Source organism: Ambystoma mexicanum, chromosome 9 (assembly GCF_040938575.1).
Source record: "Ambystoma mexicanum isolate Mex_15411 chromosome 9, UKY_AmexF1_1, whole genome shotgun sequence".
NCBI classification, from domain to species: Eukaryota; Metazoa; Chordata; class Amphibia; order Caudata; family Ambystomatidae; genus Ambystoma; species Ambystoma mexicanum.
Window position 1 is genome coordinate 128,099,088 of NC_090931.1, and position 144,179 is coordinate 128,243,266.

A 144,179-nucleotide genomic window follows, 5' to 3' on the forward strand; every position below is an offset into this window, starting at 1 on the left:
ATTTTTTTGCCGGTATTTCCGTGTCCGCGCTAGTTGTGATGCTCACGGTGTTTCGTGTTGACGGTAACGGAGGGGTTTCCGTGCAGACGGACTTAACGGGACCCCTATTTCCGCGGTGGCGGTTTAGGGTGGTGCTATTACCGGGGCCGCGGGTCATGATTGGGCGGACATGGAAACCGTGCCGGTCTGGTTTTATCGGCAGTGTTAATTCCGGACCGGATTACTTGTAATGAGGCCCAGTGTCTCATCCCACAGAATCTCCTCACCGCCCTGGGCTCTGTCTCCTCCCAGGTGATCCTCCTGCAATACACCACCCCGAGGGTTGGGTGGGATAGGGAAGTGCCTGCCTTCCACTGGCCACCTAGGAGGAGACGTTAGGCAGGGTTTCAGTGATGGATCCATAGGATTCTTTACAGGGAGCTTGCGCAGGGTAACAAGGGTATGGAAGGGTATGGATACCAAAGGAAAAAAGCAGGGAGCTGGTGGCAAAAGATGTGTTGATTGAAAGGTGGGAATGTTGTAAGGGTCCAGATCTAGTGCTGTGAAAGGGGGCACACTTACCAGTTATGCAAGTAATATGATGATGTCGGAAGTGGTGACGTCATTGCGCATGGTGCTGAAGGGGGCCTTGAGGGACCCTCGGATGTGGAAACAAGGCACAGTCACCACACACGAATAGATACGCCCAAAATCTAGGGTTTATTGCAATACAAAATAGTCCCAGTTGGCCAAGTGGTCCCACGCCCTACAACGTGTGTCTAACAGACCTCAGGGGACGCAAGAGAGTGTGAAACCTACATCAGTTACATATATACGAACGCAGCATCTTACAATCAGTAATAACACATTTGATGCCGCCCCCAATTCATTTCCCTTTGAATTAGAGGCGATGATTGACCATCGTGACAAATATGACACCTTAGACCACCATATTTAGTAACAGTTTGCAAACTCCAATTTTACAGACACCATTCTTTGTTTGCGAGAACACAGCGTTTCTGTTTTTCATGGGCAAGCTGCGCGTAGGAGACTGGCACATACCAGGCCTCACTATCTCCAAGTTTCGATTCTCGCTCTAGAAGTCAGCCCGCTCTCTGGGGCCTCGCTGGGCTCAGAAAGGGGGGCCGTAAAGAAGATCATAATTCAACTCTTTAAATGCTAGTTTCATACATTGCTATTCTTTCAGGATACTCGCTGGCATTCGTATACTGATTAAATGACTTGCTCCCTGTCTTCAAGGATACGTGAGGGAGGGAATTAGGCATTAATGTCTGGCTCTCCAGTGTAATGTTTCAACATGTTTCTTAGCCGTGGACCATTGAAGCAAAATAATATCTACAGCAAAGCAGTTTTACATGAGGCAAAGTGGCAACGTTAAAGAGAACAGAGAGAGAAAACAAAATGGCGATTCTGGTCATCTTAAAATGGCTTCACTCTAGTTAAACTAATAGCTACGTAATAACTAATGACTAATGAATATATATTCTTACACTGTAAATGAAGCGGTTGGTCTTCGGCCAACCAATTATCATTAATTTCCAGACCCTCAAGGGGTGCTTAGTTTTTCTGGACTGACAAACCCTTCTCTTGGCCGTAAGCCAAACGTCTCATCCATACATTGCATCCTCCTACTGTCAGTCTAGAAAAATGGATACCTCTCATGATTGACGGCAAACGTATTTTGGTGTCCGAAGGTCAACCGTCTCATGTACGAAACAATAGAAATACAGGTTTCCGAGTTTACCAATGAACAGCCATTTTGATGTAACAAGGATCGCCATTTTGTTTTCTTTCAATTGCTCATTGCTTTCTGTTCACATTGCTTTGCAGCACATTTTCTGCTTACACTCCTCGACTGTTAACATTGTTGTCTGAACGTGAAAGGACAAGGCCGCAGGGCCGCGAGGCTAATAAGAGTTAGTTGAAACACAACGTAGGCAGCTCCGGGGAGGAATGCCCGGCTCCCTCCCGAATGTAGCCTTGAAGCATAGCCGCAGGGCATTTAATCATTTCACAGCTGCCAGCCAGTCTCGTTATATGGTAGAATATGTTAGAATAAAGCAGCTATAGGCTTGAATTATGCTCTTCTTACGGCCCCCCCATTTCCGAGCCCTGTAGAGCGTGTCGGCTCCCAGGACACGAATAGCACCTCATAGATAGCAAGGTCTGGAATGTGACTCTTCCCCCGTATGTAGCTTGCTTCCAAGAACAGAAGCACTGTGTTCTGTTCAACAAAGAAAAGATGTCTCCGCACTTGCAAAGTTGCATATTGTTACTAGAATAGACATTTGAAGGTGTCATATTCGTCGAAAGTGTCCATCATCAAACCGAGTTCAAAGAAACCCAATAAAGGGGGGTGTTAAACATGTCACAGCTTATTGTATGATATGCATTTTGTATATATGTAACTGATGTACGTAATTCGCTCTCTTGCGTCCCTCGAGGTCTAGAGATACACGTCGCGGGGCGTGAGACAGAGTTGGCCAACTGAGACTATTTGCTTTGCAATAAACCCTAGCTTTGGGAATACAACCTCGTGTCTGGCGTATTTATCGTGTGTGGTGACCTGCCTTGTTCCCATAGATGTGAGGGACCCCTAGGGGCCCCTTTCAAGATGGCGCCCGAATAGGGACCCTCCCCCACTTGTTCCATCGTGTACGTTGTAATTGAGTAAAGGCGGAGAACGACGAGGACGGGACGATCGAGCCGGGATCAAGAGGTGTTCGGGGCGCCCTGTAGAAGTGATGAGAGATTCCTTTGCAGATCTGCACACACCTGATCCCTGATCGACGTATCCGGCTAGAGAACAATGAGGCGAGGGTCCCAAAACGAGGCAGAAGCCAAGAAACGCAGACACAACGTCATTGGTTGCGTCAGTATACAGACGAATTGTGTCCTGGAGGACAAATTGATTTATCAGGGAAGTCATTCCCCGATTCAAAGTAATCCTGATACTGGTTGAGAGTTGACATTGCAAAATCAAACGCCCTAGGTAAGGTTGATTAAGCAGGGGGAAGGTTGAAACATGCCTGGGGTATTGTCCACCCTAGCAGGGTTTTTCCGCTGTGGTAGACAATCTTTGGAAGATGGCCAAATTGCACCACATGGGGGAACGCCTGCGTATGAGATGTATGTGAAGTATGGTGTGGGAGCGATAATATTTTGTGAGTCTTGGCATAGGCAAACCAGAAAGCAACAAGACCATCAGTGGCCGATAAATGGTAGTTTTGAGATAGCGAGAATAGATAATTTGGAAAGAGAGTTGATAAGAAAGAAAGCGCGTCCCGCAGCATTTGATATTGTTAAGGACTGGAGAAGGGAAGCAATGCTCTGATTTAGAAGTAGAGCGAAACATGCGCGCAGGCATACATCAAAAGGTGAAGTAGTGGAAGAAAAGGAGGAGGAGGCGTGGACTGAGAGTCTAAGAAGGTCAGGTAGACGTGACCAGTTAATTATAGAAAAAATATACCCACAACGAGAATTGAACATAGCAGATGAAGTAATGGAAAACATATTGATCCATACAAAACAAGGGCCAAGATCAGAAGGGAGGCCAAACATGTCAGTAACTATTGCTCAAACCCCTCCCGTAGCTCAAGCCCCTCCCGCAGCTCAAGCCCTCCCACAGCCACAGACTGCGCATGTAGCAATTCCTATTATCCAACCAGGCCCACAGCAGACACTCCCCGGTCCCCTTGTCCCATCCGCACCTCCCGCCTTAGATACAGACTCGGTACCGTCCGTCCCTCCAGGGGTTGAAGTTGAAACCGCGGCGGCGAGAGGTGGGACTGAACAAAGTGGATGCACGAGGGTAACTCGCAGTGCGATCAGCAAAGAAAGGAAGGTGGAATTGCAGCAACAGGCAGAAATGTACATAAACGGGAATGATGGGACGGCAACATTGGCTTCGATGTATGACTTCCGAAGAAGCAACGAAAGACAGGTAGTGTTGGAATGCATGGGTGAATATTTGGTGGAGAGATGGAAACAGTTAATTGGGGAATTACCACCGCAGCTATTGTTAAACTTAAATGCATTAGCACGCTGTAGACAAAGAGATGAAGAAGTGAGGGAACATGTGTATGGACTTTTTGAGCTTAAAAATGAATTGGATAATGAATATGCTGAAATGTTTACTGCACCTGGGTACATGGGTAAGGATATCGGGAGAAATAGAAAGGAGGCGGTAGAGCCATATATACAGCGACGACATTCGATGTCATCAGTACAGAGGGGCGGAAATTGAAAGTATGTATACGAGAAGCGTTCAGATGGATGTCGGATCCACAATGGAGATACATGAGATATTTTTTTTTTTAATAACATATTTTATTTATTTTATAAACGTAAACATATACATACAAGTTAATAACAAGTCATCGCTCGGGCATACAGGCAATCACTAAGCATAGCTCTTCATGCACATTGCAAGTTTCAGAGTTTTAGGTCCTTCATGAAATGGGTTACTAGGCGTCCAAATTATACATTGTGCAGATGAGTCTTCGCAGGACTCCAAACGTTTATCAAGTCTATTCATGGGTTCGCAGATCCCTACGTGTCTTCCCATTTTTGCCAGATCTTGCGTGCTTTCCCTGTCAAGTCTATTCATGAGTTCGCAGAGCCCTACGTGTCTTCCCATTTTTGCCAGATCTTGCGTGCTTTCCCTGGGCACCCTCTGGTAGTGTATATTCTCATTTCCATTTGCACACAGATATCCACGTCTGTTATCCATTGGTCACATTGAGGGGATAAGGGTGAGCCCCACAATTGGGCCAGATTCCTCTTTATGAGTCCCGTGGTTGTTGCCAGCATGAGTTTCTCATATCGGGGGATGTCTAGGTCGTCATCCATCCCTAGTAATAGCAATTTGGGGTCCATGGGTATTCGTGAGATACATGAGATATTTGATGAATATTCCATGCCCATGAAAAGAAAAGCACTGCAGTCGATGGCTGAACATTTACTAGACAAAGATATAAAAAACGACAAGGCCAGCCCACCCGAAATAATGGCAGTATATAAGAGAGCACTAAAGCGAGGGACAGGAGAGACAGCCCTATCGCTTGATCTGGGAATATTATTGCACATGAGAGAAGGGGGAGGGACAGTAAGTGGGGCATTTCCTATGAGGGAGGTCGTACCTACCTTTGTCCCAAAAACAGAGGTTCCTGCAGCGGGCAACGTAGCGGCGCAGGTAACGCCAGCCCATTATACCACCCAGTACGTGCATGTCCCCTTTTCCAGACAGGAGGTGAACAACATAAAGCAGACGATTCCCGATATAAGAAAGAATCCTGCAGGATTTTACAAGGACGTAGAGTCCTGCCTGCAATCATCTGTGCTTACCATGGGTGACATAGACCTAATATTCCCAGTGATCCTGCCAACAGACATATAGAAGCAAATAAGTAAGGTGGATGACGCAACGGCCTATGGCACCACGTGGGCGGACTTGGTAATAGAGGACAGGAATAAAGCGGTTGGAGGGACACCAGGAGCGAACATGGTAACATTACCAGCACGCATAATACAGAAATGAAAAGAAATTGTCCCAGAGAAAAGAATTCAATGAGACAAGTTGACTGCATGTGTGCAAGGCAAGGATGAGTTAGCAACAGATTATTTCAATAAATTCGAAGAAGTATTCGCAGACTTCAGTGGGCAGGATGTGAGCTCGGAAGCAGGGAAGAGGCTATTTGTTGATAAATATGTGAGGGGGTTGAGACTTCCAATTCAGAACCTAATAATAACATCAGAAAGTGCATGGCAAGAAAAAACGCTGGGTGAAGTATTGCACATGGCCCAATATTATGAGACGAGAGTGAATGCGGGAAAGGACCAGGAGGAGAAAGATAGAGTAAATCTGAAAACAAGGGTGTTACTGCAGCAAGTAGCAGGACATAATAGAGGAAGATGGAACGCACAAGGGAGGAGTAATTTGAATATGCATGGGGGGCCATTGGGACCAAATCAGTGTGCATACTGTAAGGAGGAAGGACACTGGCGAGCGCAATGTCCACATTTACAGAATAGAAATGGATCCGTTCAGAGAAGACAGCACAGGGGGCACCAAGGAACGATTGGACCAAATAGGAATAGTATGCAGCAGCACCACAATAATGAAGGTAATCAAAACCAAGGCCAAAACCAAAGTGCTCCTAACCAGAGTCTGGGTCAGCAAAACCAACAGTATGGGAATCAGAGTGGGGGAAATAGAGGAAAGAATGGGAACATTTTCAATACGCAGCCAAATACGTATTACAGTAATAGTAGTGACTACACATCGGACGATGTGTTATTTCCCCAATAGGACAGCCCAGGGCAGGGGTCGGAACCAGTGTCTATTCCCGTGAATCAGAGGGGACCCTACGTAGAAATGCGAGTCGGGGAATAAGGAGCACCGCTTCCTTATAGATACCGGAGCGCAAAAGTGTTCAATAGACCATCACTTGGTTCCGGATATACCACTGTCAAGGCAAAAGAATGTTTCCGTAGTTTTCGCAGGTACACCAGTCATAAACCCAGTGTCCCAACCAGTCCCAGTTAGTATAGGACCATTCACTGAACATTGTCCTTTCCTTTTAACAGACAATTGTGGGGAGAACTTGTTGGGATTGAACTTATTGAAAAAGCTAGGTGCGATTATACATTGTACGTCAGACGGGGTGTTTCTAACGATTTGGCCACAAAATGCCCCTTTGTCAGAATTCATGTCAGAAACCTTGCCAGGAGAGTTAAGAGAAGTGCCAACCTGTATATGGGCGATGCATGACAACGATGTAGGATTCTTGAAGATAGAGCCAGTGAGGATCATTTTGAAAGAAGGAGTTACACTGCCAAGAATTCCCCAGTATAAAATTTCGGCTAACGGAGAGAAAGGATTGAAAAGTATTGTTTCAGATTTGGTGAAATTAGGGGTAATTGAAGAAATTACAGGCAGTACATGTAACAGCCCGATTCTTCCAGTGTTTAAGAAAGGAGGCAATGAAGTACCATATTGTTTCATAATTGATTTGCGCGCGCTAAACAAAGTAGTAGATCCACAATTTCCTTTGGTCCCAGACGTCACTACAATATTGACAATACCTGCCTCAGCAGAATACTTTAGCGTAATTGATCTAAAAAATGCTTTCTTTAGCATTCCGGTGGACAAGGACAGTAGATATTTGTTTGCGTTCACATTAGGGGGACGATCATTTACATTCACGTGCATTCCACAAGTTTATACGGAAAGTCTGAGTATTTACAGTAGAGCGTTAAAAGAGCAGCTAGATATGCTAGAATTACCAGTGGGGTGTGTACTATTACAATATATAGATGATCTGTTGATCGCTGCTGATACAGAAGAGATTTGTAAAAAGAGCACCATATTACTACTGACACACCTAGCGGCACATGACCATAAAACTAGTTTGAAGAAGTTTCAATATAATCGAAAGGAGGTAGCTTATTTGGGCTACCTACTTTTGAAAGAGGGGAGAAGGCTAACGCCAGAACGCATAGAAAGTATTTCTTGTATGCCTATTCCAAAGACACAGAAAGGAGTCAGCGCCATAATAGGCATGGCTTCTTATTGCTGGCAGTGGATCAGTAATTTTGCGTTAATTGTGAAGCCAATGGTGTTATTAACTAAGAAGGATGCGGTGATGCCTTTGCAATGGAATAAAGAATGTCAGAGAGCGTTTGATCAATTGAAAACTGCATTATGTTCTGCTCCAGTTTTGGGCACGCCAAATTATGAAAAAGTTTTTAGATTATTTGTATGCGAGAATCAAGGATGTGCATTAGCTGTTTTGACACAGGAACAAGGTGGAAGAAATAGGCCGTGCGGCTATTTTTCTTCTGCACTGGATCCTGTAGCGCGCGCACTACCACAATGTTTGCGATCTGTCACGGCGGCTGCTGCATCGGTGAAACAAACGGAAGGGATGGCATTGGGGCATACTTTAATTCTGATGGTGTCACATGCCATAGATGTCCTATTAAATAGGACACAGACGCAACACCTCACCTCGGCTAGACTGACAAGATACGAAATTGTCTTAGTCGCGCCCCATATCCAAATTATGAGGTGTAGCTCTTTGAATCCTGCAGAATGAATGCCACTGCCCATGACAGAAATTGGTGACAACGAATCACCGCCCCATGATTGCTTAGTGGTCACTAAGGAAGAAACAAAGGGGAGAGTTGATTTAAGTGACATCCCACAAAAGGAGCCAGATGGAGAGTTATTTTGTGATGGCTCTTGTTTCAAACTACCTTATGGCACGACAACTGCCGCTTACGCTATCACTACCCTAGAGAGCGTTGTAGAAAGCAAAAGAATTCCCTACAACTCGGCACACGCCGCAGAAATAATAGCATTGACCAGAGCCTGTGAGATTTCTGAAAATTTGAATGTGAATATCTATACTGATAGTCAGTATGCTTTTGGAGTGGTTCATAACTTTGGTCGACTCTGGGCTGAGAGAGGTTTCTTGACATCACATGGGGCCAGAATTCAACATGGCCCTTTGATTGTACGATTGCTGTCTGCACTCACGTTTCCAAAGTGCCAAGCAATAGTGAAATGCGAGGCACATAAAAAGATAACATGCAAAGTGGGAGAGGGAAACGCATTTGCAGACAGAATTGCGAAACAAACAGCCACTGATTTGAATAATAAAATGATGACAGTCCAGACGGAGGAAGTACCCCGTATGATAGAAGATGGAATTGCCACTGTGAAAGAGATGCAGGCCAAAGCCACGGCCGATGAGATACAAGGGTGGGCAGAGGGCTCTGCTGAGTTAGATTTAGAGGGTTGTTGGGTGGACAAGGAAACTAAAAACTGGATGTTGCCAAATTCTTATGTGACTGCAATGGTCACAATGGCTCATAGCCCTACTCACATCTGTGCGAAAAAAATAATACAACACCTATCTACAGTATGGCAGAATGTAAACATAAAGAAGAATGCAGAGAGGTTGGTGCAGAACTGTATCACGTGTTTACAACACAATGTAGGAAAGGGAACAGTGACTCCAATAGGCAGTTTTGGACCACCCTCTATGCCTTTTGAGGTAATCCATTTTCATTTCATAGAGATGGAGAGGTGCCAAAACTTGAAATATGTCTTAGTGGTGATCTGTGCATTCAGCAAGTGGATGGAGGCATATCCTTTAAAAGACTGCACAGCAATGAGTACGGCAAAAGTAATGCTTAAAGAATACTTTTCCCGTTTTGGTTTGCCCCGTGTCATATGGTCAGATAATGGTCCACATTTTGTGGGCGCAGTGGTGTTACAGATATGTGCAGGTCTTCTGATTGATAAGAGATTTCATAGTTCGAGGCATCCGAGTTCGGCCGGTCTTGTTGAGAGGCACAACGGAATCCTCAACTCAAAAATTAGCAAGATATGTGCAGGGAGCAAGTTGAGTTGGGTGGATGCATTACCGATAGCACTATTGTGCATGCGTACATCTGTACAGGCTAGAACTGGGCTCTCCCCATATGAGGTTGTGATGCGGAGGCCAGCAAATGTTTGGTGTGCACCTCAGCCAAAGCGACTGAGTGAAGTGGAACATCCTGTACTTAGCACTTATTGTGGCCTTTTAATGCAGAAATTGTGTTTGATTCATCAGCAAGTGCAGGAGGCTCTACCCGTAAGATATACTGGTCTGGGCACGCGCTGGAGCCAGGTGACTGGGTGCTGCTTAAGAACTTTGAGAGAAAATCGTCGTTAGCACCCAGGTGGCGTGGCCCCTATCAAGTGCTTCTGGCAACACAGACGGCAATACGGGTGGATGGGAGGAAGTCGTGGATCCATGCCACCCATGCCAAAAAGATCCCATCTTCACTGAAAGATTTGCCCAATCCGGACGACCAGAAAGAGACAGCGGTCCCAGAAACGAAAGAAACTGCTGCCAGTCCACTGCCGCTAAATCTGTCCGAGCGGAAAGTGAAACTCGAAACAAAGCCTGAAAAGATTGGCAAAGAGCGCCCCAACGTTGCCCAGCAGAACCTACATCACTGCTGGCCGACATGAAATCTGCATTGCAAATAACGTCAGATACAAAACATGTACCCCTTTGGCGCCCACCAGCACTTGCAATTGCGCCAGAGCGAAAGACCGAATCCGCATCACTGTCGCGGCGCACACCGGCAACTGTCATTGCGCCACAGGCTGACGCTGAGCCTGGATTTGGAAGTGCATCAGCACTGTTCACGGATCACACAATACCAGGAGTGAGGCGATATGATTTGCGGCCTCGAAAGACAGAGTGACCCACAGTTCTTTGGTGTTTATGCTAACCTCTTGTTCCGCTCATGGACGGAGAAGGAACTAGAGGTGTAGAGGAGTGAGAATTGTGCAAATCGGACAATTCCCCTACGATTTTTGAAGCAATAAAGAAATGCGGCTCCTCTTTGCGATCATAAAAAGTACATGTGTCCTGAACCAGAGCGGACAAGCTGGGCGCACATGGTACTAAGGCAATAGAGAACTGTTCAGAAGTCCTCTGAGCAGTATAAGAAAGAATAAGTGATCTTGCCTAGAATGAATAAGCAAACCAGGCTGCAAAGGGCTGGCAGACTAAACTGTTCACAATTCCTTTGAACTTATTGACATCCGGACAAGTGCGACGAAGAGAGATATCCACGACAAACGTTGTCAGGAAGAAGAAGGACGGTGAGAAAAATGTTGGGACCGGTTTCAGCCTCCTCCTGCACCACGGCTGAGAATGAGTTAGTTATAAAGACTGTAAACTTAGGGAAAACGCATGGTAAAAAAAATTGTATGCTGGCTTTGACGATAATAATGTGCTTCATGAGTGTGGTAGCACCAATAACGACAGCCTTGGTGTTATGGTATGTGGAGTCTATACACCCATTGGCAATGTTTTTACCAATAGTTAATATATCCACTACTGAAAGCCCGATTCAGGTGATTACTTATACCTTGTCCCCAATGGAAGAGAGGCACAGAGAAGGGTATGGGAACAATACGCTATTACTCATCATGAATATGACGCATGCAATTCTAAAGAAAAATAATTGTTGGGTATGCGCCCATTTACCACAGCATGAGGGGAAAGGAATAGGGTGGTATGTACAACCACTACCATTGAGTTCTGCATGCAGTGCATCTTTAAGTGCATGTTTTATGGGAAGTGGAACAAGAGTATTACGGGTCAATTGGACAGAACAAACATGAATGAGTTTGAGGAAATAATTATGAGGCCTGTGGGTTGTTCCATATTCCACAAAGCACTAGTGATGATCCCAGAAGCTACACCAAAAAGTAAGCGAAAAATAACACAACAAAATAGACAAGATAGATTGTCCCCACCAGTTAAAACATCTGTGATGACGTTTCGTGTAAGAACCGATGGGAATAAAGATGCAATTCCCCCTTCTTACACAGTGAATTACAACCAGAGAACTCTTCCTTTTTGTCTAAAAAAGAAAGGCTCCTATTTACTGGATGCATGAATACAGCGTATTAAAATGGGAAATAGAACCAGTATATGTGGGAGATCCAGTCTATTTTATATGTGGAGAGAAAGCATATCCTTGGTTGCCCAGAAACTGGGGAGGTACATGTTACCTAGGTCTACTGTTCCCAGGAGTGTTCCTCTTAGAAACAGCAGACATGGCCAGACTATCCAGATCTAGAACCAAAAGGAGTAGCAAAGGTGTTTTTTGATAGCGACGGACATAGCAAAATCATTCGTTCCATTCTTGTCCCAGATAGTGAACTCCTACAACATAAGGCAGTTGTCCAGAATACTAAAAGATACCATAAACACAATGACAGATATACTATTTAACATGACGTTGGAAGAAAAAGGAATTAGGTTAATGACACTGCAAAATAGAATGGCTCTCGATGTAATCCTGGTTGATCGTGGGGGAATTTGCAAGATTGTGGGATCAGCGTGCTGTGTATTCGTAGATGACTATTCCCCTACGATTTTTGAAGCAATAAAGAAAATGCACGTCCTAACCTCCGAACTCCCTACTGGAGAAGAGGGCTGGGGAATAGAGTCCTGGTTTTGGGGGATACTGCATTCTTGGGGATGGAAGTTGATCTCGATATTAGTAGTGGTGTTTGAAATATTAATTACGTGCTGTTGTTGCATACACTGCCTACTGAAAGTTTGCACTGAGGTAACTGAGGGATGTACTAAGGGATGTATGCATATGATGACAAAAAGAAAACAAACTTATGGTCGGGATGACAGCGACACAAATGAAATGAAAACAGTGAAAGAATGAATGGCTATAGATATTAATGAAGATGATGAAGCATGCAAAACTCAGACATAAGTACTTTAGACTTATCGTCATCAGAGGAGTATACAATAAATGAATGAGACGTTTGGCATACAGCCAAAGGAGGGTTTGTCAGTCTAAAAAAATGGATACCTCTCATGAATGATGGCAAACGTATTTTGGTGGCCGAAGGCCAACCGTCTCATGTACGAAACGATAGAAATACAGGTTTCCGAGTTTACCAATGAACGGGCACTTTGATGTAACAAGGATCACCATTTTGTTTTCTTTCAATTGCTCATTGCTTTCTGTTCACATTGCTTCGCAGCACATTTTCTGCTTACACTGCTTGAATGTTAACATTGTTGTTTGAACGTGAAAGGACAAGGCCGCAGGGCCGCGAGGCTAATAAGAGTTTGTTGAAACACAACGTAGGCAGCTCCGGGGAGGAATGCCCGGCTCCCTCCCGAATGTAGCCTTGAAGCAGAGCCGCAGCGCATTTAATCATTTCACAGCTGCCAGCCAGTCTCGTTATATGGTAGAATATGTTAGAATAAAGCAGCTAAAGGCTTGAATTATGCTCTTCTTACGGCCCCCTTTTTCCGAGCCCTGTAGAGCGTGTCGGCTCCCAGGACACGAATAGCACCTCATAGATAGCAAGGTCTGGAATGTGACTCTTCCCCCGTATATAGCTTGCTTCCAAGAACAGAAGCACTGTGTTCTGTTCAACAAAGAAAAGATGTCTCAGCACTTGCAAAGTTGCATATTGTTACTAGAATAGACATTTGAAGGTGTCATATTCGTCGAAAGTATCCATCATCAAACCGAGTTCAAAGAAACCCAATAAAAGGGGGTGCTAAACATGTCACAGCTGATTGTATGATATGCATTTTGTATATATGTAACTGATGTACATAATTCGCTCTCTTGCGTCCCTCGAGGTCTAGAGATACACGTCACGGGGCATGAGACCGAGTTGGCCAACTGAGACCATTTGCTTTGCAATAAACACTAGCTTTGGGAATACAACCTTGTGTCCGGCGTATCTATTGGTTGTGGTGACCTGCCTTGTTCCCATAGACGTGAGGGACCCCTAGGGGCCCCTTTCACTACGACCAAGTATTTGGATTAGATTCGGAATCTGATTCAAATTTGGATTCATGTACACTTGTTGTCTCCTCGTTATTATTATTATTAATATCAATTGCCATGAATTCTTTAATGGTTTCAGACTCGTTACTATGGTGAGTACCTGATTTAGTAATGTTCTTTCGTTTCATCATTTGTACACACTCTTCGCCGATTTCAGTACATATTATGGGGAGACGATGTATGCAACAACAACATGTCACGAATATTCCTAGGATTGCTACTAGGATTGCAAATAGTTTCCATCCCCAGGATCGCAACACTTCCCAGAACCAGGAGCTTATGTTCAATTGCCAACCGCCTTCAGGGGGATGAAGATTGGAACTTAACACATGCAATTTTCTTATTGCCTCAAAAATCGTGGGGGAGGAGTCACTTACCAATACGCAGCACGCTGATCCCACGATTTTGCAAACACTGCCGCGATCAACTAAGATTATATCAAGGGCCATTCTATTTTGTAGTGACATTAATCTAATTCCTTTTTCTTCAAGAGTCATATTATATAATATATCAGTGGTTCCATTTATTGTTTCTTCTAATATCCTAGACAGTCGTCTTATGTTATAAGAGTTTATCGCTTGGCCCCAAAATGGTATGAATGATTTTGCTATTTCCTCTACAATCAACCCATCTTCAATATTACAGCGAGGTCGTGACCTAGTCAATATGTTTGATGTTTTTAAAAGAAACATCCCAGGGAACAGAAATCCCAAATAACACGTACCTCCCCAGTTCCTAGGTAACCAAGGATATGCTTTTTCTCCACATATGAAATACATAGGATCTCCCACATATATTGGTTCCACTTCTTTATCAAGGAATGCTATATTCCTGCATCTGGTAAATGTTCCTACCTGGAAAGAACCCTTTTTCTTTAGACAGAATGGGACACAATGAGGGTTATAATTCACTGTATATGAAGGGGGTTCTGCATCCTTATTCCCATGTGGGTTCAGGTGGAACGTGATCACAGAAGTTTTATAAGGTACAGACAATCTATCCTGTGGCATTATTGCTGGTGTAATTAATCGTCTTTTTTGGAACACGGAGCAACCCACCGGTTTCGCAATCACTTCCTTGAATTCATTCATATTTGTTTTATCTAGTTGACCAGTTTCACTTTCGTTCAATTTCCCATAATATAGGGCACTCAGAGAAGCATAACATGCAGAAGTTAAGGGCAGGGGCTGTACGTACCATCCTATTCCCCGACCACCATGCTGCGGCAGGTGGGCACAAACCCAACAATAATTTTTTCTTAGGATTGAGTGTGTCATATTCATTATTAACAGCAATGTGTTGTTCCCATATCCTTCCCTATGTTTCTCTTCCATTGGGGACAAGGTATAGGAAATCACATGGACTGGGCTTTCCGTTGTGGAAATGTTCATCATGGGCAAAAGTACTGCAAGAGGGTGCATTTCCTCTAGGTACTATAACACTGTTATTGTCAACACTGGGGCTAAAATACTCATTATGCACATTACTATGGTTAGACCCAGCATACAATTCTTTTTACCATGTCCTTTTTTAACCTTATTATGTACTATGTTTAACTCGCTATCAGCGTTGGTGCAAGAGGAGGCATTTGCTAGTTCCGACATTCTTCTCTCGTCCTTTTTCTTCTGCTGTGCTTGTCGTGAGTATTGTTTGCTCTTGTGCTTCTCCGGATGTTGAAATAGTTCAATCAATGTCTACAATCTTTTTATGCCAGTTTTCTGTCTGCCTGGATTGCCTATTCATCTGGCAAGGCCTCTGTGTATTTTGCACATTGCTCTACAATTTCAGAGCAGCTTCCTTTGTACCACGTGCGCCCCGCTTGTTTACTCGGGTTCCTGACACATGGATTTAGCACCGAGGAGTTGCGTTTCGTGAGCGGTCTAATTTGCACAACTCTTACGCCACCCTCCTCTAGGCCTCCGGTTCCCACTTCATCCGAAAATAGGAAACAGAGGCAAGAAATTCACCAAGAGATGAAAAATGTGATCACTCCTTCTTTCTGCTACGCAGGTTGTACCGATTTGCTCCTGGTAGCGTGTGATCAACAAATAGTGCAGGTGCACTTTCGGTCTCGAGCTTGGAGTCAGCCTGGGGCACAATAGCAGATGATGATGGGTGCCCAGGCGAAAATGCAGGCTGTGGCGCAACAGAAGATGGTGGGCGCCACAGAGGTATATGCTTGATGTCGGCCAGCAGAGATGCAGAATCTGCTGGACAACGTTGAGGCACTCTTTGCTCTTCCATTTTTATGGCAATCTCATCAGGCTTTGTTTCAGGATCAGGCAGTTTCTGTGGCAAGGGACTGGCAATGGCATTTTTCGTTTCTGGAACCGCTGCTATCTCTTTCTGGTCTTTGTCCCGATCAGTTGACGTGTCGAATGGCGATGGGACTTTCATGGAGTGCGTGGCATGAATCCACGCCTTGCGTCCATCCGCGCGTAATGGTGTCTGCGTGGTTAAAAGTACCTGGTAGGGCCCACGCCACCTGGGTGCCAGCGATGGTTCCTGGTTCCAATGCATGTCCTGGGCCAGTATACCGCACCGGTAATGCCTCCTGCACCTGCTGATGAATCAAACACAGTTTTTTTACTAACAAATTACAATAAATGCTAAGTACAGGGTATTCTACCTCGCACATTTTCTTAGGTTGAGGTGTGCACCACACATTCGCCGGTCTCCACATTATAATCTCATAGGGGGAGAGCCCAGTTCTGGCCTGCACTGACGTTCGCATGCACAGTTACGCTATTGGTAATGCATCTACCCAGCTTAATTTGCTACCTGCACAGATCTTACTGATTTTGGATTTCAAAATTCCATTATGGCGTTCTATAAGACCGGCCGAACTTGGATGTCTCGAACAATGGAATCGCTTATCGATCTGCAATCCTGCACAAATCTGCATTATCACTGCACCTACAAAGTGCGGACCATTGTCCGACCATATGACACGGGGCAGACCAAAGCGAGAGAAATATTCTTTTAGCATTACCTTTGCCATGCTCATGGCTGTGCAATCTTTCAAGGGATATGCTTCTACCCATTTGCTGAATGCACATATGATCACCAGAACATATTTCAGATTTTGGCATCTCTCCATCTCTATGAAGTCAAAGTGAATCACTTTGAATGGCATAGAGGGAGGTCCAAAACTTCCTGTTGGAGTCACTGTTCCTTTTCCCACATTATGCTGTAGGCATGTGATGCAGTTTTGTACTAGCCTTTCGGCATTCTTTTTTATGCGTGGATTTTCCCAGACTGTGGCTAAATGTTGGACTATTTTCTTCGCACAGATGTGTGTGGGACTATGAGCCATTGTAACCATTGCATTTACATACGCATTTGGCAACATCCAATTCCCATTTTTTTGTCCACCCAGCAACCCTCCAAATCCAGTTCTGCAGAGCCCTTGGCCCATCCCTGTATTTCGTCGGCGGTAGCTTTCGCCTGCATTTCTTTAACAGTCACAATTCCATTTTCTATCATGCAGGGCACTTCCTCCGATTGTACTGTCAACATTTTTGTACTCAAATCAGTAGCAGTCTGTTTCGCAATCTTGTCTGCAAATGCATTTCCTTCTCCCACTTTACATGTTACTTTTTTATGCGCCTCGCATTTCACTATTACCAGGTGCTTTGGACACGTAAGTGCAGACAGTATTCACACAATCAGAGGGCCATGTTGAATTCAAGCCCCATGGGATGTCAAGAAACCTCTCTCGGCCCATAATCGGGCAAAATTATGAACTACGCCAAAGGCTTACTGGCTATCAGTATAGATATTCACGCTCAAGTTCTCTGAAATTTCACAAGCTCTTGTTAAAGCAATTATCTCTGCTGCTTGGGCGGAGTTACAAGGAATTCTTTTACTCTCCACAACACTTTTTAATGTCGTAACAGCATATGCAGCAGTTGATGTGCCGTCAGGTAGTTTAAAACAGGACCCATCACAAAACAGTTCCCCATCTGGTTCTTTTAGTGGTGTGTCACTCAAATCAATTCTCCCTTTTGTTTCTTCTCAGTAACCATTAGGCAATCATGGGGACGCAATTCAGTCGCACCACTATTTTCCCCGGGCATTGGCATTAATTCTGCTGGATTCAAAGCGCTACACCTCATAATTTGGATGTTTGGCGCGAACAATACAATTTCATATCTAGTCAATCTAGCAGAGGTGAGGTGTTGCGTCTGTGTTCTATTGAGTAGAACATCTATGGCATGTGGCACCATCAAAATTAAAGTGTGCCCCAAAACCATCCCTTCTGTTTGTTTCACTGACGCAGCAGCCGCTGAAACAGATCGCAAACATTGTGGTAGAGCGCGCGCTACAGGGTCCAGTGCAGAAGAAAAATAGCCGCACGGCCTATTTCTTCCACCATGTTCCTGTGTTAAGACAGACAACGCGCATCCTTCGTTCTCATGCACAAATAGCCTAAAACCTTTTCATAATTCGGTGTGCCCAAAACTGGAGCAGAACTCAAAATGGTTTTTAGCGAATCAAATGCTTTTTGACATTCTTCATTCCACTGCAAAGGCATCACCGCATCCTTCTTTGTTAATTCCACCATTGGTTTCACAATTAAAGCGCAGTTCATAACCTATTGACGAAAATAAGAAGCCATCCCTATTATCGCTCTCACACCTTTCTGTGTTGTTGGAATAGGCATACCAGAAATACTCTTTATTCTCTCTGGTGTTAATCTTCTCCCTTCCTTTGAGAGTAGGTAACTCAAATAAGCTACTTATTCTGACAGTACTGGAATTTCTTTAGGCTTGCTTTATGGCCATGCGTGGCTAGATGAGTCAATAGTAGAACAGTACCTTCTTTGCATATCTCCTCCGTGTCAGCAGCGATTAGTAAATCGTCAATGTATTGTAACAATACACAGTCTGCTGGTAATTCTAACATGTCCAACTGCTCATTCAACGCTCTACTGTATATGCTCGGACTTTCAGTATAGCCTTGTGGAATGCGTGCAAATGTGAATGATTGCCCTCCATAAGTGAAGGCAAATAAATACCTGTTTTCTTTCTGTACTGGAATGCTGAAGAAAGCGTTTTTCAAATCAATAACACTAAAGTATTCTGCCGAAGCAGGGATCATTGTCAAGATCGTAGTGACGTCTGGCACTAACGGGAATTGGGGATCTACCACTTTGTTCAGTGCACGGAGATCAATTATGAAATGGTACGGTACCTCGTTACCCCCTTTCTTGTACACGGGAAGAATGGGGCTGTTACATACACTACCTGTAATCGCTTCAATCACTCCCAATTTCACCAAATCAGAAACAATACTTTTCAATCCTTTTTCTCCTTCTGCTGAAATGTTATACTGCGGAATACGCGCTAGCGTTATTCCTTCTTTCAATGTAATTTTTACTGGCTCTATTTTCAAACATCCCACATCATTGTCATTCATGGCCCAAATGCAATTTGGCACTGTACTCAATTCCCCTGTTTAGGGTTCTGCCATAAATTCAGAAGTTGGCATAGTCTGGGGAGAAATAGTCAAAAATACCCCATCTGGTGTACAATGGATAACTGCGCTTAGTTTTTTCAATAGATTCAATCCTAAAAGATTCTCCCCACAATGCTCTGTTAAAAGAAATGGACAATGTTCAGTAAAAGGCCCTATTGTCACTGCCACTGATTTGGACTCGGGGTTTATTACTGGGGTACCTGCGAACCCTACTGAGATATGTTGTCGCCCTGACAGAGGTATGTCTGGAACCAAGTGATGATCTATCGAGCACTTTTGTGCCCCCATATCTACGAGGAATCTATGCTCTTCATTCCCGATTTTCATCTCTACATAGGGTCCTTTCTGGTTCACGGGAATTGACACTGGTTCCGACCCCTGTCCTGGGCTGTCCTATTGGGGTAACAACACGTCATCCGAGGTGTAGTCACCACTGTTATTATAGTATGCACCTGTCTGGTTATCAAAAATGTTCCCCCCTCTCCCTCTATTTCCCATTTGTGCACCTTGCTGATTTTGACTCTGAATAGTTTGATTCAGAGCCTGGCCTTGATTCTGTGCACCATTCCCTTAATCATTCTGATGCTGCTGCATATGATTTCTATTGTGTACATTTGTTCCCATGTGCCCTCTGTGATGCCTTCTCTGACTATATCTGCCTCTATTTTGCAAATGCGGACATTGTGCCCGCCAGTGTCCTTCCTCTCTGCAGTATGCACATTGATTTAATCCCAAAGGCCCTCCATGCACATTCGAATTTCCCCTACTCTGTGCATTTCCCCTTCCCCTGTGGTGTCCTGCTATCTGCTGGAGTAACACCTGTGTTTTTAAGTTCGTTCTATCATTTGCTTCTATTTCCTTCTCGGTATTTACCCGGTTCTCATAATATTGGGCCATATGTAATACTTTTCCTAGCGTTTTTGCTTGCCATGCAATTTCTGAAGTCATTATCAAATTTTGAATCGGAAGTATTAATCCCCTCACATATATATCCACAAATAGCCTTTTCCCTGCTTCCGTACCCACATCCTGTCCACTGAAATCTGTAAATATCTCTTTGAATCTGTTGAAATAATCTGTGGACAACTCGTCTTTACCTTGAACACACGCCGTCATCTTGTCCCATTGAATTCTTTTCTCTGGGACCAATTCTTTTAACTTCTGTACTATTTGTGCTGGTAATGCTAACATATTTGCCCCTGGCTGTGCACCCACTGCTTTATTTTCATCTTCCAGTATTAAATTTGCCCACGTGGCGCCATAGGCCGTCTCATCATCTACCTTTCTTATTCGTTTCCAAACGTCCGCTGGCAAAATTACAGGGAATATTAGATCTATATCACCCATCGCGAACACTGAAGATTGCAATAAAGACTCCACTTCTTTATAAAAACCTGATGGATTTTTCGTATATCAGGGATTGTCTGTTTTATATTATTCACTTCCTGTCTAAAGAAGGGAACGTGCACATATTGGGCTGTGTAATGTGCTGGGATTACCACAGGTGGCGCATTGCCTGCCCCGGGAGTCTCTACCTTCGGTACAAAGGTAGGGGCACTTCTCTCATGGGGAAAGCCACACTCACTACTCCTCCCCCCTCTCTCATATTCAACAATATTCCCAAGTCGAGGGATAAGGCTGTCTCTCCTGTTCCCCGTTCCATCGCTCTCTTATATACTGCCAACAATTCAGGAGGGCTCACCTTCTCCTCGCTTATATCTTTCTTTATCAAATATTCAACCATCGTTTGTAACACTCTCCTTTTCATTGCTAAAGTGTATTCATCAAATATTCCATGTATTTCCATTGTGGGAATACTGGGATCTGAAATCCATTTGTGTGCCTCCCGTATACATACTTTTAGCTCTGCACCAATTTGCACAGCTGGTGAAGCAAATCTCTGCTTTCTACCCCTCTTAATATTCTTTCTCTTATTCCCCGGTGTGGCGAGTACTTCAGAATACTCTTCATCCAATTCATTCTTTATTTCAAACAGTCGCTTCACATGCTATTCTATTTCTTCATCTCTCCCTCTATAACGGGCTAATGTATTTAAATCCAACAATCGTTGTGGTGGTAACTTCCAAATTAACTTTTTCCATTGTCCCGACAAATATTCCCCCATGCATTCCAACAATACCTGTCTTTTGTTGTTTCTTCTGAAGTCATACAGGGATGCTAGCGTGGATACCTCATCATTATCGTCTATATACATTTCCGCCTGTTCTTGCACCTCACTCTTTCTCTCCTTACTGATCGTGCTGCGAGTTACTCTCATACATTCATTCTGCTCAATTCCACTCATGGGAGGAGCAGTCGGGACAGTGGCACCCTCTTGATCAGGAGGTGCAGAGGAGGCAGTGAGAGTGGGATCCGTCTGCAGGGGCCGTGGTAATTGCTAAACACTCGGGGCTGGCTGGCTAGTGGGCAGTGCAGTGTCTGATGTAGCCTGTGGCTGTGCTGGTGTTGGGAGGGGCTGAGCAACGGAAGGGGGTTGTGCGGCAGCTACTGCCATAGTCTTTTTAGTTTCACTCCTCGGGCCCTGTTTTGTTTCAGTTAAGATTCTGTTTATTAATTCGTCCGATGAGTGTAGCTCTCTTTGTGGATATATCGTTTCTATGTTTAATTCATCGCGCCGTCTCGCCTTTCTCAAGCTATTACTCCACTCCTCCTCCTCCTTCTCCTTAGCTTTCTCCGTCTTTGACTTATGCCTGCGCGCATGTTTCTCTCTACTTCTAAATCGGAGCATTGCTTCCCTCCTCAAGTCCCTAAGTATATCAAGTGCTCCAGGGCGTGCTCTTTTACTTATTAACACCTTTTCCAGGTTATCTATACGTTCCATCTCAAAACTCCCATTCCTCGGCCACTGAAGATTTTCCTATTTTCTGGTTTGCTTATGCCAAGTTTCACAAAACATTATCGCTCCCATACCATACTTTATGTACATATCATAAGCCGGCGTTCCCCTCGGAGGTGCTTCCTGCCCAGTTTTCAAAGATTGTTCACCGCAGCGGAAAAATCCCGCTAAGGTGGACAATACCCCAGGCATGTTTTAACCTTCCCCTTGGCTAATCAAACTTACTCTGGGTGTTTGATTTTTGCTAAATCAACTCTCAACCAATATCAGGATCCCTTACGAATCGGGGCACGACTGATTAGTCAATTTGTCTTTTCAAGACACAATTCGTCCGTATACTGACGCAACCAATGCCTCGTTTCGGGACCCTCACCTCCTTGTTCACTGGCCGGGGACGTCGATCAGGGATCAGCCGTGTGCAGATTTGCAGCAAGGAATCTCATCACTTACGCAGGGCGCCCCGAACACCTATTGATCCCGGCTCGATCGCTCCCGTCCTCGCTGTTCTTACCGCCTTCCTTATTTTGCAACGTACACGATGGAACAAGTGGGGGAGGGTCCCTATTCGGGCGCCATCTTGAAGGGGCCCCTGAGGGACCCTCAGATGTCGAAATAAGGCACAGTCACCACACACGAATAGATACGCCAGACACAAGGTTCTGTTCCCTAAATCTAGGGTTTATTGCAATACAAAATAGTCCCAGTTGGCCAAGTGGTCCCACGCCCCGCGACGTGTGTCTAACAGACCTCGGGGGACGCAAGAGAGTGTGAAACATACATCAGTTACATATATACGAACGGAGCATGTTTCAATCAGTAATAACACATTTGATGCCGCCCCCAATTCATTTCCCTTTGAATTAGAGGTGATGATTGACCATCGTGACAAATATGACAGCTTAGACCACCATATTTAGTAACAGTTCGCAATCTCCAATTTTACAGGCACCATTCTTTGTTTGCGAGAACACAGCGTTTCTGTTTTTCATGGGTAAGCTGCGCGTAGGAGACTGGCACATGCCAGGCCTCACTATCTCTAAGTTTCGATTCTCGCTCTAGAAGTCTCCGGGGCCTCACTGGGCTCAGAAAGGGGGGCCGTAAAGAAGATCATAATTCAACTCTTTAAATGCTAGTTTCGTACATTGCTATCCTTTCAGGCGACTCGCTGGCATTCGTATACTGATTAAATGCCATTCGTATACTGATTAAATGCCTTGCTCCCTGTCTTCAAGTATACGTGAGGGAGGGAATCAGGCATTCCTGTCTGGCTCTCCAGTGTAATGTTTCAACATGTTTCTTAGCCTTGGACCATTGAAGCGAAATAATATCTACAGCAAAGCAGTTTTACCTGAGGCAAAGTGGCAACGTTAGAGAGAGAAAACAAAAAGGCGATTCTGGTCATCTTAAAATGGCTTCACTCTAGTTAAACTAATAGCTACGTAATAACTAATGACTAATGAATATATATTCTTACACTGTAAATGAGGCGGTTGGTCTTCGGCCAACCAATTATCATTCATTTCCGGACCCTCAAGGGGTGCTTAGTTTTTCTGGACTGACAGTGCAGGCAGTACAGATAAAGGACCCAATTCATGGAATTATTTGCAAAGCTTATTGGGATATTGCTTGAAAAACCACATGCAAAACCCCATTTGTCGATTCATGGAATCGACTGCGCAGGACTTTTTTGTACTTTGCAGGGACTTTGCGCAGGCTCGGCACGTCTTTGCAAGCAGCTGAGTGCCTTGCGCCAGACACCTCACAGAGCGTGAGCGTGGTCTACGCATAGACCGGAGTAGGAGGCGCAACACACAAAATGGGGAAGAACAAGGGAAAATGTGAGCGTTATGAGGGATGGCCCATTGGCAGTTCATTGCACGCCCAAAGATGCGCATAACCAAGCATATTCACAGTCTGTTCGCACAACATCTCAGCATGGAAATGTTCACGCAAAGCACTCAATCTAACTGCCACCCGAAGGCAGGCGTACCGACACTTGCGCATAGTAATCACTGTGCAGAGGTAAGTTCGGATGTTGGATTTAGGGGTGCGTGCATGCAGTCAGGGTTCCGATAGGACTTAAGGGTGCGTGCAAGCAGTATAGCGGCATGCAGCAATGATTCATGGGGGTTCGCATGCATGCAGACCGGGAAATGATGATTTGTATGATACGTGGTATGCATGTTGAAGGGGTGCTGGGAATAGTTATGGAAGACCCCACGCACCACAGCCGGTGTGCTGGCCTGGTTGTGTGGGTTCTCAGGCAGTTTTTCCAGGGTGCATTGCATCATGCACGAGGAATGTGCAAAGGTCTGTATCCATGGCTGGAATGGCTCATAATAAAAGGCTGCAGACTTTTGGGATAGCAAGATTCATTTTTGAAGACTCAGCTGAAACAGTGGTGCACAGTAATGGTGCAAGAATGAAGTTTCCCAGGAGAACACAGTCCTATCGGAGTCTCTCCATGAGATATTTTCGAGGCCACAGAGCTAGACACCTGGGTGTCCAAAGAGAATTGGCAGGGAAAAAGGAATCAAATACAGTTCATTAAAATATATTCACGTGTTGGATAGGTTTTTTAGAAGCGTGAGAAGGGAGCTGGGGGGCTAGAGCCATGGGATAGGGGTTGTTGAGTGCGCGACAGGGAACTAATCGGTGGAGGGAGGTTTTTTGGTGTTCCTAGGGTGCAACATTGTAAAGTGTCCTCAGTGATGTCGGCCGGCACATCAGTAGTCAGACTCGGTGAGAAGGTGTCGCCTTGTGCCATCTCAAGATTCCATGTCCAATCAGTACACAGCAGATTATCCATTTGTACATTGGACAGTGACAACCAATGACAATTAAGTGTTTTTCGGCTGATCAGCACAATAATGTAATTGTGGGGCAGTGAACGAAGGGTTGTGTTGTCAAGAGGGGTGTTGATGTGAATGTTTTATGCAATAGGGGTCATTTAAGGTAAAGAATACTATAGCGGGTCTGACGTATATCCACCAATCAGCTTCTGTGACCTGCCACAAAAATGTAACTAAAATGCTGTATGGTAATTTTGTAATTTGTGTATAAAAAGTATAGCTGCATTGGCTGAATCGTCAAACTCATTTCATTCAGTTCAGTTCCACAGGGCTGTCTGAACCGTGTCATCCAGCTGTTTGGATACAATACATTTGCGTTACTTCTTGCCTGGTGTACGCTCCATTTTTTAAATTACATCCCAGAGATTACTTTTGACAGAGGGCCCCTGATACATAAGCATGTGCTTACAGCATTAATTACTGTTTTTGCAGACCAGGCTCGCAGTGGCCTATAGGGCAGCAGGGCAATGCCCGAAGTGTAGGCCCAACATGCAAGCGTCAGCCATTTTTTGGGTCAATGTGGCCAGTCTGGTCAGAATCTTAACTGTGCAGCTAGTACTTTTGACCAATGTTACAGAACAAACATTCTTTAAATTGCACAATTTGCAACCAGTTTTACCAAACACTCCCCCCTTGGGTACAGGGTACTGCTCAGTATGTCATTAAGGGAACAAATTACCATTAGAGTCTATGGGCCACTTTTGCATTGGTACCCGAGTGAATGCTATGCTCCAGACCGACCCTGTTTCAGGCTGCCCACTTTCACTTCTGCAATTGTATCATATATCACGTGATATAAGTGCATATGCGAGCCTCTTCTAATCTCTTTTTATATGTACATTTTGATTGTGTGTCTATGCTGCACACCTTGCAATGTGCCAACAAATACCTTGATAGATGCACGATCCGTGCCCTGACATTTTATTGCTATTGTGTTGTAATTGATCACGTAACACCGCCCTACATTAGGTTAGTCTCCCACAAATAATTCTACATATACTTACTCTTCTCTTTTCATATTTGAGGCTCTTGATAGAGCATGGGGTCCTCTCTCGTAAGCTTTCGTCATAATGCACCATAGTACATGCTGGCTCACCACATTAATTTTCATTTGAACTCATTCCAAAGGAATTAGGAACTTTCAGAAGGGCAAAGTTTATGCCCTGTTTAGGTTAGGGGTTCTGCCCCAAAGTGTGAGTTTATACCCTTCTCAAAGTCCTTATCCTACCTTAGAATTAGTCTATAGCTTCCTTAAGTTGTTACTTCACCCTTTTCTACGGGTCTTGACCATGCCTAACCCACACAAAGCAAATTCTGCATAAGCCGACACATAAGGCAACAGCTAGAGCATTGCAACACCAGATCTCCCGTGAACTGCAACACCTAGAGTATTTCGATAGCAGAATTCACGTGAACTGCAACAGCTAGAGTATTGCAGCACAAGACCGCACATGAAACGCAACAGCTGGAATATTGCAACCCAAGAAGGCACATCAATCACAATAGATCATGTCTGTCTCGCCCGGCCTCTCTCTCACTCACTCACTCACTCACACCTGTCCTGGATACACAGATTACTCAATTTCAGACACTTCCGCCAGCTTTTTGCACTAGCATTGGTCCATCCCTTGATGCCAGCCTCCAGTCCGCTACCTACTATCTGTTTTAACCTTTCACCTGACATTGCATTTCTCCTCTCATGTAGTGCTACTTTGCCTCTACTAACTTTCATCTTCTTCTTCAGGTCCTCTAGTTTGCATCTACAAGAGTCCTGCCTATGACGACACCCAAACTGCTCCTCATTCTCTCTTCCAGAAAACACACACGTTGATCAGAAACTCTAAAGCATAATCAATAGACCCCCCAACCTCCCCTGGACTCCTCCAGCCCCCACCTCTTACACCAGTAACAATCTCATTCGATCAGAACAAAAGTGTACTAACAGATGTTCCACCATAATCCCAGCATCCATTAAGCATGGACATCTTACAGCAGGTACCAAATCAAGCCCGGTTGATCATCAGGCTCCCATATCTTGTTGTTCTTGTGTTCCCCCAGCTTACACTAAAAGGAATGGAAACTGCCACTGCCTAACACGTGCTTGGATAAATCATTGGTCCATCTCGTGCCTCCCATATCTTTGCCTCCCCTACTTTTGAATTCCACAGGACTACTAGATAGGTCCTTGCACTTTCTCCCAGCAGACAATGACAATTTTTCATCTAGATCTACTCTACAGTCGCCCTCTTCCCATCTATCCTTAGACGACTTGTTATATGAATTAGCCTGCCCACTAATCAGTATTCATGCCCCTTTACGTCAACTCCAATATAATTATGAATGATCTACCACTTCTTCCAAATAATGAGGCAGTTGAGCCATCCATTGATCTTGGACCTTCATGCTCAAAGACCCCCATTCTCAAAAGGAATTCTTATCAAACTCCACCCTTCCCTAGGCAATGGCAAGAGTCTACATACCATTCTCCAGGATAACTCTAATTGGAGCCAGCTCACCTGGAGAATGGTCTGACAACAATCACCCTAGAAGGATGGACTCTTCATGCCAGTTCTCTACCTCAACTCGTATCCTCCTCAACGTAGGCTCCATGAAGAAATCTAAATTTGAAATGTGCAGCTTTATTTCTGACCATGTGTCTGCCTTGTTGTTTCTGACCAAACCATGGCTCAAGGTAGACTACCTGCCCACTGCGCATGAAGATATCCTCACTAGATACAAGGTTATCCTGAAGAGCAAAATAGAAAGAGGTGGCGGATTTTCCATAATCTGGTTCCCAGCCATGGCTACTCTTTCATGCAAAGCTATGGTGATCAAGCAGCAGATTACTCATTCTTCACCCATTTAATTTCACCTCATGTGTAGACTTCTGGTGTGCAGCACTAATGTCAGGACGAACTTAGCTGCCGTTATCTTCAATGGGACCATCCCCTGAACTTCTGTATCGTTGAAGATTATGACAATCCTTGACAGCTAGAACAATCTCCGAACAGTCTCAGGGGAAATCCTATACATAACCTGGAAAGTCTAGACCAGGCGATCTGCAAACGTTGGTTCTCCTGATCGACAATGACTCCCATGAGCCCCTCATTATTGATTAGCCTGGTAGGGTTGATGGCAGTTATAGTCCAAAACACCTAGAGAAGCAAATGTTCCAGATGTCTAATTAATGATAATGATGTTTGATTTATATAGCGCTTTCACCAAAGCGCTTTACAGAGCAAATATATGCATACAATATCACCCACTCATTTATCGACCTCAGAAGGACGGAAGGCAGAGTTGGCCTTGCCGGGATTCGAACCAGCGACCTGCAGATGACACACCGATCACAGCAGTGGATGTTCAACCCACTGAGCTATCTTACCAGTTTACCTAGATCTTGATAGGCGAATTACAGAAGTCATGCACACAGCAGGACATAACGTGGATGCCATTTTGTAGCACTTCTCCAAGCCGGGAACTTTACTCTTCCTTTAGTCAGCTTGCCGTAGACTGATCACTCAACTCTAGTTTTGACCATCATCTTTCAACTGCTTCTTTTCTACATGTTTGCAGACACAAGGACTATTACAGAAATTGCAAATCAATCAATATCAAAGTGTACTTGAGGCCTTAACTTACCAGTCCTGACCCTACATCTCTTAACGGTCTTATATGACTTGATCACACATTTCTTAACTTTATTGCCAGTTCTAAATGAAGAAATCTAAATAAGAAGGCTGGTAAGCTTCTTTAGACACATGAAAAATGAATCACAACAAACTTCAGGGGTCTGCAACCTGGCGCTCTCCAGGTGTTTTGCACTACAACTCCCGATGATCATTCCCCGTTGACTATCTAGGCTGGGGCTTATGGGAGCTGTAGTCCAAAAACATCTAGAGAGCCAAAGGTTTCAGACCCTGTAGGTAACATTGGAACATACTTGGAGGAGCAACCACATCAAAGAAAACAAGTTTAAACACATGCTTCATAGTAGTGCATACAAAGCTGAAATTATGACTTCCATTCTAATAGGGTAGCGAAGGTGTGAAACCCAAGAAGAGTGCCTTCAAAGTCCCCTCAGAATCAGGGAATTCTTCTGCCATCTTAAGGACCATTATTCCTTCATGAAGAGTCAGCAATTCAATTGCAAATCACTTCTACATGAAACAATTGACTTGATACCAGAATTAAAAACAAAATTGCCTCCACTACCTGCCCTTGCAATGGGGACTCTATCCTCTTCCAGCAGACGGTATGCAGAGCAATCCGACCGGCTAGCAACCAAATGTTTCATGGCAGGTTCTATGGATGACCGTTGCAGTTCCTCCTTTTACAATGACCTCCCCAATCCACCTCATGGCCGAAGTAGCTAGCTCTATCATCACAGCCTCTGAAGCTTTTTGTAAGCCCCTTATAAAAAAAAAGCGGGTCTAAAACGTACCCATTTGAATCACTTCAAGTTAACATTAAACTTTTCAGCAAACTTGCAACACAGCAGCTTACAACAAACTCCTCAACATTCACTGACAAGAAAATGTTGAGAGGCAGTCATGGACAGAATATAGAGGCAGTTCTATTATCTAGCTGGGACAACATGCAATCCAACAGGTATCAGGACGGTGCTTCTGTACTTATTTTGCTCAATCTTGTGTTGTCTTTGATTTAATGGGCCACAACATTCAGGTTCCCGCTGTTCTGCTCAAGAAACAAGGGCTGTAGCGTTGGAACAGGTAACTTCTGAACCCTTTTTCTCAAAATCCAAATTAATGAGTCTTCGTTGGAGCCCAAGGCTCTTTGCTTGATCTGCTCTTGTTCAACCTCTATGTTTCTCCGTCTCCTGAAATCTCTCAACCTCTTGTGAAGGGTCAGGAATGAAAGTCAGGCACAATTTAGACATGGTTTTGGCTAAAGACTTTCATTGATAAAATTAAAGGGGTTGGGAAAATACCTTGCTGTCCCGGTACTAGAGGGGTTTCCCTACCTAACAGTGGTCGAAGTGGGCGGGAGCGGTTTGGAGCGGTGCTCCTCCAGTTTTTAAAATTAACTTTTACCGTTCCCATACTTTTATTTTAAAAACAAACCATTCCGCAATGATTTTCTTTTAAAATAAAAGTGTAGGAAGAAGTTAAACGTTGCACTTCAGTGCACTGCACTGAACTTTCCATTAAATAGCAAACACGTTTGTTTGGGAGTTTATTTTGTGTGCGTGTGATGGAGGGCAGGGACAGGCCAGCAGGCAACATAGTTCCACTACTTCATTTTGTACACTTCGACCACTGCTACCTAAACTCAAAACTAAGGATCTGTCAGTGCCAGAATGTCCAAATAAAACCGTCCTGTGTTGAAAGTACTATTCTGACCATCACATTATAATGAAATAAATCTTAAGGTGAAAAGGATAATGTCTTTGACTTTCAGAGTTTGTCATCCTTGGCTTGGGATAGCTATCAAATTGGGAGACCGCATTTACCTTTATGAAATCAATCCAGAACCTCCACGATTGATCTGGCTTGGCAATACGTACAATTGGAGAGAGGACCAAGGGCTTTGGGACGGCTCAATAATATTAGCTCTCAACATATTTTCCCACTCCTCTATAATCACCTCCTTTCTGGACTCAGATATTCGGTATGGTTTTAAATATAACACCTTCCATGGGTGTGTACGAATGTAATGGAGCATCCCCTTAACCCTTCCTGGTTCAGCTTTGAAAACATTGGGAAATTGCTCTAGCTAGTCTAATAGGTCATCTTTTTGGTTTGGAGGCATGTGGAAGGAATCAAGTTGTTATGATTTGATTCTTCAGCCAGTAGACTAGTTAGTACAACTGTGGTATTTTCAGCTGGGTCTTCTCTCCACTGCTCGAGATTTATATGATAAATGTGTGTTTTGATTCTTCGGGTCAGGTTGGGATACTCGATAATCATAAGGCCCAGTGTGTTCTATCACTTCATAAGGACCATGCCATTAAGACATTTTATTTTCTGTAGGTGGAAGAAGCATGATGGATACAGATCTGAGCAAGGCTTTTTTATCGTGGTAGGTTTTCTGACTTTGCTGGGCCCTGGCCATGTGAGTTTGTACTATTGTTCTGACTGCCCCTTTCCCAAACAGCACACATGCCTGCAAAGTGGCTTTCTCCCATTTCTCGCAGGTTTCCTGTAACATGTCAAGGACATCCCGTGGCTCTCTACCATACAACAGTTTAAAGGGAGAAAATTCTGTTGAGGATTGTGGAGTTTTTCAGATGGCAAAAAGGGCCCAAGCTCTCATGACGTCCCAATTAATGCTGTGTGCCTCAACTAACTTTTTCAGGATGTGCTTTAAAGTTTCATTGAACTGTTCTACGAATCCGTCAGTCTATGGGTGATAAAAGGAAGTCCTGAGGGTTTTAATATTCAGAATCTCCTTCACTTCTGACATTAGTCAGCTCATAAAGGTTGTTCCCTTGTCGGTGAAAAGAATGGGATCAAATGTTTAAGGATTTGTTGGTTTGCATTATTAGGCAAGGGAAATGTCTCCGGTTAATGAGTGGCATAGTCTACAATTACCAATATGTAACGGATCCCCATATCAATGCCTCAAGGGGCCCAACTATATCCATGCCTTTGTGTAAAAAAGGTACATCAATGATTGGCAAAGGTTGTAATGGAGCGGGAGGGGGGCTTTGAGGACTGGTTTTCCGACATAGTGCACAAGTAAGTACAAAGTTCTTTACTTCGGCATAGACCCCTGGCCAATAGAACCAATGTAATATTTGTGCCTGTGTTTTAGCTTATCCTAAATGGCCACCTGTCAAGAGAGAGTGAGCGAATTCTAACACCATCCTTTTGTGGCTCTTATGTACCATGATTTGTATCCTATGAGAACCATCGGGACCTATATCCCCTCTATACAATAATCCAGCCTTAAGAAAGAAAAATGGCCATCCTCTTCGGGTAATACTTGGAGAAAAGGTTCTGCTTGTAGGGGATCATTTCTCTGGCCGAATGCCAGGTCAGAATAATCTTAGGTTCCTCGCCCAGGGCTTTGGGTACTATTACTTCAGATGGTTCTGGAACTTCTAGGCCTGCCTCTGCTTCGTCTTTCCGTTTTATCAGAATGTTTAATTTCTTTCACCTTCGGAAATAAAGCCCTTTCCAAGATGCTCTGGGCTATTCTTTCCCCTGCTGTGAGCTGATATGAATCTTTACCCATTGTTTTGTACCAATATTTGTATGCCGCTTCTGTAATCAGGATCTATGACGCCTTGTAAGACATCTAGACCAAGATGCCATGCAAAACCAGATTTAGAGGCAAATCTGATATAGGTCCCTGGTGGGGGTATTAGTCAGTTGGTATTAATACTCTGTCTCTGGGTAGTATTAATTCCCCCTGCTACTGCATAGGTCAAAGCCAATGGCGTGTTCTGTTATCTATTGATGGATCAGAGGCTCTGTTGGCACGATTTTCAAACTTGAAGGTTCCCAAATTTGTGTCAACTGAGCCCAATCCCATTTCTTACACCATATGTGAAGGGTCAGGAATGAAATTCAGACACAATTTAGACATGGTTTTGGCTAAAGACTTTTAGTGATTAAAAATTAAGGGTTGGGAAAATGCCTCGCTCTCCCGGTACTAGAGGGGTTCCCCACTTAAATTCAAAACTAAGGATCTGTCAGTGTCAGAATGGCCAAAACAAAACTGTCCTGTGTCCTAAGAACTATTCTGACCCTCATATTCTAATGAAATAAATCTTATGGTGGAAAGGAGCATTTCTTTGGCCCTCAGTGTTTCAAAAGTGTTCAAAAAGGAATAAATAACTCCAACATAAAGTCTCTCAAGGATATTGCTCCTTAATCCAAAGGGTGTCTCCCTTCCCCTGGATTCTTCTTCACAATTTCTTGACAAGAATAGTTCTTGTCTTTTCAATATCAAAGTCACATATATATATATTTATCGTTGGCCTTTAGGTTGTCAGGATACCTTGGATACTCTCCTGCCATGGTTTCTCAGTTTCCCTATATTCACACATTTGTGATTGCCTGGTATACTCTTCTGTGGGTGTTTCTAGTTCCGATACACTTGTAACTGCCTGGTATACTCTCCTGCCAGGACCTTTTGTAGTTGTCTGTCTCTGCAATGTCACCTTTGATAGTTTACATTCTCCACTAAAGATTCCTTTCTGAGGAAAACATGCTTTTAACTTCTTTCATTATTAAGAAACAATTTTCTCTGTTTATCAGATTTGAAAAGTTCAAAGTTTAACATACAGCATGTTCACCAATACTCCATGGTGCTCCCTTCGTCCCAGCGTGGACTCACCAGCTCTTCATAGCTTTTCCTGGTCTGTTTGCAGCCCGCAATGACAGCTGCTGGATTCTCTCTCCTTCGCACTGCTCAGCTTTCAGCTTCCCTGTTTTCCGTGGTACTGGCTGAGCTTCTCTATTCCTCGCGGCACTCCGGTAAGCTTTTTCTTGTGTTTTTTCACCAGCGAATGCCCAGGAGCACTGTACTTGCTTCTGGCGTTCCCATGTGGAATCTTCTTTGTGTCATCCTCTGCTGCTCACTGTATGAGCCGGTTGGCTCCAATGTGCTTGTTTTGGTTCTTCGGTCACACGAAGAGCTGCAGCCTGCTCCCACCAGCAGTCTGCCATTTCTCCTGGTGACCTTGTTTTAAACTTCCCGGGCACAGGCATATGTTCACAACAACTAGAGAGTTGCCTATGCTCGGGCTTCATCTGCTCTGCATTCCTCTTCATCGTCACAGTGTTGAAGATTTTCTGGGAATAGTAGCTCCTTGTAACTTGCATGGAAACATTGGAGGAATGGTTTTATCATCCTTCAGAGGGCAAGTCAATGTTTGAGAATTGTTCTGGAGACTAGATTGAGAGAAATGCAGCACTCTCCTTTGGGGAAGCAGAAAAGGGACCACAATAGGCCATTAGGATGTTGTGTTTGGGAGATTCATCCTGTAAGGGGAAAGGGAAATACCATGTCTCATCCGTAGATTCCACCACTCTCTACCAGAGGTTATCTCCCCCTATGTGATCCTCCCTCATATAGCCGCTACCAAGGTGAGGTAGCGGCTGTTACCAGCCCCTGGCCACATGGCAGGGGGAGGGGGTAACTGCCAGAAAGGGAGTAATGATGCCATCAGATTCATTACACTCTCCTGTCATAATTATGCTGATGATATGCAGAACCTCCATGAACATCCTAATATTGACATCACCGAGTGTCTCCTTCAGATGTACAGTCGATGTTGGCAAATCTGCACCTGAACCCAGAAAATTCAGAAATCAGGATTATGGGAAACCATTCGGACTACCTTTCTAACTGGCGTATTCTACTTTCCCATTTCGGGTGAAAGGGTTTGTTTTAAGCATTTTTAATCCCACCATAACTTTGCTGATGTTTGCTACACATGCCCCAATGCCCCAACCACAAGGCTCTCAAACTGCACTGCACAGATGAACCCTAATAATAGTGAAACAGTTGTCTGCAGCCATGAGAAATGTCTGGCTTGGGTTGATCAAAATGGCACTGCCCTGTAAGACAAATACTATTTTCTGGAGCAAAATGCTTCCATTTGGGCTAATTTGCACACCCACAATTCCTTGCTCGTGTTGCTCTGAACTGGAGGCGAACTTCCATTAATGGTTACTGGGTAGCGTTGTGGCATGTGTGATTTGGCTCAAATGGCTTATTCTTCTTTAACGGACCATAGGAACTATTCACTGGTACTTGTGCTGTCTTCCATTGTCAAGAATGTGGAAATAGTGATGAACACAAAACAGACTCTGGGGCCCCAGATCACAGCAGTGGACACCTTAAAAAACTGGAAATCGCTCACTTTTCTGGCCTTCTCACAAATGCAAATTAACAAGGGGGGTCCTGGGGGTCCCTCTGCCAGACATTAGTCCTGGTTACGAGAGACTTACCCAGAGTCTTTAGCTCACTATCTTTCACAGAGAAGAAATATCCCAAACATATCAGTCTTTGTCCTGCCCTGGGGCAGTCCAGCACCGAAATGCTAGGCAATTCTTCTCTGAACAAGAGTACCAACAGAAACCCCAGACACGTGTTTCGGTCTGGTTGAACCTCATCAGTAGGGTGGATCTGTGCCTCTCTAAGAATAGTGAGCAAGGGGTCCACGTCTGGGGTTTCTGTTGGTACTCTGTTCAGAGGAGAATTGCCTCGCATTTCGGTGCTGGACTGCCCCAGGGCAGGACAAAGACTGATATGTTTGGGATATTTCTTCTCTGTGAAAGATAGTGAGCTAAAGACTCTGGGTAAGTCCCTCGTAACCAGGACTAATGTCTGGCAGAGGTACTCCCAGGACCCCCCTTGTTAAATCTGCATATTTAAGTAACTTTGGGTCTCACCCTAAGTTACTAGGGGAATCCAGACGTGGACCCCTTGCTCACTATTCTTAGAGAGGCACAGATCCACCCTACTGATGAGGTCCAACCAGACCGAAACACGTGTCTGGGGTTTCTGTTGGTACTCTTGTTCAGAGGAGAATTGCCTCGCATTTCGGTGCTGGACTGCCCCAGGGCAGGACAAAGACTGATATGTTTGGGATATTTCTTCTCTGTGAAAGATAGTGAGCTAAAGACTCTGGGTAAGTCCCTCGTAACCAGGACTAATGTCTGGCAGAGGTACTCCCAGGACCCCCCTTGTTAAATCTTCTCACAAAAGAACACATCCCTCATGGCCATCACCAGGTAGAGACAAGAGAACACTATCGGGGTAAACCCCAGTATATCCATTGGTAAGATTGCAAAACGCAGTGATTAATCTGTTTCTGGGACCAGTGCACCGCTCACCTGTTTTTACCTAGCCCTAGCCGCACACCACTGGCTTCCAGTGGGCCACAACATTGCCCTTAGAGCGTTATTCAATACCCCAATGCAATCTGGGGGCATAATATGCATCCCTCTAGCAAGCATTAAAGAGACATCTTCACAACAGAAACCTAAGATCTTTGTCATGCGTAGCCCTAGCAGTGCCAACGCTCCCTGCAAGAGAGCCTGGAAGGGGGTGGTGGGAGATCATCCATTTCCACCCCACAAATTTGGAACTCGATACCTCACAGGATGAGGTCCATTAGAGAATATTAATCTTTCGAAAAAGGCACCAGAGCCAGGATTTGTCCAGGCTAATTCCCTTCGTATTATCGGATGCACCCAATCTTCATTCGGCTTGGTACTTTATTTGGGGAAACAGATTTATTTTCTTCTCAAACCTTCTTCACATAGGACTCGTTCCATTAAGTTGGAATTCGAAATATCATTTTAGATGTTAGATGCTTTAGTTTACGTAAGCTTTTGGTTGATAGCTCTTAAATGTTGATATGCTTCATTCAGCCAGATGTTCCTGGCCACAGCAGAACTCTACACAGTGCATCGCCTTTGAAACCTTATCCTAATCCCAGTACCTCCGGAGCGCTGTGTTCTACGCATTTGCTGCAATTATTCTAGCTCTTGTAGGTTAAATTTAAATGACAAGTAAATACCTAACCATGGTTTCTTAAGGTTTGGTCTTACGCTCAGAAAATATTGGCACTGGCCACTTGCCTGGATAAATACAAACATACCTGCTGTCACAACAACAATTCAACCATGATTATCTAGGACTATTGAATCGACCCAAAATATGGTGGGCATTTGATCTTAGGCTTCTTCAAGGACAAGAGTTCTAAGGTTTCTAGAAAGGTTTTACATGGAGGTTTCTAGACTTGGTTGGCTAGGGGGCCTCAGAAGAGCAAGGCAGTCTCTGCCAGAAACTAGACTAGCCTGCTAATGAGGAGCTGGTGGATTTTTTAGGCTGCATAGTACCCCTGCTTACTCTATGAATTGATGATCTCATAGCATCATTATCACATGACCGTAGGAACCAAAACATCCCCTTGCCATTTCTAATGGGTATGCCACAAATGGTGGGACGGCATAATCTCACCAAGTTTATCTATGGCATAGGACATTGGATCATCTTTGGGACACTGAACAATTTCAAGGGCACACTGAGGCCAGTCATACCTTTTATTTTGGTGCCCTTAATGTATCCTTGATTTATCCTACTTTATCAGCTGAGTTCTCCCTACAAGATGCACACAGTGATGCCATGAGCACGCCATAACACTTGTGGTGCCAACGCTTGCACCGCATCCAGAGAGACGGATTGACTCAACTACCCTTGTTTTCTCCTCTGGTTCCATTCACATTCCCCTTTCACACAGTCCACCCTGGACATGGCCACGCTTGGCCCCTTTGCTGGGCAGTGCAAGCGGCGGCATGCTGTTTTCCTGTCCACCCTGCACGTGGCCACGTTTGGCCCCTTTGCTAGACAGTGCAAGCGGCGCCATGCTGTTTTCCGGTCCACCCTGCAGTGCAAGCGGCGCCATGATGTTTTCCGGTTTTTCCACCCTGGACGTGGCCACGCTTGGCCCCTTTGCTGGGCAGTGCAAGCGGCGGCATGCTGTTTTCCTGTCCACCCTGCACGTGGCCACGTTTGGCCCCTTTGCTAGACAGTGCAGGCGGTGCTATGCTGTATTCCGGTTCACCCTGGACGTGGCCACTGTTACATTTGCCCTGCGTCCCGCAACGTGGTGACACAGGGCGCTCTAATAAAAGCCCCGCACCTGCTAATGAGAGGCAGTTCCGGGCAAGCTAAACAACGGGTGTGTCGTGTCTCATTACGCTTCTCCAGGAGCTACGATCTTGCGGCCTACCTTGAGGCCTACAGCGTCCTGTCCCCAAGTGCCGCTGCGCTCCGACAGGATGCAACAGCCACCTCTTTGCTGGGCAGTGAAAGCTGCACCATGCTGTTTTCCGGTCCACCCTGGACGTGGCCACGCTTGTCCCCTTTGCTGGGCAGTGCAAGCGGCACCATGCTGTTTCCGGTCCACCCTAGACGTGGCCACGCGTGGCCACGCTTGGCCCCTCGTGCCCCTTTGCTGGGCAGTGCAAGCAGTGCCATGCTGTTTTCCGGTCCACCCTGGACGTGGCCACGCTTGGCCCCTTTGCTGGGCAGTGCAAGCGGCGCCATGCTGTTTTCCGGTCCACCCTGCAGTGCAAGCGGCGCCATGAGGTTTTCCGGTTTTTCCACCCTGGACGTGGCCACGCTTGGCCCCTCGTGGCCCTTCGCTGGGCAGTGCAAGCAGTGCCATGCTGTTTTCCGGTCCACCCTGGACGTGGCCACGCTTGTCCCCTTTGCTGGGCAGTGCAAGCGGCACCATGCTGTTTCCGGTCCACCCTAGACGTGGCCACGCTTGGCCCCTCGTGCCCCTTTGCTGGGCAGTGCAAGCAGTGCCATGCTGTTAACCCCTGCAGCCGTCCATTTGCCTTTACTCCCAATTATCTTTGCGCATGCACACAATGTTTTTAACCCCCATGAATTGGCATGACACAAGATTTCAATTGGCAAAATTGGCCGCAGTTTTATTTCCATGACAACAGAAGTATTTGTACACAATAGTGACCTCATTCTGCGCGCGTGGCGCTTGCTTGCCGGATTTCCTTTGCTTCCCCCTATACTTGGTATAGTAGGCCCCCAACTCCCCCGACCCATTGTACCGGTTCCTATCCTGCCCGTGCAGGGGTCCGTGGGTGGGGAGAGCGCCGGTTGTTTCGGGGGGGAAGCTGAGCCTTGTTTGTTCCTACCAGGCGCCCCCGCCGTTTAGGCCCAAGAGGCGCTGGTCCAGAAGAGCGAAGACCCATTCTGTTTCCTTCTGGCTCGTCCGGAGTCTATCATTTGTGCTTGGTTGCCCAAACACCGCCAACTTGTCATCTTCTGACCTGGGTGCCCTGCGACAGCACAACCCGGGTGTCCTCCTCCTTGTATTTCGCGGGTGGGTGGGTGGAAACGAAATTCCTTGTCCTTGTCAGGTGGCGGCGACCGGGTCCCAGTGCAGGAGCGAGATGCCTGGTCCCTGGTCCCGCCTGCTTATATCCTGCAAGCCCCGCCCCCTTCCTTTTGTTTATCCTTCGCGGGCTTTCTGGCCCATTCAGCTTTGGCGCCGTTTCGCCCCCTTGTCCTTTACCCTTCCGGGTGAGGGCCCCGGCTCCCGGCGGCATGACCCCGCAGGGGTTACCCTGCTGCCTCCTCCATTTTGCGGACGTTTTCCGTCGTCAGCTCCATTTCCGGTCCACCCTGGACGTGGCCACGCTTGACCCCTTTGCTGTGCAGTGCAAGCGGCGCCATGCTGTTTTCCGGTTTTTCCACCCGGGCCGTGGCCACGCTTGGCCCCTTTGCTGGGCAGTGCAAGCGGCGCCATGCTGTTTTCCGGTCCACCCTGCAGTGCAAGCGGCGCCATGAGGTTTTCCGGTTTTTCCACCCTGGACGTGGCCACGCTTGGCCCCTCGTGGCCCTTTGCTGGGCAGTGCAAGTGGCGCCATCCTGCGGCGCTATGCTGTTTTCCGGTCCACCCTGTACGTGGCCACGCTTGGCCCCTTTGTTGGGCAGTGCAAGCGGCGCCATGCTGTTTCCCGGTCCGCGCTGTACGTGGCCACGCTTGGCCCCTTTGCTGGGCAGTGCAAGCGGCGCCATGCTGTTTCCCGGTCCGCGCTGTACGTGGCCACACTTGGCCCCTTTGCTGGGCAGTGCAAGCGGCGCCATGCTGTTTCCCGGTCGCGCTGGACGTGGCCACACTTGGCCTCTTTGCTGGGCAGTGCAAGTGGAGCCATGCTGTTTTCCAGTCCACCCTGCACGTGGCCACACTTGGCCTCTTTGCTTGGCAGCGCAAGTCGTGCCATGCTGTTTTCAAAACAAAAAAGCCTCCACGTTTCAAGGGGGTTTTGTTTGTGCACACATCTAATCGATCTTCCAGCTATAAACTGCAATATATATTACTGATTTAATCTGTCCTCAGATACATTCCTGTATCTCCATAGATTTCTAATCGCCCTCTTCACTATTCTCCTCACCTCTTACACATTCTAGGCTTATTGGCGGCGCAACAAGAACCTGCGCTTTCAAAAGTATCTCTCCCCTCTTTTACCTTCTTGTTCATGACCTTTACCGGTTTGTTCTTTTGTGTTGCCCCTTTCTTCAGCCTCTAGGTTTTCCCCTATTCCTAGCAGATCATGGTCTGCAAACCCATGATGTGGGGTACAATGCACCCACTTTCGGGCAAGCGTTTCAGACTACTCTGGAAGTGGTTTGGCGCAGTACAATAACAAATAACAACATTGCCAACCGACCTCATGAGCACCTTTGCACAGTAATGATGTTTTATCCAACACCCCATTACTGCGTAGCTGAAAATATTTCAGATGAAATTGACGCATTTTATTACTGCGCATTTCAACGCAATTATATATGGGGGGGGGGGTTAGGGGATGACGAGGTGATTGGGGCAGAGGAGCTCCTCCCCCCGCATATTATAGCGTTTAAGTGTGCAGAAAATAAAAATCAACATTTTCGTCTGCTGTATTTTATTTTCGCAGCAATCACATATATACTGCTACGGCTTGTCCTAAGCCCATCCCAGAACACTCAGTGACTCCTGAAATCTTGGGGACATGCAGATCTCCCCACACTTTAATGATGCACCTCCCCTGTTCCCTTGCAAGAAGAGGCAAGACTCCCGAAGAGCCAGTCAGACCCCAGCAATCAGCATCCATGCAAAGCTCTTTCAGAGTTCTGAATGTTAGCGTGTTAAACTTCATACAACCCACTAACAAAAAACTCAGCATTTCTGAAGACTTATCTCCCTCAAAAATCTCACACAACAACCCACACGCACTTCACAACACTGTAACAACACATAAGCCGCACCAACAGCACACGTGGACTGACAGCGATCCGATACTCGCACCAAAGCTCAGCGTCCGGTGTATACCGAGTTGAAGCTGCCAATAGAACACCACTCCTCTCTCTCACTATCCTACTCCCGCTTCACCTACTAACCCATCCCACCTTCTCGTTTGCAGATCCGCCAGAGCCCCGTGCGCGACTGCGCAGTACAAATACCTTTAACATTTAACATTATCAGTACCGGAAAGAATGAAGACACCGTTTCCTCCCCCAGCAGGAAAATGTAGCAAGAAAAATGCACCCTCTCTTCATTTAATGGGCAAGTTAGCAAACAAAAGCACTAGCCCTGCCCTTGAGACTAAACAGGGAAACTGCGACAGAGCCACTGGCAAAGGGGGACTGGGATCTCTGGCGGCCAAGTGGAGACCTCGTAGGTGGCAACTGGCTATCCCCCCAGTCCTCCCAATGCCGGTAGAATATGCCAAGAGCACACACGCCTCCTACAGACTTCCAAGCTGGATCAAATGTTAGAGCTGGAGAGAGAGTGAGAGTGAGAGTCAGAGAGAAAAACCCTGGCATGCTAGCTTCAGTAAAGTGCAGGTTGAGGTGTAAAATGGAAATCCCAGCGCTCCACGTACCCAAGAGACAAAACCCATCCTAAATAGCAGACATGGCTCCAAAGCAAAACCTACCACCGCCGAGACAGCAATCAGACGCTTGGCCTCCATGAACAATTGTGCACCGCAGAATTGAGTCAAAGGCGCACAGAGAGGGAAAAGCCACATCCCATTGGAACATACAGGTAGGTCAGCACCGGATATTGCCATAATCCCTCTGCCTGCTTGGAACAGAGGACCGGAACTTCAAATGTACAAGAGCCAACCAGATGCACAGAAACCCAAGGAAAGGGCAGGGCAACCAGGGTCTGTATTGCCCCATAATCCTATACACACACTATAAAAAGGCAAAAGTAATCAACTAGTTTTGTGGGAGAGAGGAACATGTTCAATTGTGGCGAGAGTGCGTGGAGTGCAGGAGGCGGTGGAAGAGCAGGACTGCGAAGAGGAGGTGGTAGAGGAGCAAGAGCGCGCTGAAGTGGAGGATCAGGAGTCAGAGGCGGCTGAGGAAGGCAACAGCTGGAGGGTGTGACCACGTAGACATGGGTGAATGAAAGCCCAGACAGCAGCATGTACATTTAATGTACTTTTTATTTAGCGACAATGTTACACTTCTGGTCAAAATAAAAAGAAGTGCAAACTGCATCAACTGTCAGGATAGCTTCTCCAAAGGTCAGTAATCTTCCTAGATCTCTCTCGTAACCGGGTGACTGATAACACACATTACCTTGGGCAAAAGGGTTCCCAGTCTAGTGACAAGCCTGGGATCATGGTTCCTTTCTGGCAACCTCTGAAACCACCAAAAGCCACTCAAATTAAGTTCTGGGGTCCCAGGTTCTCTTCTGTTGACTAGGCACTAGTCACTTACAATCTAGGAGTTGGAATTGAATGGTCTGACCCTTATTGAAGCTTTTCTTGTACTGGCTTGATTTGGGTGGACAGCACCTCCATGTGGGGTTTGTAAAGTCCTTGGGCGTCTGCCATTGTGGGTCCCACAAGGAGCAGATCTAGGGCAGCCAGAGGGTTAGTGACTAGAACTTGCAGTGAGAGAGGGGCAGAGTTGGCACCTGGAAAGATTGCCTTTACATCCTTTTGTCCAGCTTCAATCTCCTGCTAGATGTTCCACCACGTGCATATTCCTAAAGGGTCCTCACCTAGTCCTTCGCTTCTCTATTCTTCCTCTGCTTTGCTACTTTGATGCTTTGCCACCTGCTTGTTCCATTCTTTCCATGCTGACCCACGTCCGAATCAGGATATGCCTCCTCAAACAATCTCCCTCAGTTAAGGGCCTGACCAACCTCTGTCCCATCTCTTATCTTCCTTCTTTATGATGTTCTTCCCAACATCCACCAAAGGCCTTCTGAAAATCAACAGCCAGGCGAGGCTCTGCCGGGACTGCGGCAGAGGTTGGTCACCAGGCCTTCTTGGGACGGTTTGCGGGTCTTCCACGATCTTCGCGGCTGGGCGGGATAATGGGCTCCTGGCAGGATTTCCCCCATCTCTGAGGCATGGCTGTGGGAATCCCCTTCTTATCCAGAGTCTCATGTGGGAAATGACTAAACTCACCAAATAAGGGATTCTACCCATCGCGCATGCCACAGTGGTTGTTCAGTCGGGACCATGGATGGCGAATCTCGTGCATGCTCTCTGGACATACGGAAACCGTTTTGTTGGTTGGGGCCTGGCAGTACCAGCTCGCTTCCTGGGAACCTGCACACATGGCCCTGTGCTAATCCACGGGGGCCAAGGCGTTCCCGGGCCGTGCATGGAGGCATTTTCTTTGCCAGGTGGGAGGAGGGCCGCAGGACGGATGGCCTGGGATGCAGGCAGGAGACCACGAGTTGCGGCTGTGTTGGAGCGCTGGCCATGGTTGGTGGCCAGGCGCGGTAGTTGCAGTAGGGATAGGGAAGAGTATTACAGGGGTGGTGGAGGTGCGGCTGCTATGATATGATAGGTTATTTATAATGTGCTTAATCCCCAGAGGTTTCTAAGCGCGGACCCGGGGATCAAACTTGTGTTGCACCATGTTGTCTTGTTTCCAAGCCAAGCACATTTATCCTGAGCTATCCTCCCGAGACGGCTGCTGCCACCGGCTTGTCTTTTTGTGCATCTAGGGTTAGCCAAAGAATCCCTTTGAGTGTGGTCTGGGGTCATGCAGGAGTGACACAATTGTGCTGTATTGTGGGATGCATTGTGCAGTGGTAAGCGGTTGGGAGACATGATTTCCCAGTGCTGACGGCCTTGGGGACTGGTCGGGTTTCCCAGTGACAGTGAGCGGTGGCGCGGTGCAGTGGTTTGTTAAAATGTATTTATTGGGTATTTATAATGCGCCTATAGAGCACATGGTGTTAAAAGGCACAGCAAACTAAGAAGGTGCATGGGGAGTGTCGGGGGAGTGCCTGTCAGAGCAGACTGCGCCAATGCTAAGGAGGGGAAGGGAGTGCAGGTCGGAGTGGCGAGCGCGTCATTGCCGTGGTGGGGTGGCAAGGGGCCATGGGCGCCTGGGCTAGATGAGTGCTAAGGCGAAGCCAAGTCGTCAAGTGCCAGGGGAATGCAGAGAGTGCAGGGCAAAGAAGGTCCACATGCAAAGAGGAAGGGGCTGGATGGGCACAATAGAGGTGCAGGCCCAGCCAGGATAGTAGGGGATGAAGCCTGGAAAGGCAAGGGCTGGTTACGGGGTAGGAGGGCGAGTATTAGGGGAGCCAAAGTATTACGGGTAAAGTGATCAGGGAGGGCCTGGGGCCCTGTATGAATCAGAACGATCCCATCAGCCAGTCAAATAAGGCAGAGGGGGACATTAGCAGGGGAGGGAGTGAGGGAAGGAGGAAGTGTAAAGGAGGGTCTTGAGAAGCTTCCAGAACTTAAGGAGATCTGGCTCACGCCTGAGAGGGGCAGGGAGGCCATTCCAGAGGGTGGCATCTGTGAATGAGAGAGATCTACCCCCCGCTCTCTGCTTGGGAAAGCATCTGATCTGCAGAGAGTTTGAGCTAGAAGACCAAAGGGCTCTAGCAGGGAGGTATTTAGGGACAGTTGGATGTAGCAGGTGCCAGGCCCGAGTAAGCCTTGTGGATGATGCAGAGGGTCTTGAACTTGATCCTCTCAGAAACCAGTAGTCAATGGAGAGATTTTAGGGCTGGAGCGATGCGGTCCCTGGGCTTGAGGACAAGTATAAGTCTTGCAGTTCTATTTAGGATTAGTTGAAGGGGGCAAATGGAGGATGTATGTAGTTTGAGGAAGAGACTGTTGCAGTGGTCCAGCCTACAGAGGACCAGAGTTCTGGAGACATTGAGTTTCTGGGCAAAGGTGAGGAAAGATAGAGGTGCAGCTGGAAGTGGGCTTTCTTGGCAAGGTCCATTACGTGAGGAGAGGAGAGAGAGGAGTCGAAGATGACACCAAGGTTTTTTGCCACACGGGAGGGTGGGGGAAGGAGGGAGCTGGGGTCCCAATTAGAAGGATCTCAGTCTTACTGGCATTAAGGCAGAGATAGTTAGCAGCACACAGTGCTTTAATAGCAGTAGGAGAGCTGCGTGTCATCTGCATAACACTGTAAGGGAGGAGAGAAGGCAGAGATCAAATGGGCAAGGTAGATGTTGAAGAGCCATGGTGAGAGGACAGAGCCCTGAGGGATGCCGCAAGTGGAGGAAAGAAAAGGGCTCAGTTGAACCTGGGAAGGTCAGTCAGAGAGGAAGAAGGTCAACCAGTTCAGTGCCAGGTCTGTGATGCCAAGGATAGAACAGAGGCAGTTTATAAAGGTGGCATTATTGACCATATCAAAGGCAGAGGAAAGGTCAAGAAGTGTGAGAACGGAAGGAGAGTTGGCATCAAGATTTGAAAGCAAGTCCTCATGGTTGTTAAGGAGTGAAGTTTCTGTGCCTCTGGCTGCTCTGAAGCCAGACTGGTGGTCATGGAGACAACCAACAGATTCAGTGTGTAGATTAAACTGGGAGAGGGCCAGATTCTCCAAGCATTTTCCCAGGAAGGGAGTAATGGAGATAGGGCAGTAGTTAGCTGATGTCATCTGGTATTATGGGCAAGAAAGAAGAGATTAGGAGGGAAGAGGAAAGGGGGAGCCAAGAGAGGCCTGACAGCAGGTGAGGGAGAAGGGAGGGGTGCTTCATTTCACTGCAAGAGGTTGAGATGGAGTTCAAAAGGCAGGAATGGGTAGTTTGGGGGTCTGTGGAAATGAAGGGAAGGTTGCTGGAGGGGAGAACATTCCTAGCATTGTGGCGAGTGCCCGTTTCTTGCCTTTGTCCCATCCATTGCATCCATTTTGGTTTATTTTAGCCCTCTTCCTTTCCCCTCTCCTACCCTTCTCTTTCCACATCCCCATGTTCGCCTCCTCCCTCCATTATTGGTCCACGTTCACAGTCACGTGACCTGAACACTTTGCTAGGCCCTGAGAGCTTACCTTGTCTGCACACTCACCGGACCATTTGTCCATTGAGTTAAGCCTTATTGCAAGTGCCTGTTTTTCCCTTATTTTCCTTTGTCCCATCCGTTACATCCATTTTGGTTTATTTCGGCCCACTTCCTCTCCCCTCTCCAATCCCTCCCCATCCTCCTCTCCTCTATCCACACCCCCATGCCTGCCTCCTCCCTCCATGATTGGTCCACGTTCACAGTCACAGGACCAGAACAGCTCCTCTTTAGAGATTCCCCAAGGGCAGCCTTCCCTGGCAGCCAGTAAGGGCCAGAGGCAAAGCGCAGCTCACCTCTTGCCAATCCCCATTCCCCGTTTAGCCCTGTTCACCCATGGGCACCTGACATAGCTCCCTACAGCAACAACTAAGGTAAGGTGGTACAGGTGGTAAGCACAGCCATTACTGTGCTTAAATAAAACCCAGCCTGTTCTTCATTACTACCTTCAAATCAGAATAGTGTGTCGATTACCTGCTGCACTCCTTATATAGCCTGATGTATTTTGGGAGACAGAGGTTGTGTTACACTTGAGGCATTCGGGCAGGACATGTGTTGGACTTGGATGCATTTTGGGGCCACCGCACCTCAACACTTAGTTGCCCTGTACGAGTAGTGCCTTTTTAGATGCATATCGTTGAAAACAGGCTCTGCTCCTTTTGCAGGTTCATAAGATGCTAGGGTTCTTGCTTGCCCGTCCACTAATGAAAGGCCCACTGCAGACACTGGGAAGTAGGTTCATGTTTACTAAGAAACCAGCATGCATCCCACTTGTCCAGATCTTGTCAGCATCCAGTCTTTTTACTGTTCAATTTCCCTGCTACTTTCTAGAGTTCCACTCCTAATCAGATTCCATTAACGGATCTACTGAAATCTATTCATGAAATTCAACAGTTGGATACTGCAGGTGTATTTATTTTCCGAAAAATGTCTCATTTCTTAAATTTCTTTTTTTGATTTGTTGAACACAACGCTGTAAATTGGAAATTCGCCACTGTCAGACTGAAGTTTCCTGAAACTGGAAAACTACATTTTGTTATCAATTTAATAACATTATTTTTCATTTCGCTTTGCAGGAATGGTCTATAATGCACGTGACTGTGTTCCAGATGAACATAGTGCGGGAAGGGATTGTATTAGTGCATCTCAAAACCACAAATTAAATCAAATGAAGGATTCTTCAAATAATGTGCTTACCAAAACAACGAACACTGCACCTTGACCTTCGAAGGATTCAGTCTTTAAATTGTCAGCTGAACAATGCCAGATTAGACCAGCATAAAAGTAACAGCACATCCAAACAGCAGGTCAGTATAATCATAAATAAACGAATGTCAAAGTATTTGAAACGACTGACCAATTCTCAAACGTAATTAACAAAATACGGTGCATAGTGCAACAAAAGAAAAAACAAATGGAACAAGACAAGAACACAAAGAGCAGCACTATGAACTGGGCCAAGGTGCCAGCCTATTGAAAGAAAAGAAAGGGGCAAAAGTCACGAGAAAAGAAACTATGCATCACATTGTCAAGCAGAACACTGCTGCGGTAAGGCAAGACAACTGAACTCACCTAACACGAAATGTCACAAAAACAACCAGACCACAAAACATAAGAAAATACATGTTGCTCAAAACTACCCAAATCAAACAGTAAATTGACAGTATATTCAGCACGAGCACCTGCAGACCAACGCCGCCCAGTGAGCAGATCCTCTGGAAGAATAAGTCCAGGATGCAGAAGTGGACGTATAAGGCGTAGAAGCAGTCACGCAAGTAAAAGGGTGTGGCATTCAAAATAAAACTCAAAATGGAAAAAGAGGTCAAGAAATCAGGTGCATCGATTACAGTGCCAATCAGCATCATGGGCTTTCCGCGTCTGGATTCGCTGCGTGTTGCTTTGATGAGGTCTTTCAATAGGTCCATGGTATGTACGTCATTGCAGTAACTGACACCAACTACGCTGATCCTCTTGGGGTCCCAAACACAGTCTTCCTCGCGACCAGTTATTATTGTTGTGATACTACTTTGAGGAGGCACCCAGGCGGTGTCGTACCCACTCTGATGCCATCTTTTTTGCAGCGGGTGGTTGTTACAGTCAATCTTCTTGACTTTGCCCACCCTTACCCGGAGCTTGAAGACCACTCGGTCATCGTCATTGACATTGCGCGGGTAACACAAGGCCTTGTTCACATCCCTGCTCACGTAGACCCCCGGACCCAGAAGCCCATCTGATGACCTCTGGAATCCAGAAGAGATGATGGCCCTTGCGTTTGCCTTGTGTGTCCCGTGGTACATAATGTACTCTCGGCCACTTTCAGGTTCCTGGTCTGTTCTTAAATTCTTGCAATCATGTACAGTCTCATCCAGGCACAAACATATTAGGTGTAAAATAGATGCAATTATCCTGTGGAAATAAAATGTACATTAATATCACTGCATTTTGGTACACAACCATACCACATCACTGTCAATGAACCTCTACTGCAAATGCTAAGAAACGTCATGCTGTCTATTCTAGCCAAATCACACTGTTCTCCATACACACACTTTTATTGGGATTTTTAGTGCAGGCCAGGCCCAAGAGCTTTATATTTAATGAATAGGAAATTGATAACTTGATAGGAGGTAAGGTCCACACGTTGAGGTGGCGGCGACATCATTCCTATAGGTAACCAAGACGCATGCCCATTGGGTGGGTGCCAATGATATCTCACTGAGTCATGTCGTAAATTATCGAAATATTAGAAGTACATTAAGAGGTCATGGAAAGGGCAAAAGGTGAGAAAAGAACAAGGAGGAGTGGGTGCAGTGAGGATTTGGAGCGAGGAGGAGTGGGTGTGGTGAGGATTTGGAGCGAGGAGGAGTGGGTGCGGTGAGGATTTGGAGTGAGAAGGAGTGGGTGCGGCGAGGATTTGAGAGTGGGCATTCTTACCACTTGGTCTCCTGTACTTTAAAGCAGGCGAGTTTTGAATGAGTTATAGATTGATAGTGTGGTGGGTAGTACTGGCTTTAGTGGATATACCCCTCCTTCAGATACATGGCACATTTTCACTAGGGTCTAAACCAGGATCGCGCTCTTGTGGGAGGTGTGGAACCACCATTGCTCCAAGAGCATGATATTTTGATGGCCATTGCCTTGCGACAGAAACAAGCTTTTTATTTTAACAAGTATATTGACAGAATAGATTGTTCTTTGTTTTCCAGGTTGTGCTGGGCCAAGAGTAATCGAAAACAAAGAGGTGATGGCTGGAAGGTTCAGAATTAATCTTAACCCTCTGGCAATTTTCTTCACCTGCCAAGCCATTACAGAAAGGGGAAAGACCTTATGCAAATCAGGTTTGTTCGTACCTCCAAAGCGGCAGTCTAGCCGGAACTGCTAGATCACATCCCTTCTGCAGGAGACCACAAGCATTCCCAGCCATGTTTCGGCCTCATTGGACGTCATCAGTGAGGAGTAGCATGGGTCTCTAGGTCCAGCAGGCACGGGACACACGTCTGGGCATACCCGTTCCACTCGGGGTGACAAAGCAAAAATAAAGAGGTGATGGTTGGAAGGAATGAATCTTAAACCTCTGGCAATTGCTCTGGGCAACCCTGCAGACCACTGTTCTTCGCCTGCCAAGTCATTACAGAAAGGGGAAACACTATATGCAAATCAGGCTTTGGCCCAAGAGTAAACGGGCAGTGGGGCGCAGAGTCTTTGGGCACCTTCAAAGGGCTTCGATGTGGCGAGGGGACCCCTTTCCTTTTGGCACTGCTGGGAGTGCTTTGGGGAGGCAGCAAGCACAGGAAGTTTGTGGTTCGAAGCTATATGGGACCGTTGGCGCTCTTCCCCTTGTGTTGCTGTGTTGGCCAGGGCTAAAATGATGAGTTAGTGGAATGTAGCGATTCCCAATTCCAAATTCATCCCAAGGATCTAAAACCACTGTGCAGCAACCAAGGGCGGAGCTAGTTTTGGGGGGAAACGACAATAAGGAACAATGGGAAACCGGGCCGGCTATGAAGAGGTTGAGACACAATAGGTGTCCCTATAGGCATTAGAGCTTTGAAGCTCTGCATGGGCAGACAACGTGTGCCTCTCTTTCCCTGACTCTGCTCACGGAGCCCCTTACAGACCTCAGAGTCACTTAGATCATTTCTTCACAAGCCCCATGAAGGGTTCACCGAGACCAAAAACAAAAAACATTACATTTCCTATTTGACAGGCTCAGGAATCCCACATAAGCAACAAACAAAGACAGGTGTTCTATGTATGATGGAAAAACAGACAACTCATTTTGACAGCTCACATGTACAAAGCCCAACCAATGCAAAAGTGCCCTTTTCTAGCTTACCAATGATACACTCCTAATAGACAGCAGTATGAACTCTGGGGCACAGGGGATGGCAGACAAACAGTGCAGGGAGGTTAGCAGTAAACGGAGGGGTTTGGGGGTAGAATTCACAACAGCGGAACTTCCCAGACTCTCAGCTCTCCAGTGATTTCAGGTGAGCTTGTTAAGCCCCACCAATCCCATCCACTCACCAATTTGCCAGTACACCTGAAGAATAGCACAGTGAGGGTAACTCAGGAGGTATTTCAGAGATGCATAATCCCAGGCTCTTGTGATAGGACAGAGAACTGCAACCTTTGACTCCCCAGATGTTTTGGACTGTTTCCCATTTACTGATGGCTGGGGATGATGGGATTGTAATTTAAAACCTCTGGAGGAGCAAAGGTTGCAGGCTCAATTGATTGGAGGGGTAATTTGGAGGAAGGAGCTTGGAGTGTTTGTGTAGACGGATGATCCTTTTAGCAGGGAGTTAGAAGTAGAGGAGCGAAGTGCTTGAGAGGGGAGGTATTTACGCAGGGATAGTTGAAGTTATTTTGGACCCCGGCCCCAGAAAGCCTTGTGGACAATGCAGAGGGTTTTAAATTTGATCGTTGCATCCACTGGGAGCCAATGAAGGGATTTCAGAGCTGGAGAGATACGATCCCAGGGCTTGAGGCCACGGACAAGTCTCGCAGTGCTGTTCTGGATTAGTTGTAGAGGGCGGAGAGTGGCGGCAGGAAAATTAAGAAAGAGGCTAACCCAGAGGCAAGTGTGATGAGATTGGTGGCCAAGGAAGTTAAAGGGCTAGGGCTGGGCTGATCACCACTGCTTACCAATGGCCAGAAGAATGTTTCAAAATCATCTCACTGACACATAAACGAGTCGATGGACATCCTCCTACCTAACTAAAAAAACTTAAGCTTTACGAGCCATGCAGAAAACTGTTTTAGCAACACCAAATGCCGGATCAATCCAAAAGTCAAAAGAGTGAGGGGGGAAAGGGTGGTCTTTCCCGGTGCAAGCAGCCCAGGCCCGGAACACCCTACGACAGGCAACTGGGCTGCTTGAAAACGCCTAAAGATCCTTGAATAATAGATTGCCCGACAATGTGTCCATCTTGTCTTGTGTTAATGTGTGCCTTGATGCCTGCGGGCTATGGCGTGTGAGAAAGAAATAACAGGTACTACAGATTGACAGCAGCATACTATCAAGAGAGGCTGAGACGTGAACATCAGCAGCAGGTACCAGGGGAATGTCAGGAGTTAACAAGAGGTGACTGTCAAGAGGATGAGGACGTTGAAGATCAGGAAAGGCTGGGAGGTGACCATCAGGAGGAGTAAAGAGTTGAACATTAGGAGCTGCTAGTAGGTGAACATCAAAGGGTGACAAGAGGTGATAGAGAGGGTTAGGCATGAGGAAGTGAACAACAGGAGGTCGACATAAACAAAAGATCATGAGATACTGAGACAGAAAGTTTTCAACCCCAGCAAGTTGAGGGCATTATTCATCCCAGGGTGAACAAAGGTGATGCATGGGGAAGCAGGAGACTATCAAGAGTGGGGCAAAGGGGAAAGCCAGGCTAGTGAAAGCACTGATCATCTGCAGGTGGAAGGAAAAGATCAAGAAGGTGACTATCAGGAGAGTAAGAGAGGGGAACACAGATTGATCTGAGGTTTTGGGATATTTTAAGTTGGAAAGGGCAAAGTACCCAAAACAGTGAAGGTGGTGGGCAGGTTGCAAACAGTAGTGAATACCTAGAGATACTGGGAATTACTAGAAGGGCCAAAGAAAAGATAGAGAGTAGGATATATGACAGGTAGCAAAGTAAAAGCTTACTAGAACATCTAGACAATGAGTTCATTAAAAGCTTAATCAGGGAGGTCAAAAACAACAGGGGTAAGGAGAGGATTAAGAGTGAAAAGTAGTATAGACACCAGTAGGAAAAGGGGGCTATTCCCAAAGGTATGGATATCCCAGGTGAGGGATATATGCTTGGTGTAGTTGACCACCTTCTAATCCTACCAGCACCTTCATGGCCATGTTGGAGGTAATGAAAGTTGCTGTGGCTGTTTTAGGATTTTGAAGCCTCCAGAAGAAAGACTAGCAATGGAATGTATCAGAGCAGAGAGAGATTCTTGAGAAACTACAGAGACTAGACAGAGGAGAGGTTCCCGGTCTCTGTCAAAACACACGACTGAGATACAGGAGATGAGGAGTAAATAGAATCAGGGTTACAGAATCCCTTAAAGGATTCCCAAACCCTCAAATCCTTCTTCTCTGTGACTGGAGAAAAGACCTAGTGAAGACAAACACAGAACACCTTAAACTAGACTCTATAAGCTTGTTTGTTATTGTGTTAATCAGCTAAAAGAGCTGAGGTTCAGGTCTTGAAAATAACTGGGACAATTTTTCCTGTTTGGACTCTCTGCAACTTTACAGAGAACTATTTTATTTGAAGCAGTCCCGATGGCCAGCCCCTATCCTGGAGAATATCTTCATAAAACGTTAGTGTACTTGAAAACACCCAGTTTGCTATTCCAGCCAAAATGTACACACAACCCCTAAAAAAAACATTTGTTAAGCATAGCCTCTTGTCTGGCCTTTTAAGAGTCAGTCAATGTCAACCACAGCAGAGGCAAGGGGCTCTAATATTGCTTCTGTGATACAGAGGAGAGCGGAGACGTTTGGATCGACAGGGAAAAGAACGGAAGAAGTGGAAGACAAGCGAGGGGGAAGAAACACCAGGAGGTGGCAGGAGGAGAGTGCTAGGAATTGCCAGGAATACATATCTGTAGGTGATAGGAAGAGGAGAATATCACAAAAATAATAGGAGGTGGAAAGAGGTGTTCAAGGGATGGTAGGTCAAACAGGAGGAGGCTGCGAAAAAGGAGGAAGCAGAACTAGCAAGGCCCCTAGACAGAAACACATGTGTGTTTCCCTCCTTTCAAGCACTGGGATTCCCAAATGTCCCACAACCCTTAGACCATTTGTTTTCTTTTAAACAAAGTAGATTCCTTTGTGTAAAAGAAAACAAATGGTCTGAGGATTGTGGGACGTGGGGGGAGTCCCAGTGCTTCTAAGGAGGAAAAGACAGAAATGTTTAATTTCCTCTGCAAACCTCGAGGAAGTAAACAATTTTCATTAATAACAAGGAGACACTGAAATTATTAACCTAGTATCAAGGCTGGGAAGACTATCCTGCTGTGAAAAAGGACATTTTCAAGCCTCAAGTGTAAAATGGGCCATTTAGAAACCTTGCAGAGGCTAGTGTACAATGCCTTTTAGTTAGGTGTTGGATAGAATTAGGATTAAAAAGGATTTTATTTTAGACTTCACCATACATCCTTTGCTTTTGTTTTGCTAGGTAGGGAACTTCTCTCATAGGAATAGGGGAAGTTAGGCCTTTTGATCCTTAAACCCTTGATCCATGAGACAAAAATTGCCAAGTCTGTCTTCTGGTTCGCCACAGTCCCTAGAAAGGTTATGGGTGTATGATGTTCATCTCTGAAAACCTTCACAACTTGCATTCCTACAACTGCTGAGCTTTATACCTTCTATGACAAATCTAGGGAATGTGTCCCTTCTTCCCATGGGTGAATCATCCTCTTTGAAGTGAAGGAGTTGAGCCTGCACAGCAAAAACTCCCTAGGGGTTTAGGAAGCGGGACCTCACTGGGAGTGACTCCACTCGAGGGGACAAGGACTCCCATTCCTATCAGGAATGAATTCAAAACATACAGACATTGCTTCCATACCTTTGGCTCAAGATAATGCTGCAATCCCCCATGAACCCATAAAGAGAAAACAAACCTTGAAGAATCCTGCGCATAGGTGATGCTCTGACCTGACAACGCCCTGCAGCAGTGCAGCCGTGCTTCATTGCAGAGCTAGCAGTGGCGTGGAGAGACCAAGACGCAGAAGGGATGTGCTGGGAGGCTGGCATCGAGACATGCAATATTGCAGGGGTGAAGATGGGAGAAACCCCCTTCTTACCTGGTGGCGTGACAATGCTGCAGCCGCGGTGGACCCCAGCCAGCGAACTAACGGCAAGACTAGGGAGCGAGGGAGAAACAAATCCTCCGTTCTCAGTGCGAGAAGCGAAGAAAGTGTTGAGACAGCAGAATAAGGAACCGAAACGCTTACTTGGAGACGCAGAAGAGAGCCAAGAACGGCAACGTCTGTGCTGGGGCGCCACTCCACTTGAGCACACCCGAAGACGGTGACGGTACCCCGGTTGTCCAGGGTCGAGGGAGGCGAGCTGAACAGAGCAAGAAAGGGGAAGGAAAAGCAAGTGGGTAAAACCATGTACGGTTCAGTCAGATACCAGAGAGAATATCCAGGAGGGTTACAGGAGCCCTAGAAACCCAAGTGTTGGACATTGGCAGCAGCCCAAGAGACAGCTGCAAGAGCAAAGAAAGTCAGAGGGCCAGAGGGGGCTGGAGACCTTGTCAAGATAAGTGGAACCATCCAGCATGTAAGTGAAAGGGAAGCTGGAGGGTTCAATCAGTCAACCCAAGAACAGCAAGGGGAAAGTGCATGCTTCCTTTGTATAAAACCAGTACAAAGAGTGACCCAATTGGTGGTGACGGATTAAGGGAATTTTCCACACCACCCCTCCCATTAACCCTCCCCCTCCCCCGATTTAAATAACTCGAGACATTTGATTTCTGTGAAGACAAACATTTCCTTGAGGAACCTAAAGAAAGATTTGGGAACTTTTCTTTGAAGACCTGTCAAGAATGAACATTGGAACTGTGACAGACTCTGGGAGAAACCTTGCGAGACCCGAGTAAGATTGGTTTAAAGAAGCCTGATCTGAGGTATATTGCTCTGGCTTATTTTTATGTTTTTTTCTTAAAGTGGTAGGGCAAGGTGGTTAATAGGTGTTCGAATGGGGACTATTTTTGTTTTGGCTGAAGACGAGCACTTTTAGTTTAGTTGATAGGCAGGGAAATCACTCTTAGCAATAGGGACAGATAGGCATTTTTCTTTTAAGTTAAATAAACACCCTTGAAGTGATGTGATTGAGTCAGACTCCTTCTTCTGGTTCACCACACTTCTTTCTTGTTTGAACAACAAAGGGCTTTGCCAAAGTTTAAAACAAAATCTGTAAAAATGAATTCGGACTTAACTACAAGTTAAAGCCTAAACCCATCTGTAAAATACTGCATCCTCTCTACTGTACAAATGTATATAAAGAAGATATATCTACTAATATATTGGTGGACAATCCCTCATTGCATATTACATTCTTAACCATCATGTTCTATTCATCCGAGGTTAGCCTCAGACTGTCCCGTTGTGTTTTCCCCTGGGAGAGGCAGGCATTGAAGGAGGAGCCCCGCAGCCTAGGTTAAGTTATGTTGATATATACCACACACCGCTACCACCAAGGGGCAGTCTCCAGGAACTCATGGGGCTCTGCAAGAAAGAGGACAGGGTGGGTTAGTGAGGGAAGAGGGATAGGATAGTCCAGAACCAGGAGAAACTGGTGTCTGTGTGTGCATGCGTGTTTGGTTGATTGCGTGCACTCGCTTGTGGTATCCGTAAAGGTATGGCCCAATGCCTGGGATGTTTGCTGTGTGTGTGTGTTTTATGTGTTGAATTGGCTGGTAATTAAGGCTATGGTTGTGCACACTGGCCTGTTGTGTCCGTAGGGGTAAGGTCCAGAGGTAAGTGTGCAATGTTCATCCTGTGCCCAGCACACAATACGTCATCCTCCTTGAGCCTTACACCGGATCCTGTGTGAACTGGCACAGATTCCAACACTAGCCTCATTCCATTCCAGATAGATTCAGCAGCATCCCTGTGTCCCGAGGCTGTTAGCCCATCCCTATTGCACAATAGACAACGGCTTACGCTCCTTACTCGAGCTGGGCATTAGATGTAGCCTCACGAAGTACAAATGCCCCATTTATGACGTTTTGCAAGTGCAAAGATATTCCTGACCATTCTGGTGGAGGGTTATAGAGCAGAGTCAGAGTTCATTTAGTTAATCACCCACAAAAACAACTCATCAATTGATTGTATTATGGCTTTTACAGCAAGAGGCTACACCCCCACAGTAGGTTATCGAGTGTTAAAGGTAAGTTTTAAACAGTTTAATGTCAGCTAAGTGGAAAATAGGTTAATAACATAAGTAAATGGATACAAATAAAATTGACATGTATTCATGAAACACTACTCAAAAGGTAAAAAGTGACTCAAAAGTTGTTAGAAAAAAGGAACCAAATATTTAATAAGGAGATAGATGCTTGGATTAAATAAGGGATGAAGGGTTTTACAAGAAACTTAAAATGTCAAAGTGTCAGTAGGGCATTCACTGAGATGAGATTCAGTGGGGCCTGAAGCCAATGTAGTTGGGCCCGACCCAGTGACATCAACATCTGTAAATGCCCACAGAGCGCTGCTGAGTGGACATTTACAGATTTTGGGTGGGCCTTGTCCCCTCATGTCTTACCTGGTCTACGCCTCTGCTCTTGGGAATTGGTCACTCACCATTTCTGGTGTGGAGAGTAGATCCAAAATGTGAGACAAATTACTTTCTTCCTTTCTAATACAGATAGTATCTGCATAGGACTTGCCAGTGAGTCACAGTATTTGGCACAGGTTCTCCGATTGAGTGCACTCTTGGTGGATGGGTGGCCTTCTCCGTAGCCTGATGGTTGGTTAGGGGTTTGCTTAGGCATCGGGCACTGTTGCTGGAGATCGAGACTTCTCATAATTAGGCTCCACAGAGTCTCTCCAATATGAGGCAGGTCTGGACGGTTTCTAGGTTCTGGGTGGGGCTATGGCACAAGACTCAAAGGGTCCTGAATTCACTACCCAAGCCTATCCTACTTTCCTTCGAGTGAAGCCAACACTAACTCGGGCTTGTGGGGCTGGTGACTGCACCTTCCCTCTAGCCCTCCAGCTGCTTTGAAGTAACCTCGTTGACATAACGCCACATGCTAGTTTCTCCTTCCACTTCTCCCAGATAATAGAAAGGCTTGTGTAGACTTTTTGTTAGTCCATATACCACCAAGAGAAATCCTATCATTCTCCTTCATGATTTCCAGCTCTCCTTTCCTCCAGCTATCAGTCTTTCTTCTTTTCAACTTCCCACTTTACTCACATTTATTTTATTTAAACTTGTATAGAGAGATGGTCCTACCCAGAGGGTCTCAGAGATCTTTATCAAGTTCAAAGGGAGGAGGTGAAAAAAAATTACATTTTGTTTCTCAGAACAGGATAGGCAATCAGGATAATAAAAGGATAGTGGGGAGAGGAGGTCTGGCTGGAATTGGTCAGAGGGAGGCAGGTTTAAGATTTTGGGAGGTAATGACGGAAGGGGTGGTGTAAATGTGGGGTGGGAGGGCATTCCAGGATCTTGGTGCACATTGGGAGAAGGCCTGTTTAGGGTGCAGGATATCTTGCGGGGTGGGATGCATGATATATGATATGATCTGATCTGGTATGGCATTTATAACGCGCCCATAGAAAAAAGTTTCAAGGCGTGACAAGACAAGGGAGTAGGAACAGAGGGAAGACAGAGACAACGATCCTACTAGGCCAGGTGACATTGAGATCGCACAAGTGCAGGGTAGGGCGGGGAGGGAGGAGAAAAAGTGTGGGGGGACGGGGTAGTGCAGTACATAGGATAACAGTAAAATAAATACAGACAATAAATAAAAGTGCGGCCAGCTGGTGGCAAGTGCAAGGGTAAGTGCAGACATCAGGTGTCAAGTGCTAGAAGGGGCTTTAGGGATACAGAAACAGTCCCCGAGTGCAAGGATTGCCAGGGGGGCAGTGCAGGTGTGCAATTGGCAGGGAAGGACCTGGGCCAGAGATCAGAGGGTAGCCAGGTAACCAGTGCAGTTTTAGATTCAGCCAGGAGATCAGCAGGGGAGAGGAAGGGAGAAAGAAGCAAAGAGGAAGGTCTTGAGGTGCTTCCAGAACGGGAGATGGTTCTCCTCAAGTTTCAGAGAGGCAGACAGGTTGTTCCAGAGGGAGGCCCCAGCAAAAGAAAGATATACCACCAACTCGCTGCTTGGAGAAGCGACTGACCCACAGGAGTTGGAGGCGGATGAGCAAAGAGCATGAGACGGAAGATATTTAGGAAGAGAGAGTTAAAAGTATTGGGTTCCCAGGCCCCAGAAGGCCTTGTGGACAATGCAGAGGGTTTTTAATCATATTTCAGGCCATCCACCTCAAACACCAATCCTTTCGTCATTAAAAAAAAACTGAAACACATCAGCCAGACAAACCAACCGAAATGCATAGGGGATTTTGGTTGGTTTGTCTGGTGTTTGTATGGCTGATGGGTTTTAGTTTTTATTCATGAAGAAAGGATTTGGGTTTGAGGTGGCTGGCCTGAAATATCATGCAGTCATTTAAAAGCAATTCTTGGAGGCATAAGAACCAGAGGAGCTGGGAGAGCTCTGGGGTCTTTTGTGAGTGTTTGGGTAAGCATGGATTGAGCCTTGCTGCTATGTTCTTTAGACCTTGAAGGGTGGGCAACGGTCAATGGGGAATACATTAAGGATTGAGATTCACTTGTCCAGCTCTGGGAGAACAAGAGCCTTGACTGCCCTACATAAGTAATTATCTTGCATCAGAGATGCAGCTGTAGGCTTCATGCTTTGTTGATGCAGCTATGTGGAGTGTGAAGTGACCATAGGGCCATCATTTAGGTAGCGTGTCATGCAAGTAAATGGGAAACAGAATAACTCTGTACTCCAATAATCAGACCAACTCAGGAAGATGGCAAAGTTTGTTTACTGTTTTAATATCAATTATCTAAAACAGGGAGTTACAACTGACATCAACCGACATTGCACAGTTTGCTCTTAAAGCATTTAACAAAAACAGTACTTATGTAGCAAAAACTCATCATACTTTATGTCATACTATGTGGCAAATAAGAAAAACCTATGGGGGATTGTGGTTGGCTAAAGGGGAACATCTAAGTATACTTTCTATAAGGGGTCGGGTTGTGTTTGGGTCTCAGGTGGACAACTCATGCCCACCCCTAGTGCAAGTCATCTTCATCAGTTATTAGAAACACGGTACTCTATTGGCTCTCAAACTATAAGGCCCTTTGATATATGTCCCTCTACAATTGGTTGGCATGCTCGTGCCCTTCTGGAACATTCAGGTTCACTTAGCAGCATATGAGCTCAGACCCAGGTGCCAGGGGGGTAGACTGAACTCTAACTCCCCACCCAATTAGCCCATCATCTCTCATCACTCATGCCTTCTGCCATGCAGACTGTCTTTGAATTTGGCCTTGCAATGTATTTTTGTCTCTGGGAATCTAAGGGAGTGTGGGCACACGCTTCTCAAAGTTCTGGACTGTGTGCCCAACTTCTATTCCCATCCTTGACTCATGTGACAGGAGACCATAATTCGGCCCATTTTATAGCATTTAATTGTCTTGAATTAATAAACTTGGCACTCATGGTGTTCTTTCTTTGCACCTTAATGAGGGATAATTCAGCTTCTCACGTTCACTGTTCTTTGAGGATAGATAACCAGTTATTGGCTGCCTTCAGTCTTGACACCAGGCCAGACAGCCCTTGCTGTTTCTTCTATGCTCCCTGCTAATTATTTGCTGCAACACAGTCTTCAGACCTTCTCTTCATGATCTGAAAAATTGTGACCCCAATGTCCAGCTTCTATATAATGGCGGCTTCGCCTGCAGTCTATTCACTATGTATAGCCAGCTTCTATGATCACCTAGTCTACTTGCGTTGCTGCATCTGTATAAGTATTAAACGGCTTGCATTTTCGACAGTGCAATCTTCATTTCGCATATGAAAGTTTACTCAATTCTTTATTTTGTCATCAGTTTCTATAAGGTCCATACATGCTCTTTGTCAGCGAATCTTATCAGTGCATCACACTCGTTCCTTGTGACATCACCAACTACTCTTTATCTCATTTTAATATTCCTTCAGAAGTTCCTCCCTCAGATTGTCATCTCTTCGGGGATACATCTGATAGGGTTTTCTCAGTGGATACTATAGTAATGCGAGTGTGGCGGATGGGGGGTTAGATGGGCTTTATTGTGGACAAACCCCAGCAACCAGCAGGTGTCTCCCCCAACGAATAACATTTAGGAATGTGGAACCTTGGACGTAGGTAAACAGTCAGGGCTACGCCCAAGGTTCCATTACAATTACAACACTTCCTCCCCCTTAAGGAAACCAAACAATGGACACATCAAACAAAGAAATATCACTAAACTCCTGGCCAACATCAGACACAGACATACACACACACCCACCCCTGCCCCGTGGACAGTTCAATGCTTAGAACTTCCCATCAGGCAACTTGATTTGTGCGGGGTGACCCATACCCCCATCTGCGACAAATAAGAGGCACCTCTTCCACTGTCACAGGCACAATCCAAACATCATCTTTTTCTGGGGCAACCTGCACATCTAACACACTCCCTCTTGTTGCCCCTTCCTCACCACTGACCACACCTGCACCAACACTTTCAGCACTAGCAGTTCCTCCCTCTGTCCTCCTGCCACCATAACCGGAGATATCGAAAACAACGCCCATCCCCTCAGAAATCACGGGCCTTCTCTTCACCTCTCTTTCTACCACCACTAGCCTCCCGAGGCCCCACTTGGAACCATCGTCCAACTCCACATATCCTCTTCCTACCTTCACCACCAGACAGGGATCCATATATACAGTGCCCCTTTGGGCACAAATCTGGCATTCTTTACCTGCATTCTTTACCACGGACACCATAAGGGGCTTCTTCCCAACATTCCCCTCACTAACTCTCTCCCCTCTCAACTGAGCTCTTGCCAATACCTCCAGCATGTCCACCTCATAACACACTCCTCCACTCAAGGCATTATCTCTCAGCTTAGATCCTGGATTTCTGCCCCTCAGGAGCTCGAATGGAGAACAACCCATAACCAGCGAAGGTGTGCGCCTATAGGCTGTCGAGGCTTTCGACAAAACATCACTCCAACACAGACCATTAGACAATGCCAACTGTATGGCACCCTTGACAAACCTATTAATTTTCTCCGCCAGCCCATTTTCAACAGGGTTATGCAACGCAGTCCTGTGATGGGAGTATCCCCAAACCTCTCATGAACTACTGCATGCACTTAGAAACAAACTGTACTCCGTTATCCGTCACTAAACTTGCTGGCACTCCTTCCCTATCAAATACTTTGCTAAGGAATGCAACAACCTTTTCAGCTGTTACTGTCTCTAATGCGGTCGCTTCCACCCATCGCGAGGTGTAGTCAACCAGAACCACTATGAATCTCAAACCGTTGCCCAACTTATCCATCGGTCCCATGATGTCCACAGCTACTTTTGACCAAACCTCTCAAGGAACTTCCACCGGGTGAACCAGATGCAGTTTAGGTGCCTTGCTTTTGTCACTCAATGCACATGCTACACATTCCTTAACAAACCTCCTCCACATCTCCATCCATGCCAGGCAACCAATATGACTCTCCCAGTCTGCTTTTGGTCAGTGACCTGCCCAAATGCCCCTCGTGAGCCAGATTTACCAACCTGCACCTTCACCTTAAACTGTGCGGTGGTACCAATCTTTGACCTCTTGCAACACCCCAGGAGCCCTCTGATAGCTTGTTCCATACATGCTTGTACCCTTTGACCCACTCCTTGTCACCACTTTCCGCCATTCCGCACCTCAGGGACTCCTTAATTGTTTATCAAAGTAGTATCTATAGCACATTCTTTGTCCCACTCCTTGTCAACTGCTGGAGATACACTTTCTACCCTTGTACACTCATCCCAAACCTCTTCCACGTCCTTGCCCTTACTTACAGGGCTGGGCAAACATGACAAACAATCAGCCACAGCATTCCTGGTGCCAGGAATGTATTCCACTCTGAAATTGTACTCTTGCACATCAACCATCCACTTGGCAATGCTAGGGGAAGCAGAAGACAAACCCTTGGTGGTCAAAACATACATGAGGGGTTTGTGGTCCGTTTGTATAATAGAAGGAACACCCCACAAAAATGTTCTAAAATGTTCTAAAATGTTTGGACACCCACACCGCAGCCAAAGCCTCCCTCTCTATTATTGCATACCTTCTTTCGGCATCTCACAGCAATCGAGGCAAAATGGGATGACTACCATTCTGCCACTGTTCAAGCACTGCCCCTACGCCCACCTCACTGGCGTCAACAGTTAACACATTTTGGTTTTAGGAGAAAATGATACCAAAGATGGGGCGTGATCCACGTCACCCTTAAGCTTCTCAAACTCCTCTTGGCAACTCGGTCTACTCAAATCGAATTTTTGTTTTTCAAAAAAGCGGTCATATTGACTGTCTTCTCAGCATAAGAAGCAATAAACCTCACATAGTATTCTGTCATTCCTAAGACCGATCTGACTGAGCTGCTCCTTGTTAACAGGAGCAGGCGCGTCCTTCATGACCTTCACTAATCACTCCTTGGGGCGAATCCCCATCCCGTCCAAGGTGTGTCCCAAGTAGGTTACACTCCATTTTACTGTCAGACCACTCTCGCTCAAGACCTTCATTACTCTTAACACCCTGCTGTCGTGCTCCCTACGGTTCTTTCCCCACACTAATATATCATCTTGGAAATATTCTACTCCAGATATTCCACAAAGACATTTTGCATCAGCCTTTGAGAAACTGCCGAGGCTAGACCAAAGGGCATGCGGCAGAAACAAGAAGCTCTGAATGGTGTGACAAACAATGTTAACACACATGAATCCTTGTGCAACTCTATCTGGTGATTTGCGGATGATAAATCAAAAGTGGAGAAACACGTAGCCTTTCCCACATACGCCAACAACTCATTTATATTGGGCAAAGGAATCCGCTCTACCCAAATGTTAGCGTTGAGCTCTCTCAAATCTGTGCACATTCTCATCACCCCATCACCCTTGCGCGCCAACACCACCGGCGACAACCATTCCGAAATTTCTATTCCTTCAATGATACCAGCTGCCTGGAGCTTGGCAAGCTCATCCTTTAACCCATCACAGGCCATCAAAAAGCACCCTCCTTACCTTGTGGACTCTTGGTATAGCACCTCTCTTAAGAACAATTTTAAGTGAGGACCCCTTGAGTTTCCCCAATTCTTCTCAAAACACTGTGGGGGAAAGCTTCCCTGAGGTACTCATCCAATACCACACCCTTAGTCCTCATGTCCTCCTCGCCTCCAACACTCAATACGGGCACGGGCTTCCCTGGGTGCATTTCTTTATCCAGAGCAGCTTGTTCATCTAAGCCCAAAACAGCATCACCCTTATGTGCAACATATAACTTCCCTTGGGTGGTGCGCCCTTCAAATTCAATTGATGGGCACACGACTGGAAGCGTACAGATTTATATCAGATGGTAACAGGGTGGACATCCTTGCCATAACTCTCAACATACAATTCTGGGGAAATCATGGTCTATGGAGATCCAGTGTCCACCATCATTTTCAGCTGCACCCCATTCACAAATAACATTTCTTTTTCTGTGCTCCAGTCACACAAAAACACCCCTTCATGGGATTTCTGGCCCAATGCGTCACATGCTTCACTGCTCGTGTAACCCACTACAGTTTCAGAACTTCCATCCGGTTCTAACATCGTGAAAGTTTGCCTGTTCTCAGCGATAGTCTTGCACATATGGGCAAAATGCCCCCTTCCTTTGCATTTCCTGCATTCCACATTTTTTGCTGGGCATTCCCTTGCTCCTGTGGCATGTCCCCTCCAACCGCATCTCCTGCACATATCTCTTTGACCAAAGGTCGCTTTGTTGTCCTTGGGATAAGCATTTCTCTGCTCACTCTTCCTTTGTATTCTCTGGATCCCTTCTTGGCCACTATGGCATGCACGGTCTCATTTTTGACAGTCATCTCTTGGACACTTATCCTGGACTCCTCGATGGCCCTTGCTATTTCTATTACCTTGTCCAGTGGGGGATCCTTTTTGTTCCAAAGTCTTTCGCTCACCCTGGAGTTGCTGATCTCCATCATCACTTGATCACAGATATACTCATCCAGAACACCCGTGAATTTGCAGGTGGAAATGAGTGTGCGCAAGACAGTCACTTAGGTGTCTATGACTTCCCCCACAGATTGAGCTCTGCAAAAGAAATGGTACCTCTCCAGCACTCCGTTCAGCCTTTTTCCAAAACGCTTCTCTGGCTTCTTGAAAGCAGTCTCGTATGCCCTCACCGTGCCCTCACTCCCTTCTCCTTTGCCGTCGCCAGGCACTCGTACGTCTTCACCTGGAAGATGTCTGAACACACGTAGGCCTTCTGTACCCAAGCAGTTTAGGAGCGCAGTTTCCTAGTCATCATCATTGTACCTGGCACCTCAAGCTGCCCTCAGACCTTGAAAGTGTCTATTCAGAGGTCCCAAGAGATGGGGGGGGGTGGGGTTCACCTGGATTGGGTAGGAAAGCATGGGGCAGGCGAGTGTTGCTTTGCTGCATTCTGGCCTGCCCTGTAGCGCCCTCACCTCTTGATGCGCTCTGCGGGGTGCTTACCCCCTTGATTTAGCTGGGAACAAGTCCAGTTGGCCTTTTGTTTGGCTTCTTTCCCTGGTTTCCCTACACTGTGTGTCCCCCGAGGCGCACACTTCTTGGTTCTGACTTGGCTAAATGCATCTCTTCCTTTTTATTTTTTTCCTTCTCTGTGACACACAATCCTTGAACCTTAGTTGCGTGTGCACCCTCTGTCTAGTGGCCTCCTCTGTCTGTGGCACTCCTCTGCTTGTGGAGCCCCTTTCTCTGGACACTTGTTTCAACGTTGCTTGGTGCAATGTGCTGTGTAGTGGACCAATTCACACTACTGGTGCATTCAAACGTACGCTGAGCTGGATCGCTCACAATGTCAAACAGGCAGCTGTATACTATGCATTACCTGGCAACAGCGGGTCACCTTGGGCCAGGCACAGCCACTTTGTTCAGGCTCGCAGCCTCCCGGGCCAGCCCCTTCAATGGGCGGTGCCTGCCATCGCCGGACCGCCTTCCCCCGTGGCGTACCGATTGGCTCTGGACTCCTCCTCGCGGCTACAGCGCACCCAGGCAGAAGGGACACCTTACCTTCACGGGGAGCTCTTCGTGGGGGGGCGGGTCCTCCTCAGCTAACTCTCCTAGTGCCGGGACCCAACGCCACTGCACTGCGCTTCCACCTCTGCCGAGTCCATGGAGGCGCAGGAGCCGCAGCAGGTGAGGCGGGGTAAGACGCTGCTGGATTTCTTTTCTGCCAGCTCTCTGAGGCCGCGCCGCACGCCTGGTTCCCGCCGGGGATTGCCCATATCCCCGTCACCAGTATAGTAATGTGAGTGAGGCGGATGAGGGGTTAGATGGGCTCTATTGTGGACAAACCCCAGCAACCAGCAGGTCTCTCCCCCAACGAATAACAGTTAGGAATGTGGAACCTTGAACGTAGGTAAACAGTCAGGGCTACGTCCAAGGTTCCATTACAATTACAACAGATACCTTTTCTCGAAGACTTGACACGAAACAGTCACAACTGCTGCTGTCAAACATGGCACTATTTCAGGCTTCCAGCATACAGGTAGTGGGGGGGAGTGGCAGGGGGGGATTTCCTGCAGAGGCAGTTGGCTGCTCCTCTAAAGAAGGATAGACCTGGGTCTGTGATGAAGCTTAGCAATGACTGTTGTGGAGAGCGAGATGTGTGGGTTGTCAGGGGCGGGTTCTGCCCGAGGGGCCGATAAGAGTGCATTCCATTTTGGATAGAGTTTTAGGAAGTGGATGACATTGTGAGAAACCTGAAGGTGTCTCCCTAGCTAGTACCCGGAGATCTGCCATCCAGGTGGCCAGGACACGGCCATCGCTATTGGATCCAGTTCCTGGGGGTGGACCAGTGATGGAGGATCACATGGATGGGGGTCCTTGGGGAGTAGAAGTGGGACACCGACGGGCGAGACGTGGTATCCCCTTTCTTTCAACACCTGTTCCACATCCTACCACGCAGGATATTCCAAAACACTACAGCCCACCCTTTTTCAACACTGACACGAAAGACTATGTACTAATACCAGAGCAGTTTACCTGACATGTCCCAATACAAGGGTCAGGAAAAGTCAGGCAATTGACCAGAATCACACACACCCAACAGTCGTTTCCCTTCCCCACAGGGAAAAAAGGTGGAGCACAAGAGCACAGGACGAGCAAGGCAGACCGCACGATGTGAGAGCCAACACAGCACAGCAGTTCAAGAGGCAGCAAAAGACGGCGAATACCAAGAGAGGAGAAACCGCCTTTCCTATTAAGGTCCATGAAACCTCTGCAGATGTAAACATAAGGCTGCAAACAAAAGCCAGCGTGTGTTGAAGCAGATACGCATGGTACTCGAGACCTTCCTCCGCTGATTATCAAGCTGGGGAGAGACGCTTGTCTCAGTGGTACCAACCTTGACTCCAAAGAGAAGGAAAGCCAGGCGGTTCATCAGAGCTGGTCGAGGGAAGAGTCGATAAGAAACCAAACTGTGTTGAACGAAAAGTAGCCAATGGCTAAATTGAACTTTGAAAGGTTAAACTATTGATGAAAGAGGGGGGGAAAACAAACAAGAGAGGCATCCAGCACAACATGGGTGCTCATGGAGGAAACTCTGGGTGATTACCTGACGGTAGAGACTTCCATAACCAGAAGGCTTTGGGATGAGGCACAAAGAGGCAAAGTGGTCATTCAGGGGTCTTGTAAAATCCTCTGTACAGTTGAAAGTCTTTGACCGACAGATGATTGTGAAAGCTAAGGGAAATGAATCCCGCATGAACAGTGTGATAACAGAAGCGAACCCAAACAAGGGATGTCCACAGTGAACTGTTTTGGCGAAAGTTGGCAAGAGTGAACCCGGCAGAGAGAGGCCGACAAAAAAGTGTGAAGCCAATGCAAGAAGCCTAGGGGTCCAAGCCTGAGAGAGGCAGATCCAGGGGTGGAACGTCATCACCCAAAGTTCACTGAGAAAGGAACGGTTTAGTTGAATACGACTCATGACGGGTCTACGCCTGGAAGAGGGGGGCCCAGGAGAGAAGCCTTCACCCAAAGTTTACATTGAACAAAACGTTGTGTTTGTTGAAAATATCAGGCCCTTGAAAGCAAGAGACTTTTGTTAAAATGCTGGGATGGCTCAAATGTGTGCTGTGCTCAGGAGACCTACCTTGTCCCGTGCTGGGAAGGGAGACCCCTGGCAATCACATCCTGATTTATTATTTGGGAACACTTCTTTCAATATTGAAAACCCTATCCCACATTTTTGTAATTAGTTGTAAGGATTTGGCAATGTTTGTTTTTAGTACAGGCCTTTTTACTTTTACAAGATGCACAAGGACTGCCTTATTTTTCATTTAATGGTCGAAGCTTGCTCCCATTGTAGATTCAGGTTTAGATTAGGCGTTTTTCCACCCTACAGTTACAGTTTAATAAACACCCTTGAACTGTGATCACTTGTGCCTGTCTTTACTGTTGCCAGCACAAGTTCCTTACACCATCCAGGTGATGATGGTGGAGAGAAAGTTTGAGGGTTTGGAGTTTCGAGGGGGAGATTGGAAGCATTTTTGAGAGCCGTCACATATTGAAGAAAGTGGATGTTGTGGCCGCTAAATGTTTGTTGAGGAATTCAAAATATTGGTTGAACAGATGGGGAGATAGGAAAGATCCTTGTGGTGCCCCATTCTTGTCAGAGGTGGGATTTGATCGATATTGGGGGATGAGTGGCAAAGTGTGCTTGGTCAGTGAAGGAGGTAAATCAGTCGAGAGCGGTGCCCAAGAGGTTTATTCCAGTGGGACATGATGTTTAGGGGGAAAGGTATGGTCAAAAGATGTTGAAAGCTGTGGAAAGATCGAGAAGGACTGGAAGGACTGCGTCCCCTTTGTCAGTGATGTTGTGGAGGTCATCCACGATGTAAAGTGTTGTAGTCTTGGTTCTATGCCTGGTGGGAAACCAGATTGTTACGGGTTGGTTGTTTGTGGCTATATGCTGTGGAGAGTTGGATTCTGAAAAAGCATCCAATGATTCTATAGAAGAATGGCAGGATTTTGATGGAATCGTAGTGCTCAGGGAGTGTGGGGGTGGGGGAGTCAATGGCTGGCTTCTTTGGGGAGTTTGCCCTCCTTGCAAGTGGGGGTGGTGCCATGTGAGAGACACAAATGGATGACGTTGACCCAGCATTTAGCCAGGGTTTGATACAGTTTGATGCAGCCTGAGCTGGGTACGCATCATCCAGGAAGTGGCTGGTTTTGTTTTGGCTGAGAGGGTGAGGTGAATATCTTGGTGGATGGAGTGGAAAGTGTCCCGTGGTTTGGAGGGTTTTCAGGTGGGCCTGTGGAGATGAGAGTTTGGCTGTTGGTGCGCATGTTGGAACTGAAGAAGTCCATGAGGGTGTTCGACACAGTTGAATGGGGGCGCCAAGGGTGTATGGTGGTTTGAGAGCGACTCGAGTCTGAAAATGTTGTGTGTGAAATTGTGGGTGGATAGAAGCTCTTGGAGGTAGTGGGCGGCTTTGGCACTGCATATGGTCATCTTGTATTTGGATTGGGCTTTCAGGGGTTGCCTGTGGGGCAGGCAGGCCTTTTCCAGGTATCTGACTTAGTTTGTTGGGAAGAGTAGTCGTTGAACCATGTCTGGTGGGGGTGGTTGTGGGCGACTGTTGGTGTTTTAATAAAAGAGCAGGGTAGGATTGGGGAGGGGGAATATGAAGGTTTAAGGATGGTGCAAGATATGCATTTAATTTGCCTTGGTGGGGCGGGGGGTGAGCAGGGTGGCAGGTGGTGGATTTTGGAAGAGTGGGAGCAAAGGGGAGGGCAAGTGTTCTGGCAGCAATATCAAGATTCGATTTGCACCAAAACTGTATTTTTCCTGGAAATCGGGAGATAGAATGTTTTGCAAACTATGTGTATGGGGTAGGTATCTCCCATTAATTGAGCACTCTCGCTTTCCAGTACTTCCCCTCCTCTTATGCACTTTCATCTCCTCCTGTATCTTCCCCCTCCTGCACCTACATCCCAGGTGCTGGTCCACACAGCAAGGGCCTGTAGCACTGTCATGCACAATAATTTCAAGGATCAGTCTTGACGGGGCAGCAAAGTTAATGGGACATCCTCTGCTGGCCCATCCTGGGCTGTTGGGGAGACAAGGAGATCTTCTCCCCGGCCCTATATGACATTGTAGTTGGTCGGGTCGTACCCCCTCTTAACACCACCCACCCCTGTAGCTACCCCCACAATAGTAACTTAAATCAGCTCCCCACTTCCTTGCATCGCTGCTCCCCCCTCAATGCTTTTTCCCTTATGATTTGTAAAGTGTTCGTTGCTTGCTGAAACTAGGTTCGCACTCAAATACCTGAATAATAATAAAAGATAGTCAGGGGACATCATTAAACCCCAACCTTCTGAAATGCTCCCTCCCCACCCCCGCCCAGCACCCCTGAATGGCCTAAGGGGGTTTCAGGTAAATGACTTTACTGTTGGGGGATTTTTAAAATTTTTTTTTTTTTTTTTTTTAAACCTCTCCAACCCTCCTTCCAACTTATTGGACACAGGAGCGTTTTTACCCCAAAATCAATAGGCCACTTAAAACTGACCTCAATCATCCCCTTTGTCCCAGTACCAATCTACATTTTTTTGTTTTGGTGTCTATAGCCAGGGAAATTTCTTCCTGAGATTTCAGAAACCAGGCCAGAAATTCCAGTCAATCATTTCCAAGGAGCACCACTTCGTCAAACCCTTGCAATATGCACTCCCTGCACCTTAAGATGGATTCTGGCCTTAGGATAGACCCATCTACAGGGACACAAATGATGGATACATATATTTTTGGGAGGGGTTCCTCTCGATAGACTAGATCAACCCAGAACTCCGACTACTGACCTCCCAATGCAAGAGCACCCGAGTGGTCTTCACATCCATCTCCACAAGCATATAGTACTTCTTGTGGTTTTCGTCCTAACCTCACATAGTCGCACTATCTTCTATAAACCAGACCTGGTATTATTCTTCCACCCGCTCGTCTTCTTCTGGGACACAATTGCTTGTGTCCATCAGTCTAGGTTCATGACTGGCTGGGCAATGCCAGGCCAGATGGTTTCATTTAAAAACAAGCAAAACAGAGCATTGGGGCTCTCACAGTGGCAACTCGTGGGGGCTGCTTGGTTTCAAGGTGTGTTGTTCCACAAGAGGGAAGGGTGGCTTGGATGGCCTGGAATTTGTCGTCAACCCCCACTCCGTTGACTAAACTCTTCCAGGGTGGCACTCAAAAAAGTAGTTTCACATAGAAAAACACTTACCCATCCAGCTGTCATTGCTGGGCACCTTGGAATCCAGTGGCCTTATGAATGGCTTGCTCCATGTTAAGCAAGGATTCCTAGGTCAGATTGTTCATGTTATGCCAAATCATCTTCACCTGCGAGACCCCAGCACCCCTTTCTGCTGGAATTGTGGAATTTTTTTTGTCTATTTTCCTGAGTGAGTGGGAACCTTTTAACCTACTCACCCCTTATACAATTAGCTAAACCGTTTCAAAGCGCCCACAGGGCAACAGGGTGGGGACAGGGGAAGGTAGACAATGAATTACAAAACAAATAATGAGAATGAAGGCAGAGGAGAGGAACCTACTATGCCTTGAGAGTGTTCAGAATGCGCAAGTGCATATTTTAAATATGGGTGTCATTTTTGTGTCTCTCCATACTGTATTTTTGGAGTCATACTTTCTTCAAATATTTTAGGCATCTGTTAATTACTTTTGCAGCATGCCGCAATTTCTGTGCAGTGTTGCTGGGGAGCCCTTGGCTTCCCCAAGGATAGGGGGGACACCTTTTATCATTCGTACTTTTCCTTTTGTGAGATCAGCACACACCACCTTATGTAGAGTGCTGAGGGGTTACACTGTATCCACTTTCTCACTGCTCCTGTAACATTTACGTTACAGTGGTAAGCATACCTGAATGTCTGGTGGCAGTGGACATGTTCTACCGACTTTTGTGTACTTTTTACTCGCAGAATGTGTTCACAGCCGGGGTAATGCACAGAAGGATCACCATTGACCCAAAATGGGGACTGTATTTTTTTTTGCCATTTCATGTGTGCGCGCCCTTTGTTGGTCCTTCTACCATGCTGTTCTTGGTCTTCTGGCATGCCACCTAGAACCAACCAGTTACAAACCCCAAAGTTGGAATGTAGCACAAGTGTTGATTGGCTGGGTTCCTGGATAAAATGGCATGGATCCTGAGGCTGAAGACAAGTAGAACACTGGAACTAAATGTGATGAGGAAGAAGAGAAGAAGACACCTGTAGCTACTTCCAGTAACCCGAGATGCCTGCTGGGCGACCGCTGCTGTGTTCACCCATTATGCCATGCAACACAGGAGCTCTAAAGAGGATGTCTCTTTCCCTTGGACTGGTGGAACCAATCAGTCTTATGACGACCTGCATTTCAAGCCATCCCACAACAAGCTGCAACCTTCCTGGGCTGGAAACTGCCAATACCCTGGGACCTTGAGCCCGAGTGCTGTGTATAATAATCAGAAGAACAAGTCTCCCTGAAAGTTGGACGACTCCTTTCGGATCTTCAGAGACAAAATTCCTCTCCTTGAGGTCCCCTCACCAGAGTGCTGGAACAAGGCGGCGAAGCAAATCTTTCAGTGAAAAGGGTGCCAAAACCACAGAGCCATGAGAAGCTATGAAGAATCCTGCCTGTGCTAGGAGCCTTTCCACTGGACTGCTGCTGCAAACTCCCTTCCTTTCATCTGAAGACCAAGAATTTGCTGACTGGGTCCTGTAGCTGCTGCATCACGAGGGCATTTACCTGCATCATCATCATCTTCGCTGTGGAGGTAATGTGAGACTCAAGGTAAGGACCGTTTTTCTGAAGTCCATCTAAGGGCTTAGTAAAACCATACAACTGAGACAGTACAAAACTACACTCTTAGTAGAAAGCCGAGTATTTGCCAGCGTACACAGAACAGCCAGGCTTATTTTAGGAGGGAGATGGGGCTGTAGCTTGGTGCAAATAAAATGAGGCATACTTATGGTCCAAAGAAACACTGAAACTCTATGCATTTAAAAAAAATGATTTAAATACAAGTAGGCCAAGATGAACCTTGGGTAAATAAAGTACTATCACATTATTTATAAACGCAATTGTAAAACAACAACACAATGCTTTAAAGTACACAGATCTAAGCATAGACCCTGTTTAGAGAACTAACCACATTTCTAGGGAAGTCAGACCGTATCAAACACATTTAGTTTAGGACACACATATTCATGGGGTGTAAAACCATCAGTTACTTTTAGATTACTTTACAATAAGTCATGGGTAGTAGACCCTGTCAGTCCTGCAGTGACCCTCAGTTTAAAGAATCACTTACTAACCCAACCCTGTTACCAGGATACTTTTCTGACTAGTGGAACAAATTCATGGAATAGTATACACCTTAAACTACATTCAGGATAACCTCAGTTATACCAGGTGAGTAAGACCTTGTGGTGTAATATACAATTACAGTTGCTTTTCAGATCAGTGAAACACAGACTAAGCAATAACTTTCTACACTAATTTAGGATTGCACCAGGCAGACCAAGGTCAGCTACACCTACATGACACTTTTTAAGAATGGCACACAGCTATTCTAGGCCGGAAAAGCCCAAGGGTGTAATATACTATTACATTTGCTTTTCAGATCAGTGGAACACAGACTAAGTTAAGCAATAACTCGAACTTATGACACACAGCTATTCAAGGTAAGTAAAAACCAAGGCAGACTTACTCTAGACAGGCTATACAGCAGGTAAGGGGAAGCAAGACCCAGTTGGTAAACGTATACACTAATATTCTGAAAGAAACAGTTATGTGAAGCCAGCAGCATTACTTTTGGTAAAGAGGCATAACCAATTCACAGGCGAGTAAAATAACCTTACATATACTTTCCAGAATGGCACAACACACTTTCAAGGTAAGTAAGAACTTTTGTAACTGCTCACTCTCAAGGGGGCAGTTACCAACCAACTCTTTCACATGTAAGTAACTTTTAAACACGGGTTATAGTTTTCAAGGAAGAATCCTTTTCTTATCCAGTCCTTCCTTAGACTTTTGCATGAGAGAGGGACCCTACTGGTCTAGGAGCCAGCTGTAGGAAGGGTGAGATAAGGTTGAGTTGCAGGGAAATTTAGAGTTCCTGAGGAAATCTCTTCAAACAAGTATTTCACTTTAGAGTTAGTTGAAAGGGTCCAGGCACTTCTGTGAAGACACCCTAGGTGGATTCCAGCAGTGGGCCCGGGTGAACTTGACTCCCAATCACAAGAAACACCCCAAAGCTATACAGAAATCACACAGGCTTAAGGTAAGAAAATACCCCAGCCAACACTGTAACTCAGCACAGAAGAAGAGTTTGCAGCGGGGGAAGACTTCAGGATCTGCAGCCAAAAACCTGGTTGATGAATTCCTTGTCATAAAGACTGAAAACAGGACACTGGAATGGATTTTGCAGCAGGGACCAATGGGGAGGGCTCCAGGCAAGAGTTTCATTGTGGCTGGGTGCAGCTCCGTTTTGGCGCCCTTTTTAGGAGCTAGGAGAAGACTGAATATCGCTGGTTGGATTCTGGTCTCTAATCTGGTCCAGCACTCTGGTGAGGGGACTTCAAGGACATACATCCCGTCTCTGGAGAAGCAGGAGGAGGCCACCAAAGTTTCAGCTGAATTCGGAAGACCATGCACCGCACAATGGCTTACGGTCCCAGGGTATTGGGGTATTGCAGCCCTGAAAGGTCGCAGTATGATGGATGGATGGCTCAAAATGCAGGTCTTCTTGAGTCTAGTGGATCTGACCAGGCTCTGGGTCATCGTATTCAGGACTCCCAGGTCAAAGGGTAACAGCAGGCTGTGGTTACACAGCAGGCTCTCCGGTTGCTGGAAATCGCTACGGCTGTTTCTTCATCTTCCTCTTCAGTTTCAGCTCCAGTGGTCGACTTGTCAGCAGCTTCCAGGTTCGGAGAATTGAACAGGAACCACAGCACAACTTCTGCAATCTCTCCCTGCATTTTAGAGAAAGAGGCATTCTGGCTGTCCAATCAGGATAGCCAGCCCCCCATTGACACTGGGCTCCTTTCAGGCAAGGTGGAAAAAAAAAAAGGATGCAGAGTTTTGCACTCCTCCCTCGCTCCCTGCCTTCTCAGTCACTCTGGAGCCTCTGCAGGGAATACAAAGGATCCCCGCCGAAGAAAAAACTCCCACTGAGGTTGTTCCCAACTAGAATCATAGGAGAAGACCTCAAACTACAAGCAAACAAGAAATGGCAAAATAAGGAAGGACTCCACCATTTTAGAAAAATTGTGTCCCTTCTGTGCCTTCCCTGGGCTGATTTACCAGTCTGTGAGTAATAAGACTAAAAAGTCACTAAGGTAAAACCACTGCCACCAGATATTCAAGTAAACTTGCAATTGTAACAAAAATTCTACCGGCAAGTAAGCAAGGGGATACATTGCGTCACCCAGCACACCACATAAGCACTCCACATCAGGTGGGGTGTGCTGGCTCACTATGTAAAATGTAGAGGAGCATGAAAATCCCTCTCTACCCCTTGAGAACAGTAGTTCACCCAAGTACATTAAAGAGAAATTAACAGTGAACTCCAAAAGGGGCAACCTAGCCTAATACCAAAAGATATAGGAAACTAGAACTCCAACCATACACTATGGAGAGACATAAAAAGGTCACCCATAAAAAGAGTAAAAGACTAGGTGAGAGGGCAAAAAATTCCCCTTCATCTAGGGACCAGGTCAAATAGTTACCTAGTCGAAGCAAAACGTTCTGGGGTTGACACAGGTCAGGAAGATGCATCATAGATATGAAAATCTTGCCTAACAATGCTTACCCAGTGTTGTTCAGCAGCTCCTGTGTGGCCAGCGGATGATTTATATAAGTTTGGGTGTTTGCCCATACACGTTCGCCCAGACTGATGCACATTCAGAGAGCTGCACCCTTTTACCAACAACAAAGTATTGTACTTATTTGTTAGAGAAGAAATCCTCCGGAACTCTGACTTTCCTACAGTTTGTGCCTTATCCTGTTGCGCCTACAGCTGTCCACTGGACTACCAGTGTCACCTTCTGCCTCCGAGTGCACTCATGTCTAGTTGGGAAAGGACTGCTAAAGCATAAGACCTCTGAAGAAAAGTATTACAAGTGTTGCACAGAACGTACTTGCTAATGTTGGTTCTGTATCTTCATTCTATTCCTAAACACAATATTCTTCAAAGTTGCTACAAAGTGGTTTTACTTACATTGAATTGCATACTGCTATTCTAGAAGTCTTTTAAACTGTGGGATATTAACAGACGTATTGTATGGGTTTTTATACTGTGTTCATTGTTTATGATAGTACTTACCTTTCTAAAGGATTCTCTTTGTCAGAGTATATATAGAATAAACAATTATTTTTAAATAACTCTGAGTGTGCATAAGTGTCTCTTTGGGCCATACTTTTGCTACAAGTTCTTTGTACCTTCCTATAGCCCTCTCTCCCCTAGTAAAATAAGCCTGGCTGCTCTGCCACACTGCCATTACCTTGAGAGGTACAGGCCTGCACTAGAGGTTAGAGTTATGTATGGCCAAGTAGAGAGCCTTTTCAAGTCCTAAATAGCTGGATTTTAGAAAAACTCCCTAAATGTCAAGTGCCCACATGGCAAGAGCCCATGGTATTGGCATGCATATTTCAAGGATCTCGCTTAAATGGCCTGCTGTTAATGGGATAATCCCCAGGCTGTGGGCGAGGCCACAGTATTATTCCAATACTTTTTGTCTGTATTTTATGTCCGTTTGTGTTTTTTGTTCAACTGAGCACTGGCCAGGCCCCTGCTTTCCATCTGGGAGGCTGATCTCTTTATGGGCTTTGGTCTTTCAGTAATGGCCACCATGTGTGCCTGCGGTACACCCACCATGCTGCAGCTGTGATTGGCTACTCCGGGATTCTTCCCTGCCAAACCTGGACCCCGCAGGCGAACACCGGCACCCACATGAGGCCCACAACTAAGGCCCCTGTCTGGCCATGTCCGACGTGGGTTGGAGCCCCCGTGCTGCTGCCCCTCTGATCCACCTATCACAGAATAAACAAACTGCCTCCTGCACCCCAAGACCATGGAGAGTGTGCCACCACCTTGCCCCAGTAAGCACACCGGATCACCTTCCTTGGGCAATGAATCTCCACCTGACTGCCTACTGACTCTTGCCTCCCTTGCTCACAGCCACACCACTAACTGTGTCCTCCTCCAACTTGCAATGGTTACTTACTGTACTTCTCTTTTTTACTTCCTTCTGTTGGCTTCAGTGCCCAACCCTTTTGATGCTGCTCTGGTGCTGTTTCCCCAAAGTCAAAGCTAGGTGTGCTTTTTAAATTGTCGCAACCTCCATTCTTGTGCTATTTTAGTGTGTTTGTGCGAAGTCAAACCTAGGTGTGATTTTTAACAACCCACTACCAACGGCTACTAGGCCGCCCTGGTGAGCTGTCTTGTACCTGTGCAGCATCTACTCCTATCGCACCCCTTCTCAACCTCCCTATATGGCTCTCGCCAGCTCTACTATCTGCTCTCAGTGCTATGTTATTACATATCCTCCCCTCTCTCACTAAGTAAGATCTTCTTTCTTGCAATCCTGGATTACCTATCGCAGACACCTACGTCAGTGCCACGTCCAGACAAATGTGTCACTCACATCCTCTTTTCAGTCCCCTCTCCAAACCTATGGACTCCTCAGTGAATGGTGGCACTAGATGGGAAGTTCTCTTTGCTGGCTTCTCATCCTCTAGGCGCATCATTAATGATGGCACTATCACAGCCCAGGGTCCTCAACCCAATCTCCTTCAGCCCAGGGTCCTCAACCCAATCTCCTTCTCTTTGACCGGCACCTGCCATCTCTCATCAACTTCCTTCCTGCTCCTGCTACATCTGCTACACCACGTTCCTCTCTCTCAGAACCTTCTTCACCAGCTCTGATGGGTGTAACACCCCCTGTAACCCTCCTCAGAACACCTTTAAAAAGGTGGTGACTGGCTGCACTTAATGCTTGTTCTGCTATCAAACATTCTTCTGACATTTTTGAAGACTTTGATCTCGATATCCTCGCTCTCACCGAGAGGTGGTTCAATGTCAGCTCAGTCACTGCTTTTGACTCCCTGATGGCTACAAGATCATCTCGAAGCCTCGTCCCAACCGCACTAGTGGTGGTGTAGCTTTAATCTTCCCTGAGTGGGTCCCTTCTTCCTTCATACCTACCCAGCCCTAGTCGTCCTTTGAAAGCATGGTCTGCAAGCGTGGCATCTCTCCCACTTCCTCTTTGACCATTGCTACCATCTACAGGCCCCCGGGCCGCATCTCCTTTTTTTCAGAAGGGGACAATTTCTCATCCTGTCTCCTGATTTCCAGTTCCAATCTCCTGCTTCTGGGTGACTTCAAAATCCACTTAGACTTCAATAATCACGGCCTCCACTCCCTTCCGTGACCTATGCACCTATCTCGCCCTCTCTAGTCCCCCCTATGGGGTATGCAGTAATAAAATTGTGTCAAAAATGTCTCCTGTGCAAAAAAGAGTGGCAAAAATGCAGTGGTTTGACCCGGCAAAGGTGTACCCCATTATACCATTCAAGGGGAGCAATGGTTGTGGTCCTTAAATGGTATAATGGGTCTGGTGGTTCCAGGGGTGTCCCCCCGCATCCTTTACATGGATTGGAGCGGCTAAACGACAACCTTTTTGCCGCGCTTTTTGTGTAAACTGCCATTTTTGCTGCGATTCTAACACATGGAACCCCCTCTGGCCCTACCCACTTGGCTGGACACACTCTCAATGCCTTCATCCATTCTGATCTCTTGCTCTCTACCCCACTCTCCACCCTGCTATCCTGGTCTGACCACACACTTCTTTCCACCCACCTGGGAGCTCTCTGACCAATCCTCTTCAGCTCTGCTAGCCTTGTTTGCGGGCATCCGTCCAATGAAGCAAGTGTCAGTTGCTGGTTTCTCATCCACCCCCACTCCTCCAACTTCTGACTCAACTATTGAATCTGCTCCCAACAATCTAGCTCTCACCATCTCTCACACTCTCGATACACTCACAGCCCTGAAATGCAAGTGCAGAGCTGCTGAACGGAAGTGGCAGACCTCGAGCTCATCCGCTGATAAACTGGCCCGTTACCTTCACAACACGGCTGAACTCTTTAAAATCTGCAAGGAACTAGCCAAGCCATCTGCAGTCTCTACCTCATCTCTGCCTTCCCAGGCCCTCTGTACTGCACTGGCCACCCACTTCACTGCCAAAACTCAGGACATCCTGAGTTCTCCCTCATCCTCCCCTCCCCCATCCCCATGCCACACTTGGCCCCGCCTCCTCACTCATCCACTCTTTCCTCCTTTTCTCTTATCACTCCAGATGAGTTGTCTGCTCTATGAAGGTCTCTTCCAGACACGTTTCCCCCCTGTTCTTCCAGAACTATTACGGACAATATTGGTTCCCTTGCCCCTACACTTGCGGACTTCTGCAACCACTCTCTTGCCACTGGGTCTTTCCCCTCCTCCCTCAAACACTCTCTTGTGCACCCCCACCTGAAAAAACCTTCTGCCGACTCCTCATGTCTGGGTAACTACCGCCCCATCTCTCTCACTCCCTTCCTTGGGAAACTTGTGGAGAAGTTTGTCTTCCCCGAACTGACCCAGCATACTAAGCTTATTGGTTGTCTGCACGCCCATCGGTGTGCAGTCATAATGTCGACATCAATAATGTCGACAGTCAAAATGTCGACAAATTAATGTCGAAAATCAATAATGTCGACATACAAAAATGTCGACATTTTACATTAATGTCGACATTTTTTCGAAATGTTGTATAAATAAATAAATATATATTTATTGTTGTGTTGTATGTGTTGAGTATGAGGGGTGGGGGGTGGCAGGGGGTATTGGGTGAGAGGGGTTGGGGGGGACATCCCCATAGTAAATGATATTCTTTTTATTTATTTGTTTATTTATTTATTGAATAATAAATAAATAAATAAATATATAATTACTATGTGTTGGGAATGAGGGTGAGAGGGTGGTTGGGGGGGGTGTGGGGGGGTGTCAGGGGGGTGTTGGGTGAGGGGGGGTTGGGGGGGACCCCCCCCATAGTAAATTAGACTCTTTTTGGTTATTTATTTATTGAAAAAATAAATAAATAAATAAATAAATAATTAGATTGTGTTGAGTATGAGGGGTGAGAGGGTGGTTAGGGGGTGTGGTGGGGTGGCAGGGGGGTGTTGGGTGAGGGGGGGTTGGGGGGGGGACCCCCCCATAGTAAATGATACTTTTTGTTGGTTATTTATTTATTGAAAAAATAAATAAATAAATATATAAATAATTATAATGTGTTGCATATGAGGGGTGGGAGGGTGGTGGTGTGGGGTGTGGGGGGGTTGCAGGAGGGTGTTGGGTGAGGTGTTGATAGTGTTAAGGGTTTATAGTCATATTGTCGAAAAAAAAATGTCGACATTTTTTTTTCGACATTATGACTTTTTACATTAAAAGTATAGAATGTCGACATTATTATTTTCGACATTATTTTTTCGACATTTTTGTCTGTCGACATTTTTTTGTCGACATTATGACTATAAACCACGCCCATCAATCTGGATTCTAAGCATCCAGAGGAATGGAAACTGCTCCCCTCAAAACCCATGAAAAATTGCTCATGTCTCTTGACTCCAACTCACCTGCTGTTCTATTCTACTGGATCTCTCCTCTGCTTTCGACACAGTTAACCACTCCATCCTCATAAAATGGCTCCATGATAACCTTGGTACCTCGGAGCGGGCACTGGATTGGCTGACTCCTTCCTCACTTCCTCACTGGCAGACCATCCCAGGTTATCCTGGGTTTTTTCTCCTCACCCACCACTACCTCCACCTGTGGCATTCCCCAGGGCTCTATCCTTTCGCCATGACTCTAACATCTATCTTGCTCCTCTTGCTCACCTTTTCACCACACTTCCAGTGTTATGCAGACAACACCCAATTCTTCTTCAAACTACCCTCTGCATCTCTTCTGACCTCCTCTGTCATTCCAGATTGCCTGTCCACCATCCAGTCTTGGTAGACCTCCAATGACCTTGGTCTCAATGCCAGCAGGACTGATATTCTTCCTATCGGGACTCCTGTTCTCTTTTTTTCTCCCTTCCCTCTTGCCACCCTCAATGGGCTCTCCTTCCTCTCCTTCTCTGAGGCTAGAAACCTGGGAGTCTTCGACTCCTCTAACGCTTTCATTCCTCACATCTTGGGCCTTGCCAAGAAGGCCCATTTCCAACTCTATCTCCTCAGGGGAATCCTCCCTTTCCTCACTTTCTCCCAGAAGCTTAATGTCTCCAGGGCTCTGGTACTCTCCAGGCTGAACTACTGCAGCAGCCTCTTCCTTAATCTACCCTCCTCTCCTATCCACCCCGTCTAGCTTATCCAGAATAGAGCTGCAAGACATATCCTTGGCCTTAAACCCAGGGACTGTATTGCTCCGGCCCTAAAATCTCTCCACTGGCTCCGGCTTGCTGCAAGGATCAAATTTAAATCCCTCTGCATCATCCATCAAGCCGTCTGGGGCCGGGGACCACGATATCTGCAACTTTCTCTCACCAAATACTCGCCTTCCAGATCCCTCTGATCCTCCGGCTCCAACTGTCTGCTTGTCGAGCACTTCTCTAAGCGGAGAGCGGGCGGCCGGTCCCCTTGTTCAGCTTGCTCCATCCTCTGGAACAGCCTTCCCCTTTCTCTCAGTCCTGAGCCGAATCTCCTCAAGTTCTGCAAACATCTCAAGACTTTCCTTCCCTCTCTACCACCTGTGCTAAATTCCACAGTAGCTGCGATTGGTGGCCTGGGCCCCTTGCCCTTCTTGTTCTGCATCCGCCTTCCCCTTGCACATGCCTTCGGGCACCACTTGGCCTGTGCTGCTCCACAGGCTGGCACTTATTGAATGGGCTGGTGATAGGGATGTAACGCTATAACGGTATACCATTAAAGATGCCGTGAACAACTTAATTGAACAATAATAACCATCACGTTGTTTATACTGGTATACTGTTTATACCGTTAAGTGTGCTTTTCAATCTGATTGGGAAAGGCTGCAGTAAGCAAGTGCTGCGGAATCTTGGTCTTGCACTGTTGGATGTGCCATCTGCCAAGGCGGCCTTGCTTGGCAGACAAGAGCATAGGGAAAGTGAGTCCACATTAATAACTGCAGCTTTGCTGCTGTGACTGCTCTTTGTCTGTGATCAGTAGAGTCAGATCAAAGATCAGCCGACTTTGCGCAAATTGTGTTGAAAGCTACCCAGTGCCTGAACCTTTGTGTTCCCCATGAAAAAGCTGGTAACAATGAGCTGACTGGCTCTATAAGCATAACGGAGACTCCAGTTCATAGACTCCGCTAGGCCTGTATTTCATGGGCAAACTAGAACAAAGTTATTTTGTTTCAGGCATTATTTATTTGGAAGGCAGCATATAGATTTTAAACGTTTTCACACAGTCATGCTGCTCCGTGCTACAGGTCAAATCTTCTAAGGGTATTTTCCCGATTTTCAATTTGCAATTAGCAAGACCACAGGGACATCACGAGGGTGAGCTGAGGGCCTAAACTGAAAGTGAGCATTTTATTTTTCCTTTTGTACCTATGTAAACAAATGTAATACAACGTTCAGTGACTTGCAAAACAGTAAAGCCAGGAGCACTTTGCTTAGCAGGCATTCAGCCAGCAGGAGCAGAAATATATTGATTCAGCCTGGCCTGGCATCATGTGCCATTAGTTCATTAAGTTAAGGTCCTACTGCACTGGGCAAACACACACTGGAACAGCTCATGCTCTGGCTTTGCAAATTGTTAAAAAAAAATAAAGACGGCCAGTGAAGTCATGCATATCGAATTACTCTCCCCAAGGTTTAGATTCAAGGAACTTAAGTTTCTCATGGTCATGGATCAGATAGCCATCCAGTTCTGTTTTAGCTTAGAATTCTGGTATTTGTAGTTTTCACACCAATTTGAAAGATGGGGGAACTACACCTCCCAGGATTTAAAGGGGGGAATGACTGGATGCCCATCTGATGCATGTCCACAAACAACTTTAGCTCTGTAGACCAGGCATGGACTGGACTTTAGGGCAATAGGCACATGGCCGAACTAAAAATGCGAAATGCTTGTGTGGGCCAGTTTTTTGGGTCAAAGTGGGCCACTTTATTGGCCAAAGTGGGTCAGTTTGATGAGTGACTTCACTATGCGGCTAATAGTTTTGACCATTATGGCTGAATAAATATTCTTTTAAATGTAAAATTTGCATCACATTTTATCAAAAATCTCCCACTTGGGTACTATTCAAACAGTGTTCCAAAAGGAATGAATTATCATTTGCAACTGTGGGCCACTTTTATGTTGGTGCCTGATACAATTTTATCCCCGATCCGACCCTGCTGTAAACTGTGTGAACACTGGGCCTCTCAGTGCTTTCTGCTAGTAAATCAACTCCCCCGCCCCACTCTCCTCTGTGTAGATTTGCACATTGGCAATAGAGTTGCTTCTCTTTATCCTTCACCTACCTGCCTTCTGCATATGGCACTGGACTCAAGCAGGCAGGACAGATTCTACATTCAATTTGAAGTATCCAAAGCAATGGGGGTGAAATATTTCTTATGTCTATTCTCAATGTGACACCACCCATGAAAGCATTCCTCCCTCTCAACTCGCATCACGAGGGTCCTAATGCACATAGACCTGGGGAACACGGTAATGATGGGGCTGTGGTGAAGTGGTGGTCGAAGAGAAGAGGAGAGGTATAGGGGTGCACAGACAAGTTAACTGATGGGTTTTAAATTAGATAGACCATAAAGCAACATATATCAACACGAAGGTAGTGTATAATGTAACAAGCATTTCAGGTGCAGACGGGCTGTCGTCACAAGGCCACTTGGGACTAGGAAATCCAACAAAACCAGAGCTGTGTATTGCTACCACAGCAAGCCCAGATGCACTCCTGAGGGAAAAGCAATCCCTATATTTAAATTAAACATTTCATTAAACATTAGATGCCAATATGGCGTGAACTCGGTGCACATACACCGCCTGGGTTATGGTGATTAGCTCAAAAAGTCATTACATAATTCCAATCACCATAACCCAGGCGGTGTATGTGCACCGAGTTCACGCCATATTGGCATCTAATGTTTAATTAAATGATTAATTGAAATATAGGGATTGCTTTTCCCTCAGGAGTGCATCTGGGCTTGCTGTGGTAGCAATACACAGCTCTGGTTTTGAAGTGGTGGTCTAAGCCATATTTGTGCCGATATGTATTTTAACTTTGTCATTTCAACGTTTTTTTTGCCACTATCTTTAAGAAGCTAAATGAACATGTATTGCAGGAATCAAGAAAGAAATCAACAGCGCCCACTGAACGCTGTCCCTTTAGGATTACATGGCCAGTGGCGACTCCGACATCAGACCTTCATAATATACCAGGCAGTTGGTAAACAAGCTATAGTGATTAGATCACTATGCAATCTTTCGGTGTGTCTGCGTTGGCTATGACATTTTGACAAAAGAAACACAATGACATGGGCTTTCAGACCGCACGAGTGACTTTTCTTCCTTTAATGGGATAAAGAGTTGTCAAAACAAACTTTGTGGCAGCCAGGGGTCACGATGCCTATGCCATGAGGTTCCAAAAAAATGCAAGTCGAGGCCAATTTCCAAAGCTATGACCTGTTAATGAGCAGCAAGCTCATTGCTCAAAATGTGCATTATAACACTTCCACCAGTCACTCTTTCATTCAAGGTGATCAACGAGTGAGCGCCATGAAAGACCAATTCTGCAGCCGCCTTAGATTCCGAGAGGATCAGCTAAAAATGTGCAGAGACAAATTTCAAAATGCTACCATGCTACAGCTGGAAAATCCTGCCTGCGTATTTGTAAGTGAACTAAAAAGCATTGACTTAATGGTAAATTAAAGAACATCAAATGCAAAAAGGCTATGTTAAAAAAAAAAAAGATTTTTATACAAGTAGTTTCAGTTGGAGCAGTTTTTAATGCCATTCCGTAAACCGCACGTGCCTGACACAAAATCCATATGGTAGCAATAGGAAGAATAAATACAGTGATTTACTTTGGGTTGGCGGCTTTGGGGTTTACCTATTTATAATGCATAATGTTTTCTAAACATATGACAATGGGGGATTCCCCTGGTTCCATCATCGAATTTACATATGATAAGTCACACCGCGAAATTCACTCATCTCTGCGGGTTTTCCCTGCTGCCATACCAAAGGGTAACATGTCCGTGATTATTGGACCCCTTTTGGCCCAGTAAGTAAACAAAAGGCTGTAACGTCAAGAGAGAGTGTGTGTGCGCGTGTGCGTGTATGTGCACAAGCTCATACTACCATCAGCCTCCATTGATCTGTGGCATGCAGGCTATCAAGATGGCAACATGTTCATCTACACCAGTAGCCAGTGGGGGAGCTAAAAGCCTAAATGACCACTTAAGAAAAGCTATTATTTGTTTGTGATGATAAATCTGTCAATGTATGACCTTTTAAGAAAATATTTGTTAAGATTAGTTAACTCCACCTGTTATACCGCAATAACCATGATATACTGTCATTTGGCAAGAAGGTTATTGTACCGCCATAAAACTAATACTGTGACACCCCTAGCTGGTGACCCCTCTTCCATCTAGTGGTCACTGCCTGGCACTCACCTGTTGACTTGCAACTGTGCCCCTGGCATTTCACCCCGCTGAGAATGCTCTAGCACTTCCTCCCTTCCCCTCGCCCTTCTCTCTCTACGCACTTGCATGATCCAAATGTTCACAAGGCCCAGTGAGGCTGCTTTTTTGTATTTTGCGTATTACGGTTTACCTTGCTCCCTTCCCTTTGCCATGCAGGCGCTTTGAAACACAATTTATTTTCTCGATGTATAAGCGCCTTACAAATGCCCTATAAAATAAATAAGTAACACTGCCTCCCGTCCCCAAATCAAGTAGCAAATGGTGGGGGGCTGCCCCATAAATCACCTCTACACTGGTAGCCAAGGCTAGGCAAGGGATATTGCCACAGGAGCCATAGACCAACACTAGGGAAACATAGTTCTTGCAATGGCCCGTGAGCCTCACTAAAGGGCGAGTGGGACTTTGTGGACTTTTCCAAACATGTTATGATGATGTGTGATCACATTTTCGGTTTTCTATTATTCCTTTGCACAATTTCATTATAAATGATATATGTTTTGTGGACGTGCGGCGAGAACATTCCTTGATTGCCAATTTATCAAATGTTCTCACTGTCTGCCTCCTTAAAACATCGTCACCCTTCTGAAGAGTTGGCTTGTGTCACCACCTCAGCCTACCGTACACTAACTCCCACACAGGTGCACCCCGCAAAGGAAACACAGGCAATGATAAAGCACGTCCTGCCTCATAAAATGAGGCAACTGCAGCCTCTTGCCTGCTCCCGCTTTACACCACCCATAATCCCGCCATTTTATTTGAAGGATTCAAAGCGCCATGAAAAGCAACTCCATGCCAAGACCCAGTAACATATGTAAATCATTTGATCTAGGGCAGTCCGTACAGAAACCATTGGGGAGTCTCGCGAGGATAGCACAGGGGCAACGTGCTCGCCTTGGAGGCCAGGAGACGCAGAGCAACACGGGTTCGATCCCCTTTTAGAAACTTCTGGGTATTAAGCGCGCTATAAATAACCAATTATAATTACAATTAACGTCCTTAAGAAATGCCCCTGGCATTGTTCGTACTCACCCAGAAGGCAGCACTGCTATCTTGGCGGCTTCTTCGTTCCATGTCAAGCCGGTCCTCTGGTTCCGGGCTCGGTTGTTGGACTGTCCACTCAGCGCTGGGGTTGTGTTCATCTCGTCGAATTCTTCCTGTACTTGCTTATGCATCCATCTGCTTCCCCTCGTTCCCATTCCACCTATTCGCTTCTCCTGCTTGCCCTCTCCTCCTAGAACAGAAAAATGCCCGCAGCATGTAAACGCAGGCGGCAGCAGCAGATGGGCTTACCAGTGCGTAGGAACGCAACCAGAGAGGGCCTCTTGAACGAAAGGTTTGAGATGATTACAAATTGGCCACAACATCGAATTCCACGTCCAATGAAAACACAACATGTTTAACTTTGGCCGATTGGTGGGACTGTCGCCAACTGCCAAATGTTTCCATGCACCCGATAGAGGGCAGCAGAAATGAAATGGACTAAGTACTACATTTGAGGGATTCTACGCGGTCTCTTTCCTCCACGTGAAATACAATAGCCATGTTTTGTTTTACTGGGCCAGATATCACAGTAGCGGTGCCCTCAGTGCCAAGACGACTCCTGGGCAACTTATTCTACCCACGCTTGGGTTTTCGAGACCTGCAGAAGGAGAATGAATTGCAAATGGGAAGAAGGGAATGGGGATAAAAGGAAAACAACAAGAACCATAACAGAAGGTGGGTTAAAGACAGGAAAGCAGACATGGATTAAGTGGCACGCACTGTAATTGAGGATGCAATGCAACATGTTTGCCAAGTCTTTTACACTTGCATCGCACTGTGAACATGGCATGAACACTGCCATTTTCTATGCCATTAGAAGCATCACTTTCCTTGCCCCCTTGCCAGCCATTCAGAGGGGTCGGGAGAAGAGAGCTTGAATAAAGGTCAAATGGTGCTTGTTCTGCTGATTCAGGGAGTGTGTGCTATTCTTATTGTTTAGGAAAAGGACTCCAAACAGGCGGACACTGAAGGAGCTTTTTCACTTGATAGACATGTGACCTGCAGGTTGCTCAACCCACTGAGCTATCATATTGACCTTTGATTCCGAGACCTGCAGGTCACATTTGGGAGTTCCTCTAGCCACCAACTCATTGACCTTAGGTTCTGCCACCTTCAGGTCGCATAGACTGGTTTCTCTACTCACTGAGCTATCTTACCATCATTCGATTCTGTGACCTTCGGGTTACACAGATCTCTGCAAGAAGCGCTCAACCTAGAGAGCTAGGGCACCACGACGAGATCCAATGTCCTGCAGGTTGGAGATAGATCTCAGCTACAGCCGCTCAAACACCGAGTGATCTGAGACTCCTCATCCTCCCTACATCCCTTGCCCTCAGCGCTTTAACCCGCCAACTCTAAACAGTTGCAAACAACCATAACCACATATCCCGGCATCTGCCACTCTGCCAGGATGTACTCATGCTACAAAGCCATCAAGTCATTTTAGTGTGAAGCTGCAAATTTGCCCATAGCGTTTATTCATGGCTAAATATTAAAGTGTGGAAAGAAGGGCCGATGCCCACTTGGGCTGCCATTTCCAGGCCTTCTGCAACACAATGCACTCCGCTTAGTCTCCACAGCCTTCCAGTCTCAGCATACATAGAAGTTTGTTTTGAAAAAGGAAAAACGTGTTGTATTATTAATTTGATGTCTTGGATACCTATTCCTTCCTGCGATATTGACATGAATGATACTACAATTGTTAAATAAAAATAAGTTGAATTGCTAAGCAAGAAACAAAGTCATTGTTAATTTTGTGCCAAATGTGTGTGTGGTTTGGGTAGTGTGTTTCAGCTCGAGTGCATGTGGACTCAATGCGCTGGATAGAGGGTGGTTCTAATGGCAATTGCTAGTATTCATGCTTAGTAATACTCTGGAAGTGAGCGAACGCATGATACTCTCGAGAAGGGCGCCAACAATGCCATGTACAGTGGGAGCCAGACTGACCTGGGGGTGCTCAGACTTCCTGGTTCAACTATCGGCCATGATGGGTTGGGATTTTGGCGGGCTAGCACAGTCATGGGGCGGGTGTGTAAGAATGGGGAATGCGTGGGTGGGGGTTAGTTAATGCAAGCTAACTAGACACCAGAGTGCAAAACCTGCCCCGCAAAGCTCAGGTGTAGGTGGATCGCAACCTTGTCCCACTCTTCCCACCTGGCCAACAGATGTGGCGGGTCAGATTCAGGATATTATTCAGACCACACCTGCTCCCTTCTCGCCCTAAACTTTCCCTCTGCCTTCCTTAGACATGTTGCGATTCGACCCAGCCCATCATCCCCTGGCACTCCCCTACTTTACGGATCCCGACCTCCTCTGGACTCCCACCCTTAGGAGCCTCGATTGAGCTCGTTTCCAACCCCAACCTCGCCTCCCACACTCCTGCAATGACACCCACCTCAAGACTTAACTATACCCTTTGTGACCACTCCTGATCACCCGCCACAACCAGCCTATCCACTCACAGTGATTCTCTTGACCCATCTTGCTCCCTCAGCCCCGTTGATCAAACCATCCGCTTCCTGCAGCACTTTCCTATACCCATCTCCCCTCTGCTCTCCCTTCCCCCTACCATCCAAACACAAACTCAAACCTGATTACCTTGCTCCTTATCTGGCTCAAGTCAGGGGTTCTCGTCAAGTTCCTTATCCTGCCAATGCCTCCCCAGAGAAGACCTTTCCAAACTTCACCTCGCACAAGCATCTACTTTTGAACACCCTCTGCCATTCACTCTTCCACTCCAACTCTGTACCTTAACCAACCCACTGATCCAACGGTATTACCCAAATTGTTCGTTTACAATTGTTCGAATGAACAATTGACCAAATTTAAAGGGTCACAATTGACCTTTTCCCAATTGACCGAATATATATATACACATATATATGGGTTTTGGGGGGTTTGGCGTTGGGTGGGGGATTTCCCCCCACATATATGTTACAATTGACCTTCACAATTCGGTCAATTGTGAAAAGGTCAATTGTAATTCGAACAGTTGTAAAACGAACAATTTGTATACAACCGATCCGACAGTTGAGGACACCCATACATCCCATTTCTGTTTGTGGCATTAGTCCTGTTGCCACCCTCTGCTTGCCATCCAGAAGGTAGCTTTCCTCGCTCTTGCATCGCTCTTTCCTCTAAAGTCTGCTACAAACAACTTGCCTCTTCGCACCCCTCCTTAAACACTATCCGCAACCTTCCAGGCAATGCAAGTTCCTCTACTGCTCTCTCCTTTCCCTATTCAGTAGTCTTTGACAACTACTTCTCTCCCAAAATCATCAAAACCTGATCCTTTCTCACTATCCTCCTGGCTCTTCCTCCACCACTCCTTCAGCCATGCCCACCACCCCATCTGTATCTTCTTCCATTTCCACTACCCGGGTGGAATTGGCAAACCTGCTCCAAGCCACAAACCCATTGACCCATTGCACTTCAGATGATAACGCCTCTAGCCCTCCTTATCTGCTCAAACTTTCCTTATCCTCTAGGGCCTTCTCAGCCCGCCTCAAAACGATGACCTTCTTACCCATTCTGAAAGAAACATCTGCGGACCCCAAAAATGAAACCAACAATGAACCCGTTTCCCTTCTCCCCCACTACTGAATGTCCTGAAATGAATGGTGTTCCCACTGGACCACAATCCACCTCGAGGCTAGCAACCTTGGCAGCCCCGCCCCCAACTCTAAATTCTGCGATCAGCCCTCACCCAGGCACCCAACTCCCTCACTACTGCCCCACCCTGGAAACGCTACTCTTTTCCCATCCTCCTGGATGGCCCTGAAGCCTTTGACGCCGATGAGTATCCGCTCTCCTCCCTTGGTCCCAGGATACAGCCCTTGCTTAGATGTCCTCCTGCCTCCCTGATCACTCATTCTCCATCTTTTGGAATAAATGCTGCCTCTTCTGGCACATGTTGCGCCAACCAGTTGGGTTCTCCAAGTATCAGCCCGCAGTCCAATCCCCTTCACGTGCTGCACTTCCACGCCTGCTGAACTTCATCTCATAGTGCCTATTCGCAGCCACTACCCACATCTCTGGCCCCTCCCTCTGCCCCCCCCCCAAATGCTGCCTCGGTGCCCCTGTGACGAGATGCCACGCCACTCCCTGATGCTCAAGTTTCAAAAACTTAATTATCTTCATCCTTCCCCATCCCATCCCACCTGCTCTCCCCCTTCTCCCATCCCATCCCACCTTCTCTAACCCCTCCCCCATCCCACCTGCTCTCACCCCTCCCCCGTCCCATGCCACCTGCTCTCACCCGTCCCCATCCCATCCCACCTGCTCTCCCCCTCCCCCATCCCATCCCACCTTCTCTAACCCCTCCCCATCCCATCCCACCTGCTCTCCCCCTTCTCCCATCCCATCCCACCTTCTCTAAACCCTCCCCCATCCCATCCCACCTGCTCTCCCCCCTCTCCCATCCCACCTTCTCTAACCCCTCCCCATCCCATCCCACCTGCTCTCACCCCTCTCCCATCCCATCCCACCTTCTCTAACCCCTCCCCCATCCCACCTGCTTTCACCCCTCCCCCGTCCCATGCCACCTGCTCTCACCCGTCCCCATCCTATGCCACCTGCTCTCACCCGTCCCCATCCCATCCCACCTGCTCTCCCCCTCCCCCATCCCATCCCACCTTCTCTAACCCCTCCCCATCCCATCCCACCTGCTCTCCCCCTTCTCCCATCCCATCCCACCTTCTCTAAACCCTCCCCCATCCCATCCCACCTGCTCTCCCCCCTCTCCCATCCCACCTTCTCTAACCCCTCCCCATCCCATCCCACCTGCTCTCACCCCTCTCCCATCCCATCCCACCTGCTCTCACCCCTCTCCCATGCCATGCCACCCGCTCTCACCCCTCCCCATCCCATCCCACCTGCTCTCACCCCTCTCCCATCCCACCTTCTCTAACCCCTCCCCATCCCATCTGCTCTCACCCCTCTCCCATCCCATTCCACCTGCTCTCACCCATCCCCCATCCCACCTGCTCTCACCCCTCCCCCGCCACCTGCTCTCACCCCTCCCCATCCCATGCCACCTGCCCTCACCCCTCCCCCATCCCATGCCACCTGCTCTCACCCGTCCCCATCCCATCCCACCTGCTCTCCCCCTCCCCCATCCCATCCCACCTTCTCTAACCCCTCCCCATCCCATCCCACCTGCTCTCCCCCTTCTCCCATCCCATCCCACCTTCTCTAAACCCTCCCCCATCCCATTCCACCTGCTCTCCCCCTCTCCCATCCCACCTTCTCTAACCCCTCCCCATCCCATCCCACCTGCTCTCACCCCTCTCCCATCCCACCTTCTCTAACCCCTCCCCATCCCATCCCACCTGCTCTCACCCCTCTCCCATCCCATCCCACCTGCTCTCGCCCCTCCCCCATCCCACCTGCTCTCACCCCTCCCCCGTCCCATGCCACCTGCTCTCACCCCTCCCCATCCCATGCCACCTGCCCTCACCCCTCCCCCATCCCATGCCACCTGCTCTCACCCCTCCCCAATCCCATGCCACCTGCTCTATTCCCCATCTCATCCCACCTGCTCTCCCCCTCCCCATCCCATCCCACCTTCTCTAACCCCTCCCCATCCCATCCCACCTGCTCTCCCCCTTCTCCCATTCCATCCCACCTTCTCTAAACCCTCCCCCATCCCATCTGCTCTCCCCCCTCTCCCATCCAACCTTCTCTAACGCCTCCCCCATTCCATCCCACCTGCTCTCAGCCCTCTCCCATCCCACCTTCTCTAACCCCTCTCCCATCCCACTTTCTCTAACCCCTCTCCCATCCCATCCCACCGGCTCTCACCCCTCCACATCCCATCCCACCTGCTCTCACCCCTCCCCCATCCCATCCCACCTGCTCTCACCACTCCCCATCCCATCCCACCTGCTCTCATCCCTCTCCCATCCCATCTTCTCTAACCCCTCCCCCATCCCATCCCACCTGCTCTCACCCCTCTCCCATCCCACCTTCTCTAACCCCTCCCCATCCCATCCCACCTGCTCTCACCCCTCTCCCATCCCATCCGTTCTCACCCCTCTCCGATGCCATGCCATCCGCTCTCACCCCTCCCCCATCCCATCCCACCTGCTCTCACCCCTCTCTCATCCCACCTTCTCTAACCCCTCCCCATCCCATCCCATCTGCTCTCGCCCCTCTCCCATCCCATCCCACCTACTCTCACCCCTCTCCCATGCCATCTGCTCTCACCCCTCTCCCATCCCATCCCACCTGCTCTCACCCCTCTCCCATGCCATGCCACCTGCTCTCACCCCTCCCCATCCCCAGCCACCTGCTCTCTTCCCCATCTCATCCCACCTGCTCCTCCCTACCACATCCCATCCCACCTGCTCTCAACTTTGCCATCGGCCCGCTGTACATCCTCCTTCGCTCCTCATCCACCACGACCCATAGGCTCGGCATGGGCTGGCCCGCCATGCATCACCTGCCCCTCGCTAACTCCCCATGCTGGTCTACACATCCCATAATAGACTGCTCACACCCCAGCCAGCCAACAATACAGCCCGCTACACCCGTTCTTGCCCCCTGGGATCGAAATTCCTGCCCATCCTCAGCTCCTGTTTGGTCTCCCTTCTGGCTCAGCTTCTGCTTGGCCACCCTTCTGGCTCAGCTCCTTTTGGTCTCCCTTCTGGCTCAGCTCCTGTTTGCGTCTCCCTTCTGGCTCTGCTCCTGTTTGCGTCTCCCTTCTGGCTCGGCTCCTGTTTGCGTCTCCCTTCTGGCTCGGCTCCTGTTTACGTCTCCCTTCTGGCTCGGCTCCTGTTTACGTCTCCCTTCTCGCTCGGCTCCTGTTTACGTCTCCCTTCTCGCTCGGCTCCTGTTTGCGTCACACTTCTGGCTCGGCTCCTGTTTGCGTCACACTTCTGGCTCGGCTCCTGTTTGGTCACACTTCTGGCTCGGCTCCTGTTTGGTCACACTTCTGGCTCGGCTCCTGTTTGGTCACACCTCTGGCTCGGCTCCTGTTTGCGTCTCCCTTCTGGCTCGGCTCCTGTTTTGTCACCCTTCTGGCTCCCCACCATTGGAAAGCACTGCACACAGAAATTAAAACTATAACCACTGCTCAGGTGTTGACGATTACACTAAAAAAGGCACCTCCCTTCCCTTGATGGAGCTCCTCGGACCTACCGTGGCATCACCCACTCCTCCAACCCCCCCCCCCCCGTCCGTCCCCCAACATATCTGTAACCCACTCTTAATACACGCTTCGTTTTTATAGTGCTATTTGCGCGTCACCATGCCTCTTAAATTGGTGCACGTTTCATGGGCATTCTACTTTTTTTTGTTTTATTGTCTAGCACCTGGAAGAAGATTGTACAAGTGAAATCAAGGTTGCCATAACAGTGTTCCAGGCAAAAGCTTACCTCGTTATTAAATAAAAACACACAATTTAATTGCTTTAAAGTACCATATTTTTGCTTTGAAGTGTGGTGCCCTCAGTCATTGAGGGTACCACGAGGACAGGGATGTCCACGCCCGGTGCCACACAGCAGGCTTGCGCGGTACGACTCATGGCACCAACGTAAAGATTTTAAAAAAGCCTTTTTTTACACTTCACTTCCAAGAATCACTTTAGCATTCCAAAAATGCGAGTACACAGGCATATGGTGCTGGCGAACCCTTTACAAGGTAAAGGAATGCAAAGTGGCCTTGCACAGCACACACTCTGCCATTTCAGAGGCCTCTTGGCACTACCTTGAAAATGCAAAAACCACTGACTTTGTTCATGTTTGTTTTCATTTGCAATGGGTGTTTCGACCTAGAAGGGTGGCTGCACTCCCAGGCTGGCAGCCGCCCTCGTGATTCTGTGAAAGGTTTATGCAAAGGGGGCTGGCATCGTCCATCTGGATGGTGCCGCGTACCATGGGGTTCCCATATTTAACAGCGAGGTGCCCAGGTACTGTTTGGCATAAGGTGAGTATCTCATCACAGCCTACCTCGGAAATAAACATTTGAAGAAACGCCTCGTGTGATCAGAGGAAACACGCTGGGATCGGCTTTGACATTTAAGATACAGTCTAGGTTCGGCGGATCTCATTAACTGCATTTGCCAAACAAACCTGTCATATGGCGAGTCTGCCTACCTGCATGGAAATCACATGACCTCCGCCTGCGCGCTGCGTGCGTCCAGCCAGTTTTGCTATACTATAGCTATGAAAGCCAGTGTCCTTCTAAAAACTCTCTCGGTTCTCGTGTGTACATTTATTAAAACCCATTTACTATATGTCCACTAGCTGCATTATTCTTAATGGGCTTTATTTAGAATGTACATGACTATCTCTATGCGTCTGCAATCTTCGGCTCTGCAGATGTTACACCCGCCATTGGCCCCAGCAAGTACACCAAAACATCTGGAAAGCCACCGGTGGAAGGCCATACCTTCTAAGGAATTCTAAACAGGCGCCTCGAGTCCATGGAACTGTTTCGATTCCATGCCTCGTCCAGCTTATTTTTATCACATGTGTTCCAGTGATGTCGCTATGATAGTATTGAATTCATTGCCATTATTTATTTTTTCTTCACGATTTAGACTTGAAAGAAGAAGGCGTCAGCTTCCTGAGCTCCTTCGTTCTCAGAGATCAGCCAGAATGCTCTACTCAGCGGCAAAAGCAGGAAGAGAGACTTGCCGCCAGCCCCTCTCGTGGCCGGTCGGGCAGTTTTGGTGACTGCCACGGTTGGCTGGATGAAGAGACTTGCCACTAGCCCCTATTGTGGCCGGTCGGGCAGTTTTGGTGACTGCCACGGTTGGCTGTATGAAGAGACTTGCCACAAGCCCCTCTAGTGGCGGTCGGGCAGTTTTGGTGACTGCCACGGTTGGCTGGATGAAGAGACTTGCCACTAGCCCCCCTCGTGGCCGGTCGGCAGTTTTGGTGACTGCCACGGTTGGCTGTATGAAGAGACTTGCCGCCAGCCCCTCTAGTGGCGGTCGGGCAGTTTTGGTGACTGCCACGGTTGGCTGGATGAAGAGACTTGCCACTAGCCCCTCTCGTGGCCGGTCGGGCAGTTTTGGTGACTGCCACGGTTGGCTGGATGAAGAGACTTGCCACTAGCCCCTCTCGTGGCCGGTCGGGCAGTTTTGGTGACTGCCACGGTTGGCTGGATGAAGAGACTTGCCACTAGCCCCCCTCGTGGCCGGTCGGGCAGTTTTGGTGACTGCCACGGTTGGCTGTATGAAGAGACTTGCCACAAGCCCCTCTAGTGGCGGTCGGGCAGTTTTGGTGACTGCCACGGTTGGCTGGATGAAGAGACTTGCCGCCAGCCCCTCTCGTGGCCGGTCGGGCAGTTTTGGTGACTGCCACGGTTGGGTTCATGTTCTCCCCCTTACCATCCACGCAAGCCTCTACATGCCAACATGCTCCATTCCATTTGGGAGATGGCAGGCCAGTCTTTTTTGGGGGGTATTTCTGGACTTGTACTGGAACTCTCAGAGGTTGGCCATGAGGGCGCCCAATCAGATGTCAGGAAGAGAGGCAACTCCCTCAGAGCTGCCCCCAGGCCCTCCGAGCGCCTCTGGTTTTGGGAGGGGTACCCGCGAAGGATCCGACTGGTCCGTGTTGTTCTATGGTCTGCCTACGGTGTGCACTGCTTTGCAGCAGGCCATCTTCAGTCACCTCAGATGCGTACCTCAGGAAACACGCGCAGCACACCCGAGGGGACTTCTTAACATGACACCTCTTTATAAACTTAATTTCCAACGAGGGAGACGAATTAATTCACTTGCACTTCTATCAATGGAAGCAACTGCTTACAGGACGTTTTGAACACGAACTCCGATAAAGCAGAAGGAATATTTTGGCCTTGAAAAAGACTTTGTCGAAACACGTGCTGGCTGTCCTTTGCATTAGTCACTACCAGAAAATAAACTGGACTAGCAATTGATTTTTTGGCCTTGAGAAAGTCTTGTCGAAACACGCGTTGGCTGTCCTAATCGATTCAAGACCCTGAGACACTACAGTTAAGGACTCTCCTTTTGAAATTACTGTGCGACTACATTGGCCACTCACTTAGATGAAGCACAGGTTCGAAATTTTGAACAGCAACATGCATTTATACATACTTGCACAGAGGGTGATTGCATTAATGCCTAGGCGATTATATATATATTTTTTATTGTTAAATAATTACTTTCCTCTTAGATTAATTTATAGCCACACAATCGAACCCAAACCAAAAGAATCCCCAGAGTGTACGTAGATCGATGCGATCCGAATTTAAAACTGTGGGCCTGCTTGTGAGTTTGGCAGTGACGGTAAAACATGCAATATATCTGGAAATACCACATATTTTTATCCCGCCTACAAATTCCAGGCTTCAAAGTAGAAACTGCCGATTTCCGCCCAGCTTTTGTGTGGTGTTTTCTACCTCCACACAAAAGCATTAACTGATGTGATACCACATGTGGTAGTATGGGATTGCCCACTGGTAACATTTTGGCGGTATTCTAGAGCAGATACCGTCAAACTCGGAATAGGGCTCTTATGTCCAAAGCAGGGAAAATTGGGGGTTTTCTGAGTCAGCGGATGCTAAATTTGATCACAAGGAATGGGGTCTGTAAAGGGCGGACCCCATTCCTTAAACCGCCATTCGAGAGATGTCTAGCCCAAGGTATGCAGTTCATGACAATACATGTGTTTATTTGAAGATTTGCACTTCGCCAAATTGTAGTACAAGCAGCTTCAAGCGAATAAAGGGTTTGACCTGATCATATACACAGCCCCCCACCCTAATATAGCGCCCCTCGAACGTACCCGTTTCAGGGAGGACCCTGTAGTACCTTCACCTGCAGAAAATGGCTTGCTGCAAAGCAGGGTACACCGCAGGCAGACCAAAGAACACCACGGACCAGTCGGATCCTTCGCGGGCACCCCTCCCAAAACCAGAGGCGTTCAGAGGGGCTGGCGGCAGCTCTGAGAAAGTTGCCTCTCTCCCTGACAACTGATTTGGCGCCCTCATGGCCAACTTCAGAGTGTTCAGTACAAGTCCAGAAATTCCCCCAAAAAAGACTGGACTACTATCTCCCAAATGGAATGGAGCTGTGTGACTACATTGGCCAAGCGCGAGGGTGTGTACTCATAATACTCATTTTGATTCGTGGTATAAGGGTTTACCACATACCACTCACCACGCAGCTGGCACATCAGATTTTTACACCAGCGAAACAGGACACAGTTCCCCCGTGCCCAGTCGTTCCTGTGCTTCATCTAAGGAATCATTGAGGAAGATCAGATAGCTCAGCGAGTTAAGTATTCACTTCAGAGATAGGTGTGTAACGTGCATTCTGTTGAAATGCGCGCAGGACGACTCCGCCTTGCATCCTTATAATGTCCATAAGCACCTTTAAACGCATGTAATAATGATACCAATTAAAAACCAAAGCATTGTGCTATGACGCTTTGGCAACAGCTAACTTGCATTTGTAACTTAGCCAGGGGCACTTACCTGGCGGCAGCAGGAGCGGCGTGGTTTAGGAATCAAGCATTTGGTAGCGCATACTGCCAACTTTTCTAATATGAGGGGGTGTGGGGGGGATAAAGAAGACATGCACGAACGCAACATAGGGTCAAGTGTCCCCTAGCGGTTACCCCCCTAGGTCAATTTGATCGCATTTGCAGCATTGTCCAGGCAGGCGCCGACTCACCTTGCGTCAGGAAGCCCCGGGTGATCTCCTTTGCAGCAAACGAACCTCACTCGGGGGTCGCGAAAATCATCCTTTCAACCTCAACTCAGAGACACACTTTCACTTTCTTTTCTCGTGATGCAAACCTGTGTTTCACTTCCTGTTCCGCGAGCGAAGTGGGCACGCTTGCAATTTCCGGAAAGAAAAGTAGCAGGACAATAAAAGCCTTCATTTGCATTAAGGATAATTTCCCCAATTGTTCAACTTGTTCCCAAAGCTGAAAAAAAACAACATTTTTTTACAAAAAAAAAGACATGTCTGTTGCCTGTTTCATTTCACGCGTTTTTACATCAAAACAGTGAAGCCTTTCAGGGCCACCAGATGGCGCTGATGGGCCGCCAGTTTACTTTCCTTCCGGCAGTCACTTTAATGTTTCTGTCAGGCATTGATTAATGGCAGGAATGTTTAAGTGGTTTATAGCACATTTTTCTAACACACTTTAATTTTGTCTTGTCGTGGGCCATATTCTCTATGAGTGCTCTCAAATGAGAAGACCGTTCAGTCCTGCTTTTTCCCATTTGGATTCTGGACTTGTAGTTTAGAGCCGGATTGCCTTCACACGCATGACCAGGGGAAACTAGAGAGCTCTGCTCTAATGCCATCTAGCTTTCCATGACAGCCGGGCACCTGCCTAGTATCCAAAAATCCAGCAAGGTTGAAATCAAGAAAAACACAGGCAAAAAGGTGCAGGCTTTGAGGAAATCTCAAAAGGCACCTTACCTGGCTGAAAACGCTTTGGACGCTTTGGACGACCAGCATAGCATGTCACAACGCTGCACACAACCAGAGCAAAGGTAAGGCACCCACGCCAAACCACTTATCCAAACACTGGACCAGCAACTGGCAGAAATAACCCAACCCGCTAACAACCTAATGTGCAACCACCCTGGCTGGTCATATGCTCACCACCTAGCCAACTCAAATGGCTAGAGGAAACCCTCTCCCCCCTACCAAAACCTTCACAACTACATGTGGCGGGCCTGGCTCGTGGGCACACAGGCTAGCCGGATCGTGGCTGGGGGCACCCAGCATACACTTACAGTTGCGTTGGTCACACGGCTGACATCTGCTGCCGGGGGCTCCCAGGCTCGTAAGTGGGCTGTGGTCACACAGCAGGACACTGGCATGGGGGCTCCCAGGTTACACATGCTGACCCGGGGGCACCCAGCTCAGCGGTGGCTGCAGTACCGTGGTCACACAGCGTCATCCTGCAGGCCATGGCAGCAGGGCCATGATCACACAGCGTCATCCTGCAGGCCATGGTAGCAGGGCCGTGATCACACAGCGTCATCCTGCAGGCCATGGTAGCAGGGCCGTGATCACACAGCGTCATCCTGCAGGCCATGGCAGCAGGGCCAGGATCACACAGCGTCATCCTGCAGGCCATGGTAGCAGGGCTGTGATCACACAGCGTCATCCTGCAGGCCATGGTAGCAGGGCCGTGATCACACAGCGTCATCCTGCAGGCCATGGCAGCAGGGCCAGGATCACACAGCGTCATCCTGCAGGCCATGGTAGCAGGGCTGTGATCACACAGCGTCATCCTGCAGGCCATGGTAGCAGGGCCGTGATCACAAGGCATCAACCGACAGACCCAGTAATGAGATACAGAGATAGAAGTGCCATTCATGGAGTCTGCTGCCATTCTGGCGCACGTGCCGGCTGAGGCTCCTTTTATTGACAGTCCGTCATCATGAAGTCATGACACGTATTCTTAAAGGGGACACCACCACACTACACATCTTTATATTTAAGTTACAAACCTCACCGACCCCAAAACCACCCTGACAGATCAAACAATTTAGGTCTCCCATCCAGATAAAAAAGACTGCCAGTGTCAAATCCACTGCACCCAGCAAAGACACCCCACAGACGCCAGTAGCTCCTGGTTCTGCACACAACAGTTGAAGTACAGCGCCCCGTCTTTTGCCTCTGCTCCCTTGATCAGCATCCCTTGCATATCCACACCAGTGCCTAGAGGCCATGGAATGCCTGCGGTGCACAGCATCAATCCAAAAATATGAGATTAACATGAGGTGCAACTCAAAAGGGAAGACAGCCAGAAGTAGCAAGGATAAAGTAAATGCAGTGCCAGGGGGCAGTGGGTGAGTGCCCGGGCACTCGCATGGAAAACCGGTCTGCATTACCATTGTTAATACACTTTCAATGTCACTTCCCTAAAATACGGTCACCGGCATTAATACGTTGGCTGCCCTGGGCAAGGGCCGCGCTACAGGACACAGTGTCAGAGTGTGTAAAGGTTCCTGCCCCCTGAGACTCCTCACCTGGGACTTCAGCAGGGTTTGATGACCTTGGTCTCCTTCTTCTTTCTGTATGGAAACTCCCCCTTTCGTCGCTTGACTGGATAGTCCTTCTTCCCTTCTTACGTTCAAAGAGATAGGGACGGTCTCCCCCCGAGGCCACCTTGCCCGCCTATAGATCCGGCAGTCAGGTGAACCCAGGGGAGTCCGCTCCTCAAACAGGGAAAAAGCCTGATATGGCAGAAAAAACCCTGTGTGTCAATGGATGGTATTGACAATTCTGAAGTGAAGACTGGAGACTGGAGACTGGAGACTGGAGATTGGAGACTGGAGATTGGAGACTGGAGATTGGAGACTGGAGAGGCTGGCGTAGTTCCGTATCAGCTGAAACAGTAAGTTAACAGAAGGTCTGATCTCCAAGGGAGGGGTTTGCTCCAAGCGAAGCTCTGGGAGAGAATGGGGTTCGACCTATCACTGGAAGAAGGTAAGAGAGGAGGAAAAGATGAAAGAAGAAGAGATCGAGAGAGAGAGAGAGTGCGAGCGTGAGAGAGAGAGTGAGTGCGAGCGTGAGAGAGAGAGTGTGAGTGCGAGAGAGGGAGAGAGAGCGAGAGAGAGAGAAAGAGAGAGAGAGAGAGAAAGCGAGCGGGGGAGAGAGAGAGAAAGCGAGTGGGAGAGAGAGAAAGAGTGAGAGACACGAGCGTAGTAAGGAGTCGCGGACACTGAACACACCGCGAACGGGTGACTGGGAATCCGAGCAGGGAAAGAAAAAGGGAGGAACGAGAGAAGGGGAAGTGAGCGAGGCAGAATCCAGCGGAGAAAAACTCAGTCGGAGAGGTCAGGGTAGCAAAGGACCGAAGGGAGCAAGGAGTAATAATGCACACTGGACGGGGCACTGCTGTGCGGGCGGAAGTCAAGAGACTAACGAAAGCAAGTTGCAACGCGAGTTGCAGGGGGCGTGGTCTCCTATTATACCTGCCGGTCCAAGACGACTAGAGCGTCAAGCGGACCGGCATAGAGGCTCGATACCGCCTCCATCTTGCCCAGAGTTTCCACGGCCGCGGTGTGACAGTATGCCCTCTCTTCATCGACTCTCCCCCAGGTTTCCCCGGATGTAGGCGATGGAACTGTCTTAGAAGTCGTGGGGCGTGGATATGACTTCTGGGCTCCCAGGACTGTTCTGCGACAGAATATCCCTTCCACTGAACCAGATATTGTATAGTTCCATGCTTGTAACGTGAATCCACCAGCCTCTCCACCTCATATTCTTCCGGTTCGGGATCTTGGAGTATAGAAAAGGGTATACGACGGCCCATGGGATCTGGGTGATAAGCCTTCAAGAGAGAGGTATGAAAAACAGGGTGTATCCTTTTCAGACTGGATGGCAGACGTAATCGAAAGGCCACTGGGTTTACTTGAGATAAAATGGGAAATGGGCCTATAAAGCGGGTTGAGAATTTACCAGGATGAACCCAACGAGGGAGATATTTGGTTGACAACCAGACCTTAGTTCCCACTTCCCATTCGGGGTTTGGAGATCTCTTCTTATCAGCATACTTCTTGTATCGAGTTCTACTTGCCTCCAGCTTCTGAGTCGCTTCCTTCTGGATGGATCGAAGATCAAACAGGCGCTGGTCTACCGAAGGGACTGAAGTTGGAGGGATCCCAAAGAGAGGTATATGCCTCGGATGATATCCGTAGGTGAAGTAGAAGGGGCTGCAGCCCGTTGCCGAATGTTTGGTGTTGTTGTAGGTGAATTCTGCTAAAGTTAGAAAGGATTTCCACTTCTCTTGTTCCTGATGACAAAAACAACGGAGATATTGTTCGAGGGTGGAATTTAGGCGTTCTGTTTGTCCGTTGCTCTGGGGATGATAACCAGAGGATAAGGCTCTCCTTATACCCAAAGTGCTACATAAAGCTGACCAGAATCGGGATGTGAATTGGGAACCCCTATCGGAAACTATGGTCCGAGGTAGACCATGCAATCTGACTATTTCTCTCATGAACACTTCGGCGGTTTCGGATGCAGAAGGCAAGCCAGGCAAGGGAGAGAAGTGAGCCATCTTGCTCAATGTATCCACCGTAACCATGATTGCGGTGGATCCCATAGAGAGAGGGAAGTCCACGATGAAATCAGTGGAAATGTGTTCCCAGGGTTGTGATGGTAGAGGTTCTTGTTGGAGCAACCCCATGGGTCGATGAGTAATGGGTTTATTAGCCGCACATATCGGGCACGCCATCACGTAAGTTCTGACGTCCTGGTCCATAGTCGGCCACCAGAAGTATCTGGATATCAGATGGAGTGTTGCCTCTTGGCCCTTATGTCCTGCCGAGGGAAGGTCATGGCACCAGAACAAGGCTTGCGTCTGGAGTTTCTCAGATGGTAAATACAGTGATCCTTGATGAAAGAATAGCTTCCCTCTCCTTTCCATGAGGGTCATATGGTCGGGAGAGACTTCAGAGGGTCTGGTCGAGCACTCTACTTCTTGTATGAAGGAGTTGATCATTCCTAGGATTCTCTTACCAGAGAGTATCTCACCCAGGCCCTGTTCTTCCTTGGGCTCCAGACTGCGGGACAGAGCGTCCGCTAGGGTATTCTCCTTTCCTGGAAGGTAGGTTATTTTAAAGTCGAACTGGGAAAAAAAATACGCCCAGCGGGCGTGGCGAGAATTGCGGCATTCCATCTGTTGTAATACCTTAAGATTCCGGTGGTCTGTGCGAACCAGAAATGGATGTGCCGCCCCCTGCAGTAAATGCCTCCACTCGATGCATGCCTGACGAATCGCCAGTAATTCTCGTTCCAACACGGAGTAGTTCCTCTCACTAGGTGTAAGAGTTCTGGAATAGTATGCTACCGGATGTTCTGCTCCATCCTTGCCTGATTGTAGGAGAGCAGCTCCTATGGCACCTCCGGAAGCATCCGTCTCAACCACAAAAGGAAGAGACTGATTTGGTTGCACTAGAATAGGGGCGGTAGTGAAAGTCCTCTTAAGTAAAAGAAAGGCCTGATCCGCCTCCTTATCCCATTCGAACTTCTGACCCTTCTTAAGCAAACGGGTGATTGGTAGAACGATATCCGAGAAGCTAGGAATAAATCTTCTGTAAAAGTTAGATAATCCCAGAAATCTCTGTATGTCCTTGGGATTCTTTGGAGTAGGCCATTGAAGAACTGCTGTAACCTTCTCCGAATCCATCTGTACCCCCTCCTTAGAAAGAATGAATCCTAAATAGGATACTGAGGAGGCTTCAAAAACACATTTCTCGGGTTTAACCAGTAGTTGGTGTTCACTCAACCTTTGAAGGACTTGCGTGACGTGTCTTCGATGTTCAGAGAGGGAGGAAGAGAAGATCAAAATATCGTCTAAATAGACCACCACTGAGATGTATAGCATATCTGAGAAGATCTTGTCTACAAAACGTTGAAACACGGCAGGGGCATTCACTAGTCCGAAGGGCATTACCCTATACTCAAAATGTCCCAAGGGAGTTCTAAATGCCGTTTTCCACTCATCTCCCTCCTTTATTCTCAACAAATGATAGGCTCCCCGAAGGTCTAACTTTGTAAAGATTGAGGCTCCTTCCACTGCTTCCAGTACCTCCTTAATGAGGGGCATAGGGTACCTGTCTCTGATGGTCAGGCTGTTAAGCCCACGGTAGTCTATACACGGTCTTAATTCCGTAGTCCCTTTCTTGGGAATGAAGAACATTGAGGCTCCTGCCGGAGAACGGGATTCTTGTATTAAACCGTTTTGCAGATTGGCATCCAAGTACTCTTTCAAGGCTCTTCTTTCCGGAAGTGACATAGGGTACATACGACCAAAAGGAACTGATGCCTCGGGTTTTTAGATCGATACCGCAGTCCTCGGCTCGATGTGGGGGTAGAGTACGAGGTAGCCTGTCTTCGAAGATTTCAGCATACTCCTGATAATGCGGTGGAATCGTTTGGACCACTGTAGTGAAAGTCGAGAGTGTTATCCCCTTCCTCATCAAAGGAGAGGGTTGTGGTAGACATTCCTTCGTGCAGTACTGTGACAAGAAACAGACGGTATTTGCTGACCAATCAATCCTGGGATTATGTTTACGTAGCCAGGGTATGCCCAGGATGATTGGGAAATGGGCTGCTCTTATAACATCAAAGACAATCCGTTCTTGGTGCTGAGACAAGGACATGTTAGCCGGGACTGTCTCCTTAATGATGGGACCGGACGAAAGGGGAGCTCCATCTACCCCTTCTACAGGCAAAGGGCAGGCCTTCCGGCGCAGGGGTATGCCTTGTTCTTGAGCCCACTGGATATCAATAAAGTTCCCGGCCGCACCACAATCCAGCATTGCTAGGACTTCTACAGAAGGAGAGGATTCAAATGTAAGGTGCACAGAAAACACCATAAGGCTGTTATTGTCCGCAGAAGGATCCTGGTGGGTGGAATTGCAGGGATTCTTCGATTCTACCCGGTTCTTTTCCCTGCTCAAGACCGGGGAGGCGCGTTTCCCGGACGTCTCGGGGGTACTTCTGGGCAATTCCGGAGCAAATGTTTCGATGATCCGCAGTACATACAAAGACCCAGGTCTCTGCGTCTCTTGCGTTCGTCGGGGGTCAAAGGGCCTCGGGTTGCTCCTATTTGCATAGGCTCCTCCTGTTGTGGTCGGTTAGGAGAACCTGCAGTGGGAATTCCTCCTGAAGGATGGTGTCTGAATCTCCTTCTTTCTGACCTTCGTTCCTGCAATCTGTACTCCAATTGCAGGGATAAAGTAACCAACTCTTGAAAGGAGGTAGGACGCGCCATCCTGGCTAGCTTGTCCTTGAGCTCATCCTGTAAGCCTCGGCGAAATAGGGTCTGCTGGGCCGTATCTGGCCATCCAGAGTCTGTGGCCAGTCTGGTAAAAGTAGAAGCATAAGTCTGTACATCTTGATGGCCTTGACGGAGATCTAGAAGGGTTTCATAAGAAGAATACTGGACCTCTGGTCTCTCAAATCTAGTACGCAGCAGTTGAGTAAACTGAGAGTAATCCGCTATGGCAGGATCTGCGAGGGCTATCAGTGGAGTTGCCCAAGCCAGTGCGTTACCAGCAAGGTTGGAAACAAGAAATCCTACCTTAGTTCTATCTAGTTCATATGCCCTTGGTCGAAATGCGAAATAAACCATACAGGCGTTCAGGAATTCCTTTAGGAGTTTCGGATTGCCATCATACTTCCCAAAAGAAAAAGCCAGGGGAGGTAAGTCGCCTCGGGATTCTTCTCGTGTCGCTACTTGTTGGCGTAGGTTAGTGTTCTCGGTCCGGAGATTCTGAACCTCGGCCTGAAGGCCCTGAATAGCTGTCACCATCTCTTGGTATTGTTCCAGTGAGGCCATGCCGGTAGTTAGGCGTTGCAATCTGTCAGAGTGTGTAAAGGTTCCTGCCCCCTGAGACTCCTCACCTGGGACTTCAGCAGGGTTTGATGACCTTGGTCTCCTTCTTCTTTCTGTATGGAAACTCCCCCTTTCGTCGCTTGACTGGATAGTCCTTCTTCCCTTCTTACGTTCGAAGAGATAGGGACGGTCTCCCCCCGAGGCCACCTTGCCCGCCTATAGATCCGGCAGTCAGGTGAACCCAGGGGAGTCCGCTCCTCAAACAGGGAAAAAGCCTGATATGGCAGAAAAAACCCTGTGTGTCAATGGATGGTATTGACAATTCCGAAGTGAAGACTGGAGACTGGAGACTGGAGACTGGAGATTGGAGACTGGAGATTGGAGACTGGAGATTGGAGACTGGAGAGGCTGGCGTAGTTCCGTATCAGCTGAAACAGTAAGTTAACAGAAGGTCTGATCTCCAAGGGAGGGGTTTGCTCCAAGCGAAGCTCTGGGAGAGAATGGGGTTCGACCTATCACTGGAAGAAGGTAAGAGAGGAGGAAAAGATGAAAGAAGAAGAGATCGAGAGAGAGAGAGAGTGCGAGCGTGAGAGAGAGAGTGAGTGCGAGCGTGAGAGAGAGAGTGTGAGTGCGAGAGAGGGAGAGAGAGCGAGAGAGAGAGAAAGAGAGAGAGAGAGAGAAAGCGAGCGGGGGAGAGAGAGAGAAAGCGAGTGGGAGAGAGAGAAAGAGTGAGAGACACGAGCGTAGTAAGGAGTCGCGGACACTGAACACACCGCGAACGGGTGACTGGGAATCCGAGCAGGGAAAGAAAAAGGGAGGAACGAGAGAAGGGGAAGTGAGCGAGGCAGAATCCAGCGGAGAAAAACTCAGTCGGAGAGGTCAGGGTAGCAAAGGACCGAAGGGAGCAAGGAGTAATAATGCACACTGGACGGGGCACTGCTGTGCGGGCGGAAGTCAAGAGACTAACGAAAGCAAGTTGCAACGCGAGTTGCAGGGGGCGTGGTCTCCTATTATACCTGCCGGTCCAAGACGACTAGAGCGTCAAGCGGACCGGCATAGAGGCTCGATACCGCCTCCATCTTGCCCAGAGTTTCCACGGCCGCGGTGTGACACACAGTGCCTGAAGTCCATCCCTGATCTAAGTTCAAAAACACCTCATCATTCTCACAAGACGGTGTTATACAAGTCACTCACAGTAAAGGATTGTGAAGTGTCCCAGCAAACATTTGTATGCAAAGCCCAGGTCTTGCTCTTAGATGCTGATCCTTGCCCTGGCCTGGTCTTTGCATTGGTAGTTGGTTGGGTCTTTGCTTGGGTTTTCTCTTGGCCTGGTCTTTCCATTGGTAGTTGGTTGGGTCTTTGCTTGGGTTTTGTCTTGGCCTGGTCCTTCCATTGGTAGTTGGTTGGGTCTTTGCTTGGGTTTTGTCTTGGCCTGGTCTTTCCATTGGTAGTTGGTTGGGTCTTTGCTTGGGTTTTGTCTTAGCCTGGTCTTTGCATTGGTAGTTGGTTGGGCCTTTGCTTGGGTTTTGTCTTGGCCTGGTCTTTCCATTGGTAGTTGGTTGGGTCTTTGCTTGGGTTTTGTCTTGGCCTGGTCTTTCCATTGGTAGTTGGCTGGGTCTTTGCTTGGGTTTTGTCTTGGCCTGGTCTTTCCATTGGTAGTTGGCTTGGGTTTTGTCTTGGCCTGGTCTTTCCATTGGTAGTTGGTTGGGTCTTTGCTTGGGTTTTGTCTTGGCCTGGTCTTTCCACTGGTAGTTGGTTGGGTCTTTGCTTGGGTTTTGTCTTGGCCTGGTCTTTCCATTGGTAGTTGGTTGGGTCTTTGCTTGGGTTTTGTCTTGGCCTGGTCCTTCCATTGGTAGTTGGTTGGGTCTTTGCTTTGGGTTTGTCTTGGCCTGGTCTTTCCATTAGTAGTTGGTTGGGTCTTTGCTTGGGGTTTGTCTTGGCCTGGTCTTTGCATTGGTAGTTGGTTGGGTCTTTGCTTGGGTTTTGTCTTGGCCTCGTCTTTGCATTGTTAGTTGGTTGGTCTTTGCTTGAGTTTTGTCTTGGCCTCGTCTTTGCATTGGTAGTTGGTTGGGTCTTTGCTTGGGTTTTGTCTTGGCCTGGTCTTTCCATTGGTAGTTGGCTGGGTCTTTGTTTGGGTTTTGTCTTGGCCTGGTCTTTCCATTGGTAGTTGGTTGGCTCTTTGCTTGGGTTTTGTCTTGGCCTGGTCTTTCCATTGGTAGTTGGTTGAAACTTTGTTTGGGGTTTGTCTTGGCCTGGTCTTTCAATTGGTAGTTGGTTGGGTCTTTGCTTGGGTTTTGTCTTGGCCTGGTCTTTCCATTGGTAGTTGGTTGGGTCTCTGCTTGGGTTTTTGTCTTGGCCTGGTCTTTCCATTGGTAGTTGGTTGGGTCTTTGCTTGGGTTTTGTCTTGGCCTGGTCCTTTCATTGGTAGTTGGTTGGGTCTTTGCTTGGGTTTTGTCTTGGCCTGGTCCTTCCATTGGTAGTTGGTTGGGTCTTTGCTTGGGGTTTGTCTTGGCCTGGTCTTTCCATTGGTAGTTGGTTGGGTCTTTGCTTGGGTTTTGTCTTGGCCTGGTCTTTGCATTGGTAGTTGGTTGGGTCTTTGCTTGGGTTTTGTCTTGGCCTGGTCTTTGCATTGGTAGTTGGTTGGGTCTTCGCTTGGGTTTTGTCTTGGCCTGGTCTTTCCATTGGTAGTTGGTTGGGTCTTCGCTTGGATTTTGTCTTGGCCTGGTCTTTCCATTGGTAGTTGGTTGGGTCTTCGCTTGGGTTTTGTCTTGGCCGGGTCTTTCCATTGGTAGTTGGTTGGGTGTTTGCTTGGGTTTTGTCTTGGCCTGGTCTTTCCATTGGTAGTTGGTTGGGTGTTTGCTTGTGTTTTGTCTTGGCCTGGTCTTTCCATTGGTAGTTGGTTAGGTCTTTACTTGGGGTTTGTCTTGGCTTTTTCTTTGCGCTGGAATGTAGGATGACATGATGGCCTCACGCTGCCACTAGAGCAAGCCCTGTATCGGACCCCGCTTGCCCTAGGAGTTTCTGCTGATCTGTTTCTGGTAGGTATACTTCCCAAGTTGGATATTTTTGGATAGGATTTCTCCCCCCCAACCTCCACCCAAGTTGGCAAAACCTCTTGATTTGGGCTTCTGTCTGGGCAACTCCCATTAGGCAAACGCTCCCTGCTGGCTGTATTGTAAATGTTTTTTACGGGTAGGCCCCTGGCAGACATTTGAAATGGGTACTCAGCAGGCCTCTAAGTCTAGCTGTCTCCTCGTCCTGGCATCTCTTAAGCTCTGGCCTCCTGACTGACCCAGCTGCCCCAGTTTCTTCCATTCGTCATACTACTTGGCCTTCTTGGATTGGTCAACAGTGGATGTGCTCTCCTGTGTCTCCTTCTTTCAACTTCCTTGCTACTATGCTACTATGTGGACTCCTTGTCCTGGCCCACTCAGTTTCTGCTTTACTGGACCATTTCTCCAAAGGTGGTGGTCTTTGTGCTGGCTTGGCCTTATGGTTCCACCTCCTCCTCACTAGTGTGGCCAGCGAATTCCTTCATACACTGGTGTTGTACATTTTTAGTCAGGATCAAGCCTGGCCCTGAACCATGCAGCCTGACATAATGAAAGCCTTCTCTGCCATACTGGGGTCAGGCAGCAACGTCATGGCGGCCCTGCAATTCTCTGCTGCACAAGTAAACCTTTTCATGAGCTTTCTTGATCCTTGCACTGAAAGCGAGTGCTCACTCGGTTTCTCTCTTTATTTTTGCCAAGCAGTTTCTTCCTGGGTCCAGTCCACGCTCCATGCAGGAGCTCGCTCCGCAGCTCCCACTCCTGGCATAGAACTGCAGAGTCAAAACTCCTCAGAAACATGGCTGACTGTCCCAAACCTGCCAAACAAGGGCTCTGGGGCAAATCTCCTCAGGGGGTTGTTGGACATAGGGGGCTGAACCCTAAGTTAAAGGTTGCTGTCCCTGCTGTGATGAGTTCCCCTACATAGCTCTGGTGAATGCAAGTGGGGTGACCGATGGGGCTGGGTACCTCCCCAAACTGGTGGGTGATGGGCACAGGGGCAGTATTGCAAGGATCCTGTTCACACACCCTTAGTCTCTGTTGTGGGGGAATCCCTGGCCCCCACTGCGTTGTTCCGTGAGCCCCGGGCCCCCCTCCGTTCCAAGCACTCACAAGGAGACAGGCTCCAGGCTCGGGCTCCCCGGTCGCAATGCCCCGGCCGGGAACGCCCCTTTTATTTATAGGGCACGGGGCGGAGTGCAACGCCACTCCGCCACATGCTAGTCCCTTAAAGGGGCAGCACCACAGTCTCCATCACAGGGCACAGTAAGAAGAAACTCCCTTATGTAACAACCCTCCCCCGGACCCGTTCCCCAGCCAATGGAGCCTGAATCTCATTATAGCCAGAACCAAAGTCTCCGGAAAGAAAAACAAATGCACTCCTTTAATGACAGGTAGCAGGAAACTTCAAAGACTCACCGCGATAGTGTTACCAACTACCTGAGGCAGAGAATGACCTACTTCCAAGGCCCACGGAGATCTATTGCGAAACTCAAGCGCCTCTGCAGGGCACCCTGTTGTCAGCTCATGTTTTTTCATAGACAGCAAATACTTGCACTCTGAATGATACCAAACTACCCTTGGAAGAGAAAGACAGACTCCAAGGCCTGGAGAGGTCCTCCTCGAGCCCTACATTCCTGTGCAGGATACAATGTTGCCAGTTCGAGGTTTTCTGGCTGCATCGGTAACTGATGCACACATCCCTTTGTCTGTTAGCCGAGTCTTCCTTCACAGGGGACCCGAGCTTGCCATTTCACCAAAGACAAGCCTTCCTTTCACATTCAGGAGGCCTGCCACACTGCCCCCACACTGAGGAAGCAGACGACCATAGAGCAAGCTTGCTGCAGTATCCAGAAAATGGAACTGAATTCCACATTTACGGACATATCCAGTGAAGGCAGGAATGAGCTCAGGTGAGCCTCGGAGGTGGTGCCAGTCACATGCCTTCACAATCTAGGAATACCAGTGCAGGCCCCCCAAGGAGCCTGGCATGGCATAAGGCAACCCTGGGCTATCACAACCCACAACCTCAGGGAAGCGATGTGCCAGTTTTGAGAAGTAGGTTGGAGCCGGGCGGGTGGAGCGACTTGGAAAGCATTAAAGGAGATAGCGAGAAGGCATTGTAGAGGGGGTTGGAAGCCAGAGGGGGGAGAAACAGAAGGTGGTAATGCCAAGAGGTAGTTGGGAAGGAAACAGGGAGGAGGTGGCAACATCACGAGGAGATTGGAAGGGAAATAAGGAGGAAGTGGTAACGTCAGGGGTGGTTGGGACGAATGTGAGGAGGTGGTTGGGAGTAGAGCCTGAAAAAGGTGGTAACATCAGGGGTGGTTGAAAGGGGAACGTTGAGAAGGTGGTATCAGCAAGGGGTGGCTGAAAGAAAAGGGAGAAGGAAGGAGGTAATAATAGAGGGTGGTTGAGAGGAGAGGCAGATGGAGGTGGTAACGCCACGAGGTGGTTGGAAGGAGAGCTGGGAGAATAGAAAAGGAGCAGGGAATCCAGAACCCAAACAAAGTAGACAAGTCTGAAGGATTTAGTAGTTACAAAAATTTGAAAGGTAGAAAGAGACACGATTGGTCCAAAGCAGGCTAGAGAGGCGGGGGACGGGGGGGGGGGGTGACGATCAGAGGCCTGGGAGGACAAAAGTGGTGCAGGCAGCTTCTAAGGGGGAGGAGGGACACAGGAGCCAAGAGTGGAAGGTGACATGACACAGACCAGATGCTCACACAGAAGGAGGCAGTCGGAGAGGGTTGGTGGATCCAACTATCTCATGCAGAAAAACTGCTCCTATTCCAGCAGCTGGTGGCGTAGACCACGAGACGTGTCCAGGAGGTTTACATTAAAGGCGGATCGGTGCTAGGGTCCAGGGACCCATATGAACGGACAAAGGACAGTAAAGAAGGAGAAGGGTGAAGAATCCCACACACCAGCAACTAAGGTTGAGTAACAAAGTGCTTGGGAACCCCTGTGAACCCACAACGTAGCATGAAGCTGAGACTGTATCACAGCAGAGATTTTAACTGTGTTTTCTTTGATTTATTTCGGAATGTTTTTCCTTATGTGTTAAATAGATAAAGCCGTGTATCGATGGCCAGCCTGTTTGTGCGTCCCACGTAGCTATATGGTACCCCTTTCTGGAAATGTGGCTGTTTTACCTGCTTTTGGAATGACTGCACTTCTGCGTCACAATAGAAGGGTTCTCAGGGGGAGCCCCAGACTAGCACCTTGTGGTGGGCTGGAAGAAGGAGTCGGGCACCTTAAGGCCATTTTAACAGAGGTTTAATAAACTGATGAGAATAAGACCTACCCTTCCCTACTGCTAGAGGCTATCCTGGCCTATCTAAATAAACATGCTCATCAGTGGCCAGGAAGTCCTAACTCTAACTGACCCTACTGCTATTTTAACTAACTTAAATGAGACCACGAGAATGTCTCTCTTCTCCTGGTCGCTTCTTATAGAAATGTCTCTTCTTTATTCCAAGGTTTTCTCAGCAACGGTTCTTTGAACAGTCTCTTGACACCTCCTTGATAGGATCTTGTGATTCGTTCAGAACATACTTAGGTTTTGCTCCCCCTTGATACACTTCCTTATACTCTGGGCTAACCTTGATGCCTCTCTGAGTCTTGTAATCAGGCTTTCTTAGTTTGAGTGCAACCTTTCCCCTGCCCTGGGGTTTCTCACTCTGAGTGTGTCTCCTTTTAACTTGTTCGTAGGATATTTGAATTTCCCATTCATAATCACTGGACTTTATCCCTGGCTTTCTCCAATTTTCACTTATTAACCCACGGGGCACTTTCCCCTCTTGCCATGGTATTCGTGCCCAGTCTCTAATTACATTTATTTCAGGTTTATTCATTATTCTCCTTATCGTTTTTTCACACTTCCAGTTAAACAGTTTTATATTCAGTATCTCGTTTGTGTCACTGGGACGAGTTCTTCTCTGTTCATAATGGTGCCTCAGCTGCCTCCCGCTTCTCCCTTGTGCCCCGTTACCTCTTACTGTGCAGGGGGAAGTGGTAGGGTCCTGCACTCGCTAGAGTCCTCTCATTCTGCTTCAGGTTTCGTGTTTCTCGGTGTCGCCGGCTTCCCGTTCTCCGCCTTCTCTCGTGCTGCTGCTGTGTACGGGTGTGGGCACCAGGGAACTTTCGCACACTCCCCACTGTAATGGTTTCAGCACAGTTCGCAGGGCATACTGGCCACCACGATGTCGCCATGGTCACGCCACTACAGGACATTGGATTCTCTTCTCCTGGCTCACAACGGCTTCTCCGTTCTCGCAAATTTCAGTCCTCCAGCATACTGACTGGTGTCTTCTGCTTCCTTGAAAGTCGCGGGCTCTGTAGCTCTCCTCGACTCTGCCTCTCTAAGGCGTATTGGTGTCAGAGGGATTCCCCTGCTTACGGCACTCTCTCTCTCCTTCCGCTTCACCTCTCCAAGTCACACTGCTGTCAGGGGGGCTTCCCCTGCTTGCGATCCTCTATCTCTGCCTTTGGAGAGAAAGGACAAATACCCTCGATTTCTCACAACCTCCAGGGTTGCTTCATGGAGCAGTTGGTTCATCCTGCCCTCCAAAGTTTCCTAGTCCTTCTAAAGGGCGACACACAGGTGACTTCATCATAGCTGTGAGACTGATGAAATATCTGTCAGCATTGCTAATCGGGCCTGCTTCCTCTTGCTGCCCACAACCCTCAAGCAGCATGGCTCTGGAGCTGGCCTACTAATAACCCAGGTGGAGGAAAGCAATCGGCAGTGATAGGTTAAGGGATTGCATTGTGGTTCAACTTTGTGATCTTGGGTAATTATTACATAGACTTCAAACTATATACCTACCCCTTGTGCAGCTATTGTGTTTTATATGAATACATACATTTTTCCAATTAATCTCTTCTCATCATTAAATGAATTGTGTGCAGAAGCTCTACCTAAAACCATGCAAAATGGGGAAAAGGGTCAATCTTGGTTTAATGTTTATAACAATCTGACTTGACCAGCAGAGTCATTGCTATTTAACCCTTAAGTGCCAAGGACGAGTATGCTCGTCCTTTTTGCATAGACTTGCATAATAGCCTGGCAGTAAAGCGAGCCATCAGAGAGTTCCGGCAAATCCAGACACTGTTGTGAAATTGAATGGAAGATAAAAAATCTGAATGGCTGGAAGCCTGTTGAGAAACAACTGAGTGAAGGGACACCATGTTATCTGACCTCAACAACTCTGAGCATACGCAAGTGATCGAGAGAAGGAGTAAATTAATCGCAGAGAGTTGAGGTCTCAAAACCGAAAAACCGAATGATCCTTGAACCACCTTGTAGTAGACAATGAGTTGCTAACACTCTGAGCAGAAGGAAAACCTGCTGGGGATGCGGGGGCGAGCAGAGGCAGGTGCCACGTAGGGAGAAGGCCGAGCATGGTTCTGAGGAACTGAGGAGGAACGCAGGAGGTTCAAGCTGCCAATGGTCTCGGAAGCATAAATGGGAGCGAAGCGTTTAGAGCAACCGCATTGGCAGCTCCATGGGAGATCCTCACGAGAACGACTTGGACACAGATTCTCACTCCAAAACCAAGAGTCATAAGAGAAAAAAATGCCAGACTTAAATGGAAGAGTGGGGACTACATAGAAGACCCAAATAGGTTGATGAGTGGGCGGCCAGCAAGCGGGGTTCAGCCCAAAACACGCGACTGAGAAGAAGAGATCATGGAGGAGGGGGCTGAGGAGGCATCCGGGATGCATACGGCTAGATGTAGTCTTAAATGACAGCTTACATGTAAAGAGATCAGAACCAGTGAAGCACCGTTCACATTGCATGCTGGTAGATGTGGTCCCCATTGCCAGCTTAACGTGTTCATAGATAGGATCCACATTGCCAGCTTAAATAAAAAGAGAGGGCTGAGAGCTTTGGGCCACAGAAGGCAACCACGGACTGCTGGGTTAAAATGGCACAGCCCGACAATGACCTTGACCAACTGAGAAGATATACTTGCTGGTAGGAGTGTGTCAAAGTGATAGCACAACACATGAGGTGAGGAAAAATTGGGAAGCATTGCCATCTTGGGCAAAATAAACTGGCAATGTCATAGCTTCAGGTGCTATCTTTGGTGGAGATGAGACTGTCTCATCAGATCCTGGGCAAAATAAGCTGGCAATGTTACAGCTTCAGGTGCTATCTTTGGTGGAGATGAGACTGTCTCATCAGATCCTGGGCAAAATAAGCTGGCAATGTCACAGCTTCAGGTGCTATCTTTGGTGGAGATGAGACTGTCTCATCAGATCCTGGGCATAATAAGCTGGCAATGTCACAGCTTCAGGTGCTATCGTTGGTGGAGATGAGACTGTCTCATCAGATCCTGGGCAAAATAAGCTGGCAATGTCACAGCTTCAGGTGCTATCTTTGGTGGAGATGAGACTGTCTCATCAGATCCTGGGCAAAATAAACTGGCAAAGTCACAGCTTCAGGTGCTATGGTTGGTGGAGATGAGACTGTCTCATCAGATCCTGGGCAAAATAAGCTGGCAATGTCACAGCTTCAGGTTCTATCCTTGGTGGAGATGAGACTGTCTCATCAGATCCTGGGCAAAATAAGCTGGCAATGTCACAGCTTCAGGTGCTATCTTTGGTGGAGATGAGGCTGTCTCATCAGATCCTGGGCAAAATAAGCTGGCAATGTCACAGCTTCAGGTGCTATCTTTGGTGCTATCTTTGGTGGAGATGAGACTGTCTCATCAGATCCTCTCACTTGAAGTACTTTTGCCGGGTGGATATTCTCTAAATTTGTGCCGCTTGTGAGTTCTACGACTGTCTACGCCGAATCAATGTAAGGCGAGCCTGCACAATCACAACACATTGCAACTGCAGTTCCTAAAGAGGGGACACCACTAGTAGATCATTAACAAGCAATGGCAAAGTCAAGCAGTCGCTCTTTCATACACTGAAAAGCTTTTCTCTGAGCTAGAACCTAGGTTTGTGTCCTCCTTTGTAAGACTCTAGAGAATACTCACAAGGCATAGTAGGGTCGTCCTTTTTTCCTTCCCTTCCTCTGTTGTGTATTCAATATGTATCACTCCCTTGTTCCCTCCCTTTGCACCGTGGGCGCTTTGAAACAGTATGTACTTGCTGTATAACTGCCTAACAAGAGAACAATAAATAAATAAAGTGGTTGCAAGTGTAACGTATGTGGCGATGAGGGACCGCGCACCTCATGTTTCCAACAAAGTATCCTATCCTGACTGCACTCTTATAACCAGTGTTTATCTAGCTTTCAAGGGCTTGCAAATTGAAGTCCTTAGAGGTCGTCTATGTTTTTTGATAGTCATTACTGCAAACCTACAGCCTCTCTCTGGAGGCTACTACGTGTTTTCCAGATAAGGGAACTGGGGAATGGAGAGAGAGGGAGATAGGCAGAGCTTTTCCTTGTATCCTATTATTTGGCTAAGTGGGGGCTTGGAAGCCAGGAGACAAGGCATGCGAATTAGGGTGATTATTCTTGTCAACGTTTGCAGGAAAACAAACTGTGATTTGCAGCTTAAACAGAATCCTATTCACAGTCGATCTATATTGCTAGTATTGAACCATTGGCTTACAACCGCATACAGCATCTGTAGCAGAGGTCTTCAACAAATGTGCTATCTGAAATGTGTTATTGAGGTTGTGCTATACACCCCAGATTGTGGTGGATAGAAAGCTTTACATTGATCTTAATCAGAGTGAACTCCTCTCTGCAACTTTGCATTCTATGATCTTTTAGCCCGTCTGTGCCATTGCAGAAGCAGACAAACCATAGGCTAATCCGTTTTGCCCTCTCCCCCAGGCCTCTAAGCAAGCAATGCAGCCCAAACAATCAGGCCACATTCCTTCTGTATAGTAAACCACAAGCAGGATCCAGCAAGCAAGCTAACCCAGACAGGTTTCAGCATGCATATGCCAAGACATGGCCCCTTCCTCGCTGTGCCAAGGGAAGCAAGCTTTGTAAGCCAAAACTATGGCAAAACTATCTGCACAAAACTATTGTACACACTGGGCGAAATGGCATATGAGGAGCGATACACATCTTGCAGGTTGAAGTAGGTAAGAAGAAGGAGACAGGCCCGTTCTTGGCATGTTTAATAAGTGATTTACTTAAAGTATAAGATAATAGCCTTTATATCCCTGTTCTATGGTTTTCCCTACCTAACAAAACTAATTAGGGTGCTCGTCGCCAGTAGTGAAGTCCAAAAAATAAACAGTCTGTCCTCTGTCTCAAAGCTAAACTATACTAGCCCTACTAATAAGAGAAAACAACAAAACGTCCAGGAGAAAAACCACCAATTTTCCTGGATAGGCTTATCCATCCCTAGTAGATGATATTTAAATAGTTCTTGGCTATTTCTTGGATTAACTGGTTCAGTTCCTCTGAGGGACTTTTCCACTTTTATGGTGTTCCTTTTCCTTCTGTAGAGAAACATTGGGCCTCATTACGAGTTTGCCGGTCCAGAAACAACGGTGCCGGTAAGCTTAATGGCACTGTTGTTTCCGGACTGGCAAACTATGAGTCTGCTGGCGGATGCCGTTTTGCCTGCCAGATCTGGCCCTGGTGGGTGGAACGGCACCCGCTAGCAGACTTTGACGGAAGCACCGGCACTGTTGCACACAGTGCTGCTGCTTCCATCCTCCCTATTCCCATTGAGTCCCATTGGACTCAATGGGAATAGGGTCTATTGGACTCTAGTGGGAATGGGGAGTAACAATTGCCACAGCCTAACTTACCAGACCGCTGGGGCTGTAATGCCCAGGTTATTCTGGCAAGCCAGGCAGTGGTAATTTCTTCACGAGTCCGGCGGCAGCCTGACGTTTTTACTCGTAATGAAGCCCAATGTCTCCATGCAGTGTTTGGGTTTTTATCCCTTTGTACTTTGATTTCTTGAAGTGTTTCTTTAAAGTTCCCTTCCTCCAATACTTTAGGGAACCGAAATTCCTCTTTACTTGATGTTGGTTCTCTGTATTGCTCTGGTTCCTTCCTTCCTTCCTCTTGAACACCATGTTTCATATCAAAATTCTCTTGGTCTGATAAACTGACTTTCTCTTTGGGATGATTATAGCAGTCCAGCGAACTGTATTTTTTAATTTGTTCAGTTCCTGTATTGTTGTAATGAGTAAGACAGGTTCCACTGGGATTCCCCTTTGTATGGGTATTAGACCCTTCACTGAGACAAGTAAACTGAATCCCAGAGTTATCATCCCTCATATGGATACATGTCTATTCACTGGGAAGAGTAGGCTGAGTGTGTATCCCCGCCCGGGTCACCCGCCTCTGCCACGATCTGTCACCCCTGATCTTTGTAGTTATCATGGAGAGTGACACCACGCTTGACGGGCGCCATTTTCCCACCCAACATGGTGCCCTGCAATGTTATGCAGAAGCGTTCACTACGGCCTAGTTTTTACAGCAACTCCTTAACGCTGTTAGCAGCTTACGGTTTTCACAGACAAACATCGCTGCAGATCGCTGTACCCCGCGTCTCAAACAAGGACGCCATTTAGGGGTCGCCAGGTGTCGCACCTAAAACCCCTTTGTTCTCCCTTGCTACCCCTGTGGTCTCCCTTGCAACCCCTTAAAAATATATATATATATATAAAAAATGTATATAACATTTTTTTTTCTTTTTTTTAAATGGAGGCTGCTGGGCTGTGTCCAGCAGCATGTGGCTCATTGTTTCTGGAGTGGCTGGTGTTCTGATAGCTATAGCCAGTAAGGTAGCTCAGTGGGTTGAGCGCTTGATGCTGGAATGTGTGTGTGACCTGCAGGTTGCAGGTTCGACTGCCAGAAAGGTCAACTCAGCCTTTCATTCTGTTGAGGTAGATAAATGATTACCAAGACTGGTTGGGTGAAATAGTATGTTTATTTGTCCTATTTGAAGCGCTTAAACGTAAGTGCTATATAATAACACATCATTATTGGTTAGCCTTGGACGTCTGCTTGCATTCATGGAAATTCGGTAATATGGGCCTATACACATTGATATTAACGATACATATGGTGATCTATTCTTGTATACCTGTATATCACTTCACAGTGATATCGTAACCATATTTTTCATAGTGTACTAAGAAACAATGCTATGTAATGCCACTTCCTGTTTTGTCAATGGGTGAAAGGTCGTGTTCTATAGCTTCCCGTGATGCCACTTCGGGGTAGGGTCAAATGACATCACGTCCGGTGATGCCATCAGAGGCCAAGGGTCATGTGATATCACTTCCGCTATCTGTGGAATTTTGGGGGAAATGACGTCCCTGGTCTCAACGCAAGTAAGTAAGTTGCCTCGCTCAGTGCTATTGTCTAGTTTCTAGTACTAGTTCCTTACTTTCTGTTGTGGAGCCTTCGATCTCCCTTGTCATTTTCTAGTGCCTTTAGTTCTCATTGTTTGGGCTCCCTCCGGTTTCCTCTGACATTTTCCCTTTGTTTTTTCTTGAACCCTGATTGCTGTTTATTCTTCTTTCCTTTTTGGAGCCAATTTTCCTTCTGGATTTTCAATGTGACTGCTGGATTATTTTTCCCTTTGCCTCATTCTCCATTTGTTGGATATTGCTTCATTTCCTACCTGGATCTGTATTGGACTGATCCCAACCTCCGACCTACTGCTGACTCCAGTACACGCTGTTCAGGAGTTATTTTCCATGGTAAACTACTCTGCATACACAAGTTTTTTCCTTTCCTTTGGGAAAGTTTTTTTTTTGCTGTGTGCCTTTGGCTCTCACTCCCGATGTCACCCAGCCTGAGTATTCACCAATCAGGCAGGGTGGCGTCAGGAGATTCTCGCCCCTATCTACATGATGCCCGTACAAAAAACAAGAACCAAGCTTCTACAAGCAAGTCCTTCAAAAGAAGACACAGGTGAGCCAGATTGCAGAGTGTGACAGCCTCTCTCGTTACCTTCTTTCTCGCAGGCTAGCATCACTGGATCATTTTCCAGGATCAGAGTGACACTCAGAATCTTCTTGGTTCTTCCTTGTTGTTTCTGGATGGGCAGTCCACCTCCCACAGGTCATGCCATCAATCACTCAGTTCTCCTTCTCTCTGGGTTTCCTTCCCCTGCACGGCTCAGCTATCTGCTCCTCATGCCTCATAGTTACGCCCACTGGCCGGACCCTTTCGACAGAGGATCTCCCGGTTCTCAGTAGCTTCCACATCTTCGCTGATTTGAACTTGCTGGGTCTCACAACCCTTCTGTAGTCCATGTTACATTTATTTTTATACCAGACTCCTGGGTCCTCCCCAGTGGAGTAGTAAAGTCCATTCTTTTTTTGTTGTTGAGCATTCTCCCTTGCTCTTTCATTTTTCTTCATCACAGTTTGGTTGGCTTCCAACTATTAAGCAATCAGCATTTCTAGCTCACCTCCCTTCTTCTTCTCAGTATTTTTACCCTTTGTTTCTTCAAGTCGAAAGTTGGGTCTAAAATTACAATAACAAATAGTGGCTTGTTCTAATGAACTTCTCTGAAGCCTGGATGTTATTGTCTGTTCACAAGAAAGGGTTTGAGGGCGTTCATCAACAGAACAGGTTTCTTTTTCCCCTAAAGAGGAGTCTCTCCCTGTGAGGTCCTGCATACCGCCACCCCGAGAGGGAATATTGTGTAGTGGGCCCACCTCCCTAGCCTCACAAGGAAAAGCTACCCCCTGGGGAGAAGTGACGAAACCCTGTGATTCATTGCATGCTCTTTTCCTTATGAGTCTGGCGTCCCCTTCTTCATAGATTGGTTGACTGTTTTCTCGGGTCCACATAGATGGTTCTTTCTTATCAAGGGTCGTCCCCTACGTGTGGGTTTGTGGCTGCAATAACCCAGGGATTTTATCTTACGGTCTATCTCGGTCATCTATGACAACCACTAATCGAAATGTGGGACAATGCTACCTATGATTAATTGGGCAGGTAGCCTAGGAATTACTGCAACTATTATCCACATCACTTTGGCAAGATGGTTTCAGAGATTTTAATCCGGGGGTAAGCCTCAGTGTGTCCATGGATGCCCCAAATGTCTTCCTTTCATGTTCCTTTCCACTCCAAGAGTATTAATTCTGGATGTATAGCACATCCCTTGCTCCCACTATCTAGCTGTGCCCAAATATTCTGTTGTTGGATGGTGGTGGATACTCTATAGATGTTTTGGATCCATGTATGGAAATAGTTATTTTTGCCCTTTTTCCCTGATTTTCTATCCTTAGGGAAAGGATAATATGGATCCTCTTTTCCAAAAGTTGAGTTTAGTGTTGATGTCGGGGCAAATAGGACAGTTGCAAAAGACAGCCGGGGAATTACTACTTGGACTCCTCTGATCTTTTTGGGACTTTGTCTGGATGGTGAGGTGGGAGGAAAGCTAAATGTAGAGGGCAGTACCTTGTTACATGAATGGATTGCCCACACGAATTACATGCGGGTCACTTGGTGGGAGATAGAGGTGGAGATGGTATTATGTGGTAGCCCTTGATTTTTCCATCAGGTAGTATCAGTAAATGATTCATTATCTCTAGAATTCTCTGGTGGTTATATTTCCCCCAGCTGGTTGGAGGTCTCAAACCCCTGTTAGCAGTGTGTGGTGTTCTCTGGGCTAAGTTGTTCTTCCTCCTTTTCATGTTTCACAGAAAAAACAATCCAGTGGGACAACAGAGAGGATGTGCACTCAAGGGTCTCAGGGTTTTCTTTTTCTGTTGGGGACGGAGGTTTCCCGGGTACTTGGAAATTAGAGTATCCTACATCTCTCAAGGAGATGGTACATCCTGTCTCAACTTTAACAAGGTTAGGGTCTAACTCACTCTCCAACTTAGTGCGAACTGAAAAGATTTCCCTAGGGGTTTCCATAATAGGCTGCTTCCCCAAGTTGTTTACACCCCTTTATTCTCCTGGTTTGGTAGATTTTCCAGGAGGGCCTTGGGTATTATATACCCTACCAAGTCTTCCTCTGAAGATTAATGTATTTGGGAGAATAATTCAAGAGGATAAACTTCAACTCTCCCACACAAGACAACAGGGGTAATACCCTTAGACTATTCTTCCTTCAAGATTTTTCCTGTGTGGTCACAAAGGTCACCAAACTGGCAGGGATGGCTGCCTGATGGTCAAAAGAAATGATAGCCTTATCTCTACTGGGGACACACTCGTCACAGAGACTAAGGAGTTGATAATTATTCCCTCTACATTTCTTCTGATAGGAAAAATAGCCTTGGAAGTTAAGGGGAGGAAAGGGAGTCCCAAACCAGTTCTGGTGCTTTTGGGGTGATCATAGGACTCAGGTTAATCGTGGTGTCGAGGTACTACATCCACTGGGAAGTGGATCAGGTCTGTCTCTACTTTTAATGGGGATATTGGGCCAGTGGAAATTATTACGTGGGCCAACTCTTTATCAGATCGTTGAATTCCCACCTCTGACACCATATATGGTAGGTCAGAAGAAGGAGATAGACCAGTTTACTAGTCTATTCTATGAGTTTCCCTACCTAAAAAACAAACTAGGCTGCTCATTGTCAGTAGAGAAGTCTAAAATGTAAACGGTCTGTCTTCTGTCTCAAAGCTAATCTACACTGACCTTACCACTAAGAGAAAACAACAGAAGGTTCAGGAGAATGAGTCCCTTCTCCTGAGTAGGCTTTTCCAGCCCCAGTAGATGATGTTTAAATAGTCCTTGGCTATTTCTAGTATTAACTTGTTCAGTTCCTCTCAGGGACTTTTCCACTTTTCTGGTGTCCCTTTTTCCTTTTGTAGAGAAACTTCGGCTCCATGCTGTGTTTGGGTTTTGATCCCTTTGTACTTTGAGTTCTTGAAGTGCCTCTTTAAAGTTTCCTTTCTCCAAATACTTTAGGGGAACTGACATTCCTCTTTACTTGATCTTGGTTCTCTGTATTTCTCTGGTTCCTTACTTCCTCTTGAACAACATGTTTCTTATAAAAAATTCTCTTGGTCTGGTAAACTGGCTTTCTCTTTGGGATGATAATAGCAGCCCAATCAACTGTGTTTGTTCCTTTGTTCAATTCCTGTATTGTTGTAATGAGCAAGACAGGTTCCACTGGCATGCTCCTTCTTATGGGTATTGGACTCTTCACTGAGATTAGTAAAATTAATCTCAGAGTTATTCTCACTCTGATGGATACTTGTCCATTCACTGCATTCACTGGGACGAGTAGCCTGAGTACATGAGTTATTTTCACACCTATGGACACTGGTCCATTCACCAGTAGGTTGAGTCCCGTAGATATTCTCACTCATCTGGATACTTGTTCATGCACTGGAACAAGGAGACTTAGTCCTGTAGTTATTCTCACTCTTATGGATACTTGCCCATTCACTGATACGAGTAGACTCAGTCCCGTAGTTATTTTCACACTTATGGATATTTGTCATTTCACTGGGACGGGTAGGCGGAGTGTGCTCTTGGTCCCTGTATCTCCTTCCGGGTATCCTGTCTCTTCTGTTACCTTCTTTGTAATGGGCTAGCAGGGTGACAGAGTCAGAACAGCCCCTGCGTTCACTCCGAATTTCTTTGGTTCTTCCTCGCAGCTCTTCAAAGTCAACGCTGTATCGGTCTTGACGTTGTTTCTCGACTGCACACTCCACCTCCTAAAGGTCACGCCACCACTCACTCGGTTCTCCATCTCTCAGGGTTTTCTTTCCTGCACGGCTCAGCTGTCTGCTCTCTCTGTGCCTCCTGGTTACGCCCAGTGGCCAGACCCTCCTGACAGAGGATCTCCCGGTTCTTCATCTCAGTATTCCTATCATTTGTTTCTTCAAGTTGAAGTTAGGTCTTATATTACAATACCAAATATTGGCTTGTTCTGATGGACCTCTCAGAAGCCTGGATATTATTGTCAGCCCACAAGAAAGGGTTTCAGGAAGTTTCTGGATGGAATGGGAGTCCTAGTCCCTAAAAGCGGAGTCTCTCCCTGTGAGGTCCCACACACCTCCACACCGAGGGTGAATGTTGCGTAGTAGGCGCACCTCCTTAGCCTTACAAGGAAAGGCTCCCCTCTGGGAAGAAGTGACAAAGCCCAACGATACATCACAAGGTATTGTTTGGTTATTTGCCCACTCAATCACTGCCCATGGCCATGCTATTCCCTATGACCATTCCCACCCTCTCCATACTCCTCCCTGCCCAAAACACCTCCTCATGAGAACTCTTTGAGATCACTTTATTCAAGTCTTACCATAAAACAGTGCTCTCAAAGTGCCTTCCAGTGTTTGTTCAAAACAATTTTCTGAAAGTTAATGACTTCATTGGAGCTGTAACCATGCTACTGGTCTAATGATGTCTTAACTAGGTCTGCCTTCAGCCGCTCGATTTATAAGAACTATGCGTGCCCTTCACTGAAACCCTGTTGAAAACAAGCATTGGCTTGTGTATAAGTATTAGGCATTTGCGAGGCACTGCTATTAGATGCCCAGATACGCGTACCAAATTGCCTCTGCTACCATCAATGGCCAGTTAATAGCACTACGGCTGTGCCTGGCAAGTGCCTTTCCCATGCCTACACAAAAGCCCAAACCTTTGGCATTGTCAATGCGTATTGTTCAGATGCAGTTGAGGACAAGACCATCTCTGTAACCTGGCAGAGCATGCTCGTTAGGTTGGGGCTGTGCCCCAATAGTACCACACTGCCTGACTCAAGGTACACTATACTCTGGAGGCCACCCTGCTACCTTCCCATGCACCCCTTCATACATGGCAACATTCTGTGACCAAAAATATGTAGGAATCTTAAAGTTTCAAAAAAAAAGTCCGGCGAGGAGGTAATGATAGGAATAGGGCGTGTCAGCAGCCCATTGTCATTGAATGAGCCCGCTGCCGTGGGTGCATTCAATGACAATGATGCGCCTGCCACGCCTTCTGCCACCACGCCAGCTCGGGGGAGCCCTTGAAAGACTCCACGAGCTGGCGTGGTGGGGGATAATGGTGCCTTTTTGTCAAAGGCACCCGTGGCGGAGGGGCGCATTTAGCCTGCCGCCGTGGGCACCTTTTACATCAAAAGCCTGCATGCCACGCCTTCTCCTGCTACGCGAGCTCGGAGTACCCCTTGAAAGTCTCCCCTGAACTGGCATGGCGGGGGCTAATGGTGCCCTGGGGGGCGTGGCGCCCCGGGTATTCGCCCGGCTTGCCCCCCCCACCTAAAGGCCGGCTCTGCACCAGAGTATGCTGATCATGCTGTGCCGGGCCTCAGGCAGCCAGGCCAACAAAAACACTTTTAATTTTTTTTAATTATTATTATTATTTTTTTTAAACAATATTTGTTGCCACTAAATTGGTAGGCGGTAGGAATGCTTAAAAAGCGGTATCCTAGCACCTAAATCGGTAGGCTTGGTAAGTATGCTCCTTGATCCTTTGGGTACAAGCACAGATGCACTTCCGGGATCCACCAATGACTGTGTTCAGGTGTCAAACAGAATAGAAAAATGTAATGAAACCCAAGCTCCTGCCTTTGGTCTCTGCCACTAGAAGCCCTTTTTGTCCTTGGAGTGAACACACCATGCAGCGTCCTTGCACCAACCAGGGAACAATACTGAGATACAGTGGACCAATCAGAAACACTTTATGCTAAGTAAGTCTGCTGATTGGCAGGGGAGTACATATGAGATTTCCAAGCATTAGATATGCAAGATCCAAGGTCTATATAGCAATACCTATCAGGTGCTCAAGTGCCATCAGGTATCTCCTGGTAATGGAAAAAAAAGGGATGCTGAATCACCATTGTCAACGCCATCTCAGTAAAATTGTTTTTGTCATGTCAGTTCATTTCCTCCAGGAGCCTTGCATGTTAACTCGACATCTGTTTTGATTTGGTCAGTGGCTTGAGCATATTAGCAGCTTTGGTTTGGCCATAGCTCTCAACTATTTGATGCTTTTGGGATTCATACTGTGCACTGCTGCCATTTGCAAGGTCTCTAGGAACTTTGGTCGATCTGAAAGAAATGTGGGTTAGTGCTGAGAGAAGGTAAATGCAAGACAGCTTTCTGGTGAATTGATGCGTGCCTGTTTGACAAAGAAACTATGTGCAGTGTGGTGTGTGACCCTCCCAAGTGTGTTGCCCCTTTAAGGGAATGTGTCCCTCCTATGTGTATTGCCCCTTTAACATGGGCCACAACTGTGTCATGGCCCAAGCTAATAAAAAGAGCCCCTGAAAGCACGTGTATCAGAATGGCTGCAGACTTCCAAAGAGGAATGACTGAGACCGTCTCTCATTTAGAAAAAAAAGGGGGGGATGGTGAAGCGCGCACTCCAGTTCCCAGTCAAATTAGACCTGATGCAAAAAGTAACTGGGTTAGATCCCAAAAACAATTTAATAAGTATTAGCATTGTTGAATCCCAAAACATTGAAAAAGCATTAACAGGGTTGGATCCCATCTGCTGTTCAGTTGCTCTGTTTTTGTTCTCCTCCTAGCGCTTTCCTGTCACAAACAATCCTCAGGGAGGCTGTGCTGGTATGCAGGTGATTTCAATTAGAAGCTTGTAGTCTCTAGGGATTCTGGTAGCTGTAGTTTTCACCAGTTACCAATCAGGTGATCAGGAACCGACACCCCTCGTAGTGCACAAGTCTTTCCCAAATTTGGGGAGGGGAGAAAACCATCAGTGTGGTTCTCTAAAGTGGGGCACAGTAACCCCGGTGCTGCTGCCTCTGCAGCCTTCCTGATGATTGGTTGTGACAAGAAAGCGATAGGAGGAGAAGAACAACAGAGCAAGTGAACTGCAGCAGATGGGATTCAACCCTGTTAATACTTGTTCAATTTTTGGGATTCAACCCTGTTAATAAATGTTCAAATTGTTTGGGGATTCAACCCAGGTACTTTTTTCATCAGGTATATTTTGACGGGGGAACTGGAGTGCGCGCCTCGCCATCCCCTTTTCGTCTCTCATTTAGGCCTGCAGGCCCACACTGTGTACTCACCGGCCTGCAGGCCATGATGCTGTGGGGCCCTCATGCCAGCAAGGTGGCAAGGGTCTGCATGGTCAGGGTAGGGCCCACCCTGCCCCCACGTAAAACTGGTTGTTCCACAGCAACCCCCTGAGGCACTGGCTCTCCAGGGTGCTGGTGTCCCATAGCACCCATCGTGGCCGGCTGGATGCCAATAGCCGGCCCCCATGACAATGGTGACGAGGAAGAACCCCCACAGGGTGCCCTATCCCTACTGTCCCTCTGTTTTTCTTTCTCTCTTTTTTTCTTTGTCATGGAAGGAAGGAGGGAAGGACCTTCCCCAGCTGGGGGAGAGAATGAGGCGAGTGAAAGGAGGAGGAGTGGCATCCATCGCTGTCGAGGTGGCGAGGGGAATTCTTGTTGGGAACCCAGCCCGCAGTCCCCTACAGCATCTGCTGTGAGGAGAACAGAAACTGGGCGGCCGCGTTAACACTGGTGGGTGCAACACCATACGCCCTGGAGGTGGGGAGGAAGACCAGGTGGTAGTTATCATATGGTCCGGTCAGGAGTGAAACAAAGCAGCGCCCACCCCCGACAACCAGAGGCAACATTGCCTGTGCGGTTTTCTGTGCTCTGGTAGGCAGCATCCACTGCAAGAATATTTAAGGGGAGTGCCCCCCTGCCCCCACCACAGCGGCAAGTAAAGAATACAATGCGGATGCAGCCGCAAGAAGCAATGGAGTGGCCGCAGGAGCAAAATGGAGACCGGGGCCCTGCTGGCGGATACTCCCTGGCCGCGGCCCTCTGTCAGGGGAGGGTTGGCCTGCAAACCCTGCGGCATCCGCCGCTGCGAGGAATGAAAATGAGATGAAGCGGCCACAGCCACAAGAAGAAATGGAGTGGCCATAGCCGCAAGAACAAAGAGACCTAACGCCTGGGCAGAGGGTTGCGCTTCCCCTAGGGGAAGAAATTAGGAGGTGAGTGCCCACCCAGCTGCCGCCTCCCCCCCTACCGGTGGTATGCTCCCAACACCAGAGTGTGGTGGGGAGAGAATAAGGTCACGGGCCGGACAGTGAAATAAAGTACTAAGGCTGCCCGCGCCCACCCATCCAGAGGGGCAGAATTCTGCTATGCCGGCTGCACCAGCAGCTCTGGGGTCGGAGCTGGGAAAGATGAATCAGGATTGCCCGGCGGTGAGAATAGAGTGCGCAGAAGAAGACAGCGTGTCCCTTCTCTCAACGACCTGGGTCATGACAGGCGGTGAGTGTTGTATGCCCAGTGGTCGAAGTGTACGAAAAGAAGTAGTGGAACTATGTTCCCTGCTGATCTGCCCTGCTCCCCAAAAATGCCATCACTGCGCCCCCTCCCACACACAATCGAAATCCTGAAACAAGCACACCTGCTATTTTTGGGAATGTGCAGTGCAGCGCAGTGACGTGCAAGCTTCAACTTCTTCCTACACTTATTTTAAAATGAAACCATTCAGGAACGGTTTCTTTTTAAAATAAAAGTATAGGAACAGTGAAACTTAAAAATAAAAAGTATGGGAGCACCGCTCCCGACCACTCCCGCCCACTTCGACCTCTGTGTATGCCCCACGATTGGAGCTACATAGAGTGTGCCCCTCAATGCCAACCCGGGCCCGCAGGCAGTGAATGTTGAAGACCTTCATGTCCGAGCCGGCAAGGAAAAGACTCCCGCTCCCCTCCAGCAAACAAAATCCCAGGCCCACCAGTGGTGAAGTGTGCATCAGCTCCACGTTGTCGGAGCATGTAAAATGCATGCAGATTGGCCCTCCGAAATCCCAGGCCAATCGGCGGTGACATACGTGAAGCATAGCATCAAAGAAAGAAACGGAAGGCAATAATGCAAATGGCCTTTCAAGATCCCCGGCTGTTGCTGGTGATCTGAGGGCGCTCAGAGGCGGAGTTTGCAAATTAAAACAGCCTCGGCAGCTGAGGTGTGCAGCCATCTCCAAGGCGAGTGCCACTCCCCAAACCTGTGTCCACTGGAAGCGCCAGCAGCAAATAATGCAACACCCTGCCACAGCTGTGCGCCATCTGCTACTGGCAGATGCCTGCCCACACTTCTGCCTGGGGAAGAGAGCTGAGCAGCAGGTGGCCTCATCGCCCTGCCACTGGTGGGCGCCCTCTGTTAATGGCAGCCTACTGCCCACTCTCCTGTCTGGGGCAGAGAAGCATGCAAATAGCCTCATTGCCCTTCTAATGATGAGTGCCCTGCAGTGACACCTGGAGGAGAAGAAGTGGCCCAGGCACCCTATCATCTGTGTCCAGCCAACCAATGTCTCACAGCCCTCGAGCCCACCATCCAGAAGAGGTGCTGGGAGCAAGAGAGGGTTGCAGCTCAGTACGAGTGCTTGTGCTCCCTCCTGTCTCACTGCAGTGAAGAGACACTCCTGCCTGCGGCCGCATAAGCAAGGAAAAGGGGGGTGAGTAACATGCTGGCAGCCCTGCCCTGTCGACATCAAGGTACTGACTGAGCCTGGTGCAGCTTGGACGCCCTGCTACCTGCGTGTCGCTGCCTGCCCCAACATCAAGGGACTAAGCCAATGTGGCCCCTGGTGCCCACAGGTGCGGCTTTACCGGCCTTTGAACTGTAACATCAACAGACCTGGACCGTGGAAATGACTATCCTGAACTGATGCTGGAGCGAAGTGAACTGGTCTCCTGCAGTCCTGCAAGTGCTCGGAGAAGAGGTAGTAAATGTGTTTAAATGCTGGGGGCATGCATGGAAAGTATGTGTTTAAAGTGGTCCCAGTTAAATAGATGTGAATCTGTGTTCCCGTACGTTTGTAGGCATGCTCTAAATGGTGCCAGCAGCTAGCAATGGCGTCATTCAGTGGTGGAAGTTCCACTGACCCCAGGTTAATAAAGGGTTTTGTTAGGGAAGATTGTATGCCGTACCCTTAGTCTGTACTACACAGGTTGGTAGTGTGGACGAGTAGCCAGGCTTCTCTCAAGAGGGGTCAATGTGAGCTGTAGGGGAGTTACACAGAGATTCACAGTGGCAAGTATTCAAGCAAACACTTACACACAGGGTTTCTTGATAAAACAATTATTAATTTATTTACCAGTCAGTTAATATAAGCCTTCTTCAGAAGGGAGCACTGTAAAACACCACACAAATACATTCCAAAAATACACATTCTTACATTCTAAATTAGTAAATACCCGTTTGGGATGGCATACAGGCACTACCTACACCCACAGGTGACTTCAATAGTTAGGGTGCTGTTGACATCAATATATCACTGTTTGCATTTAGAATGTTCTTAGGAGAAGTGTCAAAGAAAAGAGGGATCAGAATAAAACAAGTATCCACACAGTTATTCTCAATCAGGTATGTACTTTCAATAACCCCCCAATGCAAAGTTAGTTAACCCTTTCCTGGAAGGAAGGCAGAACATACTTAAACAGATCAGAGAAGAGTCATTCACGGAGTCAGGCCAGCAAATGTTAAGTTAGCCAAAGTCCGGAGAACTGAAGCACTTCTTGCAGGTAAGTAGAAAGTCTTTCACAATGTTTTAAAAGTCTTGTAGGATAGAAGAAAATCAAAGTAGGACCACAAGCTGATTAGTCTAGTGAGGTAAAGAAGCTGGCAGAAACTCTACAAATGCAACCAAGCAAGTCTCCAACGAGGGCAAGTGATTACACAACAAGTGGTACGTTCTCTTAGACTGGACAGTACCTTTAGGTTGAAGAAAAAGTGCAGCAGATGACTTATGTTCCTTTGCAGCTCTGCAGATCTCGCTGTTCCTCGACCTCAGTCGTGGGGACAAGAGGGAGGACGCCTGGGGACTCCTGCACTGCAATGGGACAGTCACCGCTCGCAACCGTCAATCTTCAAACAAGTGGCTGTTCGGTGTTTGAGCTCATCACTTCTACCGCAAATAGCACCACCGCAGTTCCTGGCTGTCGAGATGGACTTTCCTTGCTTCTGGGGTCCCGCACTCTGTTGAGGGGCTCAGGCTCAGTCAATCCGGCTTCCTGGGAGTCCGGAGGATCTTCCAGGAGCTCTTGGCCAACTTAAAAGCAACGCACACAAACTGGTGTTCCTCTCCCTGGCTATCCGGTTCCAGTAGCGACTGCAATGGAGACTCGACCAGCGTTGAGAGGATGTCCAGGTGGCTTACTTTGGAGTTGATTGGTCCAACCAACTCAAAGGGAGAAGTCGTCCTTGCAGGAGCTTCTCTATCGATATGAATTTGGAGTTTCAGGACAGCAGCAGGGCTTCACCGGGCAAACCAACAGTCCAGGAGTTGCAGCAGGCATCCTCTTCAAGTTCTTCTTTGGATTCCTTCGTCCAGTGGCCGTCTCTGCCTCCCGAGCCAAAAAGCCTCGCCTTTTATGCAGCTTGCTCCCATTCATTCCAGCCTAGCTGTCAGTAACCCAGCAGGGTGGCTGTCCTTGCTGGACAGCCAGCTGGCCAATCACCTAAGAGTGCATTCCTGTCTTCTAGGAGACTAAGCACAGGGAGTTGTGGGCACCTCCCTCGTTTCCTGCCCCCGGCCAGACACCCTGGAGCCAGAGTCGGGCTTCACTCGTGAATCCCGCAAAGACAAAACGAACAAAGGGATCAAACCTGGGAAATCTCAAGAAGGACCTTTTCACAAAGAAATGGAGAAAAAAAGAAGACCGGGGCCATTTTGACAGAAATGACACCCATGGGTGCTTTACCGTGGCTGCGAACACAGCTGGCGGTAAAATCCCATAATGGTAGTAAAAAGTAAACCACTGCCACCAGACATTCAGTGAGGAAAGGGTAACATAAAATTGTTACATGGGAAGCTAAACAGAGGGGGATACTAAGTAACCCCTCCAGCACCCTATGGTAAGATAGTGTGTGCTGGGTCTAGTAAGTTACAAAGGTAAGTAAAGTCCATTTCACTTAACTGTTCTGCAAAACAGTAGTTTATCACAGAGAAGGTATTTAAACCTTGTGGAAATCTGGAAGTCTTCCCTGTGTCACTTCACTGAAGGTGCAGTGTGACACAATGTAAAAGATGATGCCTATGGAGGTTGTCAGACTCCACAACCAAAACAAATACAGAGTAACAAAATTAAGTCCTCAAAATCCAGCAAAGTTTCTGGGGGTCTCTAAGGTAGAAAGAATTAGCACATTTCTGAGAATTCTCCATAACGTGGTCGAACTGCCAACATTCCACCGTTGGTTCGCCAACCGCGACTGTCACCCGCTGGTTATGTCTGCAGTGTGTTGATATGTGTTTTATGTCTATGACTATGTTTGCCCTATGTGTTTAGCAGTGGCACATCCTATTTGTTGTCGACCCTACAATTCCGAAGTAGCCCAAGTAATGTTGTTCTATAACGGGGGAGGGAATCATTTATGTTTCAGGACCATTTGTTTGTTTGTTATGAAAAAGGAGGTGTGTGGTGTGTGACCCTCCCAAGTGTGTTGCCCCTTTAAGGGAATGGGTCCCTCCCATGTCTAGTGCCCTTTTAACATGGGCCAAAGGAGCCCCTACAGGCATGTGCGACAGAACGGCTGCAGACTCCCAAAGAGGAATGACTGGTCCGTCTCTCATTTAGGCCTGCAGGACCATACCGTGTGAGCACGGGCTTGCAGGCCATGATGCCGTGGGACCCTCAGGCCAGCAAGGTGGCAAGGGCCTGCATGGTCAGGGTATGGTCCGCCCTGCCCCCACGTAAGACTGGGTGTTCCCCGGCAACCCCCTGCGGTACTGGGTCTCCAGGGTGCAGGTGTCCCATAGCACCAATGGGGGCCAGTTGGATGCCATTAGCTGGCCCCCATAACATGCAGGTATAAAGTTATGTGCAGAATTAACTGTTAGCTACCTTTTAAAGAGGCATTAAGCTATGGGCTAACTAAATGTGGGCATACAATGTTTCAAATTGCTCAGAGGCAGGGTGAAGCAAGAACCCTGGCTGGGTGAGAGACATGCGACTTTACATTTGTGCCTGGCAATTGATGGGCACAGAATACTGGAGGACCTAGTCTCCCAGCAGACGAGAAGACATTTAAAGAGTTCCCAGTTTACCAGCAACATACTTCCCTAGACCAGAGGCAAAAGGAGAAAGTCATCTCCAAGGCGAACGACAAGGAGCTTTGTTAGATTTTGGTGTGTAGCTTTTTGCAAGCTTTCCTCCATTAATTTCAATTGAACCCACCACCCACCAGCATAGCTGTCTATGAGTGAAGACTTTTTAGACCTCACTCACTGGCTCAACTCATTTCTTTTGGGAACATTGGTCAGTCCTTGGGAAGCCCGTGCAGGAAGACTCTATCTCCAAGTTACTTTTTCCTGTATTTGACTTTGTAACACAAGCTACCTTTGATGGAGAGTTACAGTGACACATTCAACCAATGGCATGATTAGTTGGCCCCAGCAGTTCTAACATACCTAGGGGTGGTAATTTAAAGAATCGTAGTTCAGGGGGCGAGTGTACCTATCACTTTTGGTGCCCCTCGTCCAAATAGGGTGTATAGTCCAAGCCCTTACACTTAGTGGCGGAGCTGAGGGGGAGGGGCAAAAACGGGGTGGTTCCCCCCTCTGGCTCCACCCTGGCACACGGTATGACCCCTCGGCTCCCGTGGGGCTGTGGTCCAAAATGCATTTAAAAGAAAAAATGGGCGCTCCATCCGACGGGACTTGTGCAGCTGCTATGTACTTAAAAACTGGGCACACCTTTCAAAGTGCTCACTGTACAGCTTGTGTGCCACAACCCTTCTGCAGGTGCCGGGTTTGGTGCCGGTCATGGGCCAGTCTGGCAGGCTGATACTGTCCGTTTGGTGTTACAGTTACTAGTTAGGTGCTTAAAAATTGCATTATGTTGTGAAATGAATAAATGTGATGTGCTGGCTGGGCTGTTGTTGTGTTGTTTTTGTCAATGTCACAGCACGAGCACGAGCTTCGATTTCCCCGGCTTAGTCTGCTATCTGGAGCCTGCCTGCCCTTAGCTCAGTGGTGCCCTGACAACAATGGCCAGGCAACACGCTGGGGTGCTGGTGGCATGCGCAGGCACGGTCGGGGGGCACACTTGCCAGTAGCAATTATCTGCCCAGAAACAAGCAGCGGCCTGGTTAGGGTGCGTGCCGTAAAGCCACCCAAGGCCACGGCCGCATCATCAACTCCCTCCCTCCCGACTCGACTCCAGCAGGCAACAGCTGCAGAGGACAACAGATCCGCTTTCAGAGACGGAGGGAGGTTTCTGTTTCTATTCTCATTTTAGCACACAGCAGGCAGGGAAGGAGCGCCAGCAGTGCATAGCTGGCTTGGCACCAGCTGCAGCAGCAACAACTTTCCTTAATGTGGCCCATGTTTGGATTGAGAGAGGCTAAAATGAATGCCGAATTATTAGGGGATCACAAAGTCTGTGGCACTGCACTGTAAGGTGTGGATTTCAAACACTTGCATTTGATTAACTGCAGTTGAGAAAATGGCTGCCTTTTTACTTTTAGGGTCAGATTTTGAAAGCATTTTCTATGTGTGAGACAGTGAGTTACACCGTGAAATCTGCAATAGTGACAAAAGGTGTATCCCTGCAGGAGTAAGTTTAATTTACACGTGCATAACATCTTTACAAATCCTACAATACACAAACTTCTGAATATTAGACATGGGTTCGTCCAGTCTTTATTTACAACTAGCTTAAGTTAATAGATGTGTACATTTCGCTTGTAAATACTTAACATCATGAATCAGGCACTTACAATTTTAAATCCTTACATTGAGCTTATTTAACCAAGATATTAACTTGTAATGTTAGTACGTCCGATCGTTAGTGGTAACAGTTGGATAACTGAAAACATGTCCGAATTCAAACACGTCGAAATTCATAGATATTATGTTGAGACCTGAAGTTTTGAAACTCGACTCATATGCAAAAGACACAATGCAGGTTGTAGACATCCCGGAGGGTATTGAATGGAATGAATGGAACGAACAACTGATTTTGGGTGCAATTGATGTAAAGGCACTTTATACTTCCATAGATCATCAATAGGCTTTGAAAACAATTGATTACTTTTAGAACAGTAAATCCGCTTCCATTTTGAAACATGTAACACTGATGAAAGAATTTGTGGCCTTTTCTCTGGACCATAATATTTTTCTTTTTGACAATACCCTGTATAAACAAACCAAAGGAGTGGCGATGGGAGCATGTTATGCGCCTTCCCTAACCAACCTTTTTATGGGGGAATTTGAATACAATCACATGTTGAAATATCCAGAAGTGACTAATAAAGTATGTATTTGGGCTAGATAAATTGACTATATTTTGCTAATATGGAAAGGTAGTGCGGATGAGCTAATAACATTCAACTGATACCTCAATACGAATCAGTTTGGTATAGAATTGACTTTAGAAATGAGCACTAATCTTATAACTTTTTTGGATTTACACTTTAATATTGAGGATGGCGACTTTTAGGAAAGAAACTGAAGTGAACTCAATTCTACACTCTACAAGCTGTCACAAGAAAAGTGTAATAGATAACATACCGAAAGGTGAACTTTTACTTGCCAAAAGGAATTGTAGCAGAATGAGCGATTAAACTACTGAAAAATTATTGATCGAAAAGAGATTTCTGGAAAGGGCATACCCTACTAAAATCATTGATGAGGCCAAGAAAAGAGCCGAAAATGTGGGTAAAGATACGCTGTTAACCCTTAGAGTAAGATCTCAGAAAGAAGACAATACGACCAACATGATTACACAATTCTCAAGGGCCAACAGGTCAATATACAATAATTTTAAAAAACTGGCCAATTTTGTATTTAGACGATGATTTGAGAAACTATATTGCAGACAAACTAGACTTTGTAAATACTAGGGCTTCTATGTTAAAAACCATCTTGAGTCCAAGTTTTATGACCAGTAATGCAGACTTTTCACAAAGAGGCGCTGTGAGCGGGAAGCCGGTCAAGGGCTTCTTTAAGTGTATGAACTGCACTATGTGCAAAAATGCTCTGACTAATGTGCAAACATATTTTACTGAAGATAATCAAAGGGTAGTGTAATGCTCATGCATGAAAATAATATGGCGCTGGTGCGTGGTTATCTTGGATATTCAGTTTCCATCACTGTAATAGAGCCTATGTTTCTCGGAGGCTTTGCGAGCTCAGCAGAGTAGCCATGCACCTTGGTAGCGAAGGCAAAGCAAGGTCACGTAAACATTGTTGCCGAATGGACTTAATATGGAGAATAGTTATGGTATTTTCTGCTGAAGGACGAACTTAAAAGGGAGTCGGAGCACAATGCAGGTGAGAATGGGAATGAATGCAAGAAGAGGATAGCTGTGTTTTTCCACTTCTGACTGTTTTTTTCCACTCTTTTCCACTTTTACTTGTGATCTGCTCTTCGGCCGAGGGCAGCCATAACTGAAAGAGGCGGGGAAAAGCCCCCATAAAGAGAAGAGGCTTGTATGCCAAAAAAATAGTCAGAACTTGAATCCCCGGGTGATGCAGTCTCGCTGGTTGGGAGGACGCTCCGCTCCAGATGCCGTTATTGCTCGTGATCTCTTTGCCTACCTGCTCTGGGACTAAGCAGTGTTGTGGTGGCCAAGATGAAGGTGTCTTCTGAAGCAGCATTGACGGCCCAGAAGTTTCTTTTTATGTTCTTGTATATCCAACTGTATGTGTATTAGGTGTTTCTATACTTATATATATATATAGCCATATATGCTTGTGTATGTAAAATAAATGGCCTATAACGAGCCTTGTATAATAACCATTCTTGGTTATGTGTCTGATTTATTGCTTGTCTGAGTCCAACGGTTTATTGTGCAAGAAGGGCTGGGGACCGGTAAGTCAAAGGTGTTCCCCTTTCTGGCCAGGTAAAAGCACAACATTTTGGCGCTGTGAACAGGGTTCTTGTGCTGATTTTGATGCCAAGGAACTTTACTAAGCTACATTTAAAAAAAGTATTTTGGACTCAGAACGGCAAAAAATAAAATGTTTTAAAGAAAAAAGAAGGGAATGTGTATGTTAAAGGATTGTTCACAGGGGAAGTGAAACATCCATTTGAAATCATGAGTTCCCTATTTAAGAAAAAGGGAAGTTCTGCAGACAGAAACTGTCCCAAGGTAACAATTCCAGGTTAGACCAAGAGCCCATATGATAAAGTTGCAAAAACGTGAGCATGTGGTGAGGGGTTGAGTGAGACCTGGGATATTAGCATAGGAGAGGCAAGTGCGGAGGACTTGATAAATTCTCTATTACCAGTGCCAGTGGAAAAAGGGAAAGAGTGTACAGCTTTGGGAAGAAGGGGCTGGATTCTGCTACATGCTTTTCAGAAAATGCATCAGCAGAAGGTAGACCTGTAAAGTTGATAGACTAGAAAAGGAGGTGGCAGCTGAAAAGCATATTGCGCTAATGCAGCAACTTCAAATTAAATTGTATCATGATAAAGCAGATAAATATCAAGCAGTCGCTGAGCAGGCGGCGGTTAGAGTTGCCCGTTATAAATATCAGAAAAGACGAGTTATGGTGAATTCGCGGAAGATGGCAACTGTGATTGCCTCAGCAGGGGTGGATTGGGACCCGGATCAGTGGGATGGAGATGTATTCGATGGTACAAGTTCTTGAAAGTGGTTCAGACCCAGGGTTGATATCCAAGCCGGAACCTGCCCGAAAAGAGGTAACAGCCAAACCTGTAGTGCATAGAAGGATGGGCCGTCACCCTATGAATCCTGGGGGAGGAGTGGTGGATATGACCACACTCGAAGATTACTCACAACAAGAGATTGGAGAGATCATTAACAGATTGAAACAGAGGGCGGGCAAATCTTTGTTAGCATGGATGGTTGGACTATTAGACGGAGGGGCAGAGGGTCTCCTGGTAGATGCTACAGATTCAGCCAGGTTCCTACCCCTGACACAGGAAGTCCAAATACAATAGATGCTACGTGCAGGTCCTCCTTGTGACGGTAATGGGGATGACGGGCAAATGTCTCTATTACAATTAGCAGCCCAGGGTTGTAACCACAAATATCCGATTACGTCAGATTGGATGACCGAAGAGAAAAAATGGTACACATTGAAAGAGGCCATTCAGAGTTTAAGGGAACATGCTATGAAAGAAGCTATTCATGTAGAAACTCCCGAACACATGGGGTTGGTAAACATATCGGTATCTGCCCGAAATAATCTTATTCGAACAGCCCCTCCAGCATATAAAAAAATTATGATGACCCTATTAGTGGGAATGACTGGTAAAGTAAGGGATGAGGTGGTGGATGCTATTAGACAATTGGCAGATTTAGGAGAATGGGAAAAACCAGAGGAACGAACTAGAGAGCGAGAGAGGGAGAGACGTAGTGAAAGGCGCACTCCTGGCAAACGCTTTGATAGTCGAGAATCTTGTGTATCCAGAAAAGACATGTTTTATCCATATTGAAAGATTGAGTACCGCAGGGAGAAATCAATGTGATTGAAACACGGGAAATGTATCAATTGTATAAAAAAAGGGGATTGGAAGGGAAAGAACGTTACAAACAAGTAAAATGACAGGAAATACTTAAACCAAAAACGTAGGAGGATCCGTTCAGTTCCCCCCCAGAAAAGGGAGATGAGGAGAGTGCTGCCGAATCCACCACTTCTCCACCCACCTAGGCAGATTTAAGGAAGATGATGAGTGCAATGGTGGAAAGAGAATCCAAATACCTGCACTCCAAGTACGAATAGGATGGGGGTCAAACTCCGGTAACAACAGCCCATGTTAAGGTGGACAGACGACCTAATGTAAAAGTGAAATTATTTTGGCAATCGGGAAACACTCATGAGGTTCGAGCCTTAATTGATACCGGGGGGAGGCCTCCTTGATACACGGGAATCCCTCCAGATTCAAAGGAAGGCATTTTATGATCAAAGGATTGGGGGAAAGGAGAGCCCTGCAGTCCAAACCAAGGTTGATATGAAAATTGGTCATTTGAAAAAAGACACTTATCAAGTATTGATTGTTCCCCTTCCTGAATACATTATTGGATTTTATATTATAGAAGGGTTAACCCTAGTTATAAGAGGTAAATTATACCAATTTGGGGTAAGTGCTTTCACTTGTACACCCGTAATAGTTGGACAGTTAAATATGCCGGTCCCAATAGCTACTAAAAGAGTGTCTATGAAACAATAGCGAATTCCCGGGGGACAAAAAGAAATCTCTGAAACAATCAAAGGATACGTGGAAGCTCGTGTGTTACGTCCTGTAACCATGGCTTGGAACAATCCAATTTGGCCTATTAAAAAACCAGATGGTAGCTACAGGATGACAGTGGATTATCGCAAATTAAATAAATATACCCCTCCACTAGAACCGGCAGTACCGGATGCAGTGACTTTGGTGGAAAATATACAGAAATTTGAAGGCACGTGGTATGCAGTGTTAGATTTGGTGAATGCTTTCTTCACAGTACCTATTGCGGATGAATGCCAAGAACAGTTTGCATTTCCCCGGAATGGGAGGCAGTATACGTTTAAATGTCATTTGGGCTACATGCATTGTCCAACAATCTTATCACCGGCTGGTGGTAGAGCATTTAGATCAAATTCCATGTAAACCGGATGTACAAATTGTGCATTACATTGATGATATTTTGATTCAAGGCAAAGATGAAAATAGTGTTAGAGTACACCTGGAACTGATGAGCGATGGCGTACGTAAGGAGGGGTGGAAAATGTATGACGCTAAAACACAAGGTCCGGCAGAGACTGTGATTTATCTGGGAATACAATGGCATAATGGACACCGTGAAATGGTGCCAAACGCCAAGCAAAGGATACTTGAGTTTACAACTCCGAGAACAAAAAAACAGGCTCAACACTTCATTGGACTGTTTGGATTCTGGAGACAGCATATCCCACATTTGAGACAGATTTTGGTGCCCCTTTACAAAGTGACGCGTAAAAAAAATAATTTTGAATGGGGTGAGGAGCAAGAAAACGCATTTCAACTGGCCAGGGTTACCATCCAAAAGTGCTTGATTTATGGCCATTAAGGGACAGAGAAGTGAAGTTGAATGTCTCTGTACATGATGCATAGGCCACTTTTCGCTTATGGCAGAAACAGGATAGAAAACGTGTGCCATTAGGATTCTGGAGTCGAAAGTTGCCTGATGCTGGTGACAGATATACTCCATTTGAGAAACAACTGTTAACATGTTATTGGGCACTGATAGATACTGAACAAATGACGGTAGGGCATGATGTACTGATCCGACCTGAAATACCAATTATGCAATGGGTATTAAGTTCCCCTAAAACCCTAAAACACATCAAATAGGTCATGCCCAAGAAGCCAGTATCATTAAATGGAAATGGTACATTGAAGACCATGCTAAGACTGGGAAGAGTGGTGTGGCAAAATAACATGAGCAGGTGGCAGGAGAGGCACTAGTAAACTTGGAACCAGAGGGAGCGTTAACTATTGCAGAATCTCCAGTCAAATGGGGGATCCCATATGGTGAATTAATCGATGATCAAGTTGAACATGCATGGTTTACTGATGGTTCGGCTAAATACGTGGGTGTAGAACGACATTGGAAAGCAGTCACGTACAATCCCAAACTGAAAAAGGTATTGACAACATCTGGCAAAGGGAAGAGTAGCCAGTTTGCAGAGCTCTATGTTGTTTATCAAGCTTTAAAGCAGGAGACGCCTGGTAAATGTTACCTTTACACAGATTCTTGGTCTGTGGCGAATGGGTTGATGGTGTGGTTGCCTACTTGGCAAAAGAATGGGTGGAAAATCCACGCTAAATAAGTGTGGGGAAAAGAATTGTGGCAGGACATTGCCAAAACTGTAACTGTATATCACATAAATGCTCATTGTGTGACCGACTCATTGGAACAATGGTTCAGTTCTGTTGCAGACGAACATGCAAATATTTCAAGCATGGACGCGTGAGCTGAGGAGGAGGATTTGGAAGGGATTGGAAAATGGACACATCAGAAGAGTGGACATCTCAGAGAGAAGGCTACTATCAGGTGGGCGTAAGATAGGGGAATTAGTATTGCTTTAGAACTTGTGAAAATAATTATCCTACAATGTCCTATGCGTTGACACCAAAAACAGAGAGCTATTCCACACATAATTCATGGCACATTGAAGAGAAGGAAATTACCTGGACAGATTTGTCAAATTGATTAAATTGGTCCCATGCCTATTAGTATGGGATGTCAATATGCATGCACCATCGTAGATATTTATTCTGGTTACTTGATGGTATTGCCATGTGAAAGAGCTACTCAATTGAATACAATTAAATCACTGGGTCAAGTGGCCATATACTAGTGCATTCCGGTGCAAATTCAGAGCGACAATGGATCTCTTTTTAATGGAAGGGTGGTGCTAGATTGCTGTCAGGAAAAGTGAATTGAATGGATTTGTCATGTACCCTACCACCCGGAAGCTTCGGAGTTAATTGAGAGAATCAATGGGTTGTTCAAAGTACAGTTACGCAAAACAGGTGATGGTACCTTGAAGGGATGGCGAGAACGTGTGCAAGATGCTGTGCACATTTTTAATAACTGTCCCATTGCGAACGGTGTAACCCCACTGATGTGCATGTTGACGCCAGCACTGCAAATGAGACCAAATAGAGCAATGGAAACATTGTTATATTGGGAAATATCCCCTGGCGCCTTAGCACCTTACTGTGCCACTCCTGAGTCTGCTGGGGTGGATTTGCATGCAAGGGAAGAGATTCATCTTGAACCAAGAGGCATTGCTGTGATTGATACCGGCATTGGGGTACAAATTCCGTCTGAACATATGGGATTAATTGCCCCTAGATCGGGATTAGCTTTAAAAGGGATTGAAATATTAGGTGGAATTGTGGATGCTGACTACCAATGTGTGATTAAAGTTATCCTCATTAACAGTGGTACAAATATGCTACCTTTACATAAAGGGGATTGAGTGGCCCAATTATTATCGGTGCCTGTCAAATTACCTACAGTACAGAAAGGAGAGCCTCCCACGATATGAACTATTTGTGGGGATAAACGTTTTGGCTCATCAGATGCAATGATCCCGGGTGCTAAAATATGGATTGAAAAGCCTAATGGCCCACCTTCTCCGGCCGATGTGATTGCAGCCGGTGATGATCAGGTGGTTCTTAGAACCAGGGAAAAGAAAATGGTCTTATGTTCCCGCTGACAAATGTTACCTGCGTGAATGATGTACCCCGCTGATTCTCTGTTTTTTTTATTATGTTGTTCTAGATCCTGAGTATGCTGAGTGCCTGTGTGCGGCATGGTGGAGAGTTTTCGCGAGGGCCCAGGGACATGTCGGAGGATGTGGCAGATGTCTATATCGTCCTGCTGAATTTGGGTATATGGAGAAGTACTTATATACCTACTACGAGTTTCATGCCAGACGATGCCTCTGTGACAGATAATCGGGGCGCATTAAGGAAACGAAGAGGGCAGCGAAAAACATATGCTACTTTCGCTCCCTTTTTGAATTTCAACGTACTTTTCACATAATGGATATTCAGCCTTTGTTAAGCAACCGGAAAACGTTTGGGTATATGTGGCCCGGCATGTTTTGAACATTTCGCATTTCTGTTTGGCAGATGTGCAGAATTCTGCAAACCTGATTACAAAATGCCTGGTAGCCATTCCAACACCGGCCCCAGTCTTACAAGTGTTATTTGGAGTGTTACGTAATGATTCTGTGGTGGAGCATTCGGATGTTCGGAATCTTTTTTCAGTGTATGAGTACTGTAAATTCTGTGTGGAAACATTCCACACATGGAAAAACATGACTCGTATTCTTACGAATTACATTGCTCCTGCGGATGTGTGTTATCAAATGACTTGCGATCCCTTTCATATTGGAAAATGTCAACAGATGAGTTTAAAAATGGGGGAGAAACGGACTGATTTTGAGCAGCGCTTGTGTGCAAGAACCCCAAATGTGTGTATTGATGTATCCAATAATATGTTATGTAATTTTACGGTTTCAACTGCTAGTCAACTGAACCATGTCAAACTTCCCCCAGGTTGGTTATTTTCTTGTGGTAATTTTACATACTTATATATTCCTGCTAACATTTCGGGTGTCCCATGTGCCTTAACTCGTCTCGGTTTAAGGATGTTCCCTTTGAAGCCAACGGTTAGGCGTTCGATACGGTTAGGCGATCGATACGTGCTGCCTCCTACACTGCCCTTTCGCCCCACTGTAATTCGGAAGTGCATTTGCTTTCTGAGGCTGAAGTGTTAGCATTAGTTATTTCTATAATTGGGATTTGGGGTTTAGCAGATGGGGCTTATAAAACTATGATTAAGTTAGCATGCCTTGTAGTAAAGGGTCTTAATGAAACTTCAGAGGCTTTAACTGAGCTGTTGTTAGATAATAGACATTTTCAGAAAGCGATTTTGCAAAACAGAGCGGCAATAGATTATTTACTCTTGAAACATAATCTGGGTTGTGAAGCAATGGAAGGCATGTGTTGTTTTGATTTAGGAGATCATTCTCGGTCCATCAAAAAGCATATCAAAACACTGCAAGAATTGGTGGCCCGAGCCTGGATTTTTGGTGCCTCTATCCCAGTGGTAGGTCTTTGTTGCTACGCTTCCTGTATTACACATTTGTGGGGCATAATTAAACAGTTAAGGGTGCCTCCTGATCTTCTTCCTGCGAATTATGTAAAGTGATTGTCCAAGGGGTAGAGTGTAATGCTTATGCACAAAAATAATTTGGCGCTGGTGCGCGGCCTTCTTGGACATTTTTGATGTCATCTTTGATGTCATGGGTGTTATTCTTAGCAGTGCACGGTGGTGGTGCGAGTTATGGTTGCTTAGCTTACCATAACTGGCGAATTTCAGGGGTTTTTCAGTTTTACTTGTAACCATAACGTCCCTTTAACAAAGTTTTTTTCACTGAATTTGATAGGTTTTTAGTAGCGCAACTTAACCATAACGTCCCTTTAACAAAGTTTTTTCATTGAATATATATATATAGCCATATATGCTTGTGGATGTAAAATAAATGGCCTATAACAAGCCTTGCATAATTACTGTTCTTGGTTGTTATGTGTCTGATTTTATGCCTGTCTGAGTCCAACTGTTTATTGTGCAAGAAGGGTTGAGTACCAGTAAGTCAGAGGTGTTCCCATTTCTGGCCAGGTAAAAGTACAACAGGTACAAATACAAGATTTAATTAATTGCAGAACTCAGTATGTGATATATATTGTGAGTTGTGCCTGCAACAAATTGTACATGGGATCTACCATCAGAGAACTAAGAGTTTGTATCAGAGAACACCTAAATATGTCCATCAATCCTGAGAAACAATTGCTGTTGCAGGAAAATTGGGCCTTGAAACATCAGATGGACAATAAGGAGCAGGAGAAATTCATCGGAGTGAAACACATACACTCGAGTAACAGATGGGAAGACCGTGAATTGATCCTGAGACAGGAGGAGGCAAAGCTCATTTGCAAACTACAAAGTACAGTATACGGGCTATACAAGGACAATGAGTTACATGCTTTTTCATGGACAAGGATGGAGTCCATGGATAACTTAATCTGTACAAACTATTGTATGTAGCGAAACCAACAATATGATCATTAGGTTATCTATGTATGGTTGAATGTCTAGTTCAGAAACTGTAACAATATTAAAGAAGTGAGTTAAACAATCTTGTATGAATGCAAAATGCTATATACATATATTCCATCATAAGATTTTGCAAAGGCACCTTTTAGTATTACTTGAGAAACTGATCCCGACACTAGCTGGAGAGCACCTCCCATTGGACACTAGCATTACAAGGGAGCTACCCTTTCTTTAACATGATGCAAATTGAACATACCATGTGATGCTCTGTTAATAATATGAAATGAAGATTCTCTTTTGTGGCCGGATGAATCATGTGAAATGGACATATCATGTGGCCACACTGTTAATTGAACCAACATATAATACATCTAATACAGGAGCAATTGATAACTCGATTATCGTGAGCTGTATGGGTAATTGATGCCTTATTTAAGAAAAGTCAAGGTGACACCAATACATATGACAACATATACAGTGATGGCCCATCATATGTTATAGATGAGTTCTCCCCTAACAGATTGTAATATATTAATAGATCAATTCACTTTTCTGTAAAAATTAAAAGTAAAAATGATTCCTGAATGCAACCATGCTGTCCTGCACGGGACAGATATTGTTTTCTGCAGGACTACATGATCGGGCCAAATTGGCCGGTAAACTTAATGGCTCGGTAACATCACGATGCATCACCACATCATGAAACATCACAATGTGACGTTATAAACATTGTACACAGGGTGGCGGCGGCGATCCTATACGCGAGACGCCAACGCCACTAGGGAAAGAATGAGCTGACCAAATTGGTGGGTTTAACAACCAGGAGTTAATCATTTTTTTGGCAATTAAGCTTTGGTCCACACTAAATTCATGCTTAATGTACTAAGGTGGGCGTGTATTGATTTTAGATTGCAATTTTG

At 46.9% G+C, this 144,179-nt stretch overlaps 1 protein-coding gene across 2 annotated transcripts; it reads right to left on the bottom strand.

Moving 5' to 3' along the window:
- Positions 1-41,531: 41,531 nt before the first annotated feature.
- Positions 41,532-97,409, bottom strand: LOC138487731 (uncharacterized). 2 transcript variants are annotated; one of them, XM_069614279.1, is made up of 4 exons: positions 97,135-97,409; positions 85,473-85,674; positions 48,725-48,889; positions 41,532-47,780 (listed from the first exon to the last, which is right to left on the bottom strand). In XM_069614279.1, exons 3-4 carry the CDS (start codon positions 48,796-48,798, stop codon positions 46,943-46,945), a joined length of 912 nt encoding a protein of 303 aa, XP_069470380.1. In that variant the 5' UTR covers positions 48,799-48,889; positions 85,473-85,674; positions 97,135-97,409; the 3' UTR covers positions 41,532-46,942. The 2 variants fall into 2 exon arrangements, with proteins under 2 accessions (XP_069470380.1, XP_069470379.1); XM_069614278.1 differs by lacking the exon at positions 48,725-48,889 and having other exon boundaries at positions 97,135-97,401.
- Between the last annotated feature and the right edge of the window lie 46,770 nt (positions 97,410-144,179).

Coding starts and splice junctions, on each gene's coding strand:
- LOC138487731 (XM_069614278.1), bottom strand. CDS start 85,639: ATGGGAACGAGGGGAAGCAGATGGATGCATAAGCAAGTACAGGAAGAA. Junction 47,781..85,472: donor ATAGCAGTGCTGCCTTCTGG/GTGAGTACGAAC, acceptor TTATTTCCACAG/GATAATTGCATCTATTTTAC.